Here is a 144,179-nt window from a genome sequence, read left to right on the forward strand (position 1 = left end):
GCAAATGTTTTGGGGGGCAGGGAAGGATATGTGTATGATCTGATTTGACAATGCAGACAACAATCATCTCTTTCTGCAAACTCTTGCAGATGATTTAAATAGCCTAGATCCATACTAGAGATCGTGTCCTGTGGTGATAAATCACTTACTTCTATATTGTTTCAGAAGGTTATTTTTTTACCAAAATGATGTCTATCTTATTATGTCTGCCAAAGTACAGTTTAAAAAGAATTATTGTGTGTAAATTTAAGTATGTAGGCATTAAGAGAGCTTTCTAAATTTCTTTGCAAAAAGGAAGATTTGGTTTGTTTCTGTTTCCCCCCATTATTATGGTGAGACCCAGAGTGTGGTGTCCAAATTCTTTACCAGTGAGCTGCATCTTCAGCCCCAAACAATATTTTTAAATAGAAAGAGCAATGCTTTTTCCAGCTTACTTACTATTAAACAGCTAAGATCTTAAGAGTTATCTCGTTAGCTTGGTCTTACCTTAAACACTCTAAGTTCCTCCCTCCCTCCCTCCCTCCCTCCCTCCCTCCCTCCCTCCCTCCCTTCCTCCCTCCCTTCTTTCCTTCCTCCCTCCCTCCTTTCCTCCCTCCCTCCTTCCCTCCTTTCCTCCCTCCCTCCCTCCCTCCTTTCCTCCCTCCCTCCCTCCCTCCTTTCCTCCCTCCCTCCCTTCTTTCCTTCCTTCCTTCCTTCCTTCCTTCCTTCCTTCCTTCCTGCCTTCCTTCCTTCCTTCCCAGCCTGTCACTCCAGTTCCATTATTTATTGAGAGAGAGAGAGAGAGAGAGAGAGAGAGAGAGAGAGAGAGAGAGCACTTATTTGAAACCACTGTTGGATTTCTAGTTTCTAGAACAATGAGAAATGAGTGTCCATTGAGCTAGGCATGGTGGCCCACACTTCTAACTCAGTACTTAAGAGGCTAAGGCAAGTTAAGATGTGTCTGTGCCACATCACAAGATGGTCTCAATAAAAGGAATAAAAGAAGGTAAGGACAGAAAGAGGAAAAGAGGGATGAAAGGAAAGAAAGAGAGCTACAAGTGAAGGAAAAAAGACACATTGTTTAAGGAATGCAGACAACGGAGTTTTGCTATAGCACTTTGAATGGACAAAGACAAAGGTTATTATTGATTATACCATTTTTCATTAGAAAACCACCAGACAGAGTGGCTAGGTTGTGAGGAGGGAATGCTCTTTAGATAAGGAGAAAGGATGAGAATGAGCCAGACATAAAAAACCAGAGTCGGGTACTGAGGGAGGAGAAGAAAGAAGAGTGGGACCAAGAGGCAGGGAAGAGCCAGAGATGAGGATCAAAGACTGGGAGGCAGGCATCTGTCCACACAGAGTCAACTCAGCCTATGTAGGGAGCAAAGCAAGCCCATGAATTGGTGCAGGCAGTAGTTAGATTTAGCATAAAGCATGTGCCCAGACTATCACCAGAGAAGGATTGTAGAGAAACAAGAAGACAGTAGGGGACCAACGCTTTGGCCTAGAAGACAAAAGGAGGTTATTCCACTGTGAAGGGTTTCAGAGGAAGTAGAGGCAAACAGCACTCTGGTTCAGCTGTGTCTGACAGGACTGTTGAGGGACTTATCAAGGGAGTATTTGAGAAACTAGTCTCCAATCACTTCAAGTGTATTTGGCTTTGTGTCACTAGTAAACGTCATACCACAGTGTGTCCAGTGTCTCCTAGCCCATCCCTCATCATCCAAAGAATTGATGTTTTCTCTTCTTTTATCCAAGTTCGGGAACTCCTGGTTTTCTCACTTTCTGAAAAACGTATCTAAAAACAGTAAATATAATGTTAAAATATCATTTCTGTACTTATAGCAATGATGAAAAGGAAATCTAAACCCATCTTTTTGGGCTTTCCTCATCATTTATATGAATGTCTGGGATTTTTCGCTTTATTTAAATAAACATCCATACAGTGATTCTCTCAGTCTGACATGCATATAGACCAGTCAGGGTCTTACATAAATGAAGATTCTGATTAAGTCTAAGGGTCAGGATTTTGCACTCTGCTTAGCTACCAGCTGGTGTGCTGACCATATGAACAGATGTGAAGGCATCTTTCCTGTTAACCATTAATGTTTCCATTTTTTTTAAAATGTGAAGTCATCACCCAGTCAGAGAAACTCATGCATTAAATGTCAAAGCCTTTCTTCATCAAATTTAGAGCTCAGTAGGACTTAATGAAATGTGCAAGTAACTTAATGAAGAAGTTATTCTAATTTGCTTAAGAAAAAAACAAAGGATACGTCACAAATGTGATAAGTTCCATCAGCTGTGCTGGATCAGTGTCGACATCCATGCTAAAGACAGAGTCGAGCTCCGTGCGTGTGATACTCTCTCCCCTATATTTAACATGCTCACGTTCTGATTCTGGACTTGCAAGTTGGGACTCAGCAAAATTAGGTCTGTACATTTTAGTATAGAGAAAAACTCAACGCTTTCTTTCCACTTTTAAATATTTTGTGTTAAACAAAATAAAGTATTTTGTACAGATCAGGGCTAGGCCCAACACTGCTCTCTAGTGAATTTCTTCTGGATATTTCAGGAGGAATAGCTTCGGGATACTCATCCCCCACCCCCTGCAGGTGAGCATTTTCATCTCCACTCAGTCCTCACCTATGAATTCCTGCACAGGCTTCTGGACTTCTTTGGTACAGTCTGGTAGAGGATCTCCTGAGGGTTGAGTTCATCAGGAGCATGATGCAGGACAGGTGGTCCTAAGGGTTTCTATCACTTTGGATGGATCATCACTTCTGAGCGTGTCTGTTTCTCTTATTAACACTGAACTCAGGACAGTTTGCAGTAGGGAGAGAGGACAACAAAGAAGTTGGAGGCTGGTATCCTTTATACTGGTGGGGCTTGGTGCTGCTCTGTCCTAAAACCCTGCCCTCTCATGGCTCTGTATATACTTAGTTATTCTAGTAGGGTCAAATTGTGTTGGACAGGAGATAGGTCTATGAAACAGTGGAAGACACAGTAGTTTATGTTCAAGGACATGCAAGCAAAGTAGTCTTCTCCTCCACCAAGATGTGCTCAAGTTCTAGGCTCCAGATCTTGCTAACATGACCTTATTTGGAGATGGTGAGTCTTGGCTGATGTAATCAATGTAAGATGAACTCATACTGGGTTAGTATGGACCATGACCTAAATGACTGACATTCTTGTGATGGAGAAGGATCTGTGAAAATGGGAATTGGAGTGGTTCTCTACAAACCAAAAAAATGCCAAGCCTTTCTAGAAATCTTCCAAAGCTAGAAGAGACAGGGGGGAAACATTTCCCTCCCCTCTCTCCTGAGCCGAGAGAGAGAGAGAGAGAGAGAGAGAGAGAGAGAGAGAGAGAGAGAGAGAGAGAGAGATGATTTTTGACTTAGCCTTGCAGTTCTCTGTATATTTTTGAAGTTCAAACCCACTCAGTTTGTGAAGGAAGTTCTAGGAAACCACTGTATCAACTGGAAAACAAACAAAAACATGTCACCCCCCACGTAGGTATATAGGAAACCTTTCTCCTCTCCAGTGCTCTTTCGGTCTCAGCAGCGACAATCTTCTAGGCTCTGGGCTCGTTCATTCATTCAGTGTCACCCATTCAAATAATGCATTGCTGGTTGGACATAGGCAGGCATCACCACCCTGACTCAAGAATGTTCATGGGTCTCACAAGATAGAGTCATTCCCCTATGCTAACACCCAGCCATCAGCCACCACAGTAAGACTGTGCTCTACATCAGCAGAGCCCGGTGCCTACCCTCCACCTTTTCTTGCTACCCAATGCAGCCAGATATCATCTCCTTAGAGTTTTCCCCATTGTTGTTTAATATTCAGAAGAACTCACAATTGCAAATCCAATGTAAGGGTAGAGTTGTTGACTGCTGAAAAAGAAGATATCGTTGAAGTAGTCTTTTATGTAAGTATACATGCAGCTTGTGTCTTGGACTCACTTGTTATAAATACGTGCAGTGGCTTTCCCTGGAGAGTAAAGTATAATGCAAGGTCTTAGCATAGCTCAAACTGGCCACTCTCCAGCCTGACAACCCTCCTTCTGTGTTCTGTAATCCAGCTGGACTCCTTCCTGACTCTCATCCCATCGATAGAAACCAAGTTCAAGTACCCACTCCCGGGGGGGAAGGCAGTCTTTCCTTACTTTTAGAGTAACTTTGAGCAACTTTATACCTTATGTTCATCTATCTCTTCACAATACTTACTCTGTTGTAGGTGAATTTGATTACCTTCTCCAGGAACTATACCATAAAAGGCAGAGAGAAAGCTTGCTATTGTATTTTTCAAAAAAGGATTAGTAGCACAATATCTTTGTGAAACCAGATGGACTGAATTTTCTTGGTGCTTCATATTTAGAGGGGTCTTATCTGGCATTGTCATTGTAGATGGCTGTCACTCACAGTAAAGGATTACTCTATGGCAGGGAACAAGCTAAACATGTACATGGGTTATTTTGAGTTATCTCCACTACTGTATTTCTACATTCTCTGGAACTGGAGTCATGGATGGTTGTGAGTGACCATGTAAGTGCTGGGAATCGAACTCATGTCCTCTATAAGAACAATGTGTGCTCTAAAACACCGACTATCTGTCTAGCTCATGTTCTTCTTGAAATACATGTATTTTAGTCAAAATAGTCACATCACTCCCCCCAGTTCCCTTTCATTCCTTCAACCTCCCATATCCCCTACCCCTCAAATTGATGGCCTCTTTTTGATTATTTTTGTTACACACACACACACACACACACACACACACACACACACCCTACAGAGTTCATTTTTCTTTCATTTTTCTTTTTATGTGTGTATGACTTCAGGATTGACCATTTTGTATTGGTTAAACAATTAGGGTGTTAATACTTGGGAGAGGTGAATTATTTCCCAGTGGTTAATACTTGTCTTATTTTGTTTGTTTTGTTTGTTTTTGTCTAGTGCAGTGATTCTCAACCTTCCTAATGCTGCGACCCTTTAATACATGATCTTACTCATGTCATGGTGATCCCCAACCATAAAATCATTTCTTTGCTATTTCATAACTGTAATTTTACTAGTTATGAATCATAATGTAAATATCTGATATACAGGATACCTGATATGGGACCCTCAAAGGGGTCCTGACCCACAGGATGAGAACCATGGTCTAAAGGTTGGCTCCCTGAAATTTTCCCATCTCCATGTTAGCATGTCTGCTGATACTGTCATTCTTCATGCTCATTGCAGTCATTTGTAGGTGACACGGTCTCACAGCAGACTGCCTAGTCTTCTGGCTCTTATCATCTGACTCTTTTCTGTAATGTTCTCTGAAACTCAGGTACCAGAGTTGGGTTGTACATTTGGGGCTGGGCTCCCCATGATCCATTGATCTTTTCATTGTATCCAGTTGTGTTATTCTGTAATGTCTTCATTTGCTGTGATGAGAAGCTTCTTTGATGAGGGATGAGAGATATGCTTAGGTCAAAACAGAAGTTTTACAATGCAGTTAGGAATTATGCTGGTCTAGTAAACTTGTACTAGTAAGTTTTCTTCTAAAATCCAAGATTTCACTATTTCTGAATAGTTGACTAGGTTTCTAGTGCCAGGCATGATTTCTCTCCTGTTGAGTGAACCTTACAAACTATTGGTCACTGACAACATCCAAGTGCCACTAATGCACCTTTATGGATAATGTTATGACCATCTTCTGATTTATTTTCTTGTCCAGGATGGGACATGGCCTGGTGTAGATGCTCACGAAGTGTTTTCTAACAGATGAATCTGCAAGAGAATGCACAGGGAATGCTAACCTTTTCATTCTCTTGTAGATCTTTGGAGAAGTATCATCTTTAAGAACCTTGTGACTAATCCATGTGTGGTGATGTACTTGCAGTCTCAGTGCTGGGGAGGTGGAGACAGCTGGAACCCAGGAGATTATGAAAATATCGAACAGCATAACCTACTTGGTAAGCTCCAATCAAATGAGAAGCTCTGTCTTAAAATTAAAGATGTAAAGATGAGGCTGAGAAACAACTCTCAAATTTGTCCTATGGTTTACACACACACACGCACACACACACACACACACACATACACACACACACACACACACAAACACACACATATATATGTTAGCATACATGCATGTAAGCACCTACATACACATGTACAACCACACTTGCACACTCATGTGTACCCACTCACACATGAACATGCACATATATACATATATACAAACACAGAGACAAGAAAATTATGACTGAATGATTTTAATAGGAAACTTACTCCAAATAAAATCTTGTAAGATATTCTACAGCAGTGGTTCTCAACATTCTTGATGCTGTGACCCTTTAATACAGTTCCTCATGTTGTGGTAAGCCTCCAACTACAAAATTTTTTTATTGCTACTTCATAACTATATTTTTGCCACTGTTATGAACTGTAATATAAATATCTGTGTTTTCTGGTTGTCTTAGGTGACCCCTGTGAAAGGGTCATTGGACCCCAAAGGGGTTGCGACCTATAGGTTGAGACCCTCTGATCTAGACTAAAGACAATTATTTATGAATGATGAAGTAGCACAATCAACCGAGTCTGTCTTGTCCACATGAACTGTTTTTCCTCTCATATGCCAGTTGGTGCTGAGCTGCTGGTGACTAAGCAAAGCTTGACACAGCTTCACAAGAGGGCCCCAACTCTGACCACCAGGGAGACCTGGCAATCAATTCAGACAACTTTGAGAAGCAGTTCAAATCTGATTTGTATTGTATAATTCTCTTTCTTACCTTGTGTTTCTTTTTATAAAAGAGTTGAGGCTGATCTATTTTTAGGATTTGGCCATTTGGGTTGAACTTGATGGTTTTGGTTTCACTGTTGTTTTTCTTCTTTTAGGTTGAGAGAGGGAGGGAAAGAGAGAGAGGGAGAGAGAGAGAGAGAGAGAGAGAGAGAGAGAGAGAGAGAGAGAGAGAGAGAGAGAGTCCTGACTCCCATGACTAGAAAAGTGAAAAGCACCAAAGCTTTCTTATTTTAATTAGACATTTAAAGACATACTATGGTAGGTACATGCTTTGTATTTCCTGGTAATTATGGGGGTTTGGTTCCCCTAAGTCCATGTAACCTTGGTGACTTCCCACGGCCCATAAGTGAATGACACCATCCAAACACCTGACAATTAACCTGCTTGAATATTAGTTTCCATTTCATATGTGGAGCTTTTCCACTGTAAGAATTTATTTTTTCCTGGCATAAGTCTCCATCCTGTCTTTTGTACATCTTAGAGAGACCTGCTTTCCTCAGTTGAGGAAGATTGACCGCAACATCAAAAGGGAACTTGCGGGAAAACGTTTGACCTTGAGATCATTTTGTCAGAGCACACAGATCCTTAGCTCCTGTCATACTTTCGTAAGCCTCTTGTGAATTTCTCCTAGAGTAGGTATATTTATTAGCTGTGTGTGTCTTTATGTGTGTTTGTACCTATGTGTGCATACCTGTGTTTGTGTGTGTGTCTGTGTTTGTAGCTATGTGTGTATGTGCCTGTGTGTGTTTTTGTGTGTGCCTGTGCTTGTGTGTATGTCTATGTGTATGTATGTGTCTCTGTTTGTAGCTATGTGTGTGTCTTTCTGTGTGTGCTTGTGTGTGTGTGTATCTGTGTGTGCCTGTTTGTGTCTGTATGTGTGCCTACGTGTATGTGTGTATGTGTGTGTGTGTGTGTATGCACAGGTGTGTACATGCTGAACTCAGAGCACACCTCTCAGGAGTCAGTCTGTCCTACTATCTCATGGGATCTGGAGATTGTACTTAGATGGTCAGGCCTGGGCATAAGAGCCTTTAGTTACTGAATAATCTCAGCCTGGCATTTTAGGTTTGAAAACTAGGATTAGGAACAAAAAGGAGACATGATGAGCTATTAAAATATTCCTTCAAGTTCTAGAAATTCAGTTTATGCCAGCAGGTAAGCAAGGCTACTAAAAAGTAATCACTCCAACTGACTTTTGTTCAAAAGTTTGCTGAAAGTTCAGGAGCAGCCATTGAACTTTTCCCCTGACTATCTTAACACATCTTTTTTTGTATTTGTGAGTCTGGCCAGGATTGGAAGCAGAGGTGTGAAAGGATTTTAAGAGTGATGTTTTTGCAATACTTTGAGCCAGGAGTAAGCAAGCAAGAAATTCTAAAATGTCTTGAGAAACTTTGTCCTCAAAAAACAGCCTAGCTTGTATTTCAGGGAAAGAGTTAGACATGTTAATATTCATATAATAACAGAGAGTTAGATGAACGGAAAGAAGACCTGTAGTTCTAACATGTTCATCTTTGTAGGGCTATAACAGCCTCTGATGGTCACACTCACTGTATCAGGAAGAAAAGTCTGGTGCAGTTGCTTTTATTTTAAAAGTGAGAAAACTGAAGCATGATGTTCAACAATGTGGTTTGTTTTGTTGTTTTTACAAACAGGCACTCAGACACACTTTCAGGTTTCATGATCTAATTATAAATAAAAATTATTCTGAAATACTGGAGTTAAACCTTAGTGTTCAATATCATCCAGACCTGCAGATGCAGGTCTTTCCTTTAAAGACAAAGAAAAGATTTTAAGTTTATAGGTATGCATGCTGCCGTGCTCACTCTATACACTTTTTTGGAAGTATTCATTAACCAACCTTTTGTTTTCAGGCTTTATCATAAACAATGACTCGGTATTAATTTGAAAAGATAGAAGAAACCAGAAAACTCCAGATTCTTAGAAAATTGATGAGTTTATTATTAAAACAAAGGAGAATTTGGATTCCAACATTTCTAGGGTGTCCTGAATGGCTATAATTAAGAGAGTTGAAAGTCAACAAAGATGAAGAACTTAGAGCTGGAGCCATGGATCCCTCCCTATGTGCTCCCATGATGGTGCTTTAGACCCTGGGGGCTCTGGTTGGTTGGTATTGTTGCTCTCCCCATGGGGCTGCAAACAATTTCAGCTCCTTAGTCTCTCTCATTCCTCCATTGGGAAACCCATTATTAGTTCAGTGGTTAGCTGTGAGCATCTGCCTCTGTATATGTCAGGCTCTGGCAGACCTCTAAGGAGACAGCTATATCAAGCTCCTGTCAGCATGCACTTCCTGGGATCCACATCAAGGTCTACATTTGGTGACTGCACATAGGATGGATACCTGTTGAAGTAATTATTTAAAACTGCTGCTAGTCAAGCCAACTGTCTAAGCTGCGGCGGCTCTGCCTAGTTCAGCCGCCATGTTCCATGGCCAGAGGCCACATGCGCACTGCAGCTAGAAACAGCCAGCCAGAAACACCAGCCCTACCACCCACAAGATACCAGTGTGGAAGAGCCATCTACCATGCTGTCTCCTCATGGCTGGGCATTGCCCAGACCATCCCACCATCCACATGGACTTGGTATAAAAATGAGACTCTAATGCTTAAATATTAATCAAAGGCTTTATATGTTTCATAATGCTCAATAACAATATGCCTATACAATTAGAGTTGTTTCCCAATTAGCTAGTATAAGTTGTTACTCTCGATTGCTCTCCATACCTGCTTGGCTCTTCATCCTCCTACATCTCTGCCTCCCCAGCTCCTCCTCTTCCTTTTCCTCTTACTCTCCTTACTCCTCCCATCTTAGCTCCTTCTACAGATACCCATGTGAAACAGTCTCCGGATGACCCCTCCTTTAGTTTCTATCCCATGCTTTGTCTCCATATTTTCGCCCATGAGTATTTTGTTACTCCTTCTAAGAAGGACCGAAGCACCCATACTTTGGTCTTCCTTCTTCATGAGCTTCATGTAGTCTGTGAGTTGTATCTTGGGTATTGTGAGCTTTTGGGCTAATATCCAATTATCAGTGAGTGAATACCATGTGTGGCTCCAGCTGTATATGTAGGAGAGGATAGCATTGTCAGGCATAGGTGGGAGAGGAAGTCCTTGGTCCAGTGAAGGTGGATGCCCCAGTGTGGGGGAATTTGAGGGTGGGGAGGTGGGAGTGGGTGGGTGGGTGGTGGCACATCCTCATAGAAGCAGGAGAAGGGGGGATGAGATAGGGGGTTTCTGAGTTGGGGGAAATGGGGAAAGGGAATTATATCTGAAATGTAAATAAAATGTTCAATAAAAATGTATACAATAAAAAAGATGAAGAATTTACTACCTAGAGAGTATAGCTAGTGAGAACTTGTTAGTATGATGCTGAGTTTGTAAGAGCTCTCACACTTTGAAGGTATTTAAATTTCAGAGATGTTGTTAAGACGTTCCAGGTGGTAATATTATGTTTATCTGTCTGGTGGTCTTTTCTGAGTATTTGAACCCTTCCTTGTACGTGTTGAAACATGGCCAAAAGAATGACCTACAGTGAACAATACCTTGAGGAATTGTGAGAGAGGCACCAGGAAAAAAGGCAGATGGCCTTCTACCTCAGGTGCAGTTTCTTCCTTGAATTTGTTCTTGGACATGATTTTGTGCCTCTTGTGATAAACATTTACGTTCAACTTATAGAACAAGTTTATTCTTGTTGCATGGCAGATCGTATCCGTAGGACCAATCTTGTCAGCATACCCTAAATCTCGATATGAATTTCTGCCTTGCTTTCATACTTTTCCAGATACAATTGTGCCAGACAATTGGGTTTCAATTGCTCTGTCCTGAGAAAGTTCTGGGAAAGGGTTCCTTCCTGGCATTAGTTTACATGTTTTTCTGAACTCAAGCAACCTTTCTTGGGTCATTGCTTTCTTTGTTACTTTTGTGTATAAAGGTACACTGAAACTGAAGTAAGGTTGTCTACAGCACCAGATCATAATCTGCCCCATTCTTTCAAGTCCTCAGACCTAAAGTCCAGTAAACAAGGTCTCCACAGGCTGGCTGAAAAGTAGACAGTATGCATATGCTGTAAAACTTCTTAATTCAAGTATTTGGGATGTAAGAATATAGTTCAGTGGTGGAATATCTACTTAGCCTGTTTGGGTTTTGTGTCCAGTACCACAACTTAAGACAAAATGCAGCATATCTCCACAAAACCCATACAAGAAGAACAATGTGATAGATATGAATATTCATTAGAGCTTATGGATGATTGTTGCTATACATCTTGAAACAAAGCTCAATATAGAACATGTGATATGAAGGTAGAGAGTATTTAATCAGACCCACGTAACTCAAAGTCGCGCTGTATATAAAAATTACATTCTTTATTGACACTCAATATCTGATACAAATTGTTAAATTCAATAGACACTCAATATCTGATACAAATTGTTAAATTCAATACTTAAGTCCTAACAAAAAGAGGTGCATTGCATAGGATATTTCGTCTCATGGTCTATATGCAAAAATTGCAGCGAGGTAGAATGTGGTGGTTTGAAGAGGAATGGCCTCCATAGACTCATGTGTGAACAAGCTTGGCCCATGTGAAGTGGCAATTTTAGGAGGTGAGGTCTTGTTGGAGGAAGTGTGTCACTGTGGGGTAAGCTTTGAGGGCTCTATGCCTAAGCTCCTCCCAGTGTGGAATTCCAGACTGCCTGGCTGCCTTTGAAGAGAGCCCCCTTCTGCTGCCTGGCAATCAAGACCTAGAACTTTTGGCTCCTCCAGCACCATGACTACCTGACTGCTGACTTGCTTCCCACCAAGATGATAATGAACAGAACCTCTGAAACTGTAAGCTAGTCCCAATGAAATGTTTTCCTTTCTGAGTTGCCTTGATCGTGATGTCTCTTTACAGCAATGAAACCGAAACTAAGACATGGAATTTATATGCTAACTTGCTAACTTGACTGGGTTATGAAATACCCATCAATTTTGGGGTGTCTGTGACAGATTTACATTTGTTTCCAGTAGTCTCAGTAAAGAATACTGGAGAAGGCATCATCTAATTGCTTCAGGGCCTGAATAGAAAAAAGATGAAGGATGTGAGAATTTGTCCCTCTGGCCTCATGTCTTCATTTTGTTGTATATCACACCATCTCCAGTCCATGGACTGGAACCTAAACTCTTAGCTCTGCTGAGTCTCTAGCTTGTGGATACTAGACTAAGATTTTTCATCTTTGGTGATCACATGAGCGAAATACATACTCGCACAAACAGGCACGGACAAGCACCCAAACATGCATGCACAAGCACCCAAGGACACACACAATTTCTATGAAGACACTCATTACCATATTTCAGCTCAGGGTAAGGAAGGATCCACTCCTGGAAATAGCTGTGGAAGTTGTGTTGGGTTAGCATGAGAGGTAAGACAGCTCCCCAGTTCCTGTCAATAAAGATGACCTAGCAGACATTGTATGGGCCTTCTAGCATAGGAGACAGTTTGACTGGATTTCCTTGAGAGCTCTTAGGAGTCACAACTGAATGATATCAGCTTCAAGAATGAGTCCCAGCATATGTCTGGAGTTAACTTCAAAAATTGCTTGCTCTTATGCCTTCACTAATTAGAAGAAGAACATAAGTCCCCAGAGAACGAAAAGAACTCACAGAAGATCAAATGGTATTTTTCCCCTAGAAATCTGAGTGACAGTAGACTGCCATCTTGTTTTTATTTAGAATATACTAACATATATTTATCTGTCTATAAGGAAAGTAGTCATCTTTTGGAAAGCTGTCTTTTATTTCATGTTTATTAAAATTTATTTGACATACATCATTCACAAAGGTTTTATGTTGTTGCACAATTGGATTGAGTATAAGCTTCTGTTGCTTTTCCTTCTATTTGTGTGCATGTACAGCCATGGGAGGGTAAGTTTGTGGCCTTCGTAACTTCAACAACTCCTAATAACTTGAAAAAGGGAGTTCAACATTGTGTTGAAAGATAAGAAATACTAATTCTTGAATTCAATTCAAGAGCCAAGCAATACTTGCATGATTGTAAGAAACGTTTACAGCTCAAAGCTAGAGAAAGTCTCACAAGATCCTCTCATCTTGCCTTCATTAGCTCATCTCTTTGGTCTTTAGTCTCTGTCATCCATTTTCCATCTCATCTACATGGTCTTCTTTACCAAATCCTCTTTTTATTTCCTTTGTTGATGTCATTTTGGAGACACGGCCTCATATAGTCCAGGCTCTTCCCAAGCACTCTATAGCTGAGGGCGACTGTGAACTCCTGACCCCTTGCTGTAGCTTCCTGGTTTCTGGGATTACAGCCATGCACCACTACACTCAGCCAAACCATCTTTCGTTATTGAAATAGAGACATACATCTAAATATGAAAAACATTGTTTGAATTATGAGTCAATTTCAAGGATAGCAGTATGTGCCTAATATTTTCCCTTTCTTCTACCCACAGTATTTTAATCTCTGCTTTGGATATATTGGACATTCCAAAGTATGTATAAATGGTTTTATTTTTATGGCTTTTAGAGGAAATATATCCCGATGACAGTGATATCCAGAGAACTCTGGAAGATCATTTTGATTGGAGAAAAGCTCTGAAATATTTATTAGATTTATTAGTATTTGGAGTAAAAATGGAAAATACAGCTTAGCTTTGCTTTGAAGAGAAAAAGCTATTTTTCAATAAGTAACTACATTCCAGGTCATTTCAATTTCTATTTGTGAGTTCATTTCTTAGCTCTAGGAAGATTTTATTTACCTCGTATGATTCTGTCGTAGCTACTGGGTAAAATAGACAAAGGAAAGCTCTTCTTGTTGCGTTTATTTTGTATATATATATATATATATATATATATATATATATATATATGTCAGATAATTGGGGGCTACTATAGGATTATGTACCAGTTACCCCTGGGGACACAGTTTCTGGTTGTATTTCATATATGATGCATAAGAGTAATTACTGCAAAAAATTTTCCAGTAGACTCAAATAATATAGCTGTATTTCTAGTTTATGTCAGATCACAACAATGTGTTCTGGTGTGTTAGCAATTTGGTTTATGGTCCATTTGGGAACCAAAGCTTTTTACATCTTATCCATATTCATCCAGAATGTAAAGGGAAAGAGAGACTCTTTGAGAGTTTAAACCATAGAACAAGAAGTCCAGAAGGACAAGGGGGGGCAGTAATGGCCTCTAGCTGTTTGCTCAGTACCAGCTCAGTGTTCTAGTAAGGACATAGCAATGCCACCATGAAGTAATCTGAAGAATATGATTTCACCGACAATATTTTCTAGAAAGAATACATTTTTCCATTCTATTCAAATGGGTGATCATGACCTTAGAGAAACAAAGACTAAGATAAGACAGTGAAATTGTACTGATTATAGCATCTAACATCTGCTTTCCACTGACCTATTTATTAAACATTAACTATTTCAGGAACTATTCCAAGTAGTCAGAATCTGGGCCCATTTCAAACAGGAGCCATAAGGGCTTTTTGGTGGACTCAAAATGGAGTAGGGGGTGGTGAAGGGAGAAGGGAACCAAATGAAGATTCCAGGAAGAGTTGTCCTGGATCAGTGGATGGATGGAACCAACATTTATTACAGTGAAAAAGACTAGAGAGGAACAGTTTGGGGTAGTTCATGTAGTTAAATCTGTGACACTTTGGGAATCCCACTTAGAAGGGTCAAATATGCAGCCAGATAAACAAGCCCAAGAGTCTAGGAAACAGGTCATACTAGACACAAAAATCTGGGAGAGCTAATCAAAGAGGAAGCATTGAAAAATTCTAAGTCCAAACAAAATAATCAGAGAGGGGGTCAACTCAAATAAGGAGAGATCATGAACTGAGTCCCAGGGAACTACTAGTTGAGGGATGTGATGGAACCAGAAAGGGAAACTTAGAAGAAACTGAAAATAAAGAAAGAGAAAAGCAGAAGGAATTACATCTTATAGACATGCTGCGTAAGAAAACATCTTGCAAGGATGATCTATTGTAATGGCAGCTAACTGATTAGCGGGGTAGGGCGAGTTAAGGGATGGCTCTAGATTTAGCTATGCAGGGAGTCATGATGCTCTTCCCTAGAGTTTCTTTGGAGTAGTAGTAGAAACCTCTGAAGTGAGATGGAGAGAGAACAGGGAGAATGAGCTTGAAGCAGTGAAACTCTTCTAAAAGATGGACAGTAGGTTTGCTTTTGAACTACAGTGAGCAGGATGGGGTGAAACCACGGTGTAAGAAAGAGAGGGGAGCTCTCCAGGAAAAAGGCATCAGGATGGCTATGGCCCTCATGCCTCACTGGACAACGACAGGAGGATCAGAGCCATTACAAGGTCCCCTTTAATTACTAGAGGTCAGGCCTCTATCCCTGCCTTGGCAAGATTAGAATCGCCACAGCCCTTCTATACTTGGAGAAGGGAGGAGATGTCGGGGCAGTCCTGCTTATACACTGAAGGTCTAAAATCAGCCACAAGCCTAAAATCAGCAATAGGCCTGGCATACATGCCTGATAACACAAAGTCTTGGGTCTCTGTGGAGAAAAACACTGAAACAGATGGCTATAAGCTGTTGTAAACAGGCAGCTTTTGTGGAAGTTTACCAGCTTGAGTAGTTATAGACCTTGTAAATAGGCAGCCTTGGTGGATAATACCAACTTAGATAAGGACAAGTGAATCATAGGCAGAATCATAGTGACCTGACCCCTGAACCTTTACCCAGCTGATACCCTGTTCTGAAAGATATCTGTACTCCCCCTGAACACCTATGCTCCTGTGTCATCCCCTTCCTCATATCCTGCATTTTTGTGTTTATAACCCCTGTGTTAAAAAGTGAAACTTATGATTTGATAATTAAAAAAACAAAGAGAGATAGCAAAGAAAAAAGAAAAGAAAGAGAGGGGAGAATAGGAAAAGGAGAAAGAGAGCTAATTGTAAGAGGAAAGATAGGCATGGGCTGGGTCAAAGATCTCTTTTAAGGAGATCAGTGTCAGAAGATACAGGGAGAAATGACATTTGAGAAGTGCAGGGAGGAGAGGAACAGAATGTACATATGGGGAAGTGTAATGGATTGGTTCCAGCATGGTTGTGGACTCCTGGAATCAGACATCTTGGAGTGAGCAGAAAATGAAGGGTGACTCGGTAAATGAAAATTCATCTGTTTCCAGGTGAATTTTGAGGAGGAAGGGTGCTAAGCATTTCACAAAATATAAAAAAGATAGTACAACATTCTCAGGGACCAGAGGCTGACCCATGTAGTGGGAGCAGGGCCACTTATTTTGGGAAACCAGATTAACAATGACACAAATTTCCACATGGTAAGGCTAAATGGTCTAAAAGGCTAAATGAATGGTCTTTCCAGTGCGTTTTGGACTTAAAATAGGAGCCAGCACAGGGGTGGGACTCGGATAAAACACAGCCTCTAAGGAGAGCTGGAACTAGAGACTTGAACATTATGTCTTCCAGACTGAAACAAGAAGCCTGATTTTAATAGCTCTGACTTACAAAATTAATATCCCTCCAAAGACAAGTCACCTGATGCCAAAGCTGGTGCCAGTCTTTGGATGCTCACAGTGAAGTCCTTTGGTTATTTTTTGTTTGTTTCCATATTTCTTCTTTTCTTCTTCTTGGTAGTGGCTTCTGATCTTTTAGGTTTGACTGTTAAAGGGAAGTCTATCTCCTCTATCTCCTGCATAAGACATTTACCAAAGGCAAAATTGAAAGAGAACAAGAAGAGGAGAGGCATTAAACATTTTGAATTGAATGGATTTCTCTTGGCCACAGAATCCCCCAAATCCCTTGTGTACACATAAATACTCTGTTTATGTCTTGTAGTTTAGACCACATAATTTTGAAATCAAGCTTTTTAAAGCATTCTCTTCTGGTGAGGCATGGTTGAAAACCAGTTCTGTCAGAAGTCCATATATACATACATTAAAAAAATTAGGTACTCAAAGATGTCCAGCTTACTCTATCATATGGTCAAATGTTAGTATTCCGCAAGGGCTGTTGCCATAAATGGTTTTCTTACTTGTTTTATAAAGTTTTTCTTTTCAGATTCTACAGAATAAAGTTTCCATTCAGTATTACCGAGAGGCAAGAAGTAGAGACAGCATTTGCTCATCAAGAGAATATTAAAATATTCAGTATTGTACACTGTGTATATAGATGGCATTGGATGATAATAAGAGAAAATAATTTAAAGAACACCTTTGTATCCTTAGCAGTTGGCTAAAAGTGTAAATGGATTTAGGCTTAGGATTGTTTAGATGTAAGTGGGTCCCAGGCATTCCAACATGCACTGTAAACACTTTATCTTCTTAGCTAGCTCCCTGGCCTGACACTGCTCTTTTTTTTTTTTTTTTTTTTGTTTTTTTTTTTGTTTTTTTGTTTGTTTGTTATTTTGCTAATTAAAAAAAATGAGCACACTGTCATCATGAGTTACATGGTAGTCACCATCTTGGTTCAGTGTGACTCCAGCCCCTAAGTATGTTTAATGGGTCAGTTAATTCCTGATCAGAGTTATGCCAATGTCGGGAGTTTTGGGTTTTAAATTAGAGCTAACTGTAGGTCTGGAGTAGCTACAGCTCAGGTGTGATTTGACACTCGTGCTCTCCACACAGAGAAAAAATGTTGTAAAGGTAGCCTGCATATATTCAGGTCACGATGAGTGGTTGGCAAGTACAGTCTCATATTATGTGGGGCATCTCTTCACCCTTTCATCTCTTCTTTTGCTGTGCAGTTGCTTCCTGATTTGATATAATAGCATTTGTCACCTTTTCCTTTGGCTTCCTGTGGGTTGTTCTGGGTGTGACACAGAAAACCAATGCCAATAGCAATGTCTTGAAGTGCTTTTCCTGTATTCTTCCTGTGATTCCGGATCAATCCAGTTTTTCACCCATCTTGGCTTTGTATACACAATGAGAAAGAAGAGTGACTTTATAAACTTTATAAAGCAAGCTTGAAAAATATTCATGGAAACAGCACTTGCTGAATACTGACATCTGAGAGTGTGATAACTGGACATCATTGGGTACCTATTTTTTTTTCTAGTCCTTTGCATGTGGAAGTTCAATTTCCCCAGCATTTGATGTAGAGACTGTCTTTTCTCCAATGTATAATTCTGATAACTTTTCTGAGAGTCATTGCTCTAGTTTGCTGTGATAATCAAAATGGTCAATAGCAACATGGGGGAAAAAAAGATTTTTTATCGGGTTTCTCCATCCAAATCACAGGCTCTCATTGAGGGAAGCCATGGTGGAAACTCCAGTAGGCCAGGAACTATAGCAGAGATCATGGGGGAATACTGCTTACTGGCTTGCTCACCATAGCTTTCTCAGTTTGCTCTTACACAGTCTAAGGATATGCTGTTCAAGGATGGAACAACTCACAGTGAGATGTACCTTCTCACTTCCCTAATCAAGAAAATTCCTGCAACTCGTCTACAGATAATCTGATAGATGTATGTTCTCCAATGAACTTCCATCCTCTCGGATGACTCCAGCATACGTCAAGTTGACAAAATATTAATCTGCATTGTCACCAAAGTGCAGATCTGTTCCTGGGATCTCAAGTCTGTTCCACTGGTCAGTGTGTCTGCTGTTAGGCTAATACCATTCTATTTGGGTTGCTGGGGCTCTACAATATGTCTTGAAGTCAGGGTCATGATGCCTCTGACTTTGTTCTTCTTATTCAAGATCGCTTTGGCTGTTTGGAGCCTTATCTGCTTCCGTATCTGAACATCATAGGGATCTTGTTTGGATGGGAAAATATTGCTTTCATTGTTTTTCTTTCAGCAAATGCAGTATGCATACATAGACAATTACTGAAATTTCCATGCTGATTTTGTGTATTGTCTCGTTATTTAAGTTTTAAAGCTACTGTAAAATCGTCTACAGTACAAATTTACACAAAGAGGAAATAAACATTTGCCTGTCTTCTTACAAGCTGAAGATGACTATCCTTAATATATTTGCCCCTCATGGTAATTGTTATTATAGCACGGTTGGATAGCTTTTACTTATTCATTTAACCATGTGTGTTCCCACATCTGTGAAAATCCAGTTGACAATCTTTACTCATCTACTTTTGTCTTTATGTCAAATTATTTTCTCATTGATTTGGTACAGAGGATACATTCATGATATTTTGAATTTTAATATTTTATATGCTAAGCAAATGACTGAGATTGATCCCTTTCTCCAGTCTCTTTTGTCATCATATATATATATATATATATATATAATTAAAATATAAATATATATAATATATAAAATTTTATATATATATATATATATATATATATATATATATATATATATCTTACACTATAGAAACTTTGTGGTTGATATAGTTAGAATGACTAGCCTTCCTTTACTGCTTTTTGACATATACTTCATGTAAGAAGGTTTCTTTACCCCAAGGTTATACAGTGATTTTTCCTTTTGTGATTTTATTCTGTTTGTTTTCATAAAATTTCTGGCTTGTGAGTTTTTTGGTATGAAAATCTTAAGGCTACACTAATAATTTATTTTGTTCCCCTTTATACATACACACATACACACACACAAACACACACATACACACACAAACACACACATACACACACAAACACATACACACACAAGAGAGAGAGGGAATCAGAGTTTCTCCATCTTTATACTAAATAAACAGAGTCTCTCTTACCTGTTGCTCCCATTTTTCATCAATCCTGTGACTTTTATGTGGCCATATATGGCTCTATTTATGTTTTATTTTCCAAACTACTTCTGTGATGATGTACTGTTTTCATTTCTAGGGAATGCAAAGTCCATTTTCTTTTTTGTCTAGATTTAAAATATATTTTTTAAAACACATTTAAATTTTAAATGTATTTTTGTCTTTTATAGATTTTAAGATAAGCTTGACAGACATAGACTATAATCCTGTTGGCAACACACAGAATATGTTGATTAACAGGAGGCAATTCATGATGCTTTATTCCAAAATATGATATCTCCATTTATTCAGTTCTTTTTGTGTGAATCATTAATATTTTATTCTTTCATGAAGCCTTTGTCCTGGTCATGATAAGCTTATTTACAGTTACTTAATTTATTTGGGGAGTATAAAATTTCAAGTTTATTGCATCCAACTGATATTAAAGAAATAAATTATATTCAAATATATTGATCTTGAACACAAATAGCTTTTGAAAAGCAGTGATTGAATCTCACACACTTGATGTACACAGGTAATATGAAAATAACTGCTGCTTCTTTTCATACTTTGACTTGTTTTCCTTTTTGTTGCAGTCTTTCATCCTGATCTCCTGACTAATGTTGAGTAATAAGGCTGATAATGTCTATCTTTTTCCTGTCTTTAGTGGGAAAGTCTACAATTTCATCCTCTGACATAGAAATGTTGTTGTTGTTGTTCTTGGCAGCTGTGATTGGGGTTTGGAATGTCTCTTAAAGGTCCATGTGTTAAAAGCTTGTTCCCAAGTCCATGGCACTGCTGGGAGGTAGTGGAACCTCCAAGTAGCAGAGCCTGTTAAGGGATTTTATTGTTCGTGCATGCTTTCAAAGAAGACTGTGCGACCATAGTCTCTGCCTTTCCTTTTCATATCTAGCCATAAGTTTAGCCATATGCTGCTGCCAAGATTAGCTTTCCTGCCACAAGCTTCAAAGTGGCTGGATTAACCAACCCTTGGTTGGAATCTGTAGACATGGGAGGCCAAACAAACCTTCCTCTTGTATAAGTTGATTATCTTGCGTATTTTGTTGTGGAAATAAAATACTGTGTGCCTAGCACAATGTTAGATGAAGAAAATATATGTATATTGCACATATACATATACATGTTTTACTATAGGTATTCTATACTGGGATTATAAAGGTTTGTGGGAAACAACTGAAGCACACACACACACACACACACACACACACACACACACACGTTCTCTTTTGAGAACATGTTCATTCAGATATTTCTTAGACTCCTTTAGTCTACCCCTAGGAAAACCTTTATATCAGGGACCACATGCTTTTGTATATTGTGCTCCCACACATTCTGAGTAGGTTTCAGAATAACATGCACCACCATAAGTATTTTAGCACAGTCAGTGAAAATAATATTGGAGTTGTTTAGGGACCTACCATTATATAAACTTTATAATTTCAAAGTACATTTTTCAAAGGAGGAGTTGTATTTCTTGACCGTAGGGACATATTTCTTGTGTCTGCAAATGTCATCATTATACATTTCATGGTGCTCATGGGATGACAGTTGAGGAATTAATGAGGAAAAATAATCCAATGAGTTTACTAAATAAACTTAAGCTAAACTAAAAATGGAGCATACGTATAAAAATTATCTTTATAGTAAGATACATTAGCTAACACACTCTTAGGGGTAGAGAGTCCATGTGCCGTGTCTCTAAGGAGTGCCTTTACAACTCCATAGGCAGAGAAAATGTCAGGAACACTCACTATCTTTAAGTGTGGTAAGCTGAGGTATCTTCTCAATCAGTGATGGGGACAGCCCTTTGTTTCCTTGCTGTGCAGTCACATGATCTGGAGCCACTGACATGAGTATCTGTGTTCTTGTTGATGGTAGAGGGCAGCAATAGATGCTTGTATATTGGAAGCTAAGTGTGTGTTTAAAAGACTAGCACACACTTAGGAAACTATGATCACTAAGACTTCTCACAGAGAACGGTCGGATCTCTACAGGAGAAATGCATGACTTCCTTTTTCACATACTGAAAATAAGGCCAAATGTGATGCTTTAGAAAAGTTAAAATGCTTACTGATGACATACCACTGCCAAGGTGTGTGTGTGTGTGGTGGTGGCGGTGGCGGTGGTGGTGGCGTGGCGGTGGCGTGCGTGCGTGCGTGCGTGCGTGCGTGCGTGTGTGTGTGTGTGTGTGTGTGCGCGTGTGCGTGTGTCCTAGCATACCCATGCACACTGCTACCCGTCAGTAACATGGATACCCACCAGGAAGACCTTTCTCCCTTCTAAGGGAGATACCCTTTTAAGGATATTTCTATATTCATTTTCTTTGAGCCTGAGTTTGCAGTCCAACTGGGGAGTTTCTTTTTTTCCATGTGGAGAGGACTGCGGGAGAGTGACGCAGGCAAAAGTTGGCTGACTGGCTGGCTGGCTGGTTGGCTGGCTGGTTGGCTGGCTGGCTGGCTGGCTGCCCCCTTGCTGCCTGCCTTCTGGGCCTGGCCTGCTGTTTATACCTGCAGAAGTACTTTCTGTGTTTGAATTGGCACTGCCCACTTACATGCTAGAGCCCTAGGCTGTTCATGATGTGTGTCCCAGGACTTTGAAACCCATGAGCTGGCGGCTGGGACGAGAGAATGTCTCTCAGTTTTTGGGTGCACTCCATGTTTTTTCCAAGAGGTTAGATCACTGTCCACAGTCCAGGCTTGCTAGACAGAATGTAACAGTTACTGTTAGAGACATCCTGAACTTTTAAAGGCAAAAAGGGCGTAGGGGAAGTTGGAAAAAAAGCCGAGAGTCAACTGAACAGCTTGAAAGTGAACACTCTATAACTGGTAAAAAAAAAAATACAGAAAGATTTCTCATTGAAGAAGAAGAGGGGGAAGGGGAATTACTTCTTGTTATGTAAAGAGGACACAGTGTTTAAAACTTCCCAGTTCCTGACCAGGTTACACCAGGAAACTGCAAGCGATTGCAGGAAGGATTTAGTCAGGATTTTATACAACTTTACCTGGCTATCGCCTTAGTCCTTTGGTTTAGAAGCCTTGTCTTGTCTTAAGTGTTAGAATCAGGAAACTGTTGACACCTGCATAGCCAGCACTTCTATGTTCTTTCACACTCCACCGCCACCCATGTCTGTCACACTGAGACACACCAATGTCTGTCAACACTATCACCTGTCTTTCCACCTGAGACTTCTCTCCCCTCATCTCTTCCTGTGAGAAATCTTGGCTCGTGGGTGATTTTTTTTTTTTTTTTTTGTGCTTGATTTAGATAATTTTAAATGCTGCTAAATTTCTTCATTTTATCTCTGTCTTCCTGTGTTTAAGAATGAAATGATATAGATACGTAAAAGATACTTAAGGTATTTTACAACAAAGTATGATACCATCTCCATAAAAGAGTAATAAGTGTACTGTGAGCCTGAGTTTAAAGCCGGAGATGACTGATTTCCAAGTTCATTGCAACCTTGTTTAGAGGGAAACACAGTAAAGCCCTTGTCATACCCTTCCCTTTGCACCACAGTCAAGTAACAAAGACTGTGTTCTTGTAAATATGTTAAGAATTTCATCTGTAATGTTTGTCTGTGAAGAACATAAAAATACCTTTGAGTGGGGTGAGTGCCAGTTTTCAAACCAAGGGGAAAGAATCTGTACCTGGGGTTTCAGTGAGGAAGAGCTGTGAAGGAGCAAGCAGGCTCTCCTTCACTCTCCTTCACTCGCCAGGCCAAGAGTTTATTCCTAGATCAGTCTCAGTGGTCTCCCATGCAATGATGTCCTCTGCAGACCTGATCCCCTAGCTCCCCACCCCTAACTCCTGTCCCCCCTCCCACACACCAGCCTAATTCATGTATCTTTGTGAGAAAGCCTAAAGATACCTAAATCGAGTCTTTCAGAAACAGATGTATGTTATGTCAGCTCTAACGGATTGCAGTTGTCCCAGCATCTGGGACAGCGTTGAATGTCATTCAAGAGGTTTATTGATGCCACGTGTAGCCCCTGGTTCTCCTCAAGAAAAAAAAAATGTTTATACCTGTGGGCATGTCCAGATGGCAGTGAAAGGCTTGTGTTCATGAAAGCGACATTGAGAGACCCATGGTTGCCAAGGTGTGCAGCAAAGGCATGCCTTCTGCCACCCACCGCCTCATAAAGAAACAGTATAGAAGGCAACAGGTTAGCACCTTTGAGGCCAGAGTTCCCCAGCATTTGAGACTTGAAGGATGGGGAGAGGGAACATGAAAAAATACATGAAAGGCATTTTGTTGTTGTTCCTGTTCTTACAGCTTAAAAAGGAGATTGGTGGGGTGGAGTAGGGTGAGGATTTAGGGCTTTACATGTGGGGCCTCAATAGAAGTTTAACTGAGGTCTTCCTGTGCACTGTAAACAAAATGCTCCTTTTATCGGTTCATTCCTGAGACATATATGAGTAAAGGTCCTCCATATGTCCAAAGGACTGATCTGGGCTGAAGAGGCAGTTTCAATGGAATGAATTTCTTGGGATTTGTAATGTCCCGTGGACTGCCATTTTTTCTTTCTTTTCCTTTTCTGTATTGTATCTCCTTAACTCTATCACTGGCGTGGTAATGTGGTTCCAAGGAGGCATTGCTGCTGCTGGAAAGATTTCCTCATTGGCTCCTCTTCAAGTACAGGAAAGGCTCAGGTGACAGTTTCTAGTGTTTGCAGCCAGCTACAGTTGGATTGTGAGCTCGGCAGCGAATATAGAAGGGTATTATGCCTTTCAGAGAATTTGGCATGTTTTTGACACTTACCACCTGACCTAATGGAGGAAGGCTTTTTCCATGGTTGCAGAATACAGCTTTGAAATTTAGAGATGTTCCCAGATTAAAAGAAGAACATGGTTTCGGATAACCAAATTGTTCTTTGTGTGGTGTTACTGGAGAAACTGGATTTTGAATGTGAGAGGCTTCAAAGGTTGCTCTTCCTATCTGTTTTGTGTGGGTTTTTTTTTTTTTTTTTTTTTTTCAGGTTTTATTGAAACGTCATGAAGTTGTTTTCTTAACCTAAATGAGCACATTTGATTAGACTGAAATGGCAAAGGTAGTTTTAACACAAAATGCCAAGGACAACCAGGAGGCTAGAATGCCCACTTCTCAAGTTCATTCTATATAATTTGACCTCAGGGTAAGGGATCTGTAGGCTGAATAACAAGGATACAAAGATGGTCCCATGATGATGTCTGATACGGCACAGGAGAGGGATCATTGCAGCTTCCAGAAACCTGTGGGGCCCTGTTTCATTTCTCATTTTAATGAGATGAACAGGTTCCTTCCTTTGGGCCAAACCAGCAGGAAGAAGGGTCCAATCATGCTTACAGAGCCTACTGCTAAGTAAGTGATCTTCACCTGCACATCAGCTGACACCATACAATGGTCTTTGTCTCTGTACAATCTAGTGACAGTCTCTGGCCCAGGCCACTATACGATAGAACACTAGCCTCAAACATTGGATTGAAATGGCTGCCTATTCGTCTTTTCCCTGGAAAAAACAAAACAAAACAAAACAAAACAAAAAAACAAAAACGCATCCTGTTAGGCAGATGGTGGTGTGAGCTAAAGTCAGGATTTTATTCCTGAAGTCTCAAACAGGAGGTCTACAAGGACTTTGTACTAAGAAACCAATTAAATATAACACGGAGACAATAACCATATCCCAACAGGATAATACGACTCAAAGAAGCCCCTAAGAGTCACTCACTCAGTGATTAGTCTGCCTTTAAGACATCCAGGAAAAAAATTTGTTGTTCTTTTCTTAAGATACTGCAAGGAATTAACATGTATAGACGTGGAAATGAACCCACCCAACTATCCCCACTGTATTTTGTGCTAAAAACTCTAGATATATATATATATTTTTACCACTTTCTAACTGAATAGAACACAACCTGTTCTATTTGATACACATCCCAAAAGTTTCTAGTCACAGATTTTACAGGTATTTCTTAAGAAATTGCAATTTCTTTTACCCAGACCTTTGGATGGTGTCTATTCATTCTACAGTGTTGTTTCAAAAAGACTTTTTTTTCCCAAGTGTATCATGTAGCTTGCCTATATTTAGTCTCCAAAACCTCCTTTCTGCCCCCTTTCCCCTCCCCCTCGTCCTCCTCCTCCCCTTCCTTCTCCTCCCTCTCTTCCCCCTCTCCTCCCCCATTTCCTCTCTTCCTCCCCTTTCTACCTCTCCCCTCTTCCCCCTCCTCCCTCCCCTCCTCTCACTAGTTTCCTCCAGTCTCCTTTTTTGCTTTCACACCATTCATGTAAGTGGTTTATGAGTCTATGTGTAATCCAGTGTCCACAGCTGAGAGAAACCCTACAATATTTGTCTTCCTGAGGTTCATTTCACTTAATATATGAGCTCTATTTGCACCAACAACATAACCCATTATTTTCATGGATGTATAAATCTTTATATATATGCCATGTTTTCGTTATCCAAGTTCCTCTAGTAAACGTTTTTCTAAAATGTATTTTTAAAATGATAATCAAAGTTGTTCAGGTTTATTGGTTAAAAAAAAGAAAGACCACATTTAAGAGCAGAATGATGGTTCAGCAGTTAAGAGGATTTTCTGCCCTTCCAGAGGCTGAGAACCCAGCTTTTGTTCCCAGCAACCACATAAGATAGTTCACAACTTCTTATAACTCCAGCCTCAAAGGTGTTGACCTTTGGCCTCCACAGGCACCTCCACAGTGATGCACATACTTGTATCAACACACACACACACACACACTCACACATACACCCTGTTGTGTGTGTGTGTATGTTGAATAAAAATAATAAAAACAGTATTTTAAAAAGACAACATTTAAGATAGGTTAAACTCAATGTACTTGTCAAATTATTCGAATTTTATTTATTTTCTTTGCAGTGCTCCATTAAACTCTTTAGGATCAGGTCCAGGAAACCAATTTGGATCAGCTGGGCTGTTTGCAAGGATTCTGTGCAGACATTTTCCTATGTCTAGTGGGTTGATGGTCCAAAGGTTGTCCTGCAGGACACTTTGTCCAATTTCTATAACTCAGGAGGCCAGCTCAGCATTTTATTTGAATATTTATTTCATCTCCTCCTACCTAATTCTTATTGTCTATTCCAGAAAGAATATTTTTGCCTTTTCAAGGACATTTCAGGACATGGTATAACAGTAACCTCTAACAATTATGAACTGGATACGATCGAGGACCAAACAAAACAACATCCCAGATTAATGTGAAGTGGATGTTGGAGAAAATGGTCATTTTCAACTTCTGTTGTCGCTGTCGTTTGTTGGTTTTTCAATGACAGGAATGGTAGCAATAGGAAGAGAACAGAAAGGTGTTTAGACTCTCTCTCATAAGGTCACACGGTAAGCACTTAGAATACCTGGCAACACATAGTAGCTGCTCAATAAAGCCACCAGGTGCTGGAAGTGACTCTCCTGGCTCAGCTGGTTAGTTCCTAATGATTGTTTGGAGGGAAGGGAAGTGCCTATCCAGAGCAATGATCAAAGGCTAGCAGAATGCTTTCTGGGAATTGTGTCAGTAGTAGCTTGATTTGGGAAAGAAGTGAAGAGCCAAGCTGTGGAGAGCCTTAGTGGTAGACAGGACTTTATACTCCACTAACTAGAAACATTCTGGAGATCAGAGTACAGCCCCACCAGTAAGGTGAGAATTCTGTTATTTTTCTCTCTTTGACCGCCTTACTTGCTTTTTTAAGAGTCATTTTTTTTTTATTCAAAATCCAGTGTGAAGTTAAAATTAAAGTTCTTATATTGGTCTTGGTTTGAGGAGATAGGGAGCCTCTAGATGGTAAAGTCACTTGAAAGACAGTTTCCCCAACCCCCACTCCCACCCCAATCTGGTTGGTGGATTTTAATCTCTTATTGTGGGTTTTGGAGGCAGAGGGTATTTCTTTGCTTGTTTCTTCCTTATTGTTTTTTCCTTGAGATCAGGTCTCATTCTGTAGAATGGGCCTGGTATTCATGCAGTAATACAGGCAATCCTCCTGTCTCAACCTATCAAATCTGCCATTACAGGAATAAGCCACCACACCTAGCTAGAGTACTGTTTTCAGAGGATGTGAAGTTTGACAAGGACAGAGATGTAGAGACACTGGGAAAAGATAGAATAGTTTGGACCCAGAACATCTGAGATCTCCCCCAGCAGGCTGGGAGGATCATCTGACCATTGCCAGTGCCTTATGGTAGATCTTTCAGCCTGATCCCAAATAGCAATCACTCCCAATCCTGATTCCTGTGCTCATACACTCATGCACTGCCTTTGTTCCTTGTGGTCGGCTTGTAGCCTTTGAAACTCTGTGGTATGTGAACAGCTTTAATACTTCAGGCTGGTTTTGTTTATAGGTAAGTCATAATTAATCTTGTTTTGAAGCTCTCTCCATGTTCTAAGTACTTGAATTGTTTTTAGTGTCAAGGGGTGTTTGTAGGATGGAACGGAATCGTGTACATAAAAATGCATCCAGTTTTCTGTAAAGAGAGGTGGTTTTTGTATACAAATACAGATGCTTCTTTGTCATTAATGGTTTCAGATTTCAAAGAAACACACATTTACACAACAACATTTTTCAACTGGTTCCAAGGCTCAAACTATATCCAAATTCCACGGAAGAAACTGAAGGGCCAGTTTGCTTCCTTAGCACAGTAATACGTTCTGGTTAAAAAGAAACAGGGCAATGGCTATAGAAAGGAATGTTTTAGTACCTTTGCCAAGAGTAAAGCTTAAAAGGAAGAAAAGACCAATTTTCTCCTCGTAAATCTTTCTCTCAATAGCCTGGCCTTTAAGGTTTTAGTTGCACTGATATAGTTTCGAACTCCTGACGGCTGTCTTCAGCTGGGCTCTGCACATCACGCTGGAGGCAACACTTTGGGTACCTGAACAAGGAAGGACTTCTATAATCATGCCACTTATCTAAGTCCTCAACCTTCACACTGCTGTCAGTGTGGGGCATATCAACCAGAAACACCAAGGAAAGCAATTAGAAAGCCAGGGCATAACAAAGTATATCAAAGCAAGACTCTAGTCATTAAAATACATCTAGAATTTTCTACCTAGATTATACTTTGGTACATATAGCTACAAAATATTTTATCAATATTTTATTTGTCTTTAAAAAATATGAGAATATATTATTGTCTTCTGATTGTAAAAGAGACATATCTTTATTAGAACTTTATAAAGTCCATAAAAATATGGAAAAGAAAGCTTAGCTTCCAAGTAGACCAGGATTATCCTGTACATTATTTCCTACTGATTTTACTTTCCATTCATCTGTATTTTGCTTGTTAGAAGTTGGAATAATGTCGCATGTGCATTTTTATATCTCTAATATTTTCCTAATCACAGCACAAACCCATTATCACATCATTACTGTTTAAGATTATTCTAATACTGGTAGCAGTCTGTTGTACAGTCAGGTTGTGAGACCTTCAGAGAAGGAACATAGTCACACTGCCAGAGTTGAAATTGGGCTCTGTGGCTCTCCAGTAAAGTTCTTTTGTCTGGCTTTTTGTTTTTTTGCTTAATCTCTGTACTTGACTGCTAAAATTGAGAAAATAGAGTTGACAGGATTGTCATAAAGACGAACCGTGTTGGCGTCTATTCATCACAGCCTTTAGATCTCGGCCTGTTGCAAAATAGCCACTTTGCCTTTTGCATGGCTCATACTGTGGTAAGCCACTTGTTATTTTGATCAATAAAACTAAAGTTGTTTATATCCATCCAGTCTTGGAAATTGAGCTCAGGGTCTTATACATCCTAGTTAGTAAGCCAGTTAGTTACACCCTCAGCCCTGTGATTCTTTTATCTGCCAGACTGTGCCCTTAGGATAATGTCTTAGCTGTGGAACTACAGAGTCAAAGAAATTTAGTATGTGACTACACAACAAAGTGGAAGGGGTGTGAGATTTCCCCTTTCCGTTTCAGTCTGCAGGCTTACCTACTTCAAAGTGCTATTTATAGCACTTGGAATACATATTTAAAACATTTAATAATAAAATTACAAGAAATCTTACTTTAGTTTGCATTTCTTGGAATACTATTTTAAAAATTCTTTTAAAATATATTTTATCCATTTCCCCCCTTGGTAAATCGTCCACTTATTTCTTTTGCTTTGTAGAAATTCTTGGCATATTGAAGTGTCAACTTGTGATTTGTTATGTTTTAGGCAGCTACTTTTCTTAAGTTAAAAAAAAATAGAAGGTGCTTCTTGTGGTCTATGTATTTATTTTTTTAAAGCTGTGTTTGCTGGTCTCTCTGCATTATTTTCTGTAGCTTTAAATGTGACAGAAATCAAATGATATCACCCCTTCGCCCCGTTTTCTTCTAAGTTTTTATTAAACTCTAGTTTAAGTATGTAGTGACAATGGTTTGAGACAAAGATGAGTACCATATGCTCTTTCTTTTCCCCTAGGTATTTTAAGGATAGTCTAATTTGCATAATCTAAACTGTCTCTAAGCTCACAACTCTAAACTTCCAAGTTCTGAGATCACAGTCATGTGCCACCACACCAAAGTAGTTAACCACTTTCGTTTTGTTTTTGTTTTTGTTTTGTTTGTTTTTTCAAGACAGGGTTTCTCTGTGTAGCCCTGGCTGTCCTGGCACTCACTCTGTAGACCAGGCTGGCCTCGAACTCAGAAATCCGCCTGCCTCTGCCTCCCAAGTGCTGGGATTAAAGGCGTGTGCCACCACTGCCCGGCTAGTTAACCACTTTCATAGAAACATTTATTAGTTAAGGCTCTGATTTTTGCCAACATGATACAGCCTAGAGTCATCTGAGAAAAGGGTAACACAGCTAAGGAAGTGACCCATGAGGCTGGCATGTACGTAAGACTGGAGGACATTCCATTGGTTGATGATTGATATGGAAAGGTTCCAACGCACCATGAGCAGTGCCAACCTTGGGAAGTAGTCCTTAGGTTTATTAAAAGCTCAGAGAGCAGGCTGTAGGCACCAGTAACATGCCTTAAATCCCAGTGTTTGGAAGGCAGAAAAAGGAGAATGTATATGACTTGAGATCAATCTGGCCTACATAGCAAGTTCCAAACCATCCAAAGCTGAGACCCTATCTCAAACAAACAAACAAACAAACAAACAACAATCCCTCCCCAAATACACAAAAACCATCCAACAAAACAAGCAACAGAACAAAATGAAGTAAACTGAGCAAGCCAGGAAGAGCAAGCTAAGAAAAGCAAGCAAGACAAGCAAGCCAGGGAGCAGCATCTCCCACAGCCTTGACTCTGGTGCCTGACTCTTGTGCATTGTGTACCTATTATCTTTGTATTATTCAAATGCTGGTTTCTGTACCCCCATATCTTGCAATTCTTTTTCTAAGAATCTCCTGCCTCAATGTTATATAAACATTGCTCTCCAATTATTCCCTGATTACTCAATAAAGTAGCTGATCAGCCAATGACTGCAGGGGAGAGAATAGGGCAGGACTTCCACAGGGGAAAGGGGGAGAGAGAAAGTGAGGATTCAGTTCATGGAAAGTGTCCAGGAGACACCATGAGAAAACAGTTAGAGTCCAGATTGCCAGGTCAGTACTAAAATGCAAGTATCATTGGGATTTTGACGGGGGGGGGGTAGCCAAATTCTTCTAGAGGATTATAATAGAGTAATACTGCATAGCTGTTGTGTCCCTACAACTTGTTAAACAAATATAATAGTCCAGGGTCAATTATTTGAGAGATAGCTGGGTTAAGAAGAAAACAAGGTGCCTCTACTTCCAGCCATGGCTTCTCTCAGTGATGGGCTGTGATGTGGAAGAATAAGCTGACAGAAACCCCTTGATCCCAAGTTAATTCTGACCATGATCTCTATCACAGGAATAGAAAGCACATCAAGGCACTTTCTTTTCTTTATAAACTTAGGGACTCTTCTCAACTGTTTTATATATATATATAAATATATATATATTGGAAGGATGTAATGCACTGTTTCTGGAGTAGTTTCCTTCCATACTTGTCATTTTAGTATTGTAACTTTACACTCTTGTGTTTCTTCACACAACTCAGACTACTTCATTTTGTGTCAGAAGTTACGGCTAAGACGTTCTCAGATCAAGTTCTCAGATTTTTTCTAACCTCCCTTTTCTGCTAGTCTCTCCTACACATTTGAAAAATCAAATTTTTACCTTCAGCATCCTTTTGTGTCTGGCCTTGTGTCCCAGTCCAAGCTATCGAGACGTAACTAGAAATAAATCCTATTCTGGAAAGCTTGTGAGATGTCGTGGTCTGCGTTGTGTAATAGACTGTATGCCGTCTCTTATAGGGAGACAACTTACAGCCCCACTGTCATTCTTTTCTCCTAACAGATCACAAGCAGGAGATTTAAATGCTCCATTTCTTGTGGCATGATATTCCTCAAACCGTGAGAGGTACAGAGAGGAGTCTCTGGGCATTCAGAAGTGGCTTCCTGTACACTACGAGATGTAGCCCATGTAGTAGCTTGTGGAAGAACATGAATATCAACTTTGACATTGTTTAAGCCAGCATGCTCAATGCTGAAATGAGCACACAAGGATGCTGTCCCCTCTTCTTTATCTATGTGCCTCGCATGTGCTGTGTAAGAAAGTCTACTTCTTAGAATTATCAACTGTTTTATTTCACTGCACAAATAGCTCAAAATGTAGAGTGCATCTTGTTGGATTCAAATGATTCCCTTCAATACTTCCAAAAGATGCACTCTTTACTTTCATCTTTGAGAATGGAGTACCGGGTAAGAGTCAAACATGTGTGGGATGGGCTGTGCTCAGTCCACCCAGTCCTCTGCCATTAGAGTTCTGTGCTGTGACAAAATATTTGACAAAAATCAACATTTAGCCTTGAGGTTTCATTTAGACATAAGGTCTCAGTAGAAGAGATATTCATAACTAGGTCAATGTCAGGTTCTGCCTACCATGGTCTCAGTCCAGCCTCAACTACAAGGTAAACTGATATGTTTAAATCTGTGATAGGTAGAAGTTCCTTCTCTTTTGCATTCCAAGGTGTTACTTGGCTTCATTGTTTTAGAGCTGAGGTAAAGCACAACATCAAGGTGGGAACATGGGATGGAACAAAGCTGGTCACCTTCTGTCAGCTGAGGAGTAGACAAAAGAAAGAGAGAGAGGCATGGTGTCTAGATAGACTGGTCACAGGCTGGCCATAGTAGCCCCACTATCACCTGACCCCAGCTCCTAAAAGGTTGTACTACCTCTCAGACACTTCAGTTCCAAACACAGTATCCACACATATGGAGACTACAAACAAGAAGTGTAACTGTGGGCTGGCAAGGTGGTTCAGTGGGTAAAGGCACCTGCTACCAGGTCTGATGGCCTGAGTTTGATCCACAGGATCCACGTGGTGAAGAGAATCAACTAACTCCTACGAGTTGCCCAATGACTTACACAGGTACACTGACATGCACAGACTTCTGCTCCCCTTACTAAGATAAAGAAGTGCAAAAAAATAAATATGACTAACGCTACAGTTGGTTCCATGTTTTGGGGAAACGCACAGGCAACGAAACAGCACCTAAGAGCTGCCTTTCGATGCTCTCTTTCCATTTGTGTCTTTTCTCTTTTATTCTCATCTCCACTAAGTTTCTCTCTTGCCAGCCCACATGGATTAGTCACTACTGCCAAATTCTCAGTCTCTATTGTCACTGTTTGGCAGTCATTTGATGTCTGTAGTAGCTGAACTTTAGTTGGATAATTCACATTTATTATGAAAAAATTTTATATTATTTTTTCTCATTTCTTTTTCTTTTTTGCCAATTATACAATGAGCACTGGAGAGGAACTTGCCTTCTACATGAAGTAGTTTTGGCAAAAGCAATTTGATATGTGTGTGTATCAGTGTATGCATATATGTGGGTATTATATGTGTTTGTGTGGGTGTGTGCACATGTACGTGAAGGTGAAAGAACATGGTGCCAGCATCACATTAGGCTGAGATGCCGGGTCAGAACAGCCGATTCATCACACAGTGGCAGAGAACCAGACAAGACAACAGTCTTAGTCATGATTGCAGGTGGCCGGAGTGGAATTTGGACTGAGCTGCAAAACAGACGATTTGCTCAGTTCAACCTTAAAAATGGATCAGCCATCCACTTTCCCATGGTCTGTCCTGAGAGAATCCCCAGTGATAATGTGTTGCAAGGATAAAAATTAGTAATGTATACTCCTGCAAGATGGCCCTGGGTCAACATGCTGTCCATCTGTGTCTGCACAACATTTGAAGACTTCCCAAATGAAAATGTAAAAGTTGACATGAGGGAGAGCTAGTAAGACACTGGGGCCACATTCTGAAGCTTGTCAGTGACTGCACGGCCATGCCACGGTGGCATCTTGTCTTGCTTTAAGTTCATCGCAAACTAGTTCCCCAGACATTAAAGCCCCCGTTGGCGGAGAGGATGCCTAAGGATAGTGTTCTGCTCAGAGTGTTGTTCTCATGTGGGAGGAAAGCTTGAAACCCAGCTTTGTAGCTGTGGGCTCAATGTTGAAATACTTACTAGAGTTGAGGTATTTATCGATCTTCTCCTTAAGTTTTGAAAACAAACCACTCAATTGCAAAGCCTTTCCTGAGGTGGATTTCCATAGGGTGTGGTCAACTTTCTGGAAACATTAGATTGGATTTAAGAGTTTTGAAATCTGAACTTCAAACTTTCTGGGTTTCCATTTGGCTTCAAGTTGTCTTTCAAATGTCTTATTATTGATCACTCCTACTCCACCTTCTCAAGAAATCAAAACATAACAAGGAGGCAGGTATACTATGGAAAGTGGAGCCACCTGGAACTCATTTCATGTGGAGGGTATATCTTCCATGTTAAGCCAAGTTATGAAGCACTCTAACCTAGTTAAAGTTTGGGGGGAAAACTTTTGCTTGGATTAGAATCTTAATTATTTAAATCTTTTCTCCCCTTCTCTTCAAAATACTTTAAAATGTCTCTGGAGGGAACTAGCACTGCTCTTTGGAAACTTTATAGGGTTCAAGTGTTTTCAGCCACCCATCTGATTTTGAGAGAATTCTTTCTTTCCCTTTCTACCCCTCCCTGTACCTGTTTTGAACGCCTGCTACTGAATGCTCACATTTTGAAGGCTAAGGCAAGCCCTGCTCTACACCTCATTCCCTTGATATGCACACCACAGCTGGCTTTTCCTCTACCCAGATTTTTTTTTTCCACAGCAACCACAAGTGTTTAACATCCATCTTTACCTTTTTTCCCCCTTTGGTCTTCAAGCCAGGTGAGCTATAAATTGAGGTAAAACATATAGCTGGGTCAACAAAAGGGGGAGGGAGATAAAACCATTTCCTATCATTTTTCACAAGGGTTGAAAAACACAATTGGCTCTGTGTGTGTGTGTGTGTGTGTGTGTGTGTGTGTGTGTTGGGGATGGTGAATAACACAGGAAGCAAGATTGCACATATAAATTAAATATTTTCACCCCAGCTCTTTTTCAATAGCCCAGAGATATTATGAATGTGTGTTTTGGAAGGGTTCAGCAAGCACTCCAACAGTAAACGCCTTCCTGTTCAGTGTGTTCGAAGTCAGGCTGTCTTCTGGGGTTGCTTTAAAAATATGTGTGAAATATGTACTTTTATTTCAAGCCAAGTCAAATGTTTTCAATCATTCCCCCCACCTTTGCTTGCTTCTCGTCTTTTCCTGTCATTTTTTTGCCCCCCAGACAGTAAAATATACCCTGAAATGTGTTTTTATTTTCCAAAAGGAAGTTTGGCGATTAATTATGAGTTACATGTAAACATATATTATTGCCCTCAAAGGTATTCACCACAAACCTGGCCAGTGTCACTCCCAGCTGGCATTCCTGAGCATTCAGTCTCGGGCAGTGGAAGTCAGAGAAACATGCAAAGAAACCAGGTATTTGGCTCAAGCACAACGGGGAACCAGGAGATAAGTGAGGGTGAGAAACGGTCTATAACTCTACACCAGTGGCTATGAACCTATAATTCCCAAATTGTTTGTGTAATTTTCTATTTCTACCACATCAGAGACAAATATTATTTTGTACTGCATGTTCCCTGTGGACCCTTTTTTTTCTTCATCAGCAAGGTCCAATTAAGATGCCTGAAAGGAAAATAACATACCTGGGGCCATGAGACCTGGCAAGAGAGACCACAGATGTGCACAGGAGGAAAATATAGACCTCTGGTAGAAGCCACAGAGTCCCACTGCAAAATGTTACTCTGATGTTGATAGAATATATATATATATATATATATATATATATATATATATAATCAAGTGGCCTAATGAGAGGAAATTCTGTGATATTCAAATTCAAAATCATCTGTCGAGGAAACTTTTATGTTTGGTCCAGGCTGCTGAGGTTTGCAGATCTGTACAGAAGGTCTTGGGTGGGGGCTTTGTGTTCCCAGCTTTCCCTTTGATGAAGCCTGTTAAAGTTGAGGAATGATCTTAGATGGCTGTATTTACTAATAGTTCCAAGTGTCAGAGTCGGTCTCTTCCAAATTTAAGTTTTATTTAGTGTAACTGATTATTTATATTATTTTTATGAATTATATGGCTTGTGTAGAGGTAGGGAGGGGAAGCCAACCTTTCAAAATAAATATCCATGGGTAATTTATTCAAAGAATGTCTCTTGACATGTGATTGTAGGTTTTTAGTGTTTGTTGTTTTCAGGTAAGTTTAACTCAGCAAACACATATTAAACGATTGCCTGTGCGAAGCTCAATGCTAGTTGCTGTTAACAGCTGCTAAAGACCTGGAAGTCGTTCAGCTTGACCTGGTCCAACACTCCTTTATTATGAAACCTCTCAGAAAAAGATGGCTATGAGAGAACTTTCTCACCAGGGTAACTGGCATTTAGTTATTTTTTAAAAAACAAGCAGCTAGCCAGATAACATCTTGTAAAGATGATCATTTTGCAGCCTTTTGGCAAATTTATGTGCCTGAAACTCAGTAGTGAAAGACTGGAAACTTGGCTCATTAAATATCTCAAACAGGGTAGAAGTGTCATTTCTACAGTGGGCTAGAGTTTGGGAATCTTACAGAGAGCCGAGAGATAGGGAGGACCATACACAAGTTGGAAGGATGAAGTCAAGCTGTCAGAATAGAGACCTGATGTCATCCTATAAAAATTCCTTAAGAATCAATAATAGAACTATTGAAACTAATTAAGGAGCTCAGTCCAATGTCGCAGTCCCTCACTGTGCTCAGCTAAGGGGTTGCCCTCAGCAATGGGCGAGATGTGTGTATGGAAGGTCTCCTCACCCTGTTAGAAATGGTTTCATTTACTGCCATCATGATCACTTTAATATATTAAAATTCTAAGGAAACTTTAATAATTACAAATTTTGCCAAAACTCCTAATACTTGTAAGCAAGTTTAAGTTGAACATTCCTAACCTAAAAAAATACAAAATTTGGGGCCGGAAAGATGACACAGTTCATAAAAGCTCTTGCACAGCAAGTATAAGGAACTTCCTTTGATCCTAGAACCCACATAGAAAGCCTGCAGTAGTTGCATACCTTTAACATCAGTACTGTAGTGGGCAGAGTCAGGAGTGTCACTGGGCATTTCTGGTTACCAGCTCAGCTCCAGGGTTAGTGAGAGAACCAGTCTCAAAGAAATAAAGCAGTTACCGACCAGGACACTTGATGTCCTTCTCTGGACTATGTGTGACACATGTACACATACACATATGTATAACATACATGCTTGTATACACACACACATACTTGTATACACACACACACACGTATACACGTATATATGCATACATATACAAATACCTTAAATGCTTCAAAACCTAAAACATTTTAAGCACTAATGAGATGCCACAACTAGAAAATTTCACATTTCTCTCACATGGAATGACGGGTCACTGTGGAAACCTAGGTACCATAGAAATCAACCTGAAATTAGCCTCAAGCTACGTGAATAAGGTACATTTTAAAGTAAGGGAATCTTGTGTTTTTTTTAAATTGAGATTTAATTCCTAGATATATTTATTATGTATATGTAAATTAAATATTCCAAAATCCGAGAGATGCCTGAAATTACAAACATGTCTGGTCCCAAGAATTTTGGATAAGTATTCGGCCAAGTGTCACCTTGCATCTCAGTCACTCTTCAGGTTGGCCGTATCCTGAGAGAGGATCAGAGTGGGTAAAAAAAACTAAAAAAATAGGAGAATTAGTATCCCATGTCACATGTGAATTCTGAGGGGTGACCAGGACGTAGGGAGGCTTGAAAGAAGGGGCAGAGGAATAAAAAGATATACTGTAGACTTTCGTTGTTCTTTATGAAACCTATGAGCCACATAAACTGATTGTTGAAACTACAGTTGAATGTGGAAATGAAGTCCTCACAGATGTGCTTTCTCAAGAAGAGGTAATACTTAATAGACTAGGCTTCTCATCCCATGTGACTAAAGTCCCTTTAAGAAGATGGCCACTTACAGATGCAGAAGTGGGAGGAGAGGGTCACTGAATGTGTACAGCAGGCACACTGGGTTTCTGCCGCCATGTTTCTAGAAGCCAGGGAGAAGTGAGGAAAGTCTCCCTGGCAGACCTTAGAGAGAACATAGTTCTGCTTAAGCTGTGGGGATGAGTTTTCAAGCCTGCAGAGCTGTGACAGTCCATTCTGCTGTTTTAAGGTCTGTGGTACTTGGTTGCAGCAGTCCTCAGAGACCTATACAGAAAGAAACATCAACACTGAATGTCTGACCAGGTACCCAGGTAGCCCAGGAGCCCACCCCACACCCTCAATCATTGCTGTTTTTCATTAATTTGCCAGATGCATAGACGGTATCCAGCCCCACGGGCTGAAGGCCAAAGACAACGTTTGCAATAGCTTCTGTATTTGAAATATCAAGTAACACCCCTACAAAGTAATATTTTATCGAATTTGCTAACATTGTATCCAGTTTCTGGGAAGCTAATAATTGTATATTTTTGTTCCTTTTGGGAAGACAGTGATTCACTTAGTGTGAGCTATGCTGGTATTATGTAACTGTATTTACATTTGTCTACCATGATAGGAAAAACTATCAGGACTTCCAACATCAGTCAATTACCCAGGAATTTTTCCCTTTCATACTGATTCTCATTTTTTGTATTTAGTTTTGATTGTAGTTTGTCCAACTTTAGGAGATCACTATGCTGCCTGACTTTAACACAAAATATAATAAACAATTTAGTCCAAAATCTGCTTTTCACATACAGTTCTCAGAAAGGAAGTAACTATACATTTTCTTGACTGGATACTTAAAATATGATTTTTTTTATTCTCTCTTATCATGATAAAAGAAAAGATTTTAGACGTATCAGAATCTCTTGGGAAGTCTTGCTGTCTGCCTTGCTTTCCCTCAATCTCTTTGTATTCCTCATTTACTCTCTTTGGAGGGAAGATCTTTAATGAGCAACTAGTGTTTGGAAATCCAAAAATCGAAAAATATGGAATACCACTTTCCCTTGGTGGATATGACTTTAAAAGAAAGAGAATTTTAATTTTTAAAGCTAACACTTTAAATGACGTCTTTCCTGTTCCAAGCAGTGCACAATGCCTTAACGTGTATTTGAACTTTGTAAAATCTCAATGCTGAGTTGAAAGGGATTTCCATATTGGCTTTGAAGGCGAAAGCGAAGTAGGTTTCCTCAATGGAGCAAATCTAGAAAAGGGGCTTTATAGACCGGATTCTATCATCTTACAATTGCAACATGGCTTTCATTGAGTTTTTTTTGACGTAACCTAACTATTACCCGCTTTGAATATCCCACATTTTTAAAAAAAAAAAAAAAAAAAAAAAAAAAAAAAAAAAAATCCCATAGAGACCAAGATGCTCCAAGCATGAAATGAACAGTGCAGTGCACATGTGCCAGAGGAAAACCTGTAGCATGAATTCCATCCTTCCACCACAGGGGTCTTATAGATTGAACTCAGTTTATAAAGTATGGTGAAAAAGTGATTTTACTTACTGATCTATCTTGCTTGTTCCCATTGTTAAAACCTGTAAACTTAGTTATTGAAACTTATGAAAGTAAAATGCACGGGTCTTAGGTTTTGTTATAATAGACTACAAGTTTATAACTTAACAAAATTATATCCTCAAAAGTCCAATACAGACCGCATGGACTTAAAAACAATGTTCATTTTGGGAGGAGAATCCTTTCTGAGTCTTTGCTAGCTTCTACAGTCTGTCTGCATTTCCTTCTTCTCTTTTAAACAACAGCAAGAAGAGGAATCCTTCTGGCATTGCAGTCCTGAGAGCTCCTATAGCTTTTTACAGTCTATGGACCTTTGAGATTACATTGGGCCACGCTAATAGTCCTCGGTAATCTTATTTTTAAAAGAAAGCATTGTACATCTATAACTCCAGCTCCAATTCTTTTCCTCTTTGTCACATAAGATAGCATGCTTGCTGGTTCCAGAGCTTGGGCTGTAGACATCTCTTGGAGGGATGCCATTCATCCTGTCTGGCCACCTCAGGTACTGACTGAAAGTACCTGAGTGATTCTATCTCTGGCAGAGCTATGCAGCTGAGCTCAGCTTCCATTGCTATGTGTAAGTTGGTGAACTAAACAAAGTTGGTTAAATACTTTGAAGAAGGGTTGTGTGTTTCCTTGCGAAGCAGACAGCCATGTCAGCCTTTAAGAAGACCAACAAATAAGCTCTTCCCTCTTGTGAAGCGTGCATGAAGACCGCATTTCTAAAGCAACTTGAATACTTGGTGGAATTCATTTTTAGTTTAATGTCTCATTAATAGTTTTTTTTTTTTTAAAGAGGGAATATGATACTGTCAAATAAATTATCTTTCCCCCGAATTGTTTCTCAGCATAGGGATTCATGGTACCTACAGATCTATGCTCCTTCTTTTCCAACATCCCCAACTTTGCTCTTGGATGACCGTTGTCACTTCTAGGGGGAGACTTAACCTTTGGTGCTTGTTCTTTAGAATAATGACTTGTGACTTGAACCAAATTTCCATTGGTGAAGAGTGGTGTATTGTTTAACAACCTCTGAGTTGCTCAGTATATTTTAGCTCTTCTTTAAGTGGGTTTAATGTGTGTTAATTTGCTTAGGATTTACACTGTGCTGTAGAGTTCAAAGCCAGCCTCTAGAGAGTCCGCACCATTTAAACTCCCTTGATACACCTTTGGATATAAATTCTCTGTTTCAATGGTGAAATGCAGAGGAATTAAAAGGTAAAGCAGTTTTCTATTGGACATAACATTTTAGCATCTACAGTAAAACCTTAAAGAACTTGAGACTTTTCAAATGCTACAAACGAAAACTCTGAACCAAGGGAACTAATTTCTTCATTGAACCACATGAAACTTTTACCTTGTAGTGTTTCCACTTGGAAATGTTTCACCGATGACCTCAGGGGTTTTCATTTCAGGTCTTTACTAGCATCATGAAAGATGCTAGTGAAGGGTTTGGCATCATCAACCTGGTGACACAGTCTCATAAAACAGAGTCCATCTACTTGTTTATACTGTTCTACTGTAGAAGTCCCACTAGGTATGAGGTGTGTGTATGAGTGAGTGTGTGTGTGTGTGTGTGTGTGTGTGTGTGTGTAGGGGTTCTTCTGAAGAATTTCTTAGAAGTATATGAAAACTGAAAGTTAATTAATAAAGGTGAAATGTTCCTGTTCAAAGGAATGACAGAGACAAAAATATGAAAGAGCCACTGAAGGAAAGGCCATCCAGAGATTGCCACACCTAGGGATCCATCCCATCTGCAGACACCAAACACCCACAGTATTGCTTACAGACAGGAGCCCGGTATGGCTGTCCCCTGAGAGGCTCTGCCTGAACCTGACCAATACAGATGTAGATCCTCACAACCAACCATTGGATTGAGCCTAGGAACCCCAATGGAAGAGCTAGGGGAAGCACTGAAGGAGCTGAAGGGGATTGCAACCCCATACAAAGAACAGTATCAACTAACTGGACCACCCAGAGCTCCCAGAGACTAAACCATGAACCAAAGAGTATACATGGAGGAAGCCATGGCTCCAGACACATATGTAGCTGAGGATGGCCTTATCTGACATCAATTGGAAGGGAGGCCCTTGGTCCTGTGAAGGCTTGATACTCCAGCGTAGGGGGATGCTAGAGTGGTGAGGCAGGGGTGGGTGAGTGGGTGAAGGAGCACCCTCATAGAGTCAATGAGGAGGGGGAAAAGAAGGGATGGGGCTTGTGGAGGGGTAAGTGGGAAAGGCGGATATGATTTGAAATGTAAATGAATAAAATGAGTAATATAAACAAACAAACAAACAAACAAAGGCAATTAACTGACAACCCAAGAAAGTTCATATATTTGAAACCGTTGGGACCCTAAGCCCTACTATAATTCTCCCTATGGTAAATTAATGACCTGTGTTTAAGGGTGAAATAGGTCAAATTATTTACATTTTTTTTTTTTTTACTTTTATTTTAGTTTGCATCTTTCCTTGGATTATCCTGAAATCTATCACAGGATAGAAAAGAATTTTCTTTCTTTTTTTTTTTTGATGGAGAGTCTAGAATATGAATTGTGTGTGAATGAGCCTAGAGTGAGCTTTGAAATTGTAGAATCTTGTTCGTTGGACTAAACATTGAGGCTCTAATTATTCTTGATCTCATCATTATCAACTTCCTATTGAGTGTTCTCAACAGACATTGGCCTTAGGAGGATGTCACCGTGGGTTTGGGTCTTACACTGGGTCAGGGCTTCTGATTATCACATGGTTAGCCTATTCTGCTCACTGGAAAACTGAAAGACTGAACATAGCTTTGTCATTTCTTCACTTGTGATTAAAGCATAAAACGTGATATTGGGAAGCGCTAGATCAGCAATTCTCAACCTGTGGGTTGTGGCCCCTTTGTTGGTAGTGTGTGTGTGTGTGTGTGTGTAATGACTCTTTCACAGGGGATCACATATCCTGCATATTGGATATTTATATTATAATTCATAACAGTAGCAAAATTACAGGTATGTAATAGCAATGTAAACAATTTTATGGTTGGGTGTCAGTACAACATAAGGAGCTGTATTAAAGGGTCACAGAATTGGGAAGGTTGAGAACCACTGCTTGAGACAAAGCTGTCTCTGGACTGGTACTTCCTGGCTCTACTTACTGTTCCTGCCTAGAGTCAGAATGAGTGACTCACAAGAACATGTGTGTGTAACTCTACTCCCAGACTCTCAGGACAAGGAGGGAAGAAGGGATGTATCTTCTTATAGATACTTTAGTGTACTTACTGGGTCTCATAAGGTGTTCTTCATATATAAAGACAATATTGGTTGGATTTAATTAATCCAATGAGAGGCAAATATTAGTTATACGGATGAATGGTGAGATGGGACAAAGAGATGTATTTTTAGCAGAACTGTTGTACGTGTACCTCTGTTGTCTTACTTGTATGTAGCATTGACAATAGGGGACATTGCATTTGTAGGTATCAATAAGGAAACAATTCAGAAAGGTGAAACTACTTTATATGTCAAAACTAGAATTCAAAGTCAAGGGGTGGTTCCAAAGCACCTGTCATGACCACTCTACCATGATGTCACTCTACTTGGTGGGGCGTCATCCTGTAGATCTGTTTATCAGGCACAGTAATTATAGACACACATGATCTCAGGGTAAGGAGCTTTACAGATATCATACGAGGTTGAGAAAGGAAGACCAAGTAGAGCCAACGTATAGCTTAGAGCTCCTGAGGACTGGACTAGGTTTGGATTCTTGTCTTTGATTTTTCTGCATCTGACCCAGCTCTTGCCACACTGGCATAAACTCCTTCCCAAGGTTTCCATTTGCAAAAGAGCAAAAAGACCCTTGAGGCCAACAGCTAATTATTCATATTCATTTTCAAATGTTTTAAATTAAAAGTAAGCATGAGGCTTTTTTTTTTTTTTTTTTTTTTTTTTTTTTTTTTTTTTTTTTTTTTTTTTTGAGCTCTTTCTGAAGTGACCCTTGACAGGAACTGGAAACAGTTCTTATCAATGCAGCCATTATCTTTGTGACCAAATGTGATGTGGGAGGGAGGGTGGAATTTCTGAGTTCTTTGTGCATAGGAATGAAATGTCTGTCATTTAGTTAAAATAAATTATTGATTTTTAAATCAAATCAAAATATTGAGTCAAACAAGTAGGTCCTGTCTTTGGCTTTTTCACTCATTTGTAAGAGCTGTGTTTTCACCGGTTTATGAATAGTGAGGGAAAATAGGTTATAAATAACAAAAACATGTTTCAGAATTTATTAAAACTAGGAGGTAATTACAGGACAGTCTGAAAAAAAAGTTTAAATTACCATCAATTTCCAGAAAAATAAGTGATCCTTTCTTGCCTTATCAGGTAAGGAAGCTGACAGCATGTGTAAAGTTTTGGAATCTGCAGTTCCTTTTTCCACTGGAGTGTGGTGTTCAAAGTTTAAATTATTTTTTTCACAACCCCAGAGTTTTCCCCTCTTCCTGGGGACAAGGCTTTAAGTGTCTTTGGTATCAGTCAGAGTTCAGCATTCAGGCTCAGAAAGGTTGCAAGTGACTCGCTTTCCTGGAATAGAGCGAGGCAATTAGGCACCAATTTCTCTAGAATATGAGCAATTTCTCTAGAATATGATCCTTTCTCCATGAATTAAGAGAGGATGTAATTTGAGAAAATTCTCATATTGTTGCTTGAGAATATACAGAGTATGTAGATCCAAAGTATGAAGAAATTTTCTTTTTCTACTCTCTTATTATTTTGCAACACATGTGGCCTCCTCCTTCTCTTTGCTCTTCCTTCAGAAATAACTTAGTAGTCAAACAAACGAAAGATAACCTAATGATTAATGGCATACATGTGTGTGTGTGTGTGTGTGTGTGTGTGTGTGTGAATGTATGAGTGTGTCTACATGTGTGTCTGTGTGTGAGTGTGTATGTTAATCTCCCTCTCTCTCTCTCTCTCTCTCTCTGTGTGTGTGTGTGTGTGTGAATGTATGAGTGTGTCTACATGTGTGTCTGTGTGTGTGTATGTTAATCTCTCTCTCTCTCTCTCTCTCTCTCTCTCTCTCTCTCTGTGTGTGTGTGTGTGTGTGACTGTGTGACTGTGTGTGGTCTGAGATAGAGGCAAAAGAAAACGAATGGGTTTTCCATGTAGAGCCCAGAGACCGGAATAGGGACTATAATTGTAAATTCAAGTCACCAGGGAGTAAGAGACTTAAATCAAAGTGCCATGGGGATGATCAGCTGTAGACAGACAAAGGTAGCCCCGTGTTTGCTGCTGGAAAGCTCTTTTTCTCTTTCCTGAGCTTCAGGAGACTAGTCCCCTTTGGGTTTTGGTAATCGTATCATCATGCATGTATTTCATGGTTAATTTTCTGTATCTGTTAATTTTCTCATCTTTTTCTACTTTCTCATTATTTCGTAACATGTATGGCCTCTGGTTTCTCTTTGTCCTTCCTTAGGAAATAACTTGGTAGTCAAACAAATGAGAGGTAGCCTAATGGTTAGTGGCACACATGGATTCTGTGTAGACTTCTAACAACACTCTAATGGGTGCAGGAGTAAGTGCTCACTGCTCAGCATGGGTGGTGTGCTTGCTCTCTGTGGTCCCGATCCACATATCCAGTCTTCCTGGATACTTTCTTTTCCTTGCCTCAAGCAGTCATGCTGCATAGGAACCATCACTGACTGGCTTCAGAAATGGCTCTTTCTACCTCTGAATTCCATACTCCTTTTACTATCATTTAAAACACACTATTTCGCCCTGTCTTGGTTGTGTGTGCCTTGCGTGTTCTTTAAAAGCCCCTACTTTCCCAACATTTATAACTTTTATCATACGCTCCTGTAATTCTGAATTTTATTGTGCGCATCTGTAGTGGGTTGGCCCACTACCCACATCTACCTCCAAATCAGGCGACTTATAAATGCTGAGGAAGGAGGTTTGACCCGTGATCCGTGTTAAAGCTTCCCTGGCAGTTCTGGCTCATAGAATAAGAAATAGATCAGTGGCTCCGTGTGGGATGGCTTACTTGCCTGCTTTGTATTCACTGCATTTCTAAGCTTAGTGCCAGAGGTACAACGAGTGCTTGAATAATGTTAGCTACTATTATTCGCTCAATGAGGGGATATATTAAATTCTATAGCATTTTAACGGGAATTAGTAAATTACTATCTACCTTCAAAAAATTATGGAGTGAAGAAGGCTGGAGAAGTATATTATAAATTATGATGCCCTTTTCTGCGTCACTGGTGAACACGTTTCCAGTGGTTGTAAAGAGGACCCTCTACAGCAACTATCATATATCCTGTTGAATGCAGAAAATTTCCATGTCATACCAAAAAGGCTTATTGAGCTGATGGAAGCTTTGAGAAAATTCTGTTCAAGGTCTTTGGAAAACTGCCAGGACCTTCTGAGGACATTGCAGGCTGCTTGTCTTCCTGTGCTATGCATGAGGCAGGAAATGTTTTCTCCTTCTGAAGTGAGCAGTGAGAAAGGCCTGGGAGGAATGCACACAGGGCAACATGCTATCAGCTCTCTCCAGCTGTTTGCCATGATCTTTTTTATTTTTCATGGGGACATCAAGTTCTTTTGGATGCTAGCTCCGGGTTTTACACATAAGACAAAACAAACACTTCCCGTTGGCTTTCAGAGGGGCAACTTCACTGAAGCGTTAGCTTTTATAGTCCTTCAGAAGAGGAAGAAACAAGATTTGAAGGAGTACTTCCACTTATCGGGCTATCCCATAATCAGCTGATAAGGCTATAAAAACAAAAACAAAAAACAATTTCAAACAATGTTATTTTTAAATCCCGAAAACAGTGAAGTCAACCAGGACAACTTTCTCATCTTGTATTGCTTTTTATTTTATGGATATGAGTGGTATCGGCCCCCAACCAAGGTCATCTGAGAACAATAGTACACGTTAGTCACTGACATTCTTTTGAGCCGCTGTAGTCCGACCTGAGTCACTGTGCTGTGTGCCAGGGAGGCTAAAGCCCCAGCCAGTTACAGAGGGGTTGTTATTGTAGCGAATCTCCAGGTTAAACAAGCAGCTAGCACTGGGCACGAATGGGCTTTGTCTGGGATTTACTGCCTGAACAGAGACAGGGTTTGACCTTTAAATAATGATGGGCTTAGGTTAAATTTGGGTGGAATTTGCCAGAGACCACCCTGAAGAAAGGAATGAAGATTTAAAGGAAAAGACCGCGGGATTGCAGGACCCCGCGGGCTCAGGTTGAAGCCTCCTTTTCCCCAAACGTTGTATGAATCATCTGAGATGCCTGAGTCCTTTAGGGCTTAGGTTTCTTGTGTACTGAATGCAATAACTTGTGTTGTTATGAGGATAAAAAGAAAGGAGATATATTATGTTCTCAGCTCTAGATGGCACATTTCCTTTCTTACCCCCTTTGCTTGAAAATTTACCAATAAATCCTCCGGCTAAGCCACAGACAGGTTTTCCCCTATCTAAAAAAATGCAATGCCATTGATATTTTTGATATATACTTTTGTTCTTAAAAATAGCAGCTAAAACTATACTATATGCTGATCAGGAAACAAGTTAGTACTTTTCTGTTATCCTGGTGTTACAGGGAAAACTCCTGTAGAGAAACAAGAAGAAAACACATTTGAGGAAGGTAGAGCTGAGAGTTTACAATTTTGCCATAAGCCAGGCAGGGTAACAGTAGGTTTAGTTACCACAGGCTAATTGAGAGCAATTTTTTTTTAATCTTCTCAAATCTCATTTAGAAGCAAAGCAATTTCTTATCGCTAGGTGTCTGGTCTGGTGGGGCTCAGATATAGACCTTGATGGAGGCAAAGTCACCATTTTTTCATAACTATTGAGTGGTGTGCTTTGTGAAAAGGGCTGTGCTGTGTAAAGCTATGGATGTCAAGACCAAGGGCCAAAAGCAAATGGAGGTTTGTGGGGAAAGCAAGAACAGTGTGTATGTTGGTTATTTAGACATGACAGTTCATGGACGATCTCAAGGTGTCCACTTGGAAACAAGCTTAAATACTGGTTATAAAAAAAAAAAAAAAAAAAAAAAAAAAAAAAAACAACTGTTCCAATAGATAGTCAATTATTTCCTGACTGTCCCTAACTATTCTTCAATCTGTTGGAAATGAATTCCGCATGGGTTCTGCATTTTACAAACAGATCTTAAAGCTTTTGGAACTTACTGATGTGCGATGTACCTGTTTTCTGCACCCACTTGACCTTTTCTCTAAAGGGTGAGACATCTTTGGGAGCCATGCTGTCTGTTTCCAGTTTTCCTCTTCCATACCAAGAAGCCAGGGCTTTGTCAGGTCTCCCTGTACAGGACATGCTTCTGTTCTGAGACAGCCACGAGTCACAACTATGGCATTTATTCCCTTCCCTTTGAAGTGGCTAAGTTATACAAACTCTAGGTTAAACCATTGCAGTTGTACTTGCCACACATGCATAGAACCGTCTGGCTTTCTAACTGTAACTTAAAGCCCGAAAATGGCAAGTTAAGTCTTAGAAGTAGCCATGCTATGCTACCATGAGGGAATGGAACACAGCCTCATGATTGAGGAACATTCAGGAGAAGTTACTTCATTGAATGAACAATAATCATGTTATGAGGGATGGAATGGTTCAGAGAAGAGCAGGGACCAAGAAAAGGATACATGGAAACTGTGGACACTACAAGAGTTACTGAAGGAGAGTCTCACAATAGTCAGAGGGTGGCGAAGGGCTGAATTAATGAAGGAGACACATAAAAACAATGGAAGAAATCACTATTGTCACCATCAATTCTGGCTGTATTTTTTAAAAAATAGAATTGATCTTATTCAGAAAAAAAAAAAAATCTAATCTTAATGCCACAGTGATTTTAGTGGGAAAACACAAGACAGAATCTCATTAACTATTGTGACAGGAGCTGTAGACTTTCTTATAAATCTATCGACATGAATCTTCACACAGTGGAAAGAAAGCTAGCCCAGTGTGCAGTGCAAGCATGAGAGTTGTAGCTATGGTTGATATTCTTGGGCATCCTTTGTGAGCTGCCGTATCTTCTGATGAACTCTATTATTTATTCATTGGAAAGCAAAGCAGAAGTGAGAACAAAGGGCTCTGGGAGCTTTGAGACACGACAATTACTCCAGTCTTGGTGCTGGAGAGCTGGAGGCAGAAATCACGAAAAAGCTTCTTGAAGTGTCAAAATCTTGGCTAGGCCTGAGGGAAGGGTCTGGTTTATAAGAGGAATTATTTATACTTGGGAAACAGAGTGGACAGAGGCATCAAGTTATTCCACATTGTCAAGTTCTACAAAGGGCCCTGAAAGGGGTCAGACCACAAGCATGGAGGCATTTGATGAAGGTAAAGCTGCCATCAGAGCTTACATGCCTTTCCTGATTCTAGAAGCAACACTGGGCTGGACCACATTTTAATTGGAAAGTCTTCTAAAATAGGCTTGTGAGGCATTAGAAATCATGAAAAGAATGATGTAAAAGTTAGAAAAATGCCAATAAATTGGCTTAAAACTTTGTTAAGTTGAAAACTCTTTGGCTTTGTAAACTATTGTTTCCCATATTTTCTAGTTCTATTTTAGAAGTAATTTATTGAATGTTTTCTAATATATTAAGACATTACTAATATTATTTAATGTATATATTATTTTTTATTTTTATATTTGTTTGTTTGTTTGTTTATCTATTTATTGTTAAACCACAGTCAGAGGGACATTACACATGAGTCAGTATGTGTAGAGTTTTGAGATTTGGGTTTTTCCCTAGTTCCACATTCGTAATAGAAAAAGAAGTGAAGGCAGATTATAGAAAGAGGAAACAGTAACCACTGTCGTCTTGATGGTTAGGCATTTATCACCCCTGCCTTAATTAGGGTTTCTACTGCTGTGACTAAATATCATAACCAAAAAGCAAGTTGTGGAGGAAAGGGTTTATTTGGCTTACACTTCCATATCACTGTTTATCACAGAAGGAACTCAGGACAGGAACTCCAACAGGGCAGGAACCTGGAGGCAGGAACTGATGCAGAGGCCTTGGAAGAATGCTGCTTCCTGGCTTGGACCCTATAGATTCCCAGTTTGCTTTCTTACAGAACCCAGGACCATCAGCCCAAGGATGACACCATCAGTAATGGCTGGGCCCTTCTCCATCAGTCACTAATTAAGAAATGCCTTACAGCCAGAAGTTACAGAAGCATCTTCTCAATTGAGGTCCTCTTCTTTCAGATAACTTGAGTTTGTGTCAAGTTGATGTAACACTAGCCAGCACAACACTGGACTAGAGACATGTTAGTTCATGGTTACCGTAGTAGCTGCTCAGCCATTTGGCTATTCCCACAGCTCCATAGTGTAAAGCCCACATGGATCTGTCTATTTCATACTCACACTTGCTTTTGTTTCTTGTGACTTTCATATACAACATTTCTTATTCACAAAGGCATTTTATTTACACACTAAAATCACACAAAGTTGGGCAGAACATTTTTAGTTATTTCACATGGAACTTATATTTGGTGAAACATGAGATTGATGGAGTTATTTCATCACCCATGAAGCCTTTATGGAGTTATCCCATTACCCATGAAGCCTTGCTGCAGACTTGGGAAGGAAACCAATTCTAGTCATGCTTTATTTGCCCTTGACCATCTTTGGTAGGAGTCTTTATTGAGATAGTTGGAAAAGACATATCTTCAGTCAGATTATTAGATCCAAACTGAACATTATATTGTGTTCTTTGTGGGTCATCTAGATGTGTCTCTGCCCTCTAGTTGATTCTTGACACATACGGAAGTAGTCTATGACATATCCTGTATCAAAAAGCCACCAAGATTTTATTGCCACTTAATTCATTGAATTCTGTTGTGATCCAAATAAGTAGGTAAGATTTAGACCTAAATATTTACAATTTACTTTTATGTTGAAGAGGAGAAAATAGAGAAAGAACCAATATTTTTTTCCTGTGGGGTTTGTTGAAGCCTTTAGAATTGTGTTCACCCCACACTGTTCCCTCCATGTGTGGATATCTAGGAGTTCACCGGCAGCAAAAGGATGGAAAGGGATGAGGTTGAGATGGGAGAGAGAAGATGTTTAAGTCTCACACTGTGCTATATATGTTCATCTTCTCCCCAGGACTATTTTTAAACAACTGAATATTAAAATATATTTACCTTTATTTATTATTTATATTTAATGATAATTATTATTATATGTGAGTCTATGTATTTTTGTACCATATACGTGCCTGGTGCCTATGAAGCCAGAGAAGAGCATCTTATCTTTTGGAAGTGGAGTTATAGAATGCTGTAAGCCACCCTGTGGATGCTTGAAACTGAACTAGGATCCTCTTCAAGAGTAACAAATGCCCTTAACTATGGAGCCATCTCTCCAGGCCCTGAAACTGAGTAGCTATTTTCACACTATACTTGGGGCAAGGATGATTGAAATCATACAACTTGCAAGGTGAATCAGTAGAAACCTTGTGATAAATCTGATGGTTAATAACTGTTAGTAATAGGTGAATGTGCTTGCTGATTGGTTTATCTCATGACTTCTAAGATAGATGTCTTTATTTCTTAATGTTATTTAAAATTATTTGTGTCTGACAGTTTATCAGCTAGCCACAGATCTAAGTGAAATGAAAAGGAAGAGTAGAAGGAATATAATACATATATGTGAAGGCATATATATTTGAAGAAACAGCTATATCTATATCTTCTTTTAAGAATTCTAAAAACACTTTAGTGGTGATTAGAAATATATATTTTATTATGCATTTTAAAAGAGAATCCAATGCTGTTTATTCAACCATTAGCAAGGACAGAGGTTTGGGAGACAGCTACGGGACGATGTCATATTTCTTAATATGATTCTGAGCAAACACAGTGTTTTCTTAAAATTATATTGTGAGCAATTCTTGATGCTTAGTCCAAATGTTTGCATGTTCCCAAATATTAACCATCTTAAAACTGAGTTTTCCAGGCCTTTAAGAAAATGAATTATATTAAAGGGGCTTACTATGTTTTAGGCACTGAATATGTAATCATGAACATAAATAATAAGTAAACATAAACATAAATAATAAGATAATCAATAAGATAAATGCATGCATGATGGTTGTTACTCAGTTGGTATCAATATGGCTTTTCACATGAACAATGCCATATGTCCATGGACTGAATGACTAGACTGCTGATGAGCTCCAGATGGTTTGGAAACAAAACAGACAATAAAGGAATTGTGATGAAATTGGTTAAAGAGAGAGGGATGGGGATACAAAATAGTAATAAGAATTGAATGGCTGGTGCAGACACTGAAATAAAATCAGTCACCATGAGAAGCTCTATGTAAGAAATATGAAAACTAAATGTAATGAACAAAGTTCTAGAGAAAACAAAGCTTTTAAGGTTGACTCAAAAGGATACACAATACCCAAACGTTTCTGTGCATATTAAATAAAGTTTGTGAGCTCCATTAACAGAGTAGTTGGAAGTGGTCTCAATGTTGCTAAAAACAACTATAAACCAAAGAAAGAAAGTGAAAGACTGTCCTTAAGTGTTGAAACCCAGGCATAGCAATTCTTAAATTATTGAGGTAAAGAAATAGCATGAGGCCTGTTGTCTCTGCAATGAATTTGTCTGGCTCAGAACTCTGAGGTCTTCCTGTGGTTGATCCTGGGGGTACAGATCATCATGACGTTACGAAATTAACATTAAATTGCAAAGCAGTGGATATAAAACTGGCAGAGGTCGCCTGCTATGAAAGTCTAGTAATCTTAATTTAGTGTTGCATCAAAGCAGAGAATGTTGTGATTCACAGATGACTAATAATATTCGAAAACTGATCTGAGTTTTATAGTTCCCAAACCAATTTTCTTTTTCTTCTTTTCTTTTCATTTTTATTGGTTATTTATTGACATTTCAAATGTTATCCCCCTTTCCGGTTTCCCCTCCTCAAACTCCCCTCCCCTCCTCTCTCCCCTGCCTCTATGAGGTGCACCCCTGCCTCAGCGCCCTAGCATTTCCCCTATGTTGGGTCATTGAGCCTCCAAAGGACCAAGGGGCTCCCCTCCTAGTGATGCCTGATAAGGCAGTCCTCTGCTACATATCCAGCTGGAGCCATGGGTCCACCATGTGTACTCTTTGGCTGGTGGTTTAATCTCTGGGAGCTTTGGGGGTCTGGTTGGCCAAACCAATTTTCTTCCTTTTTTTTCTTTTTTTTTTTTTATTGGATATTTTATTTATTTACAATACAGATGTCATCCCCTTTCCCCATTTTTACTCCCTAGAACCCCCTATCCTATACCCCCTCTTCCTTTATGCTTTTATACCATTTTGATTACATGCATATATTAAGGTCAGTTCTAGGTTGAAGGTCTAGCAATACAATAGTGCAAATAGTTGAGGAACAAGCAATACAGTAAACACAAATAGTCAAAGAAGAAGCAAGGCATTAAACCCAGTTACGTGAACACTCCCATGATCACTGTTTCTAAAGGCTTATCAGGATGACCAAAGTATCTGAGCCTACTTCCCTATTTTAGCCCAAGGTCATTTTCATGTCTGAAGCCTACTCCCTAGTTCTAGTCTAAAATTTAGATTCCTGTATAAAATTACTTCTTTGTTGTAGCCTACGATTTAGACTCCTATCTGAAATTGCTTCTTTGTTCTAGTCTAATGTCACATTCCTGCCTGAAGCCTACTTCCTTGTCCTTGGCCAATGTCATATTCCCGCCAAGCAGCCACTTTCCTTGTCCTTTGCCCACAAACCAATTTTCTAATTAACTTTCAGGTTGAGTTTGTTTGTTTGTTTGTTTTTTGAGACAGGGTTTCTCTGTGTAGCCCTGGCTGTCCTGGAACTCACTCTGTAGACCAGGCTGGCCTCGAACTCAGAAATCCACCTGCCTTTGCCTTCCAAGTGCTGGGATTAAAGGCGTGCGCCACCACTGCCCGGTTTTAGGTTGAGTTTTTAATAACTTGGGATTTTAAGAGAATTTCAGTCATCCTAAAAAATTTTTCATTGCATTAAATACCAATTTAAAAAATTGCTTAGTTTTCCTATGTAAAATATTTCGGAATACATACAAAGACATTAAAAAACTTTTCAAACAATTGAAGACGTGAGGAAATTAGAATGTTCAAGGGTAATTCTGACTTAAGACAGAAATGTTAAAAATGTTGACAGCCTTATCACCAAACCTTTCCATCCCTGGAAAATAAAAGATGATTTCTTATTTCAAATCATTTTTTTCCTGTAGCTCCCTTGTATATGTAATTAGGATAATGAAAGTTATAAACATGGGTCAGGCAAGCTCAGATCATTAGCAACAGAACAAAATCACGAAGTCCTCACAGGTTCAAATAGCCCTGACCCAGCAGCTGAGTTCTTCACTTCACAGCTGTTCGTACTTTTAATAAGTCTTGCTATCTTTGCGGTGTACGTTTTTAGCCTCTTCGGTTGCATTGTGTGTATCTATGGTTAATCATGCTGAAAACGGAACAGTTTATCAATGTTTATTCCTAGCATCTAAGCAACTTCTCCAGGAACTATTTTTTTCCCCACTTTCTGTTAGGTCGGATGTCAGCAAGGTCATTTGTATTGGACGTAGGTTAAGTGCAGACAGAGTAGGCATCTGTGTTGATGAGAGACATTGCGTATTCATTCACAGCTCTTTAGTAGGTTTGTGGGGAGAAGTTGTATGCTTTATCAAGATAGAGACCTAAGACTGTAGGATTTTACATTCTATTGGATGGTTCCTATTCTAAATGAACTTGACTTTTCGTTTAGCCATTTGTCTTCCCAGACCTTGATATAATGTTATAGTATCAAGAAGTTTTCCCAAACTCTATAATGTTATTAGAAAGAATCAATATGATTGAAAAATTTTCAGTTATGAATCCTGACTCTATATTTGATTCACATTTTTAGTGACCCATATTTTCGAAGTATCATACAACGGTGTTTTGAGAAACGTTAAATATGGAAAGTCCCATATAGTCTCAGGCATTTGGACACTTTGTTGATGACACCATTTAGAGAGGTCTAGATGTGGCCTTGATGGAGGAACTGTGTCTCTGGGGCTGGGATTTGAGGCTTCAAAGCCTTGTACCATTCCAGTTACAGCACCCCACTGTGTGTGTGTGTGTGTGTGTGTGTGTGTGTGTGTGTGTGTGATCTTGTGGTTTAAGATGTGAGTTCTAAACTGGTTGCTCCAGCTGTCATGGAAAACACTGCTGCTGTGCTGAGCTGGTCAGCTTGGTCTCTAACCCTCTAGAACTGTAAGTACAAGAAACTCTTCCCTGAGTGTCATGGTCATAGTGTTTTTTGTTAAAATGGCACAGAAAAGTTGCCATCCACATCAGCTAAAGATTTATTAATCAGAATTAAAATTACCCGCCAAGAGTAGACTTTTTGTTTTTTTTTTCCTTTTCACTTCAGGTTTATCCAAATGGATGGATGGTACAGTGTGAGATCCTTTGTGTGTGTGTGTGTGTGTGTGTGTGGTGTGGTGTGTGTGTGTGTGTGTGTGGTGTGTGTGTGTGTGTGTGTGGTGTGTGTGTGTGGTGTGTGTGTGTGTGGTGTGTGTGTGTGTGGTGTGTGGTGTGTGTGTGTGGTGTGTGTGTGTGGTGTGTGTGTGTGGTGTGTGTGTGTGTGTGTGTGTGTGTGTATAACTGCTGTATTTTGAGCTCACCCTCAGAACTCAGCCAATGATGATGATGACCCCTGAACTAGGAGTGCATTTCTCTACATAGATATGCACTTGCTTTAACGATATCCTGGGATACTTCTAGTAGCCCTTTTAATCCTCACTTTGGCCTTATATCTCACGCACAGCTTCAAATGTGAACCAAACCAGAACTTTGAGTATCTGTCCCCTAAGTTAAAATGAAGACTAACCACCATTGTACTTCTCTTTCCAAAAATGGTGGGAGCGGCTATTATCTAGCCACCATCCCCCAAGCTTGCTGAGAAAGGTCTATCATTAAGCCCAGAATCTCCATTATACATAACAGCTTGTAGCTTTAGAATTTAGCTCTTCCCCATCCCTGGAATCGGCCAACATCCTCGGGGCACCTTTAATTTCAGCCTCATTTCTCCCCCACTTCACTATGATTACCCTTTCTTCTCAGACACTTAAGACTTCCCCATTTTGCTTTTTCATTCAGAAAATATTTATTTAATACAATATATGCATGAAAATTGATTTGTTATAAGTATATAGCTCAACAAGTTCCCCCAAATTAAGCATGTGCATGTTACTTCTGGTTGAATTAACATCAAGAACACTGTCAGAGCCTTGTGACTTCCTCCTGTTCCCTAAAAGCATCTTCTGACCCCACCACACGGTCTCTCTCCTGATTGACTGTTATCTTTCAGGACTAGTCTTGTTTGCTTTTGTATTTTAGATAAATAGAATGATGTACCTTTGTTGTTCATTTTCTCTAAAGGACAAGCTTTCAGTATTGCAGGAATTTCACCATCAGTGGGACAACCATACGTCTAGTGTGCATGTGAGTGGTTTCAGCATCTAGTTCTTTTAAATATCTGTACCAATCATATTGATTTTAGTTGTCCTGTTCCTATGGTGATCCATTTTATACTTCTACCCCTACCCTACAGCAGAAGTGCCCAATGTCCTTATAGAGCCCAGTGACAGGTATCAGTTAGTTCCCCTGAAGACATAAGTCTTTCCCAGCTGCCTCCTACATTCCAGATCTGCTGATATTTAACATTTAGTTTTGCTAAGGTTAAATGTTCTCATTTAGCTATCATTGTTTGTGTGTGTGTGTGTTTGTGTGTGTGTTTTTGCCTCAAAAGTATTCCGTCATTTGACAAGTGGTTCTGTTTTGTTTTGTATCTGGATTGCCAGATTTAGCAAATAAAATTGTGTAACAATAATACCAGTTAAATTTAAATTTCAGATGAACGATGACATTTTTAAGGTACCATAACAGTATCTTCTGTAAGAACACATAGTAAAGAACATATATAGCCTGATAAATGTGATAGAAAATAAGTAATGTGTTAATGGGAGTAATGTATATACGGGATGAAGCTTCACTTCAGTGTTGGAAAGCATGTAAGGACAGAAATGAAACGAAAGCACTTGTGTTGGATACATTTGGGGGTAAGGTTTGTTTTAGGCAGAAAGAACTACTGTAGCCAGATGCTGGAGGTTGACCAAGACCCATGCAGGGATGCAATCAGTGGCCAAAAGAGAGCAGCAAGGGGGCAAGATAAGACCAGAATGAAAAGAGGGGTCCAGAAAAGGTTGTGAAGATGAAGCTCTCCTGGGTGAGGCAGGCGTCCAATGGAGTACTTAACTTGACTAACATTGAAGAGTAAGAGTGTTAAAAGAGGTGATGCATTCTCTCTTCTTAGGCTGAGTGAGACCACGGAGGAGATTATGGGGCCATTGAGGCAGGAGATGTTGGTGACTATGGCTGTAGACAGCTTTGGAAATGTGTCCAATGGTTATGTTCTATAAATGCACATGTATGTATACAAATACGTGTATTTACTTATGTGAATAAACACAAATTAACATGTGTACATATAAGTAACAGAGCTAACAGGATTTCCTGATGGTAGGCGTATTTATTAGAGACATGAAGTGTGCTAAGGCTTTTTTTTTTTTAAGTGACTTACTGCAGTCTACAATATTTCTCATTCTTTTATCCGTATCACCTCTTTTTTTTAAAAACCCTCATTTCTTTACTATTATATTCCTTCAATGATAGAATGATGGGTATTGTTGATGAACAAAGAGTTGAGAGTCTGTGTTCATCTCAACACATTTGTCTAGAAGGCCATGTTGTTTTCTGATAAAACTCATTTCTAACTATAAAAATACAATTTTTGACTTATAAAAAAATAAAATTTACATTCTTGAATTATTCAATCTACTTAACTTGAAGGCAAATGTCTTTAGAATGTCCCTGTTATACAATGCCTTATTCATACCAAATGATGGAAAATAAGTACCCACTTCAAGATACTGTGGCTCATAACCCATTTGCCACATGTGATTGAATTAGAATTTCCTTGTTGTATTTGGTTTCCATAGAGAGAGATTATTTGTTTTTAGATTTGTGCCACTGCCAACATGATGTACAATATTAACTTCTCTGTAATTAAACTAGTCCATTTTTATATCTTGGCATGACTGACGATAAGTGTTCAGGGATGTTTATGTGCCCAAAGAAAGATACTGCACACCCAGCACAATTCCACCAGGAGTTTGGGCAACATCTAACGAATTGCAGCAGATACTCAAAATCTTCTCATTTGGGAGGCATGAGAAGGATTGTTTGAAAGTACTAGCAAACCCTTAAGCTTGTAAACAACATTTTTTCTTTTTTGGAGCATGATGTCACGATTTTGGTATAAGAATGTTACATCTGAACTAGATTCATTTCTTTTGGGCATTCCTCATGTCTCCCCATATTAACATGTTCCCAAATGATTGTTTAAGATGTTGTAAGAGAAATGAACATTTTTAAAACTGCATTCTGTGAAATGATACTTATTACAAATGCATAAGTTTAACAAGAACCTTGTGGATGTTCTGAGACGTTACTTGAAGATCAACTCAATAGCATCATGATAAGAAGCCATTTTATAACTTGAGGATAAAATTTAAAAAACTGAATTCTGTAAATGGCAACTACAATTCTTTTCAGACTACTAATGTACATGAAGAACGCCAGAGAACCAGAGTTTATTCACCCTGCCCCTGGCTAACTTCACAAATAAGGTGTGACTATTTTAGTGACCAGAGCAATGGGCTTCTGCTCATGCCCTGGTTCTTGTCAAATTAGGGCAATCAATGTCATTCTCAATCTCTGGGCACTGGCCATCTTGTTAGTGGTCGATCCAGCAGGCTGAGCAACATAAAACTTTGTGATGCTTCTGTTTTGTTAAAATGTGTTTCATTCATTTATTTATTTTTAAACGAGACTGCCTTCAGTTTATATTGGAAGCTGAAGCATGCACCAAAGAGACACGAGGATGCTATGGCACCAAAGAGACACGAGGATGCTATGGCACCAAAGAGACACGAGGATGCTATGGCACCTGTTTGGTTCCATTGCCTCTACCATTCAGGCATCATGATGTAAATGTTTAAAATGTTAATCCTGAAATTTGCAAAAGACTAGCTTCACAATTTTGAGCCAGATTAGAAGCAAGCTTTAATTAAATACTGGCCAGGAATAAAAAGGGCTCTGGACAAATCCTCCCCTAGATTCTCAGGGAGTGGCTAAGAGTTACATTTTGTAGGAGCTTAAGAACACAAAATTCCCAATTCATTTCGTTTCCCATTAGGTCCAGTCAGGGGCAAGCATGCATCCTGCCTATGTATCTCCCACCTACACGTGATCAAGCACATCTGATGTAGTTGGTTCAAACTTGTTTAGGGGAGTGAAAACACATGGCTTATTATTTTCCAAGAACTATAATTCCCAGCATTCCAGGAAGTTACCATGTCCTTGGGCAAGTGGGGCTTACAGGTTAACTTTAACTCTTATACTTCCTCTCTATACTACCAAGAGATGTTCTTGGGATTGCACAAATATCTACATTAATGTTCCCAGGATTAGGTGCTGATGAAGTCATGATCTGGGGCTCTTGCAAAAGTGTAAAATACTTTTCAACAGGCTGTAGTGCACAAGATAAAGAAGTATTTATCTTGTTAAGTTTCTCCTTTATCAGAACATGTCTAATTTTGTCTCAGATAGGTCAAGTCAGGGGTTTTGTTTTCAATCCTACATGAAATAATTTTAACATATAGGAACTTAGAACTTTCTACGCATAGGGACTTCTTCTGACTGTATTGTCTCTTTCCAGCATCACATAAAGAGGTACTACAGTACTTAAATAGGTAGTGGTAAGGTTCCATCCTGAAGAGCCTGTCGTCTAAAACAGGATGAACCAGGGTTTGAGTCCAACCAATTCTTCTCGTGCTTTCCAACCATTTTATGCTGTTCATCATCCAGAAAGAGTCTTGAACGGACAACTCTGCTTTGGTAAAAAAAAAAAAGTCGAATAAGATATTTACAACTATGAACAGTGAGGTTGACTTCTGTCAAGTGACATGATTGACCTCACTTGGTAGGCTCTGTCTGGCCACAGTGCAGTGCTTACTAAAGAGATCCTTTCCTTTCCATGGAGTTCTTCTGCTCTTGCTAGTATTTGTATTCCTCTTCATAGACCTCAGCTTTCACATTCTTAACTCTGTTTTCTAACCTTGCCCTTTTTTTGTAAACAGAGGATGAGAGTATGATTTACTATGACTATTGTTGGTTCCACTTTAAGTCATCGAGAGAGTGACTTTTAGTCTGACTCAGTTGTCTGAGCAACATCTTCATCCAGGCTTTCATTGTCTCTCTAACTGAAGGATTCGAGCTCGTTAAAATGTCATCATTTAGAAATTATGCTGTAATGTAGAAGGAAGGTGAGAGGCCCTTGAAATAGCTCTATGTCTTCTTAAATTACTTCATTTTCATCCAATGAATGAAGAGTGGAAGGAGGAGGGAAAAGAGAGAGAGACAGAGACACATACACAAACACAGACAGACAGACAGACAGACACAAACATACACACACACACACACACAGAGAGAGAGAGAGAGAGAGAGAGAGAGAGAGAGAGAGAGAGAGAGAGAGAGAGAGAGAGAGATATGAAACCAAGACTCCCAGCAATCTATTAGTTGTTGGAGTAGATTTTTTTTTTCAGTTCCAGGAACTTCCGGGAAAAGCTTTTTGATTCTTAGTAGCTTGTACTTCCGAGTCTCTAACAGGTCAGACCACCTGTGCAACCACACCCCATGAGAGCTGAGTAAACAAATCATGGGGATACTTTTGTGAATACATGGCTCTTGCCATTCCCTAGAGTACTGATGCGTCTTGGGTCACCTTGGGTCACCTCTGATGAGAAGTTGCTGGAAACAAAACCATCATCATTATTAAAGGAGAATTGCCTGCCCTTCTGCCCAGGACGTGGGTGTTTCTTTTGAAATCGTCCCTTGTAGCTTTCCCCTCTCAGCATGTGAAGGTCAGTCTCTAAGTCTGTGACCTTCACAATTCTAACAGCTTGGGACAATTTAACCCACATGAAATACAGAAACAACGGGTGTTCTGCAGACAATCTTCATCACAGAGCCTGATGCCTGTAAAGCTCACAAGAGAAAGGAGGGCTGAGGTGAGCCACGAGCTGGGAGACTTGTGAGTCTGAAGCAGCAATTTGCCAGGTGCAAAGAGAGGATGTAAAATTGCTGACATGGATTTTTTTTTAAAGGCTTAAATTATAGAAGAAAAGGAAATACTACCCGGGAGGGTGGTTTTTAACTGAAGCTAAGATCAAAGCTCATCATTTTCAACGATGAAGTAAGCTGAGCTGCCGGAATTACTCTAATTATAAGACAATTTTCTAATTTTTGACCACTTTTTATTGGCGCATGCCCTTGTATGCGGTTATGTGATTTGAAAAGTCTGTACCTGTGGACAAGAGCATAATTTCACAACTTCTTCTTAACTTGGTGACATGGGTATTGCAGTGAGACCAATCTGCTTAGCTGTAATACTGTTCAGTACTGACTGGAAGTGTCAGTGTAGTCTTGAGACACTATGCACTCTAATGCCGCACCTTCTGATGGGACACATCACACTAGTCATCTGCCAGGAAAGTACCATCTGGAGGATATTTAGTTCTGTGATTTAGAATTTTAGAAGAGTCATTATTTAGGTTTTAAATGCTTTCTGCATACCTATGACAAGAACACCTATGTCAAAAATATTTCTATATTTTTTTCTAAAGTGTGGCAAAAGGTAGATTAAATCTCAAGAGTGTTTCTGAGCCACGTCAAACTCCAATGTCAGGGTTCTGTTTTCAACACTCCACAATTTGAGCTGTCTTGTTCTCTTTCAAAGGTAAAGGGTCAAGAACATTTAATTTTTAAGTTCTATCGCATTTAGACTTGATAGGAAGATGGGTCAGCACCATGGATGCCAGGATACATAATTATCAAAATCTGTCCACGGAAGAAGTGTAGGGCAGTGGAACAGCATTTGCTCAGGGTATACAAGCCTCTCTGGCATCACAAAACATATTCCTATTTTATCTGCGTTTTTGGTAGTAGATGACATGTCCTAGATAAGTGATCGACTTATCCGGAGAAAGGTGACCGTGGCTGGATCAATAAGCATTGGGAAAAATGCTAAGGGGTTGAAATAAATCAGCCTTGAATTCTTTGAAGAATACATTGAGATTAAAGATATTTAGCTAGTCACACACATATTCTTACAGGAGCAAGATCTACTAAAATGGCATTTAACTGTTGCTTTGGAAAGCTACTGAACTCCAGTAGTTAACGATAAATACAGATATTCTCATGAAAAAGAAAAAGTTGCTTAGAAGATTCAGTTTGTAATAAACATATTTAGATACTCTATGAGCCTTAAATAAATGCTTGCCTGTAGCTGTGGTTTGATTGACACAGTCAAGAAATAAGCTGGTGGGAACACTTGGAATGTCTTATGACTCCAGAGCTATACACTGTTCCAATCACTTCTTGTCTATGAGTTTGGAAAAACATCATTAGGCTATTGTTAGAACTCTTGTTCTAATTACAGATATGGGACAGACTACAATTCAATGCTCCCCATTGTGTTCTTCAAAGTCAGACAACACCTAACAACATTTTTGTATGTCTAGACATTTTTTGTAGATTGCTCTCTCTGTCTTTCTCTCTGTCTGTCTCTGTCTGTCTCTGTCTCTGTCTCTCTGTCTCTGCCTCTCTCTCTCTCTCTCTCTCTCTCTCTCTCTCTCTCTCTCTCTCTCTCTGTACACTTGCCTATGCATCTGGGTATAGAAGACAGAAATCAATGTCAGATGTCTTCCTAAACCAATCACTCCACTTCATTTTTTTTTTTTTTTGAGACAGGGCCTCTCTCTGAACTTGGAGCTTGCTGTTTTGCCTAAATTGGCTGCTCAGTGAACACCACATCTGCTCCTCTCCACCCCTACTCCAGCAGCCAGTGCTACCACACCTGTATTTTTAGATAAGTGATGGGGATCTGAACTTGGGTCCTCATACTTGCATTACACACATTTTATCTATTAAGACACTCTCCTTGCCTGTAGATTGCCATCTGTGAACATAGTACTTTATCATTCAAAGGATTTAGAATCACTAAATCTATTAATTTAGAAATCACACAGCATCCAGCTTTCCAACTCTGGCACTAGGAATTCAGTTGAATAAATAAACTGTAGCCACTCAAAAGCTGGAGGTCACAGTCACAAGCCATTGGATTTCTGATGTGGTGGTCTTAGTGGATGGCATGCAATCTCCACTTTGAAACTGCTGGAACCCTGGAGAACCAATTTTGATACCACAATCAAGAAGCTTACTGTTTGATCGAGTACCTTCTCATCAGGTGTCAGGAAAGATAAATATTTCTGGGTTCTGAAATCCAAATCTCAAAATCCCCTCTGCATGTACTGACAGCTTATGGAAAGCTGCAAGTTTTCCAGTTGTGGCCATCTTCATGTTTTATGTGCTTATTTGTCTTGTTGCAACTCAAAGTAATGAATATCTACAGAGTCATATAGACCTTTTCTCACTGCCTCGATCCCTTGCATGGGAGAAGAGGAATAGGTTCACAAAAACTAAGAGAGTTTTTTTGCTTCTTTGGACTCAGCGATGTGTCTCCAGCAAAATTTTGGTTTTTGCTGTTGAGGTCCTGGATAGTCTTTACATGATAAAGATTTATGTGAATAATAACCTTTACTTGAAAACAGACTTTACGTGAATGGTATATGTTGCCAGAGAATGTAGTAAGAAGGCAGATTTGGTTAAAATAGTGTTTCTTTAAAGACCAACTGAGGAAAAAGGTACATTTTTGGCTTTATTTATTTATTTATTTATTTTTAATTGGATATTTTATTTACATTTCAGATGTCATCCCCTTTCCCCATCCCCCTGTGGTGGATAGCCTTAGCCTCTTGTTGTCATGGTAACTCCACTCCTGGGAGGGGCTGCGAAGGAGGAGTGAATCTTGTAAACCTTCTGTCCAATCAAATTTGTTAAATAAAGGCTACAGCCAGTGATTGGGCAGTGGAAGAGGAGTGGGAGGAGCCAGAGGCAGGAGAAGAGGGGAAGACGAGGAGAGCTGGAGAGAGAGGGAGGCGCGGAGTTGGCAGTTGGTCGAAGCCAGAGGGCAGTTGGTGGAGAGAGAGAAGACGAAGACCACCTAGAAAACCGCAAGTTGTTAAGAGCTCTCATAGCCGGGGAATAGTGTAGTTTAATGGTAAATCTGCCCAATCTAGGCATGCAGCATTCATTTGATACTTATTGACTTGTGTCGTTATTCTATGGACTCCCTATGGGCAAGAGATTTACCGAAACATCCCCCCCCAACCCAGGAACCCCCTATCCCATCCCCTCTCCTCCTGCTTCTATGAGGATGTGCCCCAACCCACCCACCTACTCCCACCTTCCCACCCTCGAATTTCCCCATACTCGGTGTCCAGCCTTCATGGGACCAAGGATCTCCTCTCCCACCTATGCCTGGAAAGGCCATCCTCGCCCACATAAATAGCTAAGCCATGGTTCCCTCCCTATGTGCTTCCAGGCTGGTGGTTTATACCCTGGGAGCTCTGGTTGGCTGGTATTGTTGCTGTCCCCATGGGATTGCAAACAATTTCAGCTCCTTCAGTCTTCTCTCTAACTCCTCCATTGGGAACCCCATGATCAGTTCAATGGTTAGCTGTGAGCATCTGCCTCTGTATATGTCAGGCTCTGGCAGACATCTAAGGACACACCTATATCAGGCTCCTGTCAGCATGACATCCACATCAGCGTCTATCTTTGGTGACTGCACATGGGATGGATACCCAGGTGAAACAGTCTCTAGATGATCCCCTCCTTCAGTTTCTGTCCCACACAGAGACAGGCAGGAAGATAAGTGGAATAGAATTGAAGACCCAGAAATGAACCCGCACACCTATGGTCACTTGATCTTTGACAAAGGAGCTAAAACCATCCAGTAGAAAAAGGACAGCATTTTCAACAAATGGTGCTGGTTCAACTGGAGGTCAGCATGTAGAAGAATGCAAATCAATCCATTCTTATCTCCTTGTACAAAGCTCAAGTCCAAGTGGATAAAGGACCTTCACATAAAACCAGATACACTGAAACTAATAGAAGAGAAGGTGGAGAAGAGCCTCAAATTCTTGAACACAGGGGAAAAGTTCCTGAAGAGAACACCAATGGCTCATGCTTTAAGATCAAGAATTGACAAATGGGACCTCATAAAATTGCAAAGCTTCTGTAAGGAAAAGGACACTGTCAATTGGACAAAGTGGCAACCAACAGATTAGAAAAAGATCTTTACCAATCCTACATCTGCTAGAGGGTTAATATCCAATATATACAAAGAACTCAAGAAATTACACTCCAGACAACCAAATAACCCTATTAAAAATGGGGTACAGAGCTAAACAAAAAATTCTCAACTGAGGAAACACTAATGGCTGAGAAAGACCTACAGAAATGTTCAGCATTCTTAGTCATCAAGGAAATGCAAATCAAAACAACCCTGAGACACATTCTGTCTCATCAGACAGAATGGCTAAGGTCAAAACCTCAGGTGATAGCAGATGCTGACGAGGATGTGGAGAAAAAGGAACACTCCTCCATTATTGGTGGGATTACAAGCTGGTGCAACCACTCTGGAAATTAGTCTGGCAGTTCCTCAGAAAATTGGACATAGCATTACATGAGGACCCAGCTATACGACTCCTGGTCATATACCCAAAAGATGCTCCAACACATAACAAGGACACATGCTCCACTATGTTCATAGCAGCCTTATTTATAATAGCCAGAAGCTAGAAAGAACCCAGATGTCCTTCAACAGAGGAATGGATATAAAAAATGTGGTACATTTACACAATGGAGTATTATTCATCTATTAAAAACAATGAGTTCATGAAATTCTTAGGCAGATGGATGGAACTTGAGAGTATCATCCTGAGTGAGGTAACCCAATCACAAAAGAACACACATGGTATGCACTCACTGATAATTGGATATTAGCCCAGAAGCTCACAATATCCAAGATTCAACTCACAGACCATATGAAGCTCATGAAGAAGGAAGACCAAAGTGTGGGTGCTTCGGTCCTTAGAAGGGGGAACAAAATACTCAACAGAGCAATTATGTTCAGCACATTTTTTTACTCTTCCTTTTTTGCCCCCACGCCCCTCATGTGGAATGTCATTACTAAGGGTGAGAAACTTACAGACAAAATACGTAAGGTCTTCGCCGTATCTGGAAGATGATGTTGTCACGTAAAGTAAAATAGCTCTTTACCAGACAGAGCAGCCTTCCTGAGAATTCATTCCTGGAACTGTTTGCATTCTTTCCCAGTGAGCTGCTGGGGCAGACATCAGAACCTATTTATAACAGCAGGAGGAGATATTCAACCTTTCAGAGCTGTATTCAGAATCGAAGAGGCTAGAGAATGATTGGGTAAAATTTCTATGTGCCTCTTCCCAACAAACATGCGTTCCCTTTTGAGGCAGAGGTGACCCCATGGCGAGCCTGGGAGAACCTATCTCAGAAATAGCATATGGCATAGAGGTAGAAGGAGCAGGATTGAAACCATACATGGTGAAGTGAAAAGGATCGTCTTCCTTGTGCTGCTGCTTAACCCTGAAGGGTTATTTTCTACCCTGAGAGTAAACAGAGCTGGAAACAAAGTGCCTGAGGGGCTCTGAATGCTCCTGTGTGCTATCTCTCAGCCCATGACCACTCCTACTTCAGAAATGTCACTGGGGCATAGTAGAGTCTGGGCCTTTGTGTGACTGCAGATAAACTGCCCTACTTTATCAAAGATAGAAGACAGTTCACACCGAACATGGAGCATCTAAAGATGGCTGGTGTCAGAACAGAGGCAGTAATTGCAGCATTTGGAAGGCTAAAAATTGGGATTGGCTTGTGTTAGAAGCCAGCTTTGGCCTCGGAACAAATACTCAACAAAACAACCACAGGAAAGGGAAGTCCATAATGTCAACTCTTCTTTAGGAGGACAAAAGAGTGAAGGGCAGAACCAAATTAACTTGTCTAACATAATAGACAGAACACAATTACCTTGTTTAATATCATCGACACGTCTACTAGCACCAGAATAGTTTCTTCTGGCTTCCTGTCTCCTGGCCCAGGACTAACTTTCATCGAGAAATGTCAATCAAAAGCAAAGATGACAAGGGAAATGTTGGCCTAGTGTTGGTGCAGTGGTACCAATACCCTGGTTCTTTTATCTGATGGATCTTGGTTCCCTGCAGTATCTAGAGAGAGCTAGGTATGAAATAGTGGTCCCTTAGTAGAATGAAGGAAAGGCTCAGTCAATTTAAAAGGACGATGGTGCTGCTGTATAAAATAGGCACAAATACTGGCTTAGGCATGATGGTAGACTACAGGAATCTTTCCTTCACAAAGTTGACTCTGATTGGTTTTACTAGTATTGAAACGTTTTCCTTGAATTTTGTAAACATTTGATAGCTACTATGAGACCTGGCCTGATTAGAGTAGCCTGTTCTTACAAACCTGGAACTTGGCTTATTAGCTGAAATCAAATATATGGAATATACCTTTTTCTTTCTATACAAGTCTACTTCCGTTGACATGTTGAACTCTCATTTAAAAGAAACCATGTCCCAGCAGCTCTCGGTGTGACTGTACACTGCTGTACTGAGTGTGCTCATCACTGGCTGTGTCTACACCAGGCACAAAAGAAAGGGACTTTTTGCTGGGCAGTGGTGGCGCACGCCTTTAATCCCAGCACTTGGGAGGCAGAGGCAGGTGGATTTCTGAGTTCGAGGCCAGCCTGGTCTACAGAGTGAGTTCCAGGACAGCCAGGGCTACACACAGAAACCCTGTCTCGAAAAAACAAAACAAAACAAAAAAAAAAAAAAAAAAAAAACAAAAACAAGAAGAAGAAGAAGAAGAAGAAGAAGAAGAAGAAGAAGAAGAAGAAGAAGAAGAAGAAGAAGAAGAAGAAAGGGACTTTTGTTTTTTCATTTAACTCCATGAAGACATCAGATCTACATTAGAAAGCTGTTAGTCCCCGGATTCTTATCAGCTTATTATAAAATTGAGGCCTCAGATTCTTCTCTTTACTCTTATTTGTCAGGTCTTTGGCATAGCAAGGGAAGGAAAGGGAAAGAGGGAAGGGAAGGAAAGGGAAGGTGAAGGAAAATTTCCATCACACTTAGGGGTCTTCTGTGTGCTAGAATAGAGGAAACAAAATAATGTACATGGACATGTTTTGATGTCCTTCCAAATGTCATAGAATTAAATATCACTTTAGAGACTTAAATATGAACTTGAGCCAGGCTATGATGATACACACCTGTAATTTCTGCAAAAGAGGGGTTAGGCATTGAGTTAAAATCTAGACTGTATAATGAATGCCAAACTGCCTGTGGCTATGTCGAAAGACCTTGTCAGAACAAGCAGGAAAGTCAATCTCTAAGTTGAGGATGCTCAATAGGGTTAAAAGTGAGAATGTCCAGATGTGTAAAGGGGTGAATGAACTCTCCCAATGATGCTTCACATTACGGATTGCATAATGTATTACATCAGCTGGAAACTGACTCCACAATCGGCATAGATTAGCTTGAAGATCCTCTCTACCCTATAAGAGGTGTAAATACTATTAGTTCCATTTTAAAAGTGAAAAGTAAGTCTTTTAAAAGACCTATACAAATCAAAAATACATATTTTTTTGACCATTGGCTTCTATTACATGAAATAACACTGAATTTTGCCATTGTGCCAACAAAACACTTTAACACATGGCTTTATAACTCCACTAGTCACATGCTAAGCACATACAACTGAAAGTAAGTGCATGTGTGTGTGTGTGTGTGTATGTGTTGTGCTTGCAGGTGCTGCAGCTGTGTGAATGTGTAAGAACCAAAGAACAACTTCACATGCCATTCTTAGGGTACCTTCTGCCCTTGGTTTGAAGCGGTGGTTCTCATTGGTATGAACTTGCCAGATGTGCTAGTCTGTCTGGGTAGTGAACTCCAAGACTTGCCTATCTCTGCCTCCCTTTTCAGTGCCATGCCTGGGTTTATACGCTCTGCACGATGTCTGTCTTTTTACATAAATCCTGAGAGTCTGAAACTCAGGTCTTCATTCTTGTGAGTTAAGTACTATACTGACTGAGACACTGCCCCAGCATCTGCTTTTCCTGATGAAGTCTTGGAAGATTTAAATGGTTCTATGTTCCTTATGAAAGCAGCTAGTTCAAATAGGCTTCCAGTGAATAATGTCTTTGGTATTGGTCTCAGGGCCTAGAATTATGAATCTGTTATACCTTGGCTGCAGAATCTATGTAAATTGTATTTCTAGACTATATAGGTGACAGTTTGCTTCTGGCCTGGAAATTTTGTTATTCTCTTAAAGAGGCTTCTTTAAAGATTTATCATTGATGGTTTAATAGGCAAATAGAGATAGAATCACAGGGAAATTATACTATGCTTGCTGATTGCACAACTCTGATCATACAGAAAGGAATTCAGTAGAATTCTTTAAATAGGTGAGTTCTAAAGTGTATGAATCAAATTAAAACCAAATTAAGCTTACATATATTTAAAAACTCTAAAATATGGAAAAAATGTGCATCAGTTACTTTTGTCACCCTATGGCTATAATGCCTTACAATTTAACTGGGGACAGTTTCACTCTGGATCACGGCTGATGCAGATTTCAGTCCATCGTGGCAGGAAACAGAGAACAGCTCATTCTGAGACAGAAGTCTATGGAAGCGACTGTTCACAACAGGAAGACCAGAATGCATGGAGCTACATAAGCATTGGAGGCTGCCATGAACCTTTAGTGGCCTATCTCTCAAGGTTCCAAGTGTGATGGTTTGAATAAGATGTCCCCCATAGTCTCGGCATTTGGGTGCTTAGCTCCTGCTTGGTGGTACTATTTGGGAAGGCTTCTGTGGTGTGGCCTTGTTGGAGAAACTGTCACGGGAAGTGGGCTTTGAAGTTTTAAAGGCCACACATCATTTCTAGTTCACTCTCTCAGCTTCCTGCTTGAGGTTTGAGACATGAGCTCTCAGCTTGCGGCTCCAGTCCCTATCACTGCCTGCACTGCCCTTTCCCCCTCCAGTGATAATAGAGTCATCTCTCTAGAACCACAGCCCAAATAAATCCATCCTCCTGTAAGTTGCTTCAGTTATGGGTTTACCACAGCATAGAAAAAATGACTAAAACCAAGACTTCTAAAATATTCTCACATAATGGGGAACAAATGTTCAAAACATAAGCCTGTAGGGACATTCCAGATTCAACCCTTAACAATTCATATAAACATAGTTATGCACATACAACTGAAAGTTCCCTTTGAAGAGACCCGTGTTTCATTGAAACATTTTGCAGAGAAATGGAAGAGGCAAATGCACAGCAATATGACTAAAGGAAACCATTAGGATACCGGTTCTGTTCAATATGAAGTACTCCAGTTGCTGTGAGGATGATGTACAAAGGTGTGTATATACTAGCCATCCAGGTCACACGCACTGGAAGCCAGAACTCAGACGCAGGCGACAAGGACATCAAGGCTATCTCTGGTTACCTGACTAGATTCCATCTTCAAACCAAACCCAGAAAACGAAACAAAAAAATTCTGGATTTATCAGGGGAAGAAGCTCTTGTGGTATGAGTTTGCAGTAGAACATCTTTCTACCATATTTGTCCCTTCAAGGCACCTGTAGCAGGAGGCTGAGAGCATGGGAACATGTGTTCAGAGCATACAACAGGATTCCCATTGAAGAAACTCTGACTGTCCTGACTCCACTTTCTTCACCTTTTCTTCTTGTTATCTTCCTCCCATTTTACTTACACAGGCACTGTGTCTACAGGGATAAATCATCTCTCTCTGGTCCCTTAGACTCAGAACTGATGGTAGGCTCTTGGTGAATACATAGCAACTAAATACTGCCATGATCAAAACATATACTTTATCACCTAAAACAGTACAATAAATATGAATAATGAAAATTATTTCTTAGAGATAACCCTCTGCTTTTCTCTGTCTTACTTTAATACAGTAGTGACTTATGTTTTTAGACCACAGTTTGCTAGAGTAAAAGCCAGTTAAGAAAGCCTAGCTACGTTTGCAAAATAGATATTCACTTCTGAGGTAGGATACTGTTTGCCTAGGACTAATGCCATGTGCAATTTTGCTGTCAGAATCATATCCCCTCCAGAGAGGCCTTCCTATTCACCTGAAAGCAGAAGCCTTACTTTGATTGGACAACAGCATTTCTACAAGGAAAACAGCCTAAGTTTTCAAGCAAAGACAATATTATATAAATGTCAGATGAATATCACTCACTGAGAATTCTGCATACATTTTTCTTTTAGTACAGGAAATTTCTATTTAGTCTATGGCTTAGTGTCTAAGTGTGATCCAATTTCTTATTTAGAAGCTGGGTTTTTTTTTTTCCACACTGATTGTTTTCTTGGGACATCTGACCAGCTTCTGCAGCCTCCTGTGGCCAGTAGGTGGGTCTTATCAGAGCACAAATAAAGCAGAGACAGCTATTCTGTAAATGCCCCGGAGCTTGGAATAATTCCATCCTTTATAAGTACTTGCAAGCGACTAGGCTGTTAAAGTTTTTGCACCAGCTCTATGGACTTCTCTGTGGGGTATTTTCTTCCCATGACTTTGCTGCTCTTTCTCTCAAAAGCCTGACTTTGCTGCTCTTTCTCTCAAAAGCCTTTTAAAACACATGTCTCATTTCAAACTAAAGGCTAGCCTTGCCTCTTGCTAGATAGGCAAAATTAGTAGGTCTGACTCACAAAGTTAGCACGTGAGTGTTATCTGATGAGTCGTTGGCTTTGAGTGTGAACAGAGATTAGCTGAGAAAAGCAGGAGTGCACCTTACCCTCAGGGAGAGTGCCAGATGTGCACTGTCATACTCACCCCGTGTATCATGAAAGAAAGCTTTAATTTTATACAAGCATGAAGATGTGCTGCTATGGATGGACTTGCACCCCCGCTCCCCAAATCCTACATGTTGAGAATGGATCCTTGAATGTGGTGGCTTGTAGAAAACAGACTCTATGAACCAGTGGAGCTTGTTTGGCCTCATCTACTCAGTTTGGATCTTGAGACGAAGCCTCCAGACCTCTACCCTCATTCTGGTGTTCCTGACTTTTTTTTTTTCTTATATATCAGTGGGAGACTGTAACCTGAAGGCATGAACACATCCCCAGACTCCGATAAAGTATTCTTTGTTGTGAGACCAGGCTGCATCTCTGCCCTAATAGTTTCAAAGTCTTTGTTGGTCACTCATCTGTTCTGCTTAAGGCAGTTGTACATAGCAACCATCATAGTGATCCCAAAACACAAACATAACAATGTTGCTGGAGTGAGAATTCCTCCTTTCTCTGTTTAACCTTTGATGGTTTTCCCACAAAACATAAGGCAGTCGTCACCTTCTTTGGTAAGAGGAGATTCTTTACAAGTATTTTGAGCCAGCCTTTTACCTTTGTTTTTATAGACCCCGATCTTAGACTTACCACATCTCAAACAGAGTGGCCCAAATCATTTTCCCAACTGACTTTGTATTAGTCTGCGATTCTTTCTGCTTCATTTTCCTGAAATGCTTTCCTATATTTTGCAGGGTGAATGCTGGTCATATTCTAGACCCACTGAAACACCTCCCACCCCAAACCGCCTTCCACAATCCACTCACAAAATAAAATCTGTTTATATCTCTCACCACTGTGCGTCCATAGATACTCCTCACAATTTCTCAAAGCACTGTTGCTTGAGAGAAAATGAACAACCCCAAGAGGCAGACTGAGTAGGTGAGGCCAAACAGAAGCCGCATGGGATTCTGAATTCAGCTCCCAGGAGGCCAGTGTCTCTAGCACTCATCCAGGCTGCCTTTTCTCATCAGGGCAAGCATGGAGAGCCGGCCTGAGAGGACAACACACTGAAACACTTCTCACTCAAGCTGGGTTATATTGGGATCCTTGTTACTACACCTTGGGGAAAGACATCAGTCACATTTACTCAGGAGTTTGGGGTGACTGGATGGAGGAGACTGAAGTGAAGTACCACAGGAGACATGGATCCAGGGGACCAGCAGCGAGGATTGCTGCATTGTGAGACTTGTGAAGATGACCCTGTGAGGACTGAAGAAGCAAGATGCTTATGTAGGCAGACAGACTTTCAGCAAGGAGACAATTTATAGTCTCTTTGAAGTTAGAATCATGATAAAGTAACTTGAACAACATTGGAGAAGGCAAGGTAAGAGTCACTTTCCTACTATTAAGGATTAACTCTTAAAAACCAATGTAAACATTCTATACATACATTTAATGCACCAGGGCCATTACAAGGCGAAACAAAAACATGCTAGCTTGAAGCTGGGGAGGGGGCTTCAGTGAGAGTGAATTCTGCCTGCATCAACATGAACACATTGCTTCAAACCCTCAGTGCTCCTGTTAGAAAAGAAGGCTGGGTATGCCTCATGCATGCACGGAGCTAGCTCCTGTCCTATATGGGGTAGAAACAGAAGGATGCTGCCTCTGGCAAGCTGCGGCCTTTGCTCCATTCTTGGTGAGACCCTGTTTTAAGATGAAGAGAGATAGGGTAGAATATCAAATGCTCTTCTCTGGCTTCCATGTATACACACTCATGCATACAGTACATGTATCGCATCAAGGATACACACACGAGAGAGAGAGAGAGAGAGAGAGAGAGAGAGAGAGAGAGAGAGAGAGGGAGGGTGGGAGGGAGGGCGAGAGAGAGAGAGAGAGAGAGAGAGAGAGAGAGAGAGAGAGAGAGAGAGAACATTTAGATTTTAGTATTTTCATACCAATGTCGGCTGCTTACTAAATGCTGTTTAAAAGAAAGAGGTTGTTTTCCAACATACCATGTCAGAGCTATGATAATAACCAAAATGGAAAGACAGACAATAAAAGTCAGATTGCTTATTTCATTTTTTCCAAAAGTGCAGAACTGACTTGGGGGGGGGTACTCCAATTTAGTTACCAACCCCCTCTTAAAATACTTGCCAACAATCTAAAGTGTGTTTGACAGTTAACATCCAGTGTAAAATACTTGAGTTAGAAAGGGATTGTAAATAAGATCCTGGGGAAGTCAAAGGCATTTTAAAGATACCATGTTAGTGAGATCATTTAATGATAAAAGAATAGGCTGATAAGCTCAGAAAACTCAATAGAATGACTAAAAATTTTTGGCTTCTGTTGTAGGTGTTTTCTGTAACTTTCCAATGTTTATCATGGTATTGATCAGCTATTTGTTGTTAAGTTGAAGGCTAGCTCACCAAATCATTTTTGTTGCACTGGAACTTTACGACATTTGTTCAAACAGCTGGGCAGAGGCCATCATCAGCTTGTGAAAAATGTCTTGGTCACAGCCAGGGGAATGAATAGGAAGCAGAGACAGAGAGGTGTGTTCATATAGGGCTGCTCCCTCTTCTGGCAAATCTTCAATCTCAAAGAGTTCTTTTGAACTTTTACCATCCCGCACCCAGAACCCCTTATAATCAAATTGCTGTGTGTTTTTCAATGCTGTGGTGTAAGCTTGGTGCCAGTGTCTTTTCAATGAGTGCAAACCTTAATTTTGGTGTCTAAGACTGTGGGACAGGATGAAGTAGAAGACAATAAAGAGAAAGTTTAGACAAGGGTAGATAGTCCTCCTTGGTAGATGTAGGTGTTTAATTAATTTTCTGTCCTGGATACATTTGGAATGTTTTTCCACTCAGAATTATGGCAAGATACCAAGAATTAGCAGTAAGTATCCCAGCTTAAACTGAGGATAAGATTTCCAAATTTAATACAGTGTAGTTCTTTAGTCTCTAAATATGGTCTGTAGCTACATATAACAAAAGTATAGCTAGAGTCCGTAGAACATACGTTCTCTGGCATTGTGTGCTTGTGAGAATATTGATGCTCCATAGCCGATACCTGTCGTCTTATCAGAAACAAAAATTGACGATTTCAAAGAAATGAATGACACTATGTAACTGTGAAATAAATGACTAAAACAAGTCGCAGGATCACACGCAGAGAGATTTCTACTCTTCAAGGTGGGGTGAGTTACAGGGGACGGTGACTTGAAAGAAACCCAGTACCTCATGCACCATGACATTCTTACTGTTTACAAATAGCCAAGTAAGCCATAAGCCACTAAACATGAAGGGATGAAGAAATAATTTATGGTGAAGCTGACTCATATCGACTTTGGCCCTTTCTCTATTTGTTTGGCTTAAGTTGATTTAAGCTTTGAGCGACTCGGCTGTTCAACAGCAGGCGCTTTGCACAGGAGCTGAGGAGATGCAGCCAGCATCAATGCTGAGAGTAAGGGGCTTGTGTGTGTGTTCAGTTTGGGATGCTGGTGATGAGCCCAGGGTTTCCTATCTGTTCTGCTATTAAACTCAACTCTGAGCCCTAAAGGTTCTGCTTCTCTGGGGCTACTTTTTTGTCGCTGCCAATCTTGACAGCACACTTCCATCTCAGCGGTAGCTTTCTTAATATAGTCGTTGAAAAACAGAGACAGGCCAGATACTGGGGCCTTGATGGCCAGCCAGCTTGGCCACCTGCCCCCATATACACACATGTGCATACAACATAAATAAGCGAGCAAATAATTTTTGAAAATTAAATGAATTTTAATTTAATTTTGATACAAGTGATCTTTGGGTACATCTGAAAGCAATCTCTATCTATGTGCCCACTGAAGTTTCTGTGCTAGCGTTGAACACATTTAAGTCATTCTCTGGAATTCATTTTATAGCATATTTGCACTTATATTGCTTATGTGTGCAAATGCATACAGAGTTTGAAAGTAACAATAATAAAATAAACCCACTTGTATATACATATGCTATATATTAAGTAATGATATATATATATCATAATGATATTTATATATCATATATATGATATATAAAAGGTATTTACGAGATCATATTTTCCTTGTTTCTGTCATTACACACAGTATATTTCCATGTCTTCGTATGTAAATTAGCTGCACCTTGTCCCTGTCTGTGCGCAGGACATTCAAGGTTGCATCTCGAATCAGGGTTTCAGACAGGAATTCTTTGTCTCACACAAGTCTTTCACAGATGAAGAATCCTTCTGGGAAAGATTCCCAGTTGTGAAGTCAACAAGAGAGTTACATTACCTAGAGATAAACACTGCTTATTATAGGATGTGCTTCAGCATCCTGAGAAAAGATTCTTTTCTTCAGCTTGGAGGAAAAGAACCAAGTCATGAAAAAACACTCCTCTGTGCTCAGGTTGGACTCTGTTGCCTTTTTTTTTTTTTTTTTTTTTTTTTTTTTTTTTTTTTTGCAGTGGAAGTTGCTGTTATTACCATAACAACAGAAAACAAGTTTCAGAACAAAGAAGCTACTATGTTCATCTAGGCAGTGGCTCGTACCTTCCTGATGCTGTGACCTTTTGACACAGTTCCTCATGTGGTGACCCACAACCATCAAGTTATTTTGTTGCTACTTCATAACTGTAATTTTGCTACTGTAATGAATCATAATGTAAATATCTGATATGCAGGCTATTTGATATGTGACCCCTGTGGGGGTCGTAACACACATGTTGAGAACCACTGCTCTAGAAGTTACGTAAGATTGACAAAGGATGAGAAAGTTCAACAGGATAATAACTTCTCTTAGGTGCCATTTCAACATCTGCAGTAGATACATGCACATCTATTTTAATTTAGATTAAAAAAATTAATACTCAAGGGAAGTAATGTTTTTAGTATTTTCTTAGTAAAAGGTGTAAAGCTTCATTCATTCAGAAAGAATGCTTGTGCTTTTAAACTATAGTTCTAGCTGGGTGAGGTGGCTTACACCTGTAGACCCTGGATTCTGGTAGCTGAGATGAGAGGATTGTTGTAAAGCTTAAAGCTACCCTGGACTATAGAGTGCAAACAAACCTATCTCAGAAAGCTGTCTAACCTCAGATACAGAGGGAAAGCCTATCTCAGAGAACTGTCTAGCTTGTGCTACAGAGGGCAAACCTACCTCAGAAAGCCGAAAGCAGGAATGAAAATGTCAATGAGGCTGCTGATTCTGAAACATGGAAAAAGACTCAACCAAGAAACCAAACAAGCAAAAATGAAAAAGAAATTGCCTCTCAATTTCAGCCTTGACTCCGCTTCAAATCAACACTTATTACAAATAAGGGTAGTTACATAAAATGCTAAACAAGAAGTTATTGAGAGTCAATCTTAGTTTTGTTACATTAATTTAATATTTCCTTTCTCTGTTTTTCCTTACTTCTGCTTTGTATGGTCCTTTCCCTCCTAATTTACCTCCTGGCCTGATATTATTTTTACCTTTCTGGGTAAGAGGTTCAGAAGCAGTTTCATGAATAATGAAGAAAATCTTAAAAATTATTTGTCCCATGACAATTTGTATAGTGTAACATGCTACCAATCACACGGGTCTTGGTTATGAGCTAGAATGATGCTTGTTCACCTCCTTATCACAAATTAAAAGAATTAACATAATAATTAGGGAATATTAAGGTTTTGGGTGAGACAGAGGGGTAAGGAGAGGAAGAGACAGGGAGACAAAGAGAGAGAGAGAGAGAGAGAGAGAGAGAGAGAGAGAGAGAGAGAGAGAGAGAGAGACAAACAGAAAATAGTCTTCAGAAAATCATTTGAGGCTTCTGCATTCACCATACCCATAGAATGGACTTTATGCTGTGATCATGACACCATCTTTTCTATTGCTTTATTTGTTGACTGAGAATGGCTATTTCCCTTTAATAGGGTGGATTAGGCAACCATATCTAAATCTAAGCCTGGTTCTCAACAAAACTTCTCCTCTTAGTTTATGCAAGTACTAGACCTTCCCAATCCAAGGCTTGCTCTGAACCAGGCCTTCCTTTACCTTTAAAATTCACCCCATTGCCTCAACACCTAATATCCTGATCAATGATGTCAATCCTCAAGGGAGCATACACAGATGCATAACCAGATCCAGAATATGTTACTAGTTTATTTACCTATTCTTAAATAAACTTGCATGTTAACAAATGAAATTGTTATTAAAAAACCCAAAAAGACATTATTATATACAGCAGGTCCTAATCCAGAAGAATAGATTAGTTTTAGCCAGTATTGCTTGGTCCTTGGAGATGCAGTAATTATTTCCCCCAAGCCCACTGCTTTGTTGTTTATTACTGCCCTGCCTGATTTTTTTCCTTTCCATTGTTTAATTTCCAATGACTCTAGGAAAGCACAGATTTCCGTATTGATTCTATTGATCTTATTAAAGGCAGTTTTCAGGACCCTCTACTCTTAAATTTTGGCCACACAACATATATAACCAATAAATTAAAATCCACCTTTAACCCCCATCAAATATAATGTATGTCAAAATTGTGAGAATGGAGTTGCTATTGATTAGTTGATCTAGTGTTATTTTCCTAACATTTTCAGTTAAGCATGCACTGGCTTCCATTTCAAACCTTTATTCTGTAGTTTGGAGTCACTATCCCCCCCCCCAACACACACATTTCAATAACTTTTATAGAACTTAAATAATCTCAGAGCTCATAGGCACTGTCTCTTCATAGATGATTCCTTTATTTTCACATTTGCTATTTCAAGGTTAAAGCTAAAACCTTCATTTTCAGAGGCGATTTTCATAGCTTATTGTTCATTGGTCACTTCCCCTCAGATCACTCCTGTTAAATTCCAAGGCCCAGCATTTAGTTTCCAAAGCATTTTGTGGCACAACGATGCTCCAACCCATGCAGTGCAGTAAATCGCATGTTCCGTGATGCTGCACTCTGGGAAATGACACATCAAGTAATTGCAGTCTAATTTGAAAAAGGAATAATACTACAAATAAAAAGAAACCCAAACAAATCTGTCCTAAAACAGGGCACCTTCAGTTCACGGAGTTGGGAATTGGTCACATCTTTCATGGCTGGCAAGCGTTTTGGTGAAGTCTAAAACTGTTCTCTGGTTAGGTGGAAAATGTCTTCCGCGTGCATTCTTGGTAAACCTCCATTTCTAAGCTAAAAGGGACAAAAATAATGGTTTTCCTTCACAAGACTGGCCCACGAGTTTACTTCTCAACTGGATGCAAATCTCCTCCGATTTTTCCCAGGCATAACAAAAAAAAGGCAGCCAGTAGACACTCTGCAAGCAGAGACAGGTTCTGTGGACCTTGGCCCACAGTGGTAAGTTAGAAAGAGTCCTGTGTCCAGATACAGGAAACAGATATTTACATCAGTTAGCCAAGATGTGATGCAGCTCTCTCATCCAGTGCTTTTGGTCAGAGCCATTATGATAATTACTTTCAGGATGGATCAAGAAGGCGTGAAAAAGATATTTAAGAAAGATTTATTTACCATTTTTTTTTTTTGTCTCATACTGAAGGCAAACACTAATGGTGGCCCTTCCCATTAGTCTTCCCATACATTGGGAAAAGATTTCTGCTTTACACCTTGATGTTCCTTTATCTGGAATTGCCTGCGAAGTCAGGTCTCTCTTATTTTGAAAATGTGAATATATTATTACAGTACAAAGCTCTGGTCACAGTGTCTACTTTCAAAGAATGCCACTGAATTCCCAGTGGTAGGAATGTTCTGGAATGCTGGCAGAGGAGCAAAAAACAGTGTCCTCCCCACACATTTAGAAAAATAAAGGTTCGGAGAACATGGCGTACTACTTATTAAAGGTTTTGCAAAACACCACACCTCAGTAAACATTCCTGAGAAGCTAAGGAAACACCGGCTCATGCTGTACCACAGTGTTTCGAGTTCTGGTTTTAGTGAAAGGGACAATAGCTTGCAATCAATGCCAGCACAGATGGAGAGAGCCCAGGCCACACTGGTGACTCTAAACAAGCCCCAGAGTCTGGTTTCAAGCCCTTGGTGTGGGTCTGTCATCCTAAGTGATGCTTGGGGCTTGGTGGTGACTCTGGTGGGTAAGCGAGTCTTTTCCTGAAGTTGAAACTTAACAACTTCCTTTTCCTTCACCCCCACTGCTTCTGATAGGGCTTTCTTGATTCACTCTGCATGAGCCAATCATAAGTTCAGCTGCCCCTTAGGCCAGTTCACCTCCTGTCCCACTTAGAAGGTTTGAAGAAGCTGATGTTGCCACTCTTCAATGACAGGGACCAAGGATAATCCAGTATTCAATGATTAGTGACATAAGTTTTATGTTAAACATCCCTGGACTTTTGAAGACCTGCAGAAGTTCAGGTGGAATTATCTCCTTTGAAAGCGACTTCCTCTATTTTAGTCTTCTCACGGGATTTTGGTCGTAGTTCCACAAACCCAGTCTAAGACAGGTTTCTTTCCAAGGCAGCATAGGGTGTTGGTACAAGCAAAAACTTTCCTTGTAAGAGCATTGGTGCTTTGCTGTTTTGAATACTTCTGTATGTAGGGGAGATTCTTTAAACAGTTCTCTAAGTTTTAATAATTATGCATGTGTATCTGTGTGAGTGTATGGACAGGAAGGAGTACAGGTGCCTGTGAAGGTCAGAACAGGGATTCCCAGGAGCTGGAGTTACAGGGGATTGTGAGCTGTCCAGTATGGGTGCTGAGGATTGAATTGGATCTTTTTTTCCCCCCAGAGACAGAGTTTCTCTGTATAGCCCTGGCTGTCCTAGAACTCACTCTGTAGACCAGGCTGGCCTTGAACTCAGAAATCCCCCCCTTTTCTGCCTCTCAAATGCTGGAATTAAAGGCATGTACCACCACTGCCCGGCTGAATTGGGTCTTCTTAACCATGGAGTCAATCTCTCTGACTCCAGCTCTCTCATTTCATCAGATACGGTGTTTGTTTGTGTTTGTTTAGAGTCCTGCTATAAAGTCCAGGCTGGCAGTCACCCACCTCCTTCCAGCCTCAGACTCTAAGCGATTGGATCACAGGCCTCTTCCTCTGTGCTTCATGTGCTTTTCGAATGGAAATCAACTGACCACCTTTGCTTCCTATTCTTTCCACATCTAAATGGCATCCAGAATGCTTTACCTACCACTCAAAATCATGTAGCCTAGAAATAGAATATTTTATCAGTGCTGGTGGGCTGAACTGAAATCCTACATAGAAGGAAGAGAAAAATACTTTTGATTACTTTACATCAAAGAAAGTATAATTTAATTTTTTCTGTGTGGTTACATCTATTTGCATATGGGTGTATTCATATCCTATATCAGTCTCTGCATATACACAGAGGAAGCAACAAACCACGACCATGTAAAAAGCAATTGTTTCTTGTTGTCTGACTGGATGCCTCTTACCCCCAGGGGTTTCATTGGCATGTTTGCTTCAGAATGGCTGCCTGTTCTGCTTAAATGAGGAGAGACTTTTCTAGAGAATGCTGCCAAAGTTAAAAACATTTAATTAGCTCCCAATTTAGACAGCCAGACTGATCAGTCGGGCAGTGTTCTGGAACCTGAGTTTGTACATTCCTTGGGACTGGTAAGTGAGGTTTGGCCAGCGGATGTGGTCAACTGGGAATGGTTTGTATGCAGTGCACAGCGGAGAACAGACTTTTCTCCAGTCCCATGGCGCTAGAGAGGGATTAGTGAAATATGAGCAGTGGAAAGTAATGCTTTTCTGTCTCCCCTCACCCAAAGCATCATGGGATGCTTTGCTCTTAAAAGTCAGAATCCGAGAAAGATACATGGAACCGAAGTGAGCAAAAAGTCAGATTCAAGCTCATAAAATTGTTCTCATTTTCAAGTTAATCATGGTGGAGGCCGTGACCTCAGACACGCTGGATATCCACAACACGTAGTTTAGTTAACACTGCAAACTTGCTATGCTAAAATATGTATCTGTGTTCTATCTTGGAAAAAAAAAACAAACCCAGTCTTCAACAAGCTAAACTTCTGTTTTGTTTCCATATAATAAGTCAAACATCTTTTATTTACCTACACAAGACAGAAATCTCTTGCCCAAATTCTATACTAGTTAAAAATTAGCCTAATGAGCTTATGGCATTTTTCTAGAGAAGGATGACAGTGTCCCTTCAGCCAGGGGACCCCAGAGGACCTGGTACTAACCGATTCTTTCCATGAAACTTTCTCCTTCACTGGACCCCAGCTTGACCACCAGCTCTCTAGTCTTGGCTTCCTAGGCACTGAAAGTGGCAAACAGCATGTAGGTGTTGATGTTTCCATGGCGTTTCATACAACTACATCCCTTTAGCTTTCAGTATGCTCTTCCCTTACCCCAAATGCCCTCACTCCATGCCCATCGCTATAACTGCATGTGTTATTTTCCCCGAGAGGCACCTCCAAAGCTTTAGTTGGGCTAATTGCCTTCCTTCTAAGTTCCCATAGCATCACAATCAACATAGTGCCTGGGAGAGCAGACTCTATAGTATCCCAGCCTAGGCAACTATCTTTACCGTGTCTCAGCTTGTGAGATAGACATATATGAGACGAGGACTCTCTCATTCATATGACTCATATTTATATTCTCAGAATCCAGCCAAACGCTTCATAGAATAAAAAAAAATAAATGTTTAATGACAAGATGGTAACAGACTCAATGGGAAACTTTTTTTCTTATCTTGAAAACAACTAGCATTGGGCTTCATCCAAAGGGCAAGACAATTGCTTTGAAATATTTCCCCATGTCAGAATTCCCCAGGAGGCTGAAGCCAAGAGTTGACAGGTGAAGCTGTATTACCATGTGATGCTAACGTGCACCGCTTCAGTCCTTCTGCCTGGGGTGATTCAGGTGGGGAGACAGAGAGTTGGCAAGTTACTGAGGACTTCCCGATGATGATGATGGATGGAAGTGCTTCTTTGAGTTTCAGGAAACGAGTTGATAAGATCTGATAAAACATCAGAGCGTGGTGGGATTTTCATTGGGTTTGATAATACCGAAGGATCTATGGGGAAAAATCAGAACATAAATAAAAGGTGAAAGGGCTATTCATTGAAACATATTTCCTTTGCAGAGGTCTTGCTTTCAGTGCATATAAACTAAAGCAAAGAAACTTTCAAAAACACACATAGACTAAGTGGTAAATCAACACACGATTGTTTTAATGAATGGATTGTATTTGGGCAAAGAGTACTTTTGTAAAGTAAACCTTGTAAGTTTTAAATTATTAATCAGTTAAAATATAATTACATCATTTCCTCCTTTATTCTGTCTCTTCCATGACCCCTCCCAAATTCATGCATGATCTCTTCTTCAACTGTTGTTACATATACATATAAAAAATTAAAGCTGAGTGCTTGGTATCGGCTAGTCAGGCAAGCTTCATCCCTGGGGAAGACTAATTCCCCTTCTCTTGGTGGCTGGTAATTGCTCATAACAGCTATAGCTGTTCATTTAGGGGTGGTACCCTATGAGATTTCTCCCATCAACCTTTCGATGTCAACCTATGTGAGCATCATTCAGATCTTGTTTGGGTAGCTGTGTTGTTGTGATTTCATCAATGTAGCTCCCATATCATCTCACAGTAGGCTCCCTATTCCTCTGTCTCTCTCTTCCACAGTTCCTGACACTTTGCTGAGATGCATTGTGTGTGTATTTGCCGGAGCTATACACTTCACAGTCAGGTGGTCTCAGAATTTCGACTAGTTATGACTTTCTATAATTGTCTCCTACTACAAAAAGTAAGAAAGATTCTTTGGTGGTGAATAAAAGCCACACTTAATCTGTGGAGGTGAGGGCAAGTATTTAGACTGCAATTAGGTTATATTGGAGTTAGGTTAGACTGCAGTTATGCTATATTAGATTGGTTTAGGAAAATGGCAGTAGTAGCTTCTTTTGTAAGATCCATGTTACTAGCTACATGTAGTAGGCTCTGTTTATTATATGAGGCATGATTTCCTGCCTGTTTGTGGGCCTTGATTTCAATTAGACAACTGTTGGCTGCTGCCAAGATGTAAGTGGCACTATTGTACTTCAGGGAGATCTTGCCATTCAGGTCATCATTGTATGTCATAGGCATCACAGCTGAGTAGGATTGCTGGCTGTTCCCCCCTCCCCCCCCCCCCCAGCAGCTTGCATAGCACTTTCCTGTGCTATGAAAGCCAGTCCTTGGGGAGGAACCCAATGTGTGTGGTGTCTTCAGCAAAAGACGCTTACCTTCGACCTCAGGGAGGCAACCAAAGACAACAGCAATAGACTGTGTGTTGTTTTGGGAACTCTAGGGCTCCCCTGACCAACAACTCAAAGGGAGGTTTTAATTGGGAATTAATACTCCAGCTGAGAGGAAAAGATAACATTCTTGGGAAGCTTTTTGAGATATTTTAGCCTCTGTTTCAGAAATTAATATGAATGAAAACGAGAAGGCTTTATCTAAGGTAACTTCATACCTCTGAAAAAATATACATATATTTTTAAATACTTTGGAAGTGTAGTTCTTTGTACTCATTCTGTTAGACAAAATAATTTTGTTTCTTTGAATCTTATTAACACTCTCATCAGGTATCCAAAGAGCCCCAGAATCTTAGTCTCCACAAACAAGAAACATGGTGGGGGGAAGGAAAATGTTAAATCCAAAAGCGATTTGGTAACAATGCAAAACACAGAGTTCTGAAGAGTAATTTACTCTGAAGAGTAAGTTACCATAGAAGAGCCTAGGGCCTGAGAAGGAGAAGCCATTAAGCGAATGTTCTTATCCTGTGTAAGAGAGAGGACCAAACAGACTGTCATATTGTAGCCATCTTGGCTTTCTGGGTGTTCGTGATGGGTTGTCACTCTCTGAAGTAGGCAATGTTCCTTGGGATGAACAATTGGTCATGAAGTAGGAAAATCCTTGCAGAATCTTGAAGATAGGTAGATATCTACATAGGTCTACTTAAGATATGTAGAAAAAAGGCTTGGTGGTCTCAATCATTGCAAGCTTCAACGAATCTGTTAAACTATAGGATTATACCATGAATCCAAAATTGTTACTCATGCCTCAGTAATTGCACACACATATTTTTTATATACTCAAGCTCAAAAATAAGACATACAAATAAAATATTAACTGACCTCTAATATACTTGCATTATCTTCTTAGGTTGGTATTATGATAAATTTATTCCAACACAGTCACTTTTAATACAAACTTGAGGTGGTAATTGCACATTGCCCATTCCTTTTGAGAAATTGATATAGCTTCAAATTTTTATGCAGAATATGCAAGTTAGCTGTATATATAATAAAAAAATAAAGACATGACCTTCACTCATCTTGGTAACTATTGTAAATGTTTTTTTAAATAATAACTTATTAAAGAACACAAACAAAAAATGATGTTTTTAAATGTTACTAAGTCTGTTATGGTGGCACAAGCCTGTAATCCAACCATGAGGAAAGCAGAGGCAGGAGAATTATTATTTTGAGACTAGCCTGATCTACTGAGAAAATATCTATTTAAAATAAACTAACAAATAAGTAAATAAGTAAATAAGTAAATAAATAAATAAATAAATAAATAAATAAGTAAAAATTTGGGCTGGTGGGTAAAGGTGCTTGCTGACAAGCCTAACACCTGAACTCAATTCCTAGCATCCATATTGGAAACAGAGAACTGACTCCTGAGCATTGTACTCTGACTTCTACATAGACATCATGTAATTCGTGGATCTGATTGAGCCCCTGTGAGCAACAGGCATACATGTGGTGTGTGTACATACAAGCACAAAAACATTCAAATACATAAAAATGAATAAATGTATTTTAAAAGAAGCTAGCACTCTGTGCCTGTTGGTAGAATATCTATAGAAAATAATGCCCTTATCTGTCTGTAACAGTCACAAAATTGCTTCACCCTGTCCTTATTGGAGTTACAGACAATTGTGGTCCACTCTGTGAGTGTGAGGAAGAGCTGAGGGTGCTCTCAAATACTAAGCCACCCTTCCAGCTCCAAGCAATATGTTCTTAAAGGTTGGTTGGTTACAGTGTGGGCTTGTAAAACACATCAAAAACGTTTTATTATCTTACTTTTAAATCTAGTGGCCTATATTGATCTTCTGTTTGGTGGAATTATTTATTGATCTTTTGAACTAAAGATATTATAAATGGACTAGTGCATTGACTTAGTTTACAAAGGTGCTCGCCACAAAGTCTGTCACCTGATTTATCCCCAGGAACCACATAGTAGCAAAAAAGAACTGACTCTAACGTAAATATGCCATTATTTGACCCCCCCCTAACATGTTATAACACATTTATGCGTCCCTCCTCCAAATAAAAATAAATGTAAGTAAAAATCTACATTTTCATTGTTAACATTTCATTGTTACACATGTGTAAACACACACACACACACACACCTCACATAAAGTCACCCACAATTTCACACTGAGTGTAGTGGTGCACCTACAATGACAGTACTCAGAAGGCAGGGACAAGAGGATCACTGTCTATTTGAACCTAGCCCTGGACTACACAGTAAATTCAAGGCCAGGCAGGGTGCATAGGGCAATTCTGTCTCAGGAAAAATATTAAAATGAAAATGAAAAAGAAAAACACTTACTGCCAGCCTCATCAAAAGTCGTACTGACTTGCAAGACTGTCAGACTCGGTGGGAGGCTTGTTTACCTTCACCCTGATTTCAGTTTTTCTCTAACTGTATCTCTGCTACTGAGAACGTCAGTTGTTCTCGAAACAACAGAATCACTTCATTATATCTGAGATGCTGTCTAGCAAAAACAGTACTTGGTTCAGTCTTAACAACAAAGAATCACAAAATATTTTCTCCCCATTATCTACCTGCTGTATTAGAGGACAATCATTTCATGGACAGTTCCCATTTTATCAGGAAGAACCTAAAAACACTTTATGTAAAGATGGAAGGCTTAATTAAGTTCTATCTTCTGCTCCATCAAAACCACCTCTAAACTGATGAGTGGCACATTCCTATAATTCCAGCATTCGGGAAGCTCGGGCAGGAGGGCCACATTTGGAGGCCAGTCTAGGCTGCATAGTGAGATCACAAAAACTTTAAATACAACTGCAGTTTAAAAACTGTGGGTTTGTAGCAGTGAGAATCTGATGAGTTTCAAGTATTATGAGGGAGCCGGCTGCTACGTTGCACTAAAGTATAAAAATCTTTTGACCCCTTTGCCTTTGCATTGCATAGCGTATACAGCGCTTCCTCCAACACTAAAATCGTCTTTGGATAAAGCTTCTTAAGACACAGGATTCTCTAAGGGGAGTTGGAAACTTTCCACACTTCAGGGGAACACCATAAGCTCAGGAAGTTCTTGAAACTGAATAGTTATGCTAGGCTCTCCTCCCTAGCTATAAATAAATTGTAAAACTCTGCCTAGAAAAAGTAGCCACCAGCTGAGCTGCCTAGAAAAGGTTCAGACTTGCTAATTTCCCCGGAAAGGACATTCTCTGGCCTGTTGAGCTGTCTACAAGTTGACTGTGTGCCTTAGGTTTCTAGCTTTCTTGAGTTGCCTGCCACCAATGCTGGGTGGGCTTCTGTTGATTTCCTGTCTTTGGGTCATTTTTACTCCTCTAGGGAACCCTTCACTAATACTGTATGTGCATGAATCCTGTATATAACCTAATAAAATTCATTACTTACCAATGATTTAGTGGTGTCTGTACTTGGTCTTTTGTTCCCTATCTGGGATGAGTAGAAATTTTTCAAGTCTTTCTAGAAATAGTGTCACACAATACTGCTAGAAATATAGATTGAAGCTTACAGCAATGATAACAGTCATGTCTGTGTTGTTTAAAAAAAAAAAAAAAAAGATGGCATTTATGTATGTGAGCCCAGTGACTGTCTTTGCTTGCTACATAAAGGCGCTTAAACACCACGCATGGAGCAAGAATAACAGACTAACTGCAGTCTTGCGGAGTAGAAGAACTAGAAATTGGGGTGCAGGCAGGCAGAGACATCGGGGATAAAGGATAGTGGTCTGAAGGAAGGACCTCAGTCTTTTCACATTAGGCCCTTTGTGCTTGCTTCTGAATATTAACTTATAAGGTAAAAGTCTACAAGAGCGGGCAGAACAACCAGATGCCAGGGCAGCTACGAGCTGGGCGACTCTCAGAGCTCATGAACAGTTCATTATGGTTCATCCTTATGTCTCCAAAGCAGAGCAAGAGAATGTAAACACATCTTTAGCAGTCTTATGTTAAGTAGCCACAGAGAATCACTTCTCCCGGATGAATACTGTGTTCTAAGCTCTGGGAAATGACCTCAAACTTCTTTGTATTTGTTGCCATCTAAGCTCACCAGCCTCTCTCATTTGTACCTAAATGAGAAGAAGTAAGGGTGGCTTGCTGAACTGAGTTTCCCAGTCTACTCTAAATATGCTTAAAGGATGTGGGAAACTGCAAGCTCCTGGAGATTTGTTTATACTTGATCTACAGGACTGCATGAGAGCCTCCCCAAAGCTTGTCTTCCTTGCCAAGAGCCATGTGCAGGGTTGTCCAGCTGCAGAGAATAAACAACCACTCAAGGCCCCTGGCTTTCTGTGTCACGGAGGGGTGCCTGTTGGAGTGTTAAGAAAGATAAACACATGGCAGCTCCTTAAAGCTTGTTTCTGGAAGCTTCACGGCAGAGAACAGACCCCCATTGTTCAGTGCCTGTTAAGTGTTAAGCGTCTGGAGTGGGCAGTGCATGCTTAGCGAAGACTAGACTTCTTGATGGATCAGAAATACATCAAAAATGTTTGTAATTAAACTGAAGTCAATCAGTGACAGCAGGATGTGTTATGGGGTGAAAGGACAAAGTTGACTTGAGCAAGAGAACAGGGGTCAAAATCCAGGAGGTGCCCCATTCAATTGGATCAGAAATTCTCATAAGAAAACGAAACAAAACACTGCAGAAAACTTCCCCTGCCACAGCCAATGGAAAGGAAAAATATCGCCAGAGGACTTTGCTGTTGTAAATGAATTATTTTTAATATAAGCGTAAATGACAGATCAATCTGGTGCTGTAGACAAACCTATGGCTGTATTCTTTATTACAACACTTGAGAAATAGCAAAACCCCTAGAGCTGACTTTACATGGAAAGACGAATAGGGGCAGGCATTGACTGGATGTATAAAAATGCATGGCAAATAATCAAACGGGAGAACATGTGGGTTTCCTGCCTATGGCTTCAATACTCACTGTGAACACAGCCTGTAACCCTAAATTTTACACTTATGACTAACCCTGTCCATGCTTCAGGGCAATGTTTGTCCTGTGCCCTGTGTCCTAGAAAAAAACAATCGTGTCTATGTCATTGTTGATGTTGAAGAGACAAACTCCTTTGGAATAGAGACAAGGTTTGAATAGCAGAGGCCTTAAGGAAGAAAAAAAAATGTATTGAGTAGCTCCAGATTGTGGCGTTTCTTCTCAGCACTCTGCAAACTTCTTGCTTAAGAGAGGAGTTTTCTTACTTCTCCTCTGAGCTTGGAATTTCAGAATTGCCACTTAGAACTAGTAAAGTGTCACAACAGTTGTGGTGGCTATCGAGCTTTCTGCATGTTGGCCTTGAAATTTGCTCTTCTTGTTGAACTGTGCAGCCCGAAGGTCCCTCTGCTCACCACAGTGCTGTCCAAGTCAGCAGGATTGAGGAACTTGGCTCACCAAGACTGCATTTCAGCAGGAAAACACATGCTGGCCTCCTCACCTGACAGCACTTCACTTCCTTACCCACAAAACACTGCCCAAAAACACTCCCAAAACACTCACCCACAAAACAATGCCTTGTGCTCTGGCAGTGGGTAGTTTCCTTTCTGAAAAAGATGTCTTCTGGAAAATTCAGTCATTTCTCTGTTCTGCCTCTTACAATTCTTTTGTACCATGCAGACTAAACAGCAGAATGTCCAGCCTTGGATAGCAAAGGGTTAAAGAGAAACACGCAGGTGTTAAAGGCCACTCTAGCATATGACATATTTAGTACTCAGCCATGGTAGAATCTCAGGGAATGTTATTTTATTGTTTTATGAATTGCATTTGAGTATAATAAAATATGAAGTAAGCATGTGCATATGACATATAAATGTATACATTAAATTTACATTTGTAAAGAAACTAAGTGAAAGAGGAAATATATGTTATGCCTGTGTTGGGTGCAACACAGAATTTTTTTCCTGTAATATGGAATAAAGGCCATTTACTATGCTTGGCAACTCTGGAGTAAGTAGGATATGGTGGGTTGTCTCTAAAAGCAAGTGACAAACATGGTACTCCCCATTGAGGAGGGTCGGGAGCCAGGGCTGTGAGTGTCTGCCTCTTTCTATTCCTTCTTTTACACATGAAATCGTATCTGGGAAAGAGTGGTCCAGGGAATATACTGTGGCCTCTCTACAAAGAGTTTCTGATTTGGGTTCCTTGACATGTCCCCAGATATAAGCAATGTTTTGAAGCTACCCTGTTTCTGACTTTTTCCCCTTAGTTATTTCTCATCTAGTCTTGAGAAAGAGACTTATGTCCTTTCTTCTAAGGAAAAGTCAAGGATTCAGACAGTGCTTTCTGCATAAAGTCAATCGGCCTTCTATGCAGTCTTTGTTCGTCCCTTCTATCCTTAGGACATTTAGAATACATCATTAGGATAATAATATAGATATATCAAGAAAGAATGTCACATCTGGCTTTTAAACCATGCCTAGTTTTTATAAACACACTGTGTGAGACATAGTGTCAGTAAAATGATGGAATAGGACCTTTGATGGACTTAACATTCTAGTTACTCATAATATCCATCGTTTATGGAAATGGTTTAAAATTAGTTATATTTTAGGAAAACATTGGCAGAAGTTAACATCATCAAGAGATAATAATGCATAACTCTTCCTTAAGTGTTTAAGACCCAGACTAGAATGTCTATGACAGCATCCTCCATGTAACAGAGACTGCATCTCTCGACCTCCTTATCATTTCCCTCTTTTTGTTGTTGTTGTTGAAACTTTTTGGCTTAATAACCTCATTAAAGTGCTGGAGAGGTGGCTCAGGGGTTAAAGCACTTGCTGCTCTTGCAGAGGGCCCAGGTTCAGTTCTCAGTACCCACATGGTAGCTCACAAACATCCCTAACTCCAGTTTCAGGGGATCAGATACTGTCTTCTAGCCTGTGGTGGGCACTGCATACATAAGGTACATTTTCATTAACTCAAGTGAAACACTCATACTCTTGTAAAATAAAAATCAACAAAATCTCTTAAAAGTACACAAATAAAAACTCCACTGTCTATGTTTAAATGATGTTCAACAACGGTACTCGCTGTTATTTCACAGGAAGGCTGGAGATACTGCTCAGTTGATAGAGAGCATGACAGAGACAAAGTCTGAAGCTCCCACACTCAGGAGGAAGGAACAGGCAGATCAGAAGCTCAAGGTCATCTGGGGCTATGTTGCACGAAACCCTGTCTACAATAAAATCTGAGCTCCTTGTAATACTGGTCTCTACTCATAACAGGGCATTGCAGAGAAGGTGACTGATAAATGAAGGTTGATTTTGTAGTTCATAGGCAGGGAAGGTCAAGATCAAGTGTGCTGCTTCTTCTTTCTCTTGTGCTGTCTTATGCAGTCCTTGGTTTTCTAACTCTCAAATGCACACATCATTCTGTCTTGTGATTGTCTTTCTCAATAGGTAGGCCTTTCCATTTACTGAAGTTTTCCCCAGCTTAGCTTGGTTTTCATTTCTGAGTTTTCTCCCAGAGTTCATTGTCTTCTCACTTCTTTAGCCAATGGTAATCCACACAATTGCTTTCATATACTTGATTCTTGGGCTCTTCCACCAAGTCTGCATCAAATATCTTATATTTTCATGCCTTCTGCCAAATGGTGATCAATACATCCTACCCAGAACTTATTGTTATCAAGTTAATTAATTTGTTGCCCACCCGATTATCTCAGCTATTTTAATCACTATTCACCACAAATCATGTCAGACTTGATAAACTAACCAGAGAAAGCTGTTTGTTTGCATTCCATTATCTTAATCTTATTACTAGTCGAAGAAGGTGAGGAGTTATGTGTGGGACAGAAAAGCATGAAATCGTGTTATTAAGACCTCTATGAAAAAGAATTCCAACATGTTTTTTTTTTTCTCATTAAGTTTACACAAGGGGCCATTTCTTGAGTCCTTTGAAGGCTTCCTATCAGGCTGATGAAATACTTGTTGAGTCATAAAACTAAGAAAACATTACACGCATAATCAGCCCACTAGAGCTTGAATGTCTGATGCAAAGAGCCTATGTTGTCACACATGACCCTTGCTAACTCAGCAGGATGTCAGGTGAGGGACCATCCAGAGGCTACCCACAAGCTAGGCATGGCCAACAGTACCATCTTGGCCTCGGTGCCTGGTGTTAATATTTGTATGTCAAAAAATTATAAAATTAACTTAATTTTATATTAAAATAGTGGTCCTAGTCTCTTGAGAAGTCACACTTGGTAGCTTTAGAGCTCTGGTTCATAGTTGCAGCAACTCTTGCCTTCATGTGGGCCAAGGAGCTGAGGGTCACCTCACATTACTAAGCTACAATGATTCGTGGCTTAAGATAAAATTTCAATCACAGTCTCTAAGGGTAACAGTTAGTTTAGTTTAGTTTTTTCCTGCAGCTGAGGAAGTGATGCATTTGTCAGTTTTCTCTATGCAGGCCAGTGGACCTGACTTCCGATGCCCAGAATATATTTTAAAAAGTCAGACGTAATGATGTATTTCTATATTCCTAATCCTGGGTGGAGGTGTCGGGGACAGAAATAAGAGAATCTTGTAGCTTACTGGCCTTCTGGTCTAACCAATCTGTGAGCTCTTGGTTCAGTAGGGACCCTGCCATAAGAAATAAAATGGAGAGTAATGAAGGAAGATGTCAGATATTTGATCTCTGGCTTCTGCATGAATACATGCACACACACATGAGCACATACACACATATGCTCACACTTATGCACATACACACAAATATAAACAATGTTTTTTTCTGTAACCATTCTCTTTTAAAGGTTGTACAGAAAATGATTAGCCGAGGATATCTTTAAAACTGAGTTTTCTTACGTATTTAATTGTGATGGTAGGGTGTACATTATGCTGCCTCTTTTCTTGTGCATTCCTTCCAAGCACTTGCAGATGTGCTGGTTTGAGATGAATGTCTTATACCCACAGAGAAGAGCAGAGCTAGGCTGTGGATGTAGCTCAGTAGCACAGCAATTGCTTGGCTTATCGTGAGGTCTGCGCTTGAAGCTCTCACATGGTAAGAAAAAAGCAAGGCAGAGCTGAAGTGACTTTTGATGAGAGAACTTGGAGAAGGATTTTAATCCAGCAATGGCTACTCTGGCTGGAATACAGATACACCCTTGGTACATACATTTAATCCCAAACAGTGAAGGGAGAGTTAGTTTGTAGAAGGAAGTGCCATGTTTGAAAGTGATGTCTAATTGAGAAGCAGAAAAAGTAATGAATCAGAGAAAAGTTTGACAGAATAGTGTATGCTCAATTCTTAGGAGAACAGACAGAAGAGAGGCTGCTATAGAAAGAACTGTAGAAAGAGGCTGCTGCAGAGAGAGGAGGAAAGTGGTACAATTTACTGGGACAGTTATAGAGACAGGTTGCAGAGATAGAACAAGTTAGACACAGGTGAAGAGAGTGAGCCAAAGAATGAGGAGCCAGAAGTTTAGAACATATTGCCAAAGTTAGTATGAGGCCAGGCAGAGCAATTCAGCGAGAAGCTGAGAGAAGCCAGTTTGAATAGGTCAGTGTGGAAAGTTTTAAACTAGAGTACCTGTGTTGACTAGCCAGCCAGAGTTCATAAAGAGCTAGAAAAAGTGAGCTTATTCAACACTAAATCTCAGAGGCTGAAAACATTCTAGGCCTAGATAAGATTGTATGGAGGCTAGAAGCTTCCAGGTCAAGGCCTAGGTTAACAGAGAAAGGCAGTAAGTCTTGGGGACTAAATTGCATCAGGTGAATAAAAGATACTTTTATAAGAACTGACTTCCAAGAAGTTGTGCTTAAAGATAAGACACTAAACTGTGGTGGGTGGCACATGTAGTCCCAATACTGGAGAAGATGACAGAAAGATGGAGGGCTAAAGACAATTCTGAACTTCATAGTGAGGTCTAGGTCAGTCTGGGCAATAGAATATGTCATGTGTCAACAACAATACTAATAATGCCAACAGCAACAACAATGCTAATACAAACCACCAATATTTAAAAAGAAAAGCATTAAAACTTATTTATGTTATTTTTAGATATCTCATATAGCCCAGGCAGGCCTCAAACTCTATATTAATCCAGAATGACCTTGAAGTTCTAATCCTTTTGCCTCCTGTTAGAATTAAAGGTGTGCACCCCTGTGTCTGTCTCATGCAGTGTCACAGATGGAACCCAATGCTTTGTGTGTAGTAGGCAAGTGTTCTACCAACTGAATTATATCCCCAGACTAGCATCTTCCCTTTCATTTCTTACAAATCATCTATATTGAATTTTTATCTTGTGTGCATATATGTATGGACATGTTCCATTACAGCACATCTGTGCATGTCAATAGACAACTTGTGGGAGTCTGTTCCCTTCACCATGTGGGGGCTTGGGGGGTTGAACTCAGATCCTTGAGGGTAGATGCAGGCTTCTTCACCTGCCAAACCATCTCACTGCCCTAATTTCTAGTTTATATATTTTGTAAAACAGAGTCAAGATGTAGTAATTCTACATACATAAACATTTGGAAGGGTGCTGAAATTTGAGGGCTTGAAGCATGTGATCAAATAACGGTAGAGTTACCAGTCTTGGGAATTTAAAGGGACTTGGGCAACCCACACCTTCATTTTATAGATGTAACTTCTGAAGCCCCACTGTAGCCTGACCCTACCCTCCCAGTTGGAGAATACAAAGGCTTAGTTGAAAGAGTATACACTGGCTTTAAATCCCATTCAGGTGCTTTTAAGAATGGGAGACCAACACAAGAACAGGGAATTTTTCTGAAACAGATGAATAACATGTAAAAAAAAAAAAAAGTTGTCAGACTTCATCTTGAAGCAAAGCAGATTTCTACTGGTGGGCACCAAGAGTTTCCTTTCTTGAGAACCATGGCGACTGACCAATGTCTCCATTTGCCAGAAGCTGCCTGCCATGGCCCCATTCTTATTGGCCAGCTCTCCTTGGCCTGCATCTGTCTTCTTTTCCTGTGGAAATAAAATATACAAGAAGGAGAAAGGACATATTTGGTAATGTTACGCTCTTCTGCTTCCTCCTTGGGGCTACCTCAGCTGCAAAATGTCAAGGGAAAAAATATCCCTCCAACTTGGAAGGAATTCCAGACAGACCCTGATGCCTGCAAAGTTGTCAGAGAGAGCCAAGTGCAGGGAAGCCAAACATGAAGAAGGCTCAGTATTCGACTTCAAGAGACATTCAAATAATCAGACACTCTGGTATTTATGATTTCCCCCTTTCAGATGGTCTGCAGCTCAGGAGGTTCCCCTCCCTTCCCCACCGATTCTAAGCTTCCTTTTACATGAAACCACAACGGTTATAAAAAGATTCTCCCATTACTTGGAAGCCGCAAGCACTCCAGGAGACTCTGTTCATACAGGCTCTTTAGGGATGGAGAGGGGCCCCTCCTGATTATTAGTCTGGGCATGGCAGGCCAGGAAGTCATTTCACCTTGACGATGCCACCAGGGTCCTGGTCTGCATCATGTGTCTGTGCCAAAGCTTGCTGCTGCTCACAGCATTAAAGGAGACGATCTTTATGGAAAAGCACTTACTCCTTTTCGCTGGCCTTCCGTTTCATAAGGAGGTGTGGGCTCGCCATTGTACCGACCATCCCAGTTGGAAACTATACCTCTGGGACTGTTTCCGAGGTTCAGTTTGGGGAGAACGTCTTTCTCCTGGCACTCAGTGCCCTTTCTCTTTTCATCCATTGCCACATGCTGGCAGAAAAGAAAGGAAGCTGAATTTGTGATCCAAACTTTATTAAATTGCAGCATACACATTTCCTCCCGTTCCTTGGTCTTCATTTCTAAACGCCACAGTGTTTGTTTGTCCTTCGTCACCCTATGTCCTTATTTGGATTCTTCAAGAAGCTTGAAAGCTTCCAAGGATCCGTTTTAGCAACTGGTGGAAGTGTCCACATGAGGGATAGGCTGTTCTGTCTTCACCTGTGGTCTCCATGAATGAGGGTCTTTTTTTCTCGTTTCCTGCAGCGCCCAGTGTCTCTCTGCGGGTTTTGCTCCTCAACAGTCTCTAGTTTGTGCTAGTTCCATGGTGATCAAGCGTTAGGTCATAAACATTAGATGTGGCATCACTGAGTGAGTCAGGGAGGAGGAAGCCGGCTGGAAAAGCAGCTGAGAGCCTCTGTTGACAGATGGATGCCTTCCTAATCACAGGCTGCAGGAGAGGGGAGCCTCGCCCTGCCCGGTTCTGACACTGATTCACAGACCTGGACAGACTGTTCTGCAAGAGGCTGGGGAAGCCCATCTCCCAGCTCACTGCTTTTTCCCTTTCACACCTCTCACTGGATAGCCATGCCTCTAAGAAGAGGTCAAAGTGAACAGAGAGGTCTTTCTCAGGAGTTTCTGAGTGCTTGTACTTTTAAAACTCTTGTGTGTTCTTTCTGAAACAAATATAAACAAAGTTTATGTAGCTAGCCCTTGCTTATGGCATGGTTATATAAAACAAATTTGCTTATAGCATAATTGTTGTAAAAGTTGCTGTTTAATTTCTCTATTTTCTTACTAAGAAAGTAGGTCTAGAAAGAGATTACCTTTTGGAAGGAAGAGGGTCCTACTAGGTGATTTTATTATAGCCATCTAGGGACATCTGCAGGAATTAGTTCTCAGCCTCTCCACGAATCAGAAAATGCATGGTATACTCATTCCTCATGGAATATTTGCACAAAACCTGTGTGCATATACTTTTAATAATTTCTAGATCTCTCACAATATCCAATACAATGTAAATGTTTTGTAAGTAGGTGTCATCTGGTACATTTTAGGGAACTGTGGCAAGGAAAAAAGTGTCATACCTATTCAGGATAGACAGGTTCTTTTAAATACCTCCACTTCAGAGTTGGCGAACCCACAGACACAGAGCTGTGGAAGGCCACCCTGTATCACTGCTCCTTGTCGCTGTTAAGCAGGAGCCATTACTGGAATATCAGGTGCTGTAGGCATAATTCCTCAAGCCCAGGTTTCGTTTTAGAAGAATTAGCTTAGGATTTCTAAACTCCGAGAGCACATGTCGTGATAGGGTGTGAAGGACTGGTCTGTAAGAGAAACAATGCCCTCTCCTGTGGCCACTATCAAAAAGCACTCAGTTTTTCTGCCAACAGGCCAGCCTTTCTCTTGCAGGCGTGCTAGACCTGAAAGAGAACATTCCACCCAGGGATCGGGTTCTATCACTTCACTGGAATGCAACGTAAAACCACAGACACTTTAGTCCAAACACATTTACCATGGCTCAGCTTGATAGAAGATAGCTTACACTCCCTCTAGGCTGAGGGTGAGATAAAGGAAAATAATTTTAAAATCCAATAGTGAGACTCAGGCAAGCTATTCAGGAAGGGCTTTTGACATCAGGGATTAAAAAAAAAAATTGTGAAAAGAACCTCGAGAAAAGCTGTTGAGCTGGCCCTAGACACACTCACCTGAGTGACACACATGTAGTCCTGAGACAGGGACAAAGCTCTATTTTCTTCAAGACTTGAGACTCTCTAAGTTATCAAGAGAGTAAGTGTACATTACTCGATGCTGTTAACAGTACTGTCCATTGGCGGGTGAGATAGCTACTGGCAAATTGCTTGTCTTGAAAGCAGGAGAACTTGAATCTGATTGCCAGAACTTATGTGAAATGAAAGGAAACAAACGAAACAAAACATCCTGCATGCTGGCACATGCCAGTGCTCAGGAGGAGAAACAGGTAGATCCCTGAGGCTGACTGGCAAGCCAACTTAGTTTAGCATATCTGGTGAATTCAGGCCAGTGGAAGACTATTTCTCAAAAACAAACAAGTACGTATACCAGGGGAGCACCTGTGGTTATCCTCCTGCCTCCAAATATGTATATACTCACCAGACTACACATGAACGTCCTATGTGAACACTTATGAACACACATACACACATGAACACTTATGAACACAGACACACACACACCACAGACTATTGTCCATTATCAGGCAAATACTACTTCTACATGAAACTGTCAGCTTCTCCTTGTTGGAGGTTAACTGGGAAGACCTTTATTCCATTTCTCTTGCTTTACCCAGAAACACATACAGGTAGAGAGAAGTTATTGATGATGGCAAGAGAGCAGAGCCCAGGACACACTCAACCATGGTATCCCATTCTGTGTTTTCTCTCTCGGGCCTTGCATTGCATACTAACCTGTTCATGACAGAGCTCCACTTCTATTTGTGTGTGTGTGTGTGTGTGTGTGTGTGTGTGTGTGTGTGTATCACTACAGACTGAATTCTAGAAATGCTTTGGTAAGAATTTTGTTTACTAAGTGGGGCAGTACTGAGACAGAAATGTGATGAGCTCAGGGACTGGTGTGGCTAAATATCAGTCTAAAAGAATAGTTTAGACAAAGGATAAGAGAGGAAATGCTAGGGACATGAGCTCATTTTCTACTCATAAAAGAAGTTAGAAGTTACATTTGCGATCCAGCCACTGTGCCTTTTATTCAGACCAGTGCTGGAGGCGTGCATGCAACAGCTGCTCCACACAGACCACCACACCACACAGACTTTTCTGTTAGAAAAACTTTAAGTTTGTTAACTTCTCTTAGAGAAAGTTCTATTTCATATCTCAAATCTACAAATAAAAAATTTGCACCCAATTGTACCTTCACTGTGTCTCATGACTCCTGACATGGGCAGCTCATTTCAGATGAAAACTTTCTTTACAACTCTCTGGCCAGTCTGCCTTGCTCTTTCTTTTTTCTCGCTTGTTTGTTTGTTTGTCTTTGAGACAGTCTTACTCTGTGATCTGCAAAGATCTGGACTTGGCAGTCCTCCCGCCCAGTCTCACAAATGCTATGGTGACAGATGACCATGCCCCTTTTTTCCAGCTTTGCAGGGTACTCTGTCCCTTTTGCACAGGAAGCAGTTGAGTTGCTCTGCTTTTTCCATGGATGTTGTATTTAAAGGGCTTCCTCTTCCCAACTTTATGACTTTAGGGAGACAGCATTCATAGCAGGGAGATAAATTAACTACACTGAATGGGAAAATCCTCACCTAAAGCTGATATTAATGTATTAAAAGCTGATATTAATATCATTAACTGTAATGATATTAACACCACTTTTATTCATTGCCATGTTTTAAAGATATAATATGCATACACATATATGTGAGAATTCTCCATATAGTCCTAATAAGCAAATCTTGTGTTTTGAATAGTTATTTTCATAATAAATTATTTTCGTAATAAATTTTGCCTGGCAAGAGCCTCCAGAAGTTATCTTATCCCTAAAAGTTACTCCTTCTAATCAGAGAGAAACTGGAATTCTAATTAATCTGCCCTATTATTCAGGCTAAGATTTTTTTTCTGTAGAAAAATCGGCCAGTAGGTGACCACATACCTCAGTGTTAACCTGTTAGCACTGATGATCACAGTAGCTTCCATCCGGAACCTCAGCATGAGATGAAGGAGAGCAATGTTTTGATAGTGAACTCAAAATGTCCAGGTAGATCAGACAACTGGGGAACAAAAGAGATTGACAATGAGGTGGGATTTGCACAAGAGTAAGGCAAAGAGAGACATGGGGACCACTGCTGGACCTCTGCTGGAGCACAGCTGCTCCTGCCCTCTTCTGGGAGAGTGTCTGTCACTTCCTTCTCCTGCATTCTTACTTTATTCTCAGAGGTCTGCACTGCCATGAGTTGGCTAGCATCAACACATAGATTTAGAGACCAGGTTGTATGTCATCAGCTGAGGTTATGCTAAAGCCGGAAGGCCCTTCTATAATAAATGAGCATTGCAATAAATAAACAATGATAAAGGCAAAATCCCAGTGGGCTGGCTCTCAAAAATTATAATAGAATGGGTGTGTTAGGGATGCAAGCAAGATAGAGAAGATGAAAGAGAGGGGACCTAAGATACACAGACACAGGACAGCTCATATGTCTCTGAAGATATAATTTCTGAGAAACAGGAGAAGAGGCAGGGTGGAGAACACGGGGAGGGAAGAAGAAGGAAGAAACTTTAGGAAATTAGTTCCAATAATTATAAAAACTTAGCATCTCCCAAAAGCTGTGAAGCATGCCAGCTGGGGTTCTACTCCCTCTGTCAGCAGAGCAAGGAGTTCCCCTTAGACTTTTAGGGTTCACAACTCAGGACAAACTGAGATTCATGGCTTTGATGAGAAAAATAATTCCAGGAGTGGCCAGTTGGTGAAACACAGTTGTGGTTTAGTAGAGGAATCCTAACGCAGGTTTGAGCACAGAGTTTAGAGAGGAACAGATCAGAAGAGACTTAAATACACCCTAGAGCTCAGGTGCAGGCTTCTTAGGAGTCAAGTTACTGTGTTTCGACGATAGTCATATGTAGGATTTTGGTACAATGTCACTGAGTGGTTCTGGAGAGGAACATAAGACAATTACATATAGACACACAAAAGTCTAGCCCATGGGATACTGGAAAGGAGGATGTCCTTAGTTAACAAGAGCTAACAGCTTGTCTGAGATTCTCAAGAAATGTCTAGAGGCAGGAATGAAGTCTTAATCAAAGTCATGCACAGCCAGCTCTTACACCCTGGTCATTGCTTCTCTAACATAAACCATTTGTCTGTGAACAGAATATCAACTTTATTTCCATAGTCTTTAAAGCTAATGTCGAAGTGTAGGCATTGCTGACTGTTAGCTGTCGAGGGCATTGATGAGACTCTAGGATGGCAGCCTCCTCTCCCTCTCATGCTCCCCACATTTCCCTTTGTTCTTCTTTAGTCTGGAGTTCAGAAAGGAATTACAATTTGAATATAGCTATAAGCTACCAACCTGCTGGTCTGCAGATAGAGCACCATTTTTCTGGGAAGTCAGTCTTTGCTTGGAGATCCTCAGTGGTCTGGATGACCACTAGACATGGTATGACACATCGTCTACTTATTCAGAATCCACTGATTGAAACCCTAATATTCGTGTTGGGACTCTTCCATAGAAACACCGAGAACAAGAGCTGGTTAAGGGCATGACTGCTGTGGCCTAGAGAATCTGAATGGCTTCTCCTATCCTATGTGGGGTAAGCACAGTTATAAGAGCAGCTACTACCCTTTCTCTCATGAGATTTTATAACAAGTTCTCCGAGGCTGGCTTGTCTAAGCAGGATTTGCTTTACTGAAGTCACAAGAAAACTGGAAACAAGAGAAAGTCTGGCATGTATGTCTCTGCTTTACCTTTGTCTTCTTTATTTTGGACCCCTTGTTTACCTATGTGCATAGGCATGCTAAGCTTGCAACCGTAATCTTAGCGTATCTCATTTGCTTTTAAAGCTGATGGCATAGAGTTATGTCCTAAGCCTGTTGTCAACCATGGATTCTAGGAAGAGTGAGACTTCACAGACAGGAGAGATCATGTCCATGATGAGAATAGTTGTCTACAATGTAGCTGCTATACCCTGGGGAAGATAATCTTGTAAGAACCAGATGTGTTCCCTCAAGTGTAACATAAATTAAAAGACTAAAAATTTATTGACTACCGGCAGATTCAAAACTAGAAAATGGCATCGGGACCATGCCTGTTGGGAGTGCAAAGGCCCTTGAGTTCACAGATGCACACGAAAAAAGCAGGAATGTTAAACATTCAGGATCATCTCTTCAACAGGAAAGACTTATAACCTGTTTTTCCACCCAGAAGGCTGGGAATGAAGGTGGTTAACAACCTGGTGATATGCTCTATCTGTAGGGAAAGGTCATACCATGCTCCCACAAGCAGGATGAAAGGTAGTTAATAGTCTTGGTGACCTTTGCATTATCTGTATGGCCAGGGGCTTCCCCAAGATCCTACAGCTAGGACTGGAGACACCCAATAGTCTAGGTGACCTTTGCACTATCTATTGCCTAAGACCCCACAACCAGAAATGAATGTGGGTCATAGCTCAAATGACCTCTTCGCTATCTGTATAAGATCACACCCGATCCTCCACCAGGCCCTTACAATAACATATGTAGCCTATCTCTGGATCCCACCTTCATGGAAGAAGTGACACATACTTTGAGATGAGGTTCATTGTAATTATGCATTCTTGTGCACAGGGCATTGTATTACACTAGAAAATCTTTTTTTTTTTCCAAATTTACTGTACTTAAATATGTTTACAATAAGCTGTCCAGTGTCAGACTCTCGATGTCTGAGCCAACACCTGCTTTCATCCTGTTGAACTAGATTTCCTTCTTGCCCCATATTGATTGTTAATCTGTTGGCTTTGGTGGTCACAGAAAGCGCCTTCCCCCCCCAGTACCTGACCAGAACTGCTTATTTATGCATACCTTTACCCTTACCCTAATCCCTCCTCTTTTAGTTACTAATTTATTTTTATTCTCACTCTATGGCCCTGGCTAGCCTGGAACTCATTATCTAGTCTAGGCTTAAATTCATGGCACACTTTCTACCTTAGCCTCTAAAGTGCTGGGATTACAGGCATCCCCAAAGAAACCACAGTCTGGAGCTCATATCGACACCATGAAGATATGTGTGGAATTACCAGACTCCTTTATTTGTTCATTTTTTCCCAGTGCTTTTAATGAAATCTCCTTTCTCAACTTTTCACCCAGACTTGTCTCTTTAGCTGGAGTGCTAGGACCAGTGGCAGAGCTCAGCCTTTTGAGGCAGTTTAGCCAAGGGTTTTTCACTAAAACTTAGGTCATGCTTACATGTGAGAGATAACGGTCATGGTGGTGGTGATGATAACTTAGCAGGTTCTGAAATCATCCAGGGTGAGAAAATTTGGGTGGTAATAAAACCAAAGCCCTAGCAGTCATTCCAAAGGGAGGGGGAAAACCACCCTTTCCTTTAACATGAGATGAGAAGAAGTTATAGCTGTAGAACATGTCCTGATTCTGTGACAAAATCATTCAAGATGACTCACAGAGCAGATTCTAATGTTTAGCCCTTGAGGAAATTGAAGACTGACTATAACATCAAGGAACCAGGGCTGGAGAGATAGCTCAGCAGTTTAGAGCACTGGCTGCCCTTCCAGAGGACCTGAGTTCAATTCCCAACAACCACATGGTGACTCACAACCATCCATAATGTGATCTGATGCCCTCTTCCAATGTGTCTGGAGACAGCTACAGTGTACTCACATACATAAAATAAATAAATAAATCTTTAAAAAAATCAAGGAACCAAAGAAGATCTTGTGGCTTACTGTTTACCTGGAAACCTGAAGTGTGTGTTACCAACAATTTCACTGCACTGAGAGGCCAAGTGTGTGTATCTTCCATGTTCATCACATAAAGAAGCTGCTGTCCCCTCCTTGGGTCTATCAGTGACGCCCAGAGATTTCCACTTATTTTTTTCCTTTAGTATTATTCTATTTGTTTGTTTGTTAACGTTGCCCAGAGCTTGTGTTTTAACTTTCTTACACCTGTTTTCAAGTGCTTGGTGAAGTCACCCTTCGTCTCTGGGAGAAAATGACAGAAAGCTGTGGAATCCTCCTCTGGATGTGAGAACACAAGTAGCTCTCAGAAAATAAAAGTGGTGGCCACACACAGGTAACTTTTTCATGAGGTGACTTGGTGACATCATAAGATAGGCCCATCTCCACCCATCTGGGATGATCTGCTCGTTGGTGCCTGTAATTACAGGACAAGGGTGAACTTGCATCTATGAAAGCAAACTTTGTCCAGGTCTCAAAGACTCACTTTGATTTTCCAAATTACCTCACCTGGGAGAGCATATTAGCAGTCATGGGATGTCTCTGGAAAGATACATAGAAGACCTGGTGATGACATTGTTTCGTCTGGGGTGAGGACATTGATATTATGCCAGGGCACCTAAAAGGCTTGTTTCTCCTGGCCTTTGAACCTTGCAGAATATGAAAGTTCCTATGACATGCACATATTATTTTCTTAAAACTAGTCACCTACTATCTACCCATGTACCCAGCTAATTAACCAGTAAGATAGAGCAATAAAGACAGAAAAGCTAAACAGTGGGAGACACCCATCTTTCTGGTTGCTATTCAGTTAACTTTATTTTTAATATTTTTTTTCTTTTTACAAATATTAAGTCCCTAAGCAAGCATTTTCCTGTTCTTGCTCAGAATATGCCAGGCACACTTTTAATGGAAGTTCTCTGCAAAAGTAATTAATATCCAATGCTTGGATACATCTTGTTATATTTTCTGCACACATCTTACGTCATGCCAATTTTCAGCCTGCATTTACACACCACTTTCTTCACAGGACCAAGCCATGACAAAGCTATTTAAACTGCAGACTTACACTTCAGAATTGAATGTCTATTTTATGCTCAGGAAATCATATCTTTGACGATTGTCCCATGTGTGTGCAGAGCACCCTCGCTGTCTGGAGCTGAGCCCACAAGAGCAAGGGCACGCTTGTTTGCACGTTTTGTTCTCTTCTTTCACCCCTGCACCTAAGCACAGCCTGAAATAATTGCCGACAAAAATGAGAGAGGAAATTTCCGTTTTACTTTTTAAGTTTGCTATGTTCGATTAGATTTTTAACAGACGAGACAAACACTCATTAACCTGTCAATAGTGACTCTTCATTTTATTTAAAAAAAAAAAAAAAAAAACTTCAACACAGATTTTAAAAATAAATTCAAGAATCTATTTTCGTTTTTGTTTGTTTGTTTGTTTGTTTTTCGAGACAGGGTTTCTCTGTGTAGCCCTTGCTGTCCTGGAACTCACTCTGTAGACCAGGCTGGCCTTGAACTCAGAAATCCGCCTGCCTCTGCCTCCCAAGTGCTGGGATTAAAGGCGTGTGCCACCACCGCCCGGCAAGGATCTATTTTCTACAGATGACCAAGGAGTATAGAAAAAGAATGCTCAATTTTACTAATGACCAGAGAAATGTAAGGAAGAAGCTACAATGATAATAGCTGCTATTAAAATAAGACTTGGCACTGATGTACAGAAAGCAAAGCTGTTGTGTACTTTCACTGGAGACATAAGCCATTTGAGTGCTGTAGAAATTAATCTGGGCGTTCTGCTATATGATCTGGCAGTCTGACTCCTGTGCACATATCTAGTGTGGTTGCATGTGAAATGCCCTCTGGTACATGTTGGAACATTTGGCCCCCATATGGTAGCCCTGTTTGTGGAATCCTCAGGAGGTAAGGCCTCACTGGAAGAGCTGGGTCACTGGGAGACTTGATAGATCACCCCCTTTGGTGGTCTGGATAGGTATGGTCCCTAAAGACTCATAAGTTTGAATGCTTGGCCCATAGGGAGTGGCACTATTAAGAGGTATGGCCTTATTGGAAGAAGTATGTCACTGTGAGGGTTGGCTTAGAGGAATCAGAAGGTCAAGTCAGTTCAGTTCTCTCCCTACTGCTTGCTGGTCAAGATGGAGAACTCTCAGCTCCTTCTCCAGCACCTATGTGTTGCCGTGTTTTCTGCTGTAATGATCAATCTCTGAACTATAAACCAACTTCAGTTAAGTATTTATCTCTATAAGAGTTGTCATGGTCATGGTGTCTCTTCAAAGTAATAGAAGCCCTAATTAAGACACCCCACTTCCAGTTCACTCATTTCTCTGAGTGCAGATATATTTTAACAGGCCAGCCTCCTGTTCCTGATATCAAGCCTTCTCTGTCTATTGTTGTATCTTGCCTTCCATGATGAACTGTAGTCTCTAGAACTGTGTTGTGTAACAGTTAACTCCTAGATTGAAACATTCAATACTGCAAGAAAGCTCCTTAAGCAGGAAGACAAGCAGCTCAAAACTGCTTCAGGAAGTCCCTGAAACTGTTCAGATTCACCATGCCTCCATATGAAGAATAGGTTTTTCTAGTTGTAATTTGTCTTGGACAATAATACACCAGGAGGGGTGAATCTTAAAAAACCCTTAAGCTGTGTTCATTTCCACTTAGACCCCTCTGCCACTGCTGTGACACAAGCCCATCTGAGTTGTCCCAGGCTTTTTCCCCCTTAGCTATCAAATGGATGTGCCCAAGCTAGACCTGTTGTGACCAACTTGCAGAATTTCTCTGAGAAGCATGGCCTCCCGACTGAGCCCAAACCCTCCCCACACAAGTGGAGACTAAAGGCTTGCTGTTTGAAGTCCCAAGTTCACTGCGGCAGCTATTTATACTGCAGCAATGTATGAATGTGGCCTGTGTCTGTTGGACCTGTTGTACTGCTTCCTTCTCTCATGGCTGTAACAAGATATCTGAGGAGAGCAGCTGAAATGAAGAGGTTTGTCTTAGCTGATGGTTTAAGAAAGGACACAAGACTGGGGAGAAGGCATAGAAGTGAGACTGTGGTAGCTGCTCATATTGTGTCCATTCAGGATACCCAGAGAGATGACTGATCCTCAGCTCGTTGTTTCCTTTTTATTTACTCCAGTATCAAAGACCCTGGTGTGGTTCTGCCCACATTTTTGGTGTGTCTTCTCTTCTTCATTAAATCCCTAGAGAAATGCCCTCATGGGTACACTCATCTGTGTCTCCTAAGGTATTCTAAAACCCTTCAAGCTGACAATGAAGACTAACCACCACAGTCTGCATAAGATGTAATGTCGCAGTGACATGCCAAGGGATGGATACTCCTCTTCAGCTGAATGTGTTCCATAAATTTAACCCAAATGCTGGGTATGACTCCCGTTGGACATGACCTGGATAAGTTCTTTCCAGAACGTGTGGGTGTGGGGGAGGATAAAAGATGCTGCCAGTTTCTGCTTCCTGTATCTTTGCTGCCTTCAATAGTCCGCCAGCTGGTGCAGCTGCACCCTTTGAACAAACGATATTATATCCTGGGCATTAGCCTAAGTAGTACCACACACGCATGAAGCCTCAGCTGCTATTTGTTGTGCTTCTTGCTATTCTTGGCTCTGTTGTGTTGCCTGAGGGTGGCATAGATTTCTGCACGCCAAACACATTTTTCCAAGATATGGAGATAGAAGCTTGATCAATGTAGCCATTTATGATGATTGTTGTGTATTTGGAAAGTATGCCCAGATCATTTTTTTTTTTAACATTTTGACCTGTTTTCACGTTCAGAATTGTGCAAGTAAATTAACTATACAAAAATTTTATGAAACAATATTATATATAATATGTTCTTCCAGGGAGAAGTTTAAACCTTGCCCATACTACTACATAATTGTACATTTTATATATGCACAGATATCTATGTACCGCTTTGCAAAGTAGTATTCATATCAATATAGTGGAGATAAGTCTCGTGAATTAAAAAAAAAATAGATCGAATCAGGTTTGTAATGAGTATTGTGGTTTGAATGAGAAATGTCCTCCGTAGGCGCATGGATGTATTTGATCACTTGGTCCCCAGTTGATGTCACTAAGAAGGTTTTGGAAACTTTGGGAGGTAAATCCTTGCTGGAAGGAGTGGGTCAATGAAGGGAGGCCTTGAGGGTTTATACTCTCACCCCACTTCCTGTTCTCATTCTCTTCCTGTGTAAATATACATGTGCTCTTTCCCTCCTACTCCTGTCACCATGGTTTCACTACCTCTACAAACCTGATCCCTCCAGGGCCACAAGCCAAAATGAACTCCTTTCTCTTCCCAGTGGCTTTTGAGCATACTAGCTTTTATCACAGCATCTAGAAGGCAATTAAACATTATTGGAAAATATGAATCCAGTTTATAACCTCTGGAAAAGGCATCCTATTTCTAGTCCACTTAAAATAATGAAAAAAAAAATGTCCATTTATTAACTTTGTTGGCCAAAACTGCGGCTATGGCAAAGAGACAAAGGAAGAAATTAAGCTTATATATGGCCTTGGCACATGGTTTGCAATTTGGATGCAGGCATAGCCACCCTTGAGAGTTCTTTCAATGAAAATACAAATAATACACACAAAGTTTTGTTTTAGATCCTGGTTACAAATCAAACACTTGAGGAGCTTTTCAAAATAATGTAAGACTTTATCTCAAAGTTTCCACTTTACTTAGTCTAGGGTGATAGAAGTTAGCCCTTAAGTATTTGAAAGCTCACAGGTGAGACCAATGCATGGTGTTAGACTTTTGAGTACATGATAATTTAAATTGTCTCAATTCTAAAGAGATGTTGAAATGCATACAGCAATTAATTTCCTATTTTAGGGTAATATACATGGAGAAGCAGAGCTTTAAAATAAGTATTAAAGGAAAGAGGCATAGAAAGTATGTTTATTTTAAAACTTATTTTATGAATGGGATTTTCTCAAGTATTGTCTTTCTTCTCAGTAAAATGTAGATTAATTAATTTTTGAGATGCTCATCTTTGCATAAGTGATAGTAGTGTTTTTACTTTATATCCATCTAGTTCTCTCTCTTTCCCTCTCTCTCTCCCCCCTCTCTCTCTTTCTCCTTTGCGTTCTGTAAAATTGTGACTTTACTTATTCATGTACTGAACCAGCTCACAAATATTTGAAAACTGGATTTGTATTTATCCACAAACCAGAAGGTGGATGGAAATTAGCCATGATGGAAATATTTACACCAAAGAAACTGGCAGATGCTGAACACTGGCCTCTCTCTTTTATCATAGAGGTAATTCTTAAACACTTATCTACTATCTCACAATTCGTTTCAGTGGGAAAAATATATTATGATACATACATTACCCTTTTCAGTAATTTAAGTTAGGTATTTTGAAATTATGTCTCAACTTTCCAGTACCTATTACTCCAATGAAAATTAAACATATGTTACGCCCGCACCTGGTCCTTTTGGCTGGGGCAGACACCACAGGAGCTGGGTCTGCTTCTGTGGGGACACCGTATCCCAAGCCATCCTAAAGGAGCCACTGCACTCAGAGCAGTGGGTAAGCTCCATCTCCCACTACCCCACACCCCAGTGTTACAACTGGGAGCCAGGGATGCTCAGGTCCCATCAGCCACCGAAACCCCTCCCTTCCAGAATGCCACTTCCCTTCTACCCCACGCCTGGTCCTCTGGGCTGGGGCAGGCACCTAGCTGGTCTGCTCCTATGGAGACACCATATTCTGAGCCACCCTAGAGGAGCCACTGCAGACAGAGCAGCAGACACCATACCCTGAGCCATTCTAGGGGAGTCACTCCACTCAGACCAGTGAACACCTAGCTGGTCTGCTACTGTGATGACACCATATCCTGAATCATCTTAGAGGAACCACTGTACTCAGACCAGCAAGATTTCAGGATCCCAGAGGCAACTTGAGTCCCAGGAGTTCTTCCACCCAGTACCCTAGGATCACAGTATAACAGAGACATCGGGACTCCGAGGAGTTCAGACACAAGCAAGATAACTGGAAAGACAGACTCCAGTCTGACACAGTGAGTGCAGGTAACACTAGAGTTAACCAGATGGCTAAAGGCAAGTGCAAGAACATAAGCAACAGAAACCAAAGTTACTTGGTATCATCAGAACCCAGTTCTCCCACCATAGCAAGCTCTGGACACCCTACCACACTGGAAAAGCAGGATTTAGAATTAAAATCACTTCTCACTATGATGATAGAGGATTTTAAGAAGGACATAAGTAACTCCCTTAAAGAAGTACAGGAGACCACAGATAAACATGTAGAAGCCCTTAAAGAGGAAATACCAAAATCCCTTAAAGAATTGCAAGAAAACACAACCAAACAGGTGAAGGAATTAAACAAAAACAATCCAGGGTCTTAAAAAATGAAAGTAGACGCAGTAAAGAAATCTCAAAAGGAGGCTACCCTGGAGATAGAAAACCTAGGAAAGAGATCAGAAGTCATAGATGCACCAGAATACATCACCAACAAAATACAAGAGATAGAAGAGAGAATCTCATGTGCAGAAGATACCAGGAAAACATTGACACAACTGTCAAAAAATGCAAAAAGCTCCTGACTCAAAACATCCAGGAAATCCAGGACTCAATGAAAAGACCAAACCTAAGGATAATAGGTATAGATGCGAGTGAAGATTTTCAATTTAAATGGCCAGTAAATATCCTCAACAAAATTATAGAGAAAAGCTTCCCTAACCTAAAGAACGAGATGCCCATAAGCATACAAAAAGCCTACAGGTTGCCAAATACACTAGACCAGAAAAGAAATACATTAAATGCACAAAACAAAGAAAAAAATACTAAAAGCAGTAAGGGACAAAGATCAAGTAACATATAAAGGCAGACCTATAAGAATTACACCAGACTTCTCCCCAGAGACTTATAGTCAGAAGATCCTGGACTGAGATCATACAGACCCTAAGAGAACACAAATGCTATCCTGCACTACTATACTCAGCAAAAATCTCAATCACTATCGATGGAGAAACCATGATATTCCATGACAAAACAAAATTTGCACAATATCTTCCCACAAACCCAGTGCTTCAAAGGATAATTGATGGAAAACGACAACATGAGGAAGGAAACTACAACCTAGAAAAGCAAGGAAGTAATCTTCCAACAACCCCAAAAGAAGATAGTTACACAAACATAATTCCACCTCTAATAACAAATATAACAGGAAGTCACAATCATTTTTTCTTAATATCTGTTAACATCAATGGAGTCAATTCTCCAATAAAAAGATGTAGACTATCAGACTGGATACACAAACAGGACCCAGAATTTTGCTGCATACAGGAAATACACCTCAGTGACAAAGACAGACACTACCTCAGAGTAAAAGGATGGAAAATAATTTTCCAAGCAAATGGTCCCAAGAAACAAGCTGGAGTAGCCATTCTAATAACATAAAATTGACTTTCAACCAAAAGTAATCAAAAAGGATAAGGAAGGACACTTTATACTCATCAAAGAAAAATTCTACCAAGATGAGCTCTCAATTCTGAATATCTATGCTCCAAATGCAAGGGCACCCAAAGAAGATCTCAGAAGATGGAAAGATCTCCCATGTTCATGGATTGGCAGGATTAATATAGTAAAAATGGCCCTCTTGCCAAAAACAATCTACACATTCAATACAATCCCCATTAAAATCCCAACTCAATTCTTCATGGATTTAGAATGAGAAATTCTCAAATTCATTTGGAATAACAAAAACTATTCTCAACAACAATTTCCAACAAGAACTTCTGGAGGAATCACAATCCCTGACCTCAAGCTGTACTACAGAGCAATAGTGAAAAAAAACTGCATGGTATTGGTACAGAGACAGGCAAAAAGCTCAATGGAACAGAATTGAAGACCCAGAAATGAACCTACACACCTATGGTTGGTCACTTGATCCTTGACAAAGGAGCTAAAACAGTCCAGTGTAAAAAGGACAGCATTTTCAACTAATGGTGCTGATTCAACTGGAGGTCAGCATGTAGAAGAATGCAAATCAATCCATTCTTATCTCCTTGTACAAAGCTCAAGTCCAAGTGGATAAAGGACCTCCACATAAAACCAGATACACTGAAACTAATAGAAGAGAAGGTGGGGAAAAGCCTCAAATACCTGGGTACAAAGGAAAAGTTCCTGAACAGAACACTAATGGCTTATGCTCTACAATCAAGAATTGACAAATGGTACTTCATAAAATTGCAAAGTTTCAGTAAGGCAATGGACACTGTCAATAGAACAAAACGACAACCAACAGAGTGGAAAAAGATCCCAATCCCACATTTGATAGAAAGCTAACTTCCAATATATACAAAGAACTCGAGAAATTAGACCCCATTCAGCCAAATAACCCTATTAAAAATGGGGTGCAGAGCTAAACAAAGAATTCTCAACTGAGGAAACTCAAATGGTTGAGAAGCACCTAAAGAAATGTTCAGCATCCTTAGTCATCAGGGAAATGCAAATCAAAACAACCCTGAGATTGCACCTCACGACAATCAGAATGGCTAAAATCAGAAATTCAGGTGATAGTAGATGCTGGTGAAGATGTGGAGAAAGAGGAACACTCCTCCATTATTGGTGGGATTGCAAGATGGTGCAACCACTTTGGAAATCAGTCTCGCTGTTTCTCAGAAAATTGGACATAGCATTACCTGAGGACCCAGCTATACCACTTTTGGGCATATACCTAGAAGATGCTCTAACATATAACAAAAACATGTGTTCCACTATGTTCATAGCAGCCTTATTTATAATAGCCAGAAGCTGGAAAGAACCCAGATGTCCTTCAACAGACGAATGGATACAAAAAATGTGATACATTAACACAATGGAGTATTACTCAACTATCAAAAACAATGAATTTGAGAAATTCTTAGGTAAATGGATGGAACTAGAAAATATCATCCTGAGTGAGGTAACCCAATCACAAAAGAACACACATGGTATTCATTCACTGATTATTGGATATTAGCCCAGAAGCTTGCAATATCCAAGATTCAACTCACAGACCACATGATGAAGAAGGAAGACCAAGTGGGGGTGCTTCTTAGAAGGAGAAACAAAATACTCAAGAAAGCAAATATGGAGACAAAGTGTGGGACAGAAACTGAAGGAGGGGCCATCTGGAGACTATTCCACCTGGGTATCCATCCCATGTGCAGTCACCAAAGTTAGACACTGTGGTGGATGTCAGGAAGTGCATGCTGACAGGAGCCTGATATAGCTGTCTCCTTAGATGTCTGCCAGAGCCTGACATATTCAGAGGCAGATGCTCACAGCTAATCATTGACCTGATCAAGTGGTTCCCAATGGAGGAGTTAGAGTGAAGACTGAAGGAGCTTAAAGGGTTTGTGGCCCCATGAGGAGAGCCACAATACCAACAAACCAGAGCTCCCAGGGTCTAAACCACCAGCCTTGGAGCACTTAGGGAGGGACCCATGGCTCCAGCTGTATATGTAAGGGAGGATGGCCCTGTTGGGCATAGGTAGGAGAGGAAATTCTTGGTCTCATGAAGGCTGGATGCCATGTGTGGGAGAATTCGAGGGTGGGAAGGTGGGAATGGGGGTGTGGGGGCACACACCCTCATTGAAGCAGGAGGAGGGTGATGGGATAGGGGTTCTTGGATGCAGGGGGGAATGGGGTAAAGGGCTAACATCTGAATTGTAAATAAAATATCCAATAAAAAACACATTTTACAAGAATATGAGCTGGAAAGATGGGTCAGTGAGATGTTTGTTGAAGTAATTATTTAAAAATGGCCTCCGGTCAATCTGATTGTCTAAGCTGCAGCGACTCTGCCTACATCAGATGCCATGTTCCAAGGCCGTGAGGCCACGTGCAGGCCACAGCTAGAAACAGCCAGCTAGAAACCGCATCCTTGCCACCCACAAGACGCCAGTGTGGGAGATGGCTCTGCCAGTCTTCCATGCTATCTCTGCAAGGCTGGGCATTGCCCAGAGTATCCTGCCAACCATACAGGGTTCGGTACAGATGAGACTCTAATGCTCAAATTATCCAAAGGCTTATATATGTAGTAATGATCAATAACAAGATACCCTTATAATCAGAGGTGTAACCCAAAACCCAACCTATATATACCAACTACCTATGACTGCTACAGACAAGCGAACATCAGCCTCCATCTCCCCTCTCTCATTCTCCATCTCCCTCTTAGCCACTCCTCTTCCCTCTCCTCTTTCACTCCTTTCTCTTCCTCTTCCTCTCTTTACTCCTCCCACCTTAGCTCCTCCTACAAGGCTAGCTGCAGAATTTCAAGGAACAGACTTTGTATCCCTCAAACTCATGACAGTACTTGTGCCTGTCTATAATTCTGGTATGTGAAAGGCAGAGACTGGGAATCCTCAGATCCCCCTGACTACATAGACAACCAAACAGATGAACTCTGAATTCTGTGAGAGACTCTGCCTCAGTAAAATAAGTGGAGAGAGATGGAAGAAGACACCCAAAGGTTACTTAAGGCCATGACATGCATGTGGACACATGCACCTGCACCTGCAGCACACACAATGGAGCCTGCAGACACATGCAGACAAATGCAAAGGTAAGACTGTGCCCTCTGTGGTTTTGTTTGTTTGTTTCTTTCTTTCTTTATACACCCTACTTTTTCATTTTGTCCTCAACGACTTGACCCAATGTGCTTACATCCTGGCCTCATACTAGGCGGACTTGTGCTGGCTTGGGAATTGTTTTATCTTTTCTCCTGCCTGTCTTCATACCACTTCATACCACAGACTTCAGTCAAATTAAGCTCCACAGCAGTTTCTTCTCTGTTGGATGGGAAAAGATAACCAACAAAATAAATTAGGAGTCTTGTAACTGACCCTAGTTTTGTTACTCAAGGGAACCCAAATGAAGCAAGCTAACATCATTTTGCCAAGGAAAACATTTTCAACCATTTCAATTACTGTTATAATTGGCTGAGTCTGGCTGCCAGATTATCCTCTAATCTCCACAAGAATGTTATTTGGAAAAAGCTGAAATATGCCCTGCATGGAAGCCACCTCCATTCCTTTAGCAATTCTGGTTGGACCAACTTTCCCTCAGCATACTGGGATCAATCGGCACTTCCTGGAATATCTTAACTTGGAGCTTATCAAAGCTTAAGTTACTATCAGTGTGCTACTGAAAAGTCTAAAAACTTCAGTGTACTTGAATCTCACATAAAAAAATTGATGTTGGAATCGTTATATAGCAAATACCTCATAAATGCTAGTGTGTGTGTGTGTATTACTGTGTGTATGAACATAAGTGTGTGTGCGTGCATGCATGGGTATCAATTAACAGAGCAATTAAGTAAAGAAAATGACTGAAATTATTTAGGTGGACTCACAAAATCCCCATGTGGGTGTGGGTTATATTTTGTTATGATTGCAGTGAGAAATGACATCAATGGCTTGTCAGACTGGATTAAAAGAAAGGAAAAAATTCCATTTGTTTTAATTAAATATATTGAATACACCTATATTAAAATAGATTTTTTTTTTCAGATTTCTAGGTTTTTTTTTTTAGGTGTGTTCTCATCTACTTGGGATAAACAGGAACTTTCTATATCATTAAAAAATGTAGTCTGATTCTACTTCAATACTCCAGAAAATACATTAAGGAAGATATAAAAATATTGATTATTACCAGCATATACTTGCCTCTTCCCTAAATGCAGATTGCTTGGCACAATAAAGAAAATTATAAAATTTAACCGATCATCAAAGTACCTTAGCATCTGTTTCCAATGTTGGGTGAAGCCACCATAAAGAAACATACCTTTAAAAAGAATGCTCCAAGGATGACCTCTATATTATATGTCAGCTATCCTTGAGAATGTGGCAGGAGACAGCAGCTGCAGCAGCAACCCCTGGAAAAAGCTCTACAGATGTAAAACCTCAGGACCTATTCAAGTATACTGGTTTGAAATTTACATCATAAGAAGATCGTATTTAATAATGCAGACAATAGCATCTGAGAAGCTTGTATTCAACAGTCGTGAATCTCTGTCTAAGAGCGAAAGTTGGAGATGTATTTATTCAGTCTATGCCAAGAATTCTATGGAAATGATAACATTTGCTGAAGTATTTATCAACAGCTCAAAGTTAAAGACAGAACTGGACTCCCTTTATGGTAGTCCAGTAACTGGTAAAAAAAAATACATTTATTTATTTATTTATTTATTTATTTATTTATTTATTTATAAGTTCCTTTGTTACTATTATTAAATATTCAGCATATATCACTTTTCTAAGCACATCAGGATCCTAGTGATTATGCAGCTGTAGTTATAGTTAATGACAGTACCTGCTCAGGGGGTCATTTCTGTGCTAATCTACTCAGTGATGTCATAATGTTTAAGGTTGTACACAACGAAGTGACTGAGAATGGGGTCCAATGCCTATTCTGATCATTTTTGTGGCGGGATCTACGACAGAGAAAGAGTACCATAAAAGGCACCGTCGGCATTATTTATTTCTAGAATCATAGCCACAAACAAACCATAACTGTAAAGTCAGACATGGTAGTGCACATTTGTGACCCTCACAGTGAGGAGGCTGGTGCAGAAAGTTTATGAGTTTCAGGCCAGCCTGTGCTATACAGTAAGATCTTTTCTAAAGAATCATGTACACTTAAACCAAGAAAACCCACACATCTTTAGATCTGAAGTTATTGATAAAGAGGATAGGAAGATGTGGGCTATATAAATGGTGTGTGTGTGTGTGTGTGTGTGTGTGTGTGTGTGTGTCTTGCACAGAGGAAAAGACACAGAAGTATAATTCTCTGCCTAAGAAGGACCTTCCAACAGTACCTAAGTTGGATCTTTAAGTAGTAGTAATGAATTTGGGGTTCATTAACAGACAGTATTAATCTGACTATAAATAAAGTTATCTAAGTTTACCAAATTATTCTAAGTGTCAGATGGTTGAGACTAATTTGTTGAATAAAAAATTCTCAGTGTTGGGGAACTCTGTAGCACTCTGTTCCCACGTTAAAAGCACTACGCTTCCTAAGAGGCCGTTGCAAATCTATACTCTCCGTAGACCTATTCTGAATCCAGTTTTCTTCCCCTTTGTAATTAACTGTCAGAACAACTTGGAAAGTAGTAAAAGCCACCATGGAAAACTGCCTCAGGTCAGTTCTCCACTATTCCTCAGCTCCCCAGAGCCAAAGACACTTGCTTGAATATAGCTCTCCATTGCCGTCCAACATTCTAGGCCATCCTCGAAGAAGGAAACAGCCTCTCTTAAGCCCCAGGAACTGGAGGACTTAGTAATGTAGTATTATAAACTCAGAGCTCTGGCAACTGTGAGGCCAGACTTTGTTTTCCAGCTTATAGCCCCATGGCTTTGGCAAATGGTTCTGGAAAATTCTTTCATCTCTCCAAATGTGTAGTTTGGGAAATACCATGGACCTGTAATTCAAGTGTGGGCGATGCTTTTAATAAGTGCTGATTCTTTCTCTCACCCCAACTCCATACTTCTTCCTCTTCTGCAGTCTTCGATCCTGCTCCCTGCCCTCCCTTTCTCAGACTCCTGACCTTGCTTTGTTCTCAACACCACAGCCCTCTCTCTGTTTCTGTGTTGAGATTCTGGGCTGGCTTCTCATTCAATGTCAGAATACTAGCATGGCACATCGAAAGTGCTCTGCTCTATCCCCAACACTCATCCTTACAAAAAGAAAATGGAGGTTGAAATCCAATCAGTCAACATGGGAGATGGTTTGGGAACATGGAAACACTGAGGAGTGAAACCTTGGTGAATGGGATTCATGCCCTTATAGAAGAGAATCTGGGGAATCTCCTGCTTGACCAGCATATGAGGACACCTGGGAAGAAGGAGGCCATTTGCAAGGTGAAGAGTTAGCCCTCACCAGTTGCTCTCAAAGAATGACTCCTTTATCTTCATTTCCAAGCCTTCTGAAGTAGAAGAAATGAATCTATTCCAGGCTGATACTCTGATTTAGCAGCTCCATGTACTAATGTACTAAGGCTCAACATTCTCTTACTGTTTGGTTACTGGGTAGAAGAAAGGAGGGCAGATCTTCTGAGCAAGATGGGAGGCATGTGAGGGTGGGTGCCACAGTTTATTGCTGTTAGGAGTGAACTTATTTTTCCACCCATCATCTATTTATGAAATAATGTCAGATGTGATTAGTCATATTAGTCATGTGGCTTTTAGCTACATCAGGTTGTTCAGGAGAACACCTTCTCTGGATTATAAGGGAGAAACTAAATTTTGTAAACACTGAAACTTCTGGCTCTTTCCAGATAAACAATAGGACACACACACACACACACACACACACAGAGAGAGAGAGAGAGAGAGAGAGAGAGAGAGAGAGAGAGAGAGAGAGAGAGAGTCAGCATTTGGATGATGATAATTAATACTTTAAATCTAGAGATCATATCAATTTTGTTCTTTATCAAACATGACATGGTAACCACTATAGGAAATCCAAAGAAAATTTCACATTCTGTGAAAGCAGTGCCCTCATGGCAGGAAATGATTATGGTCAGCTAAGTGGGAGAAGAGTCATCTCAGAATTAGCTGACTTCAGTGGATTAATTTTGCATCTGGCTAATAGAGATTATCCAAAAATGATCCTGGTAGTGCATAGAAGTGTTTGACAGGTCTATGGTTTTTAATGAGCAATGCCTGGCAGCATTTCATCCGTGTATGACACATTACAGATTAAGAATCTGTAGAAAACGTTGAGCTGAGAATCGTTGGGATGATGGAAAATGCCACAAGCATCCATGGTCTGAAATGGTCAAAGAGGAAAATAGTTTTCTGAGAAATTCTTAGGGAGTGAGAAATTGTTGGGTCATGAGCCATGTTGACACCCTTCAGTTGGAGCTGCTTCTAAGAGGAGCAGGGTACATGGACAAATTCCATACTGGCCCCACATGTCCCTAGTACATGTGGAGCAGATTAGAGTGAAGTGACGGGGTGTCTTCTCAGTTGTACTCTCCCTATTGTCGTGAGGAGTCTGAAGGGAAGACTGTAGTGCCTGGTTCATCAATGCCAGTTCGTGTCATGCATGAGGGCTAAGTACAACCTTACTGTGGAATAGGGGAATGCATAAAAAGTCAGGCTGGCGTTCATACGGCTATGTGATTATACTACAAGTGTTGAATGGAAAGGTACAGTTTCAGCCCCTGCCCCCCATCATAAACACAATGCCCGCTTACTTTCCCTATATTGCTTCTTATAATTCTGCAAACATAAAGACTGGAGTTTGGAGCCCCAGCTCCCATGTCAAAGTCCAGTGTAGTAGCACATAGCCATGACCTCAGAGCTGAGGGGTGAGAGGGGATGGGAGGCTTGCTGGCAGAAAATCTGTCTGAAGTAAGATAGCCCAACTCACAAAACTAAGGTGTAAAGTGATAGGACATTCTGGAAATTGCCCTTTGACCTCTGTATGTGCACATGCACATACACAAACAAAAGTAGAATTTCGTATGCTATCTAAACTAGGCTCGCTTTCTTTCATCTACCTTTATTCTGTATTTCTACCACAGCCACAGACCAGAACCACCACATCTTCATTTATACTTCTTCCTGACAACTGGAAAGTTGCTTGAAATACCCAGATGGACAGCGACTCTGGTATCTACCTTCTAGCCCTCCATTTTCACGACTCACTTTACATTCCCACTTGTCTGTGTCATTATCATTAATGTGTGCAAGCGAAGGCATGGGATGTAAATATGTGTGGAAATCTGAGCGTGTTGTCACCTCTTCTTCCAGCATGTTTGTCTATGAAAGACACCTTTGCAGGTCTGTAATTTCATTAATTAGCTTGGTGTTTGTTATGTGCAAAGAAAACCCCACAACTAGTCAAAATATGGTATGCATATTCCAGAGTCTGATAATATGAAGGCTGGACAAAGAAAGTGTTGTGTTTGTAAATTGAACTCAGTATCACAACCATCCCTTTATGTAGCAGTGTCCCTGGAACTCATAGTGAGAAAGATGAGTTAGCAGAAGGGCCATAAGGATGTTACTACTTGGTCTACTGAAATTATTCTAATTAAATCTCCTTGGAGGTTTGTATTATATCAAGTTAAATATTTGAGGGAGGTAATTAAATTCATTGTATTAACATGATTTATTCACACACTGTTAACTCTCAGGAGGCTACTTCGATGTCAACATGTTTAATTTATAACCATAAGTAGAGCAGGAAGTTCTTTTGCAGTTATCAGCTTGTGTGATGGTCATTTCTAATAACTTATACTACAATTCCATCCAACATGAACAATCTGAACTGCTTCCTAATACAAAATGCTAAGTTTTAAAACACTGTCACATTTTCTTCCGAGTGCTGGCTAACCCCATGTACACCAAGAGTAGTTAAAAACCATGATCATATGATGCAAAAGATACTTATTTTTAAAAAGAACCGAGAAACATAAGTTTTAGTAAGATATGCATTTTTGTATTCAACTCAAAAGGTCCATGACAAATTAGAACTTGGTTTAATGTCTGTTTGGGGAAGAAAAAATAAAACAAACAAATAAACAAAAAAACCACTGTACCAAAGGAAGGGTGATTTAAATGACAGATTAATGTCTCATGTATCATGACTTCAGCCCAACATTTAAATGGCAAGGAAAATGAGATTAAATTCAGTAAATACTGTTGTTTTCTGTTGAAGCTGTTCTATGGTATTATAAAGCATTAAACTTACAGTTTACTGAAAAGTGTACATATTCCACCGGCAAGCAGTATAGCCTCTTATAAGGACGTGGACTCTGGCACTAGACAGACTAAAATTATGGTTTTGTTATTTAATAGCGGTGTGCATTTACTGGATGACAATATATTTTTTATGTTTTTACTTCTTCTTAGAGAATATCATACATGTATACAATGCATGTTGGACATATCCACTCCTTACCTTCCCTCTCAGCTCCTCCAAAGAACCCCTATCACATCCATTCCAACTTCATGTCTTCTTTTCTAATGTTTTATTTATTCTTACATAACATTTGATTAATTCTTTGAGTGTTTCATAAAAGGTAATTGAATCATATTCACCCCAACTCCTCTACCTAACTCCTTCCAGGTCCACTCCCACCTCTCTACCCCAACTTTATGTTCTCTTTGTTTTTATTTAACAATAACCAACAGAGTCCAATTTCTGCTGCACATAGATTCCTTGAGTGTTTATGATAACAACACAATCTAGAGTCATCTAAGAGGAAAGAACTCCAACTGAGAAAATGTGGTCATATGATCAGGCTCTAGGCAAGGGCATTTTCTTAGTGATTGACAACAGAGAGCCCAGCTCATTGTGGGTGGTGCCATCCCTGGGCTGGTGGTCCTGGGTGCTATAAGAAAGCAGGCTGAGCAAGCCCTGTGGAGCCTCTGAGTAAGCATTATTCCTCCATTGCTTCTGCATCAGCTTCTGTCTACAGGTTCCCACCATGATTTCTTTGATGATGTACTGTGATATGAAAAACTACACGAGATAACCCTTTCCCACTATGTTACTCATGGTATTTCATGATAACAATAGAAAGCATAACTAAGACAGACGTGGTTTACTGGAGTGTGGCCAGCTTACTAGGGACCACATCGTGAAAGAAAGAAAGAAAGAAAGAAAGAAAGAAAGAGAGAGAGAGAGGGAGGGAGGGGGAGGGGGGGAGGGGGAGGGGGAGGGGGAGGGGGGAGGGGGGGAGGGGGAGGGGGAGGGGGAGGGGGAGGGGGAGGGGGAGGGGGAGGGGGAGGGGGAGGGGGAGGGGGAGGGGGAGGGGGAGGGGGAGGGGGAGGGGGAGGGGGAGGGGGAGGGGGAGGGGAGAAGAGAAGAGAAGAGAAGAGAAGAGAAGAGAAGAGAAGAGAAGAGAAGAGAAAAGAGAAAAGAAGAGGACTCTCCTCTCAGAAGCAACCAACTATCCATCAGTAACTTCCCAGTTACCATTTGGGGCCCATGATCCTCTTCCCCGATAGCAAGAAGTTGAATGGCTTAGTCCTATATGGGCAACCACAGACACTGTGAGTTCATGAATTCCTAATCCTGTAGTAACCAGTAGATACTCTTTCTCACTGGCCTTGCCTGACCTCTGGCTTGTAAAGATTTGTGCAATGGTCCCTGAACTGTGAGGAGATTTGATATATGCTTGTTTGTATCTGAACACCACTGACACTCATTTTCTACACTATGTCCACGGTGTGTGACAATATTAAGCCAGACCTTATATGAATCCCCTTTATAGAGCTATGGTAGTATGTTTCATAAGACATTAACCTCCCTAGACAGACTGGAAAACAACCTCTGTGCCAAATCCCAGTTGTATTCATCAGCTACTGCATATAAACACACACACGTCTTCAAATACACATAGTGTAATTAGTACCCAAATATGGAGGTCAGCCAATGGGCTAACACAGATAAGCAGGGCTGGACAGCTCTGCATTAGTGAGGCTTGGTGACAAAGTAAAATCTGGATTCAACTTAGCACTTCATATATGTAAGGACACCATCTATCTAAGAGTAGTCAAAGCATTAGAGACAAAGTAATTAGGACAAGCAAAACTGACATCTCTATGGAATCTGCAACCTTCTATTAGCCAAGTAAGTTCTATGGCCAAGTTCAAAATCAGCAGCCTGAGAAAGTCTTTCACAGTTAGAGGGGGTGATATTAAATATTTTCTATATAAAAACCTAAGCTGCCAGTTATCTCTGTGTCAAGTGAGTTGATTACTAACCATAATTAATATAATGAGCTATTCATCTACTACAATATATGAAAAAGTGCTGATCATGATCTATTTTCAAGGAGAAACAATGTAAAATATATATTACTTACTACAATAAATTTAGTATTGTTGGTTTTTTTTTCTGGAAGTGCTTCTCCGAACAACCCTTCTTTCTCATAGTTTCAGAAATAAAGATATTGAATCATCTTTTAAACTATATGCTGATGTATCAAAAATAATGATTGGGTTTGTGCCTATCCATGCATCCACATACTGCTGACACCTAACTAGACTTATAAAACATAATATGAACTAGGAAGAAATGAACAGTGCTGATCTCATAGTATGTTTCTCTGAAGTCCCTGGAAGCTAGGAAACATGTTACTCTTTCCTTAATGAATATACTTTGCTATGCATATTTCCAACTGAGATTGTATAGGCCAGTGAAATTTTCAGTCATCTGAAAATTTGCAAAGAGTAAATGCATTGCTAACACTCTACAATTTATACATAGTTGGAGATTTTTAAAAATTATGTCAATTTCAGAGATATAATTTATATTAGCGCATTGTACTGTCTGCCATTCATTGCTTTTAATTTAACTATTTGCATCCAAGAAAAAGATGATCTCTTGACATTTTTTTTCTGTAGCTTTTTTTACACAGTGAAAACCATTTTGCACTCTGTGCAAATGAGCATATAAGGGAAAATAGGAAAAAGAAATTAACAACAGAAACACCTACGTTTTCAGTCTGGGTCCCAGAGAAAGAGCTGATGAATGGTTCATTTGTTTGCAATGGTGAGCTGTTATTTCTGGCCTGTTTATTTTATCAGAACCTCTATACTTTTGTTATTTTAACAGAATATTCCCAATATTTATAACACCAAGAATCTCAGCAGAAGTGTACAGGAATATAAAATTCCATACGCTTTTTCTGGACTATGAATAGACTTCTTTTTAAACCACACTGATGAATATTTCTGAGAACAGAGACATGTGTGTACTTGAGCGTGTACATGTGCGTGTGTGTCACATGTATGTGTACATGTTGATGTGTGTGTTGTATCTACTTGTGTAAATACCATAAACTTGTTTGTGGTTGACGTTTTATGTTTGAATTATCTGAAGTGTTCTCTGTTCCATGGGAACTTGTATTTACAGCTCCCTTGCTCTGTGTGCTCTCTCTCTCTCTCTCTCTCTCTCTCTCTCTCTCTCTCTCTCTCTCTCTCTCTCTCTCTCTCTGTGTGTGTGTGTGTGTGTGTGTGTGTGTGTGTGTGTGTGTGTGTTCTGCATTTGAGAAATAATTTGGGAGAAACAGAAACATAGAATTTGATTTTGCCTCAGTTCTTGTCTTCATTTCTTCTGAAATTTGACTACTGCAGCAACTTCCACATGAGGAGAAAGAATCAGGGGCAAAGCAAAAAAGTATGAACCTAAAGATTTTCTCAAATCTGATATTTGAACAACCCCCAAGTACCCAAGACTTATTACTTGGCTCTGAGATTTTTCAATGTCATTGGCCTATCTTTTTGCCCCCATTAGCAATTCCTCTGCATGTTTACGTTTTGTCATGGAAACCTTTTTCTTAAGATGACTCTTGGGAAGTATTGAGTTTAGCTAGGTTGAACACTATACTCCTAAAGTCCCAGAGGTCCAAGTCAAATTTTCATTTTCAGGTACCAGTACAAAATAGAGACATGGAAAACTACTCCACAATTAGACCAAAAATAATGTGTATTTGTAAGGCCTGAGAAACCTCATTCAATGACATGGTGTCCATGCGTGTTAGCAGGAGCTAGCAAGGGACTCCATTGAATGTAGAGAATGAATAAGTGCTGATATGAGCCAGAGAGCAAACACTGAAAGCAATGGTAGCTTGGAGAGTATCCTTTTCAGCTTCCTTCATAAAGGTTTTCTCATGCTGTCTCTGTTCTTTAACTATTGTAGATTATTTTATAGCCCAACTTGTAGTAGGCAGCCCTATGGGAAATACCTTATTTACCAAAGCTATTTTTCCTCAACCCAACTTTTTATATGATCATACTCAATTTTAATCCTAATATTCAAAAGGGAAAATTTCCATCCTGGACACCCCCACAGGCATCTCAACTGCTACTTCTAATTCAGCACAAACTGTGAAGGACTTTTCATCTAAGAGAAGTTGCAAAATTCTTCCATTTTTTTTTATAACTTGTCATATATAAAGATGACTAATAATTTAAAAAAACATAATTGGAGCAAGGGAACTATCTTCAGGGAATAGTACTAAAACTGGATATTCATATGCAGAAATATTAAATTAGGCAATATGAAATATTAAATTTCACAATATGAAAATAAAACTCAAGACATATTAAAGACTTAAATGTAAGACTTGAAACAATGAAACCACTAAGAGGAAATGTGGGAAACAGTACCGTAACATTAGCCTTGGCTATGACATTTGTGAAAAGGATCTCGAAATCATAGGCAACAAAATCAAAACTGGACAAGTGGGATTACAGCAAATTACATAGTTTTTGTACAACAAATGAAATAATCAATCTCATGAAGAGATCGTTTTCAAAATGAGAAAAAAATATTGCAAGTTGTTGATGTCCACAATGTAGAGAGAATCAAACAAGCAAATAAACAAGCAAATAAAAAGCCTGTGGAGTTAATCAATGACTGGTTAAAAATGGGTTAAAGATCTGAATAGACATTTTTCTCTCTTTCTAGTAATATCTGTTAATATTTTTTCAGTAGATATATCTATGTGAACACAGATATAGATAAATGTACAAAAATTTTTCAGCCGCTTACACTATGACCTACATGTGTAAACTACTATATATATTACATATTACACATTACTCATTACACATTACTCATTACACATTACACATTACACATTACATATTACATACTGCATACTGCATATTGCATATTATATATTATGTTATATATGTTATATGCTATATGTTATGTGTTATGTGTTATATGTTATATATTAACTATATATTATATATTAATTATATATTATGTTATATGTTATGTGTTATATGTTATATATATAGTAGGATATATTCAACAACTGTGAAAATGGATGATCTATATTCATGTTACAGATTGAAACTTAAACAGCTCAAAATCACAGACAGAAAACAAAAACAGAATGGATATTTTACAAACACGTCTGAGTTTTCTAAACACATTCCTCCCTTGACCCAAACTAATGCAAAGTTTCATTTATTTATTTTATTTTCACATTTTATTTGAAATTTTCAAGTTTTTTTTCAGTATTGTTTAATCCTATTGACTTCCCGACTCTTCCCAGATCTGCCCCGTTCCCCTATCTACTCCTATTTTTTGAAACAGTTCAGAACAAATTAATGCTGCTCCAATATTCTCAGATGTATGATCGATCATCCATAATCCACTTGCACCATAATCCACTTGCCAGGAGATCAACTCTTATTAGAGAAAACCAGTTCTTCTTTCCCATAACATTTTCCCTAACATCTGCCAGCAACTCCATAACTAACGGTGGGATTTTGTGATCATCTTCTTCATGCTGAGATTTAGTCTGAACAGACATTTTTCAAAGGAAAAAAAAAACGCAGATGGCTAGAATCACAAAAACAAAACACAAAACCACCTCAGTATTGCTCAAGGCAGGAAAAACCTAACTAAAGCCACAGTGAAATATCATCTCCCCCTTGTTAGAATGGCTATAATCAGAAAAGACCCAAAGTAACAAACTCTGGTGAGAAGCCAGAGGTACAGAAACCCATGCACAGCTGGGGAGACAGAAAGCAGAACAGCTAGGAGGGAAAGCAGTATGGAGGGCCTCAAGACATTTTGATGAGAACCACCAAAATGACCCAGACATTCCTGATACTGGACAAATTGCTATGAATAAGCTATTTGTATTTTAAGGTGATTTACCAGAGAGACACCAGCACCATCAAGCTTCCCAGCCAAACAACATCTCAGAGACATCTTTTTAAATCTTAATTTAATTTTTAAAACTTTTTACATATTCATTGTACATCCTGCTCACCGCCTACATCCCAGTCACCTCCCTCCCACAATCTCCCCCCCCATCTCCCTCCTCCTCTCCTCTGAGTGGGTGGGAGAAACTGTGAATCGCAACCCCCCCCCAACCCTGGGCACTTCAAATCTCTGCAAGACTAGCCTCATCCTCTCCCACTGAGTCAAGACAAGACAGCCCAGCTAGAAGAACATAGCCCACAGACAGACAACAGCTTTTGGGATAGTCCCTACTCCAGTTGTTCAGAACTCACATGAAGACCAAGCTACACATCTACTACATATGTGCAGGGGGCCTAAGTCCAGGCTATGTATGTTCTTTGGTTGGTGGTTCAGACGCCAAGAGCCCCAAGGGTCCAGGTTAGTTGACTCTGTTGGTCTTCCTGTGAAGTCCTTATCCTCTTCTGGGCCCCATAATTTTTCCTCCTTTCCTTCCATAAGAATGTCCAAGCTCCATCCACGGTTTGGCTGTGGGTGTCTGCATCTGTCCGAGTCAGCTGCTGGGTAGAACCTCTCAGAGGACAAAATGCTAGAATTCTGTCTATAAGTATAACATAGTATCCTGATAACCTCAAGGACTGATGCTTGCCCATGGGATAGGTCTTAAAGTGGACCAGTTATTAGTTGGCCATTCCCTCAGTTTTTGCTCTATCTCCTATCTCTGAATTTCTTGTAAACAGGATAAATTTTGGGTTGAAACTTTTGTAGGTGGGTTGGTGTCCCTATAGCTCCACTGAAGTTCCTGCCTGGCTACAGAAGGTGGCCTCTTCAGGATCTATATCTCCAATGCTAAGTCACAGCTAAGGTCACCTGTACTGACTTTTGAGTTCCTTCCTTATCCCAGGTCTCTGTCATATCCTGTCCTGGAGATGACTCCACCCACCTACACCCATCAGTTGTAGATTTCCATTAATTCATGTGTTCATCTGGTCATCTCTCCTGTCCCTCACCACACCTGATCCTGAACCCCCCTATTCCCCTCCCCATCTCCTCTCCCACCCACTGTCCTCTCTCCGTCTGCCTCTTATGACTATTTTAATTCTTCCTTCAAAGTGAGAGTCAAGCATCTTCACTGTGTCTGCTACACTCATGTGTGTGCATATATATGTGTATACACACACACATATGTGTGTGTGTGTGTGTATACACACACATATATATATATATATATATATATATATATATATATATATATATGAATGACAAGGCATGGGAAGCTTCCCCAAGGTTGGTATCATGGTTGTTGTAAGAGGTCTCTTGCTTGCCATTCTGTCTTATAAAGTCTATGAGACAACTCTTTTGCTTTTCTTCCTTTTTGTTCTTGAACAATATCAGCTTAAAGGATGTTTCTTGTGGTCTTCAATCCCCTGTTAAGCAGTACTTCTCTAGCAGAGGTCTTGTGAACACAGCAGGCCAGCTAGACTTCACTTAAGATGACTTGCTTTATATCGAACATAAGTAGAGAGTCATCATTTTATAGCAGTTCAGCATTCAAGCAGTAAAGGTCATGGGGTTGGATTCAAACCATCTCTTTAAAAGGACACGTCATCGCTGGTAGAAGGAGTTCAAACAAAATTGTCGGTTTAAAACAAGAAAATGAAGTAGGTGCTCCTGAGAAGATTAGTGGGCACGTTAAAAGTTAACAGCTGGAGACCACAGCAATGGGTGATTTGAAAGTGAGAATTTAGCGAGGATATTGAGGCTCTTAGGAATGTGGGAATAGTCCTGCTCATCTGTAACACTCCTGTGCATATACCCAAAAGGTATTCCACCATCCCACAAGGACATGTGCTCAATGATGTTCATAGTAGCTTTACTTGTAATAGCCAGAACCTGGAAACAACCCAGATGAAGGTCTCAAAATATTATCAAAATTACAAGGACGGATGGAAATCTATAGACTATGGCACCCGAGAATCAGGAATGCATTATATTCTTTAAGAACCCATGACTGTACCATGGGCATCTTATGGGTAATAAAACACGATGAGATATGCTTCAAAAATAAAATCCTATTAAACTTGCTATTTGTTCACACGGAGCCAGCCTAGCTACAGGAAGAGGAAGATAACATAATAGAAGATTTCTCTATCTGCTTGGAAACTGAACTACTATTTCTAAATGGTGCAGGGATGTAAGACTTCTTAAGATAAAGAAAACATTTACTGAAGGGAATTAAATTAAAGCTATATTATATAAAGTGTGTACAGCAGCTAAGAGGCAGGAGATACAATGCTAAATGCTTATACTCTGATAGTGGAAACAAGCTGAACTCAAACCTTAATAGAAAAAGAAGAAAAATGTAAACTCAAAGCAACTAAGAAAGGTAAGCACAGAAATCAGTAAAATGTAAAAGAAAAAAGCGATGAGTCAGAAGACTAATTCTTGAAAATGCTCAATAAAGTGAGTAACAATTGAGTTGACAGATTTATACGGCAAGACTAAGAGACTACACAGATTACTGATACTCGTAATGAACCAGATTTACCCACAGTCAAAAGATTCAAAGTGGAATGTTATAGACATACCAACACTCAACAGTGCGGTAACTTAGAAGTAATGTGCTACTGTATACCAGGATATGTACAGGATGGAATAGATGACGGACTCTAAAAGCAGTAAGAACAGGATTCATAATTTATAAATTATTTAGGCAAATATGAAATAAATTACCATCATGTATGCATACTCCTTTTCAGTTAATTTTATGAAGCCAACACTATCCAGATACTGTAGGGTGGTTGGGGAGGGGACAGCGTGAAAGAGAGAAAATGCAGATAAACATCTCTCATAAATATAGATGTAAATCTCCTTTAGAAAGTACTAACAAATAGAATTGAGGAAGATATAAAAGGAATTATGTGCCATGACTGGGCAGGGTCTAATTCAGAGATGCAATTCTAATTCAATATTAGAAAACCCATCAAGACAATCTGCCATATGAACAGCCTGCAGAAGAGCAGTCACATGACATCACTCGAAGCAGAAATGGCAGATGCCGAAAACTTAACACTCATACACAATCAAATCTGTCATAAATCTCAGACTGAGCAGGATCCTCCTCACTTTAAGTAGCACCCCAGCTAACATGGTGCATAGTGCCAGAAGGCTGAATTCTGTCCACTAACATCAGACACATGCTAGGTATGTGTGTTCTCACAAGTCTTACTCCAATGATGCTGAAAGTCTTTGTTAGTACAATATGAAAAGAAATGGAAAGAAAAGCCATATAAATCTTAAGGAAAAATAAGATTACATTTGTACATGACAGGATTGCCAATATGTACTATCATAGTGAATAAGGCAGGTGTGGTTGAATGTGCCTGTAATTGTAGCACCCAAGAATCTCAGGAAGGGAGAGTATGAGTCCCAGCCTGTCCTCAGCTACATACACAAACAGTTTAAAGCTAATCTGGATTCTGTAATGCAATCCTGTCTTTAAGAAATGTAATAACTGCTGAGCTGTAGTCAAATGATACTGAATGTTCAGTTGAAACTATTTTATAAGTTCTAGACATAGTAAGAGATGGGTGGCATTTCCTTTCTGTAGCAAAAGATGCTGTATACACAGTAAACATGGACACGAATTAGAAAAGATTATGTGGAAGGAAATTTGACACCAAACATAAAAATATAAAAGCTCTTGTCCTGGGAAGATTACCCAGTTAATAAACAGCTAACATGCTGCAAACATGTGACTTGAGAGCAGACCCCCAAAATTTATATAAAGAACCAGGCTTTGTGGCATATGCCTAAAACTGAGCACTGATGAGGAATTAACAGGAAGTGTGAGGTTCATGGACCATTCAGTTTAGACAAATTCGTGAGGCTCCCTGAGAGACTCTGCCCCTCAAAATAAAGTCAGAGCGCAAACAATTGAGGAAGACATGAGGCAACCATCTGACGTCGTCACAAACAGAAACATATGTCTGTACTAAAAACACACCACAGAGGAAGACACATGACAACCATCTGGAGCCTCCACAAACACAGACACCTACATATACATGTCTGTACTAAGAACATATATCACAGGCACATGATTTTAAAAAAAAAAAACACATAAAATTCATCAACATCTGTGACTTCCATATCTTTTGACACAGTTGTGCCCATTATAAAAATTGAGGCAGCAGAAACTGCACACAAAGATAAACAAGTGTGTCCACAGCATTCATAATAATGTATAACTAGAAATAGTGATGGAATTCTGGTCACATTTATGTTCAAATAAACAAACCTGGTGGGTATTCACAATCTTTCATTGAATAAGAAAAACAGTTTACAAAGTGTTATTTATAGTGTGTGGTACTATTTCCCCATTTCAGCATTATATCAGGAAATACAACGGGTATCAATGCCTTACAGACTGTGATGAAGTTAGACAACAGAAGAGACAGCTCATGAGGAGGGTTTGCCTTTCTTGCTTATTACTCACACCTCTTCATTCTACCACAGTGAAGTTTCAGCAACCACATCCACAGCTGTGGTTTTCTAATGAAAATTAAAAGGCATCGGGGCAGATAAATCACATGTATCATAAAGAACACAAAAAAGTGTTTTGTCAAAGATTCAGATGGTTAAAATATTTTTCAGTAACTTTCCTTTTACTAATATCTGTTAGACCTCCTGTAGCTATGGGGACAATTGTAGAAGTAACCGTAATACCTCCTGGTCAAAGATTTATAATGCCTCAAGTTGCTTTCATAGCATGCACAAATATATCTTGACATAAATTGTTTATTCCTTAGTTAATCCGATGTCAAAAACAGAAAAGTTGGCTGAAGAGTCTTGCTTTAGGAAAACTCAACCATGAGTCTTCTTTCTTGTATATCTAATCATCCCAGGGGACACTGGGCTTTAGGGATTCCAAGTGTGGCCAATATAAGTGGTATGGATGTGCTTTTTGTCAGTGTGTTCTGAGAGCTTGGATGGGTCATTTAGAAGGATGCTCTGGGGAAAATCCTCTATCCTATTGTTTATGTCTAACAACTATAAATTTGATTTGTACTTTATGATAGCAGTTGGTGCTAGGAACTGAAGGAAAAATACCTCGAATGTTGCTATTGTGACTACAGAGGGGCTGTTATGGCTTTGAAGACCCTGGGGTAATGATGCCCCAAATGTTCACTGTAGTAATAAAAGGTCTCTCGGGCTGTTTATGGGTAAGACTATTGATAAATCTTTCAATCTGAAAGCCAGGATTCAGTGGCAGCCAAATTACAGAATTAGGTTTACATTCAAAGAAAGGCAGAAATTAAAGAGTTTTTATTTCCAATTCTCATTTTAGGGATGGTAAAAAATAAAAAAATGAAAAGCTGAAAAAAAATATATCTGAATCCAAGAATTTAGATTCAAGTTGTGTGTATGCGTGGGGCTCAGCAAATTCGTGTCAGGGCTTAAGTGAGCAGCACATTCTGGTGGCCCACACTGCCATCTCAGCCATCATGACCTGCTACGCAGTCATCTCTTCAACAACATTTGGATGGTGCTATACAAGCTTCTGCTACAGCTGCTGCATGAAGAGAGAAAGGAACGACGCATGGATTGCAAGCTGTCCCTTCAGTATGTTGCTCAGGATGAAAATGGGCAGGACTCACTATGAACTCTTTATGAGAGTTACAAGGCCTCTCTTGGGGCAGCATAACTAATTTCTCTTTGTTTAGAAAAGAATGATCTGTGTCACAAATCCATGAAGTGACAAATAGTTAGGCAAGAGGTAGATGGGAAGATTAGGGGCCAGAAGTTCTGAGATCATGGGATGTGGATGGAAAAAAAATGGGATAAAGATGTTTGTATTTCATGCTAATGTCTAAGGGAGAGCATCAACTCTGGGACAGTCACTAAACAAGAAGTCATTTAGAGTAGACAAGTTGAGCAGTCAGTGTCAGCCATCCTCTGACATCAGATACTCCAGTGTTTGAATGGGCACATGAACAGAGTGACCATGTGTGAGGATGGAGGGTTTGCAGGGCCCAACCACACAAGCTCCCATTGACTGAGACTGGTATAATTTCTATTACTGTCACACACCCAGGATAGCAACAGACACTCACACTAAACTCCAAATACACCACCATTCCTTCAAGACATCAACCAGCCACCTGGTAGCAAACCGAGCCCATTGGTCTCCCTCCACCCTGTAAGAGGCGGCGATTGATTTTTAATTAAATTTGAATTGGCAAATATCCTAGACATGGATTTACTTTTCCTGACCTAAGAGCCTCAGACTGTACCAACATCCATGGGATTAAAAATAGCCCATGCCACCAGCATCGGAGTCATAGAATTGGATCAGAATAAGGCAAAAAGTTCAGGGGACATTCCAGAACCCTAGATACCCACCCCATGACATTGTCCATGTCCTTACACCATGGGAGGATGCTACTGACATCTAGTGGCTAGATGCCAGGGTTGTGACTAAGCATCGTAAACACTGAATCTTTCCTCATAAGAATAGCCCCAAACATCAGTATCTCACTGTTCTAAAACTGTAAACTATAAGGAATCTCTTTGCTGCTTTCTACATATTCACAATAATCCTCACCCACACAAACAATTCCCAAGGGTTTCCTATTCTCCAAAACCTTGTCAACATTTGTCTCTTGACTTTTGGATAATGTCCGTCATAACAGTCGTCAGATAAGATGCCATTATGGTTTCAATTTGCAATTCCCCTCTGATTAGTGATCCCGAACAGTTTCTCATCTCTCTGCTGGCCATTTGTACATACCTCTTCAGAAATGTTCATTATGGTGCTTTACTTACTTAAAACATATTATCTGTTTGGGGATATTTGTATATTAGTTATAGAGTTCATAAACATTTTCTTTCACGTGATAGGTTGGTCATCCAGTTGACTATTTCCTTTGTTGTAAAAAAGACTCACTTCATAGAAACAGGGCCCTTGGTCCTATGGCACCCTGCAATCAACTCAAATAGTCAAGAGCTAATGAAGGCATAGGGGAAACATGAGCTTGGGAATGCTGCTAGGTGTGCTACTTTCCTTGTGGCTGTCACTAAATGCCTGACAAGAAGCAAGTTCAAGGAGGAATTGTTTTGGGCTCAGTTTTATGATGGGGAAGGTATGATACCTGGGGTTCTGTCCATGGTGATGAGAACATGCCAGTGGATCAAATAACAAGACCTCAGGTTGGTTTGAAGATACTGTTCCACTTCTCATTTTCTTCATGTCTGTTAAGAGGTCTGTCTTCTTTCTCATTGCTGGTAATAATTGACAGGCCTCCTTTCTCTTTGTTCACCTGTGTTCTCCCTGGCTTTAGTTTCCAGCAGCTTAATATAATGTGCCTGGTGTTCCCTCTGCACATTTTTTTTTTTTTTTATATTTGGTTCGGGTCTTGTGCTTCCCACAATTATAGTTAACTCAGTCATTCTGGATTTCTGATGGGGTTGAAAACTTATAGCTATTTACCATAAGAGAAAAGATTTGAGTGGATGGTCGGCAGCTGACATTCATCCTAAAGCCAGGTTCAGAACTAAATGTTTTAGTTAGGATAGATGACAGAGGTGCTGGTTAGTCAACAAAAGGATGGACGGGGTATTAGGACTATCTTGTACCTCACTGGTACAAATTGGCATAATTATGCTCTAATTGTATTTTGAGAGAAAAGTTTCATTTTAACAGGAAGGGTGATGTGTAGGAGGAGATAAGGTAGGAGGAGTACTGAGAGGAAGAAGAGGAGAAGAAGAAGGAGAGGAGAAGCTAGGTGATGAAAGAGAGAAAGAGGGGGGAGACAGGGAGGCAGATATTCATGTATCTCCACCAGTCAAAGATAGTTGTTATATCTAGGTTGGTCAGTGGGTTACACCTCTGATTGAACAATTCCAAACTTATAATGCTTATGATTAACATTATTTTAAAAAAATGTATAAATGCAAAAAGGAAAAGGGGGCATGGGATAGGGGTTTTCTAAGGAGGGGAATGGGAAAAGGGATGGCATCTGAAGTGTAAATAAAATATCTAATAAAAAATTAAAAAATATAAAAAAATTACTTACAAAAAAGGGTGAACAGACAGAGCTCTGACATGTTCAAGTTATATTTCTCTAAGTATTTTTTTTACTTATACCCTCTTCTTTTTCTAGCATCTCTGTTGCACACAAATGCTAGCTCATTCGCTATTTATTATTCAACAGTGCACTGTCATAGAATTTTAATTTTCTCTTTTTATTAGTGATATCAAAGTACAAAAGAGTGGGTTTCCTCATAATATTTCTATACATTTATATGTTGTTTTTAATCTGTTTTGTAAGTTTGATGACAAATGTACACAGAAATGAATGAATAAATGAGTGAATAAACACATTTGTGCAATAATAAGAAGAGTGAAATATTTTCTGGAAGAATTCATATGAAAGGCTTTCATGGAAACAGGGAGATTTAAACTAGGCTTGAAACTTGGAAAGAATAATCAAGAATTCTAGGCAGCGGCTTTGCCTCGATACACTGTAAGGTAGTGGTAAGCATAGTGAAAAGAAGACTTACACAGTGTGGATTCCTTGGAGGAGCAGAGTCAATGTGGAGAAACATGAGCTTGGTTCTCTAGATCTCACAGATTTTTGAAGAGAGAAGAAACATTGTACGGTTTTTGGAAGATGGCTCCAGTTGCCATTAGGATTTGGAGAACTGTAGGGTTGGGTGCTGCTCATACTGACATGATTGGAAAGGTAAGAGTTTTATTGGTGGAGTGTAAATCAGTGAGGACCAAAAAGAGGGGACAAAAGGAAGGAACACGTCTGAACGCCACTGTGCTGCATTGTTTACAATGCTTACACCAGTGCTGTGCAAGAGAAAAGCTAGCATGCTAGTATAGTTTTGGGTACCATATAAATGTAGCCTTTAACTAGAACACCTTACATCCAAAACATAAACTATTTTATATTACTGAGCACTGACTCGATATGAAGACGTTTGTCACCAAAACCATAAGAGAAAAGTTGGCAGTATACATTTCTTGGAATGAGGTTCTCTTCTTTTTTTTCCCTTTATTTCTGCTGCACAATAGGCAATTGTGATTCGGGTGTATTTGTTTATTCTGGTAGAAAATGTCATAGAAACAAAAGTTTCATTATAAAGAGCTAGACTGAAATCAACCCCACCCTACTCTGCCATGTCTTACATATCTATAAGGGGGTCACACACAGGGAGTACCGAGATCAGTCCTTTGTCTCCTTCCAGAAAGGAATCTTGGAGATTGTAATACTTCTCCATGTTCTAATACACCATTTGTTTAGGCAAGAAGTGTTGAGTTTCAAGGAAGGGATAGTGGATCATAGATGTTTCTTATGCAGCCACTCAGACAATTGTTTCCTAGAGCAATCATCAGCGTGTCTTTCTCCCATTGGCTTCTGGTTTCATCACTTGTCTCTCTGCTTTTGTTATATAACATGGTGAGAGAGGGTGAGTTATCTTCCTGATTCTCAAAATAACGATGTATTTGGGCAAAATTTATACTGTTGGATTCTGCTTTTAGACAGGAAATGCAAACAAAGCTCAGAGACTCTTTGTTCCTTGACCCCAAATTCATTCCATGTTGCTATAGCATCACCGCTGAGAAAATGGGCGGCCCATTTTCCTCCCCATGGACACACTCAATGAGCTTTTGTCAGCTCTTGAATTATAGCATTAAAATTTAAACACTAGAGATTTAATGGGGGATTATTATGACACCCTAGTGGATTCTTTCTGTTGCCATTAGCAACCACAGCAAGGATGAGAAACATAGTTTTAAGAGCTGCTGTTTAAAAATATATATAAAGGGAAAAGAAAGAACAAAGAAAGAAAAGAAGAGAAGAGAAAAAAAGTAAGCACATTGAATAGGAAATAATACTGGGCCAGCCCCCTAATTCATCATATAGTTGAATTATCCTACAAAAGTAAATATTTTCATAGAAAACCAAATGATTGGCTTTAGTCTGCTGCTCCTGAACATATTCTCTACCGTCTGGAAGATGTACAATAACGGTAGCACTGAGTTCCCATCTCAGATCCTTCAAAGTGTTATTACAGTAAGAGCCCACCAATACCGTCAGTGAGGTCTGTCTGTCTGTAATGATGAAGGCTGAGCCAGAAACGGATTGGAGAGAATCAATTCCTAAGTCTCTGTGAATTGTGAATTGAAGGGAGATCTGCTTGTTAGATTTGCTTGTTTCTTTATTGGTTATATCATTGCATTTCAGAAGACATGAATAATAATAATAAAAGCTAGACCCTTCTTGGCTTTTGATTAATTATATAATCTGACAAGTTTCTACATACAATTTTGCAACTACATTTATTTTGTCAACCAGGGCTTTAACTGGTTTGACATTGTTAATCTCTATTGCTATTCTAAAGCCAGCTTTGGTTTTGCCTGCAGGATCCCATTTTCCTGTTTATTATCAGAGATCACAGTTGCTATTTTAGCTGCCAAAGAAAATGTAGGCTATTTTCTGTATTTTATTTTTTTTTCTGGATGGTGCTTTGCAAAATGTTTGTTTGTTTGCTTGTTTCAACTTTTCAATTGCCCCTTAATGTGAATGCAGTTTTACTGTAGGAACAAAACAAGCAACAGACTAAATCAGTAAATAATTCTGTGAATTTTCAACACTAAGAAATAATATCTGTTAACGTAAGTGGGAAGCGTTATATATCACAATGAAAGTAAGGCTTCTTTCATTGAAGATGTCCAGGTGCCCTGTCCTTTCTGGGGAGCCAATCCCATTGCCAGACTCTAATGTTTCTCTTCCGTGAACTCCACACACATCTTTACCCAGGCTAAATTTTATGACATTTTAGCAGGTTGCTTTCCATATAACCATAAATATTGAAATCAGTATAAGCTGCAGCATCTCTCTGTATAGGGGAAACTAGAGCTTATGGCCTTGTGAGAGTATGAATTTGAAGGCCTGAGGAAGAGGAAAAGGGCGTTTGCATCAATGTCACCTTAACAGAGCACACTGCTATTCTGATTTGGACAGGAAGTGTTTGCCAATAAATGGCAAAGGAGACCTTCTTTAATGTTCAAATTACATAATAATGAAAAAACTCCAATCGGCACAAAATCAAGAGTTATTAATAAGATTTCTGTTTGCTGTGGTTTGCATGAAGCTGCAAATGATTTGACAAATTCACAGATGAAGTATTTTAGAAGGTTCCTTTTTCTTTTCTTCCAAGCAGTTTTATAGGACATTTCTTTGTGAATAAGACTTCATGCCCATAGATGAATGAGCTCAGACTCCACATTACTAGAGGCACACTGCTTTGGTCAAAACTTCATTCATGCTAATATCAATCAGCAATGAAGAACGTACCACACAGACATGCCCACAGAACAATCTGATGGAGACATTATCTCATTTGAGGTTCCTTCTTCCCAGGTTTGACAAGTTTGCAACTACGGTTAGCCATCATGCAAGCTAACAATCTAGTCTACAGTTTTGTTGATATAAAGTATGACATGGGTCTACTAAATGAAAGTTGAAAGACTATTGTGGCACAGTGAGGGTCACAGAACCGGCCTCCTTCCGAGAGTTTTCTTTGCCCACAAACCTTGAGGAAATGACAAAGATGGATTCAGATGGAACAGCTATACAAGGTGTGGGGAAGAAATCTCTCGGGCAGGGGGAGGGAGTCCAGCGACAGAGTCTCAGGGCGTTCCAGCATCAGGGCTTCCTGCGCTGCCAGCGGAGGGTCCCACATTCACGCAGCTGTCGGTGGGCGGGCCGGCGGCTGCATCGGCAAGGTTCCAGGGTTCCAAAAGCTGGGAATCAGGCGGAGAGACCATGGACACGTGGAGTCCGGTTTTCCAAAGCTTTTATTGTTCATGGCATGGTGAATGGACGCAACTGGTACGTGCTTCCCCCGCCAAAAGCCAGGGGAGGCCAATCTTATAGGGAAGGGAGAAAGGGGAGGGAATAACTTAATTAGCTACGCCCCTGGCCTTTTGATAATTCATTAATATTTAAATCTCTGGAGGTGGAGACTTGTTAGTCATACCCTCTACCTGAAGGTAACAGGTTAAATGGAGTTACCTGGTCCAAGGCCAACAACAAGGTAGTTTTCTTTCTAGATTTTTCCGCATGTGGAATATAAATATCATCCTGAGTGAGGTAACCCAGCCCTACTTATAAGGGGGAACAAAATAATCACTGGAGGTAGAAGGAGAGACCTGGGAGGGAAAAAATGAAGAGGAAAAAAGGGGGGCAGGATCAGATGTGGAAGGAGACAGAGGAGAAGTACAGGGGTTCAGGAAATTGAACAGATGTGTGTTGAACAGAAGGATGGGGAACTGGGAGTAGCCACTAGAAGGCCCCAGATGCCAGGAAAGGAAGTTGGGCCAGGGCCCAACAGGGATGACATTAGCTGAAATACCCAACAAAGAGGAGATAGAACCCATAGAGACCATATCCAGAGGTTAGGCCTGTCCCCCAGTTGAGGGATGGGGCCACCCACCCATCTCAAAACCATTAATGAAGAATTGCTCCTGTCTAAAGGAAACATAGGGACAAAGAATGGAACAGAGACTGAAGGGAAGGCCATCCAGAGACTGCCCCACCTGGAGATCCATCCCATCTGCAGACACCAAACCTAGACACTATTGTTGATGCCAAGAAGTGCTTGCTGACAGGACCCTGGTCTAGCTGTCTCCTGAGAGGTTCTGCCAGAGTCTAACCAATACAGATGCAGATACTCATAGCCAACCATCAGACTGAGCATGGGACCCCAATGGAGAAGTTAGGGGAAGGACTGAAGGAGCTGAAGGGGTTTGCAACCCCATAGGAAGAAGAACAATATCAACCAACCAAATTTCTTAATGCAGAATCACCCCTCCATTTCCTACTGAGCAGTGTTAAAAAGATTTGAAAGAGAAGTATTTGGGTTATCTGTGCACAAACAGAAGCTTTGGTTTATCGATTTACAAAGAACAGAAAGTACAGAAAAGCCCTAGTTTTTGAGATGTTAATGACAAAAGCTTTTCAGGGTTTATAACTAAATCAATATAAATCAGAAACATTTTATTTATTGATAAAATAACAATAAACTCCATAATCGTGTATCTCCTGCTACCTATTGAAGCTTTAGAACTCCAGAGACATCTTCAGGGAATGGTGGTCCTCCTAATTAAGGCTACAACTTCAAGTTTCCTAACGAAAACTTATCTGAATTCAGTAGAATTTTTTTCTAAAAGAAGTTTGAGATTCTTATTCTGAAGTGTATGAAGGAAATAAAGACTCAAGATCAGTGAGGACAAATGAGGAGATTATGTGAAGGGGTTTCCCTCAATAGGGAAATTTAAGAGCTTGATGGTAGTAGTGTTGTCCTATGAACAGTGAGGAGAAAGAAGAAAGGAGACAGGAAAAAGAAGAACCTGCACACACACCAATGAATGAACAAAAATGCTTGGTTACAAGCATTGAACTGGGATCAGGGACCCCTATGGGATAGTTAGGGGAAGGATTGAAGGAACTGAAGGGCATGGCAACACCATAGGAAAGCCAACAGTATCAACTAACCTGGGCCCCTGGGAGCTCTCAGAGACTAAGCAACCAACCAAAGATCATACACAGGCTGGTTCATGGCCCTCAGAACATATGTAGCAGAGGTCTGCCTTGTCTGGCCTCAGTGGGAGAGGATGTTCCTAATCCTGTAGAGACTTGATGCCCCAGAGAGGGGGGATACCTGAGGGGGTAGCCTCTCAGAGGCAAAAAGGTAGGGAGATTGAGGGAAGAACTCTGTGAGGGGGAAGCCAAGAGGGAGGGGCAATGTTTGAGGTATAAATAAATAAAATAATTAATTAATTTAAAAAAACAAAAAAAGAAAAGAAAATGCTTGGTAACTTGAAGACAACCAATGGGAAGCAGGTATCAAAATAGAATGTTGATTTGACGGGTTGCTCGTTTTGAGAAACGTGAAATGTAAAAGTGGGCCACTACCTCACCCGGTTCCCACACATGAACTCCAGACATTCAGTCTTTAATAGTTGGAAAGGAGGATTATTATAGATTAGGGAAAATGAGCTTTCTTTGGAATCTCAGGGCTAGGGAAGGTTTTCCTTTAACAAGAAAACATGTAAAAACTACAAACTAAGAATACACATTTGACAGCTCTTACTAATTGAGATAAAGAGTTAGAGCTCTGCATGAGACACCACAATGCTTAGGAGTAATTGCCCCCGAAGTAGAAGACACCAGCCTTCCATGAAACTGAAAAGTCATATCCTTTTAAACTCCAAGCCACTATACAGACATGGTAGATGTGCACATGCCTGTAAGACCCATGTCCTGATGGAGAAATGGTAATGCATACACAGACCCTTTCTACATTTAACAGAGGAGGAAAAGAAATCATATGATCAAAAATATTTGGCGTGCTCTTAAACTATTAGCAGTGAAGGGGATGCAAGTTAACAGTATGACAGAGGAGTGCTTTATAGTCACTAAATAGGCAGACCTTAACTGAAAAATACCTCATTGTGAAAGACGTGAGTTATGGGAAAGCCACATAAACTAACATATGGACAGTCAAGTGGAGAACAGTTTAGTGGCGCTGTACCTGTTAGAGGTAGCCTGTACAGGTCAATGTTCTTGTTACACTGTTCCAGGTCGGAGTCTAAGGAAACCTCACATGTGCAATGGATCTTGAAGCAGCCTCAGTAATTTTGTAACAGCTTTACTGGTCTAATAAAAAAAATGTTCGAACTGAAATGACTGGAACCGGAAAATACAATAAAAAATGCAAGTGCATAGTTCTGCAGTGGGATCTAGCACAGCAGTGAACACAACAAAGCCTGGAAATGAGTGCATGTGAGAGCAAGAGGCAGTTACAAAAGACACTGTTGTGTATGTCAATTATCTGACATATAGCAAGAGAACCACAAACCATTGCATGTTTGGCACTGTATCTGGGAAGTTTAAAAAACAACAACAAAGAAACCATTGAGCCTAATATTTAGAGTACTGGCTCCCCATGGCTATAGGAAGATGAAATAGAAAGATCATAATAACAACAGGCAGCTCCAATTTCTGTTTACATCTGGGGATATGAGCTAGAGAGATGGCTTGCTGCTCTGGCAGGGGGCCAGAGTTCAGTTCATTCTTCAATTCCTATCGCCTGTGTTTGCCCCTCACCACTGCCTGTAATTCCAGATCTAACCTGACACCCTTCTCTGGACTCCCCAGTCGCTACACTCATGTGCACATACCTCACAACAACACAACATGTATAATAAGAATCTGGAGATAAAGAAACTAAAAAAAATTAATTGGGAAATATTCATTGTTTGTTTTACTTTGATTCTCTAAAACTCATGGATGTTTTGTGTATGTTACACTTACATTAAACTGAAAGTAGAAACAATTTTGTTGCTTTTTCTTACATATACATGCCAAATACACATATATCGCCATTACTTTTTCTAAATAGGTTCATCCATTTTAGTTTATTGGGGGCTTCCCTTTTTTGCTGATAAGATTATATAAGCATTTCATTCATGAATAGTACATTCTAATCTCGGGCTAGAGAGATGGATCAATGGTTAAGAGCCCTTGCTACTCCTGCAGAGGACCTGGTTTTGGTCCCCAGTGCTGACATGGTAGTTCAAGACTATCTATAACTCTAGTTTCAGAAAACCTGGCACCTTCTTCTGGCTTACAACTGGAACCAGATGTGCATGTAGTGTTTATACATATGGTAGGTAAAACACTCATACACAAAAAATAGGTATGTCTTTTTAAAAACTTTAAAAAAGACAATTTCTAAAGACTGCACCACCGTTTCTTTTAATCCTTCACACCAATTCTAATATTATACTCGTTCTTATTGCTTTGTTATGATCAGAATGAACATTATTTGATGCAATCCTAATATATAACCTTATCTCTTTAATATAAATTTTAGCAGTGAAGCAGAATTGAAGTCGATGCATCTAAAAGGTCACACTGACCTTCAGTTTGACGGCTCCCCTATTTCTGTGCCAGGACTCTTGCTCTCCCCTGCAGTCTGGCGTAGGAATAATGTCTTGTGCACTGTGTGGAAGCATCATGTGTCAATAAAAAGCTGGTTGTCTATAAGCAAAAAGCCGGAAGTAATAGGTGGGAGTTTCAGTAGAAAGATTGGAATTCTGGGAGATAGTCAGAGGCAAGAGATTTGCTCCATGGACTCTGAGGATGTCAGATGCTTGAAACTGAGGAGAAATAACTAGCTTATGTAGATCTAGTAGCTGATCTGAACAGAAGAGTCATGTAAGTACTTTGCAGGGCTGGAGAGATGGTCCGGTGCATAAAGTGCTTGGTGTGCAGGTACAAGGCCCTGAGCACCCATATAGAAGCTAGGTATGGCTACACATTTGCAACCTCGGTGCTGGGGACTGAAGATGGAAGATCCCTGGATTTTCTGGACTGCCAATGTATCTGAAACAGCAAGCTTCAAGTTCAGTAAGAAACCATGTCTCAAAAATCCAGGTGGAAAAGTGATTGATGCCAACTTCTGGCCTTCACATATACACACATGGGTGAGCACGTAGCTCACATGTACCCATAGTCCTCATCCAGGTCTCAGAACAAGAAGTAAAAATGCAAAGAGGTGAATGTTAGATGATGCTATTATGTTAGATGATGTTAGATGTTAGATCAGCTATTTGGATATTCAAGTATGTATTATGTTGTACACAGTACACTACAGTTTCAGATATATAATGCATCTCTGTGAAAGAATAAAACAGCGAAATGCAGCAGGCAGTTGAAGGACTCTAAACATATGAACAAAAATCCAAATATACTTACCTTACACATATCAACATGTGAGTATACTCATGAAAGCATGTTACATGTGTAAACATGCTATGTAGTGTCACCAAATTAAAATGTTCTCCTTCACAGGACATAGGTAGCTATCATGCAGATATGAGAAATCACAAGGTGGGAATTTGTTCAGGCTGGAAATGTGGCGAATGCAGGATTTCTCCTTTGTTTTGACTTCTATGATTACAGAGAGGCAATGCTTTGGGGGGCACTTGTAGACAAGGGACAGATGGCAGCCATTTGGGAATCATGATCAGTTTCTCCAGAGTCTTAACAGTTGATGTGAGTTCAAATTTACAAGGATTCTGCTTAGTTTTCATTTCGTGTCAACTCATAGTCCCTTTCCTGTGGTTTTGAAACTGAATAGTTCACTTTTCCTTTGCATGTCAAACTCCCTGGAATGCTTCTGGATTTTCATTGTTACGCAACTTGGGTGTCTGAACATGTTTTTTCCTTAAAAAACACATGCTTCTCAGAAGTGTAAATGTTCACTTGGTGGTCTGAAGACTCTGAAGGTATTGCCCCCAAACACCTCCGAAACATCTCAGAAATGGCAAGGTTAGTTTAAGCCACAAAGACTGTGGGAAAAACCACTTTAACTGAAGTCCCACTGGTAGTGACAAGAAGTCAAGTTGGAGTCACATGCCATTCCTGACGAAGTCAGGATAACACAACATTTTGACTCCCAAAATGGGGATTGGGTTATAGAGAAAATAAAAATATTAGAGGAAGTGACCCTGATAAATATTGACTTTCTGGCAAGTTTAGGTCTCTCCATGCTAAATAAAAATATGAGGCTTTTTAGTGACACTTGACCTATGAAGTCATCTCCAATAATATTATAATACTCTGGACAAGAACTGCAAAACAAATGAATGTCTGAATGAAGCCAAGTTGTTACAACAGCATTTGACTAATTTTCTCCATATTATGCTTGCTTTTGCCAATTACCACTTACCTCCCCAGCATGGAGTTTCTTATTTATAGGAATTTCAATATGTCCATGTCATGAACTTACAGGATAATACTTACTGTTAAGAGTAAGCATAAATAAAACACAACACTAGGGCAACATTTGAGTTCAGAGAAGAGGACAGAACAATATGGAAGGCCTGAGAGTGCATGAGAAACAAGACATGAGTATTCTTGTTTGCATCTCTCTTAAACGTTACCCCCAAGAATTCTAATTTATATGTCTTCACTCATTTCTGGATTCTTGTAAACAAAAGTCAAAGTCTGAGGCTTCCCTGCATTTTCTTCTCTCTTTAATCTTAAACTTGCCTAGATTTGTTGCATCCATATGTTCTGTAGGAGAGGACAACTGGGAAGCACTGCACTTAGCAGGGGCAGAGATCCAGTAAACAACACTGCCAGTGTATACATTGTTGCTGAATGTAAGGCATAAGAAAATCATGACTTCTCAGTACTGGATGTGACGCATAGCAGAGTCAGTATCCGAGAAGCAGGGTGTGCTCTTGTACTCAGAGGGGTTTGCAACTCAGTCAGGGAAAACTACCGGATTGTAAGAAATGAACTTACAGATGCCCAAGTGGAGATGGAAGGAGGAGGTGCTGTCTGCAGGTCTAGAACTAAACCTCAAACTCTAAAGTGGAATGAACCATTTACAAAATCTTGTTCTTCATCCAGGATATTCTTTCAGATCCAGGAGAGTAGGCCACTTTGAGACAAATGAGCCATGGTCTGATTGATGCAGGATGCTTTTCTTTGTTGAGTTTCAGAAAAACTGTGTATGAAGTAGAGTGCTCAAAACAATTCAGAGTTCCTGCCCACTGGACA

General features: G+C 40.0%; 1 long non-coding RNA gene across 3 annotated transcripts; it reads left to right on the forward strand.

The window, feature by feature from the left end:
* Nucleotides 1-27,050: 27,050 nt before the first annotated feature.
* On the forward strand, nt 27,051-112,367 carry LOC143441003 (uncharacterized). 3 transcript variants are annotated; one of them, XR_013108267.1, is made up of 4 exons: nt 27,051-27,156; nt 27,796-27,854; nt 72,429-72,781; nt 102,996-112,367. It is a non-coding gene; the product is annotated as an uncharacterized LOC143441003 (long non-coding RNA). The 3 variants fall into 3 exon arrangements; XR_013108266.1 differs by lacking the exon at nt 27,796-27,854 and adding an exon at nt 100,558-100,638 and having other exon boundaries at nt 27,055-27,156; XR_013108265.1 differs by lacking the exon at nt 27,796-27,854 and having other exon boundaries at nt 27,055-27,156.
* The last annotated feature ends 31,812 nt before the right edge of the window (nt 112,368-144,179 follow it).

Source organism: Arvicanthis niloticus, chromosome 30, assembly GCF_011762505.2.
Source record: "Arvicanthis niloticus isolate mArvNil1 chromosome 30, mArvNil1.pat.X, whole genome shotgun sequence".
Lineage (NCBI taxonomy): Eukaryota > Metazoa > Chordata > Mammalia > Rodentia > Muridae > Arvicanthis > Arvicanthis niloticus.